Source organism: Schistocerca gregaria, chromosome 2 (assembly GCF_023897955.1).
Source record: "Schistocerca gregaria isolate iqSchGreg1 chromosome 2, iqSchGreg1.2, whole genome shotgun sequence".
NCBI lineage: Eukaryota > Metazoa > Arthropoda > Insecta > Orthoptera > Acrididae > Schistocerca > Schistocerca gregaria.
The window spans coordinates 287,473,921-287,603,394 of NC_064921.1; the positions used below are offsets into that span (position 1 = coordinate 287,473,921).

Consider the following 129,474-nt stretch of genomic DNA (forward strand, 5'->3'; position numbering starts at 1 on the left):
ACTGGTTGATGAACAGGATATGTGCACGTACAAAAATGACTCAAATGGCTCTGAGCACTATGGGACTTAACTTCTGAGGTCATCAGTCCCCTAGAACTTAGAACTACTTAAACCTAACTAACCTAAGGACATCACACACATCCATGACCAAGGTATGATTTGAGCATGCGACCGTAGCTGTTGCGCGGTTCCAGACTGTACCGCCTAGAACCGCTCGGTCAATTCGGCCGGCTGTGCACGTACACAAGTGAAGATTTATTACAAGTGTGACACGTGTTTTGCTACTGAGTTTGACACGACAAGGACGACTTCGATTTACACATATAAAGACTAAGTCGAGAGTGACTTCATTCATAAACTGTTGAAATATTTAGGCACAATTACAGTGTCCAAAATGCATTTGGGTAAATTCATATCAAATGCTGTGGGGATTGTGGTCTTAGTAATGTCGTCCGATGCCACAGGTATCTGTTAGAATGCACGAACAATGTAGAAAAGATCTGCTCACTAAGTGAACGAAAATAACAATATGGGCTACTGGATATCGATCTAGAAAGGTTCTGGTATTGAGCTTTCTATAGTCGCCACATGGGCTCCATCCATTATTCGTCTTTGCGACTACATGTAGTGGATATGCACAGTTACTGACTTAGAGGTGGCAGATCCCTTGTGAAAGTATGAACGAGAATTCCTAATTAACTACCTTCAGTTTCTGGGGTAGCAAGCGGAGCGGTGGAGTTTGAAGTGGTGGTTCAGTTGTAATTAACGTATAGTACGGTATCGAGTGTTGCACAACTGCGCATGGGAGTCTTGTATGTGATCGCCGGGACCTGTCTTAGGAGCTCTATAAATGGAGAATCAGAGGTAATCATGCGCACCGGTAGGTGTCTCACACGATACAGTCGCTCTTGGCTTATTCAGTTGGCAGTAGTGTCAAGAAGGTGACAATGATGGAGGTCAGACAGGAATCCATAAAACGATAAAAAGTCCGCTCCGAATATGCTTCCCGCCACAACGAACTGCCATTCAAATTTGAACCATAGGCGTAAGTTCAAAACTAACGTGACACAACCATACGCTGCGATCGCAGAATCATTGGCGGTGAAGAGGTGGCAGTCACCATAGTTCCGACGCGCGTCCGACGGGTGGATGGATACACTGACATGTAAGCAAGCACCTGTGTCTACTAAAAATTGTAACTTTGTGCCGTGTTCTCTTACAACAGTTCATGGCGTGCCGTCTAGAGAGCCAGTGGATGTCATCACTGACTTCGTTCTGAGTTTCCCTGTTCGCACGACGGGCTACACTTCCGCATCTCGTAACCACACAGTCGGCGGTGCCAGTTTTTTTTCCTTTATTGCTATTTTAAACTTGTTTACAGGCAGGCCTGCAGCAGCATACTACGCCGCTCTTCGCCCGCAGAGAAACATACAAGACAGAAATGATGACAATGTCAGATGAATAGACGGTGGACATATAAACGGATACAAACACTTCTTAAAATACACGGAGCCGTTCACGGGCATAGAGTCCAAGATAAAAATTGTTCAGGCACCGGGACACATATATAGACGAAAGTTGTCACACGTGAACGTAGGTGCACAAAACGAATAACACTGAACCACTTAAGCACAAAACGACGGCACACACAGAAACACGAGGCGGCGCGCGAATGTTCACTAATTGTGTACGAGTGCGGGGACCTGCCATGAGAGGAGGAGGGGGGAGGGGTGGGAGAGGGAGAGGGAGAAGGGAGAAACGATGCCATGGGTAGGGGAGACAGGGGGAGGGGAGAAGGGGGGGAGCCCAGGGGAAGAGGGGTGGAGGAAGGGGACGAGGGAAAAGGAAAGAGAAGGGAGGGAGGGTGCCAAGAGGAGAGGCCACAGGAAGTGGGGGCGAGTAGGATCAAAGTTGATAGGAGGGGTAGATGGAGGGGAGGAGGACATCAATAGGGAGGGGGAGCTGCCAGAAGCCACTTTGGGAGAGGGTAAGGAGGGTGAAAGAGATCGGGTGGGACGTGGGAATACAGGTGCTGCAGCGGGTGGGGTTGGGAGAGGATGGGAGAGACAAGTGGGTGAGGAGGGTTGAGTTTGCGGGAGGTGTACAGGATCCGTATCCTTTCAAGGAAGAGTTGGAGGAAAGGAATGAGATTGTTCAGGTTCCGTGTGGGGGAGGGGAGACGGATGTGATAGGCGAGGCGGACAGCATGGCGTTCAAGGATTTGAAGGGATTTATAAAAGATAGGGGGTCATACCAGAGGATAGGGCGGATGAGGGATTTATAGGTGTGGAGGATGGTGGAGGGGTCCAGACCCCATGTACGGCCCGAAAGGAGCTTGAAGCAGAGTCGGGATTGTGCCTTGGCTTGGATTGTCCGGAGATGGGGGGTCCAGGAGAGGCGATGGTCGAGGGTGACGCCAAGGTACTTGAAGGTGGGAGTGAGGGCGATAGGACGGCCATAGATGGTGAGATAGAAATCAAGGAGGCGGAAGGAAGGGGTGGTTTTGCCTACAATGATCGCCTGGGTTTTGGAGGTATTGACCTTGAGCAACCACTGCTTGCACCAAGCGGTGAACTGATCAAGATGGGATTGGAGAAGGTGTTGGGAGCGCTGCAAGGTGGGGGCAAGGGCAAGGAAGGCAGTGTCATCGGCAAAATGGAGAAGGTGGACGGGAGGGGTGACGGCGGCGGCATGTCCGCCGTATACAAAAGGTACAGAAGGGGGGAGAGGACGGAGCCTTGGGGCACACCGGCGTAGGGAAAAAGGTGTAGGAATCCGTGTTATGGATGGTGACATAGGAAGGACGGTGGGAGAGAAAGGAGCCGATCAGACGGACGTAGTTAATGGGAAGGGCGAAGGTTTGGAGCTTGAAGAGGAGACCGGAATGCCATACGCGGTCATAAGCTCGTTCAAGGTCCAGGGAGAGGAAGATAGCGGAGCGACAGGAATTAAGCTGGTCGGAAAGGAGATGAGTGAGGTGAAGGAGAAGGTCGTCGGAAGAGAAGGACGGCCAAAAGTCACACTGGGAAACCGGAAGGAGGCGGTGCTGGTGGAGATGCTGGTGGATGCGGCGGTAGAGGATAGATCCTAGGACCTTGATGAAGACCGAGGTAAGGCTGATGGGACGGTAGGAAGAGACGGCAGACGGCGGTTTGCCAGGTTTAAGGAACATCAGGATACGGGAGGTTTTCCACAGGTCGGGGTAGTAACCGGTGGACAGGACTACTTTGTAGAGGCTGCCAAGGTGGAGGGGAAAGCGGCAGGAGCTTCACGAAGGTGACGATAGGTGACACGATCGTGACCAGGAGCTGTGTTGCGTTTTGTGTGGAGTGTAGCAATGAGATCCTGTGTAGTGATTGGGGAATTGAGTTCCGTGTGTGTAATGTTGTCTAAGTACTGGAAACCAGGTGCGAGGGGAGTGATAGAGGTGTCAGTTTGATCGCGGACATCTGGGAAGAGGGAGTAATCGAACTGGGGATCATCGGGGATGGAAAAGACAGCAGACAGGTAGGAGGCAAAGTGATTAGCCTTACTAAGGGTGTCAGGGAAGGGGTGATCATCATGGAGAAGAGGATAGTAGGGGGAGGGTTTAGTTCTGGTAAGACGACGGAAGGCGGACCAGAACTTGGATAAGTTGATATGGAGGGTAGCATTTAAATGGGTGCATGTCTGTCGCCAGTCCTGGCGTTTCTTGGCCGCAAGCAAATTACAAATGTGTCGTTGGAGTTGCCGGTGGCGTCGTAGTGTGTCCGGGTCACACGTGTGGAGGAAGGCACGGTAGAGACGGCAGGATTCACGGAGGAGGAGGACGGCCTGTGGGGGTAAGGTAGGACGGTGGGGGTGGATAGCGACAGTAGGGACGTGGGCCTCCACGGCCTCAGACAAGGTCTGCTTGAGAAAGGTGGCGGCATGGGTTACATGGACAGGGTGACGGTAGGTGAGGGTGTGGCTATCGACCTGGGTGGAGAGAGTATCCCGGTAGGCATTCCAGTTGGCACGGGAATAGTCATGGACATATTTAGGGGGAGGGTCATGACGAGGGTCGGGGCGGGGGCGACGACCGTCTGAAATGGTGAGGAGGACAGGGAGATGGTCGCTACCAATAGGTTCCAGGACATCCACCGTTATGCGGCCAAGGAGGTTGACGGAGGAAAGGACAACATCAGGAGTGGAGTTGGATTCGGGACGGGTGTGCTGGGGGATGGGGATGAGGTCGCCTTGAAGGGTGGAGAGGAACCGGTGCCACCGCCGTAACTGGGCGGCAGAACGACTGTGGATGTTGAGGTTGGCGGCGATCACGTAGGAGGAGAAGGTACGGTCAACGTGGGAGAGGAAGTCGAAGGGAATAGGGACGTTAGGGCGGACACAGATGGTGGCGCAGGTAACGGTAATGCCGGGGAAGAAGAGACTAAGGATCAGGTGTTCGGTGGGGTCGGGAAGGAGAGGTTGGAGCCGAACAGGGATCTGGTGGTGGTGACCAATGGCAACTCCGCCACGCGCAATCGGGAGAGGATTATCAGAACGGTGAAGGAGGTATGGCGAAGTGTGGACGGTGTGGTGGGGTTGGAGGAAGGTTTCATTGAGGAAGAAGGCGTCCACGCGGTGGGTGGCAAGGGTGTACAGGAAGAGGTTCTTGTTGGCGGGAAGGGAGCGGATGTTGTTGAAAAGGATACGGTGCTGTCGCGCCATGACAGGGAATTAGACAAGGGTGTCAAGGCCGGAGAAGGTAAAATGGGCCTGGTTGTTGGAGTAGGTGGCGTGCGGTGCCAGCAGACATTTGGTGATAAAGGTGAGCAACTGCAAGTTTCCGCGACGAGGTCGGCGACTGGTAGTTTGCTTACGTAATGCGCGGTGAGGTCGTCAACTTGTGCTCGTCGCGTGCCGAGGGTATCTGCCTGAGGCTGTGGGCAAATTATTGCAACACAAGCGGACGTTACGCTTCCGATGTGCGATCTGCGGTTTGTACGAGTGTATCTGTACAGCTGGCCCTGATTGTCGCTATTTTCTGTGCAACGGGTGGCAGGCGCGATACCCAGATATTCCGGAGAATGTCGTCACTGAGTGCGTTGCTCTCTAATAAACGCTGTCGGCGTAGTAGCTGTGGTGGGACTCGATCCCCTAGACCCTCATTACGGAGTTGCTTCTCCAGTCTGTTCGCCTCGAACTGCAAAGTCCGAGTAATCATGGCGTTTTTGATGGTTATCCAACGAGCAGTGCTCGGTGGTGACGCCGGAATGTCTTGCACGTCTGTGACCATATCTTCACTGAGCTCAGCAGCTACTTAACTGCACCTCGTGCCACCTGCGGTTACGTGCGCTAGCGCAGACTGACTTTCTAGTTGCACAATCTTCAACACGTGTTGCTGTTGTCAAAACGGTGACTGTTTCACTGTCAGGTAATTAATTGCTACGCCAGCAGACACGTCTACAGTTAACGTTAATTCGCGCTTGCATTTATGGAGTGTGAGTCTGCGGCTGCTCGATAAACTGTGAAAATAGTATTCCAGCAGCTGTTATTTTTATAGCTTTTTATTTATAACACCAGTTTCGACTCCTCAATAGAGTCACCTTTAGAACATATACAGTAAAAATTACAAGACATCAAACAAATACATGGTACGACGTCATACATAGTATTATACAAACGAAACAAAGGATACAGATTAATGTATATAAGTAAAAGAAAAATGATAATAAATAATGTACTCAGTGTACAGGTAACAATAAAGGATATATAACATAGTTATTAGATCCCTTCCTCATTTACGTAATCTTTTAAGAATACTCATTAACGAGAAGTATCGTTGTCTGTAGCGACAACTCCCCGCTTTTTACAATATGTTGTTTCTACTTTAGGTGCGATATTGGCTTATGTTGTCTTCATTTCATAGACGACTTGGTAGCCTACTGCAGTACAGTTTTTTACTCTCTTTCCATACCCAGTTGCGTGATATACCCTTTTCCAAATGCAGGTCGTTCCTCTAATCTTTCCTTTCCTCTAATCTTTGATTTGTAGATGGGTCACATTTCTTATACTAACTTTCTCTGACACTATTCTGATCGTTATTAACACTAATGCCTGTTTTATTGAATTCTTCATATTATGTAGCACGGACATCTTTGCCTCATGACACTCGTTTAGTTATTATCATAGTTATTTACCCAATACGACTATTAATTATTTTATGTAGTTTTTACACTTATATCGTTTCTTACAATTTTAAGTTAGTTATGTGGGTACTATTCTTCGTTTTATCTCACGCAAGAAATATCCTTACATAATTTTGGACGTGAACACATAGGATTAATGTTTGCGTTGAAATAACACTACTGTTTTTATGAGTTATTTGCGATAGGTAACTTGTGTCTTGCACTATTTTTACGAAATATATTATATTGATAGTATGTTCTTCATTGTGTCTTGAGCGTATTAATGCATTACTGGGTTATATATATATATATATATATATATATATATATATATATATATATATATATATATATCCTTTGCTTCGTTTATATAGTACTATCTATGACATATTACTATGTATTTGTCTGATGACTTGAACATTTTACTGTATAGAAACTTAAGACGACTCTATTGAGGAGTCCAGTCTGGTAGCCTACATGAAATGCTGCAGAAATAAAGGCTGTTGGAACATTATTTTTACAATTCACGTCTACAGTCGATGGCGGGGCTGACGTCGTGGACTGTGGTGAACTGGAACACGGAATCGCGCCACGCTGTTGACGCGACTGTTCGTACTTGCGCGATGCAGCACGATATCAAGCTTTGCTGTCTGTTGAATTTCAAGTCAGGTAGTGTCTGCTGTCACGTCTGGCTCATCAACTGTTGTGGGCTTAGATGAACTAACTTTATTGCATCATAAGAACTGAACCGTAACTCATACAAATCCGTTTAATAACGCATACAGCAACAAAATAAAACGTACATAAAACGAATAGAACACGTATGTCGGCGACTGCCCAAAAGATAATCATTAAAAATAGTAATTATTTAAGGTAAGCATTGCTCTTCATACAGCTCTGAACTTCACTACTACTTGTCTACTAATAAAAAATTTTCACAACGTAAGAATCTATACATCTGTTTATTGCTTCCTCAGTGTATATATTTAACAGTAACAATAATTATTATCCATAGTTTGATCACTTTATATAGTGATGAAGAGGTAACAAGTAAAATATACAAAATGTAGGTAATTTGGAATTCTGTCGTCTACAAATCTATTTTTTTTTGTATCTGTGTAGATATTCTTCACCTTATTTCTCTTTACACCCATTTATCACTTCTCACAGTAAATGTCTAATAACAAAAATAACATTTATTCATCATTTAGTGACTTTATATGCAAAATGATATAACTTAAAAGAGACAGTTTTGTATCTCCTGGTGTGTTTGTGTGCTGACAGTACCTCCTGGCGTCTCTATGTTTACGTGTGTTGACAGTTTTAATTTCATTCACATAGTTATTACTTAAAAGAAAGACTTCTGCAGTTCTTGTTTCATTCCAAATCCTTACTGAGATCTAATGAGATTTTGATTTGTGTTCTTTGATATGCTGCTGCTTATGGTCATCGCCAGCGCCTTGAAGGTACCTGTTAGTAAGGTTATTCACTGCTAACTTTCTATTGTTCTGATATGATCATTTTATGTTTGGCACATGGACTGCTTCTTTTGAAATCTTCTCGGATTATTTATTTTTCATACCTAACACTGTTGAGCACAAAGAGAAAGTTAATTTTTTATTGTCTAGTTGATGAAACATTACTTCAGCTATTGCATTATACGCTTAAACTATTTTACTGAATTCGTCCATGAACATTTTTGGTTCACATTCTTTCTCTGTTACGTCTGCTGGCTATTCTATTAAGCCGTCCTCCGTTCCACACCCTTCGTACATTTCACCTACAAAGGGTCTATTAATCCAATACCCTGACAACAAAATAGACACAATCCCCGATTTTAATTGCATTTGTATAAACTTTACGTTAAATAGCTATCAAATTTTTCCGTTATTCTCATATCTTCTTCATTCGTAGTAACTGTTCCTCATTTGATTCTGTAGCTCTCATATTTTTGTGTATATTTGAAACTTTTGTATCTTCAGTGCTATTGATCAGCCATTTCCTAGGGGAGATAAAATTGGAACTATTTGTGTCTTTGCAGTACCTGTAATTACATTTTTCAGTCCATTCCACATGTCATCCGAAGATTGCTACTTGTTTCAACCTCCGCTGTAAAAAAACTAGAAATATGGACTTGGTGCTGCGTACATTTTTAACTTCTTTAAAAAAAGTTGTTCGTGCTATATTTTACTCTGCACTAAGTTCATTTTGATTTATGTAGCTTTAGTATGATTTTCATGCTGACCGAGTAATGATCGCTGCAAATCTTATCACCAGATGAAACTGAGCTTACACTGATACTGACGAATTTTCCCTCACCATCGGAGTGTGTGCAATTTTAAAGCAGCGCACACGCGTTTTCTGAATGAATGATTTATTCAGAAATCCTTCCCCTAGGCTGTTGCTAAGGCACTTATGCGAATTATCCTTTCTTCCAGAGTGCTAGTCCAGGAAAGTTTGCAGGAGATGTTCTGTAAGGGTTGAAAAACACAAGAGAGGTAACAGAGGAGTGAAGCTCTGCCCACGCCTTGTGACTGGGTAGCCCAGTCGGTAGAAGCACTGGTCGTGAAAGGCAAGGTCTCGTCTCGGCTTTGAGTGCTGGGTCGGTATACTGTTTTAAACTAACAGAAAATTTCAGAATAACGCACACTCCGCCATAGACTGAACTCTGGTGGCTCGAACTTTCTCTTTCTTTGCCCTGTTGCCTTACTTCTCTTTGTTAGATTCCTCAATTTTTTCGTCTGTGCGTGTTATAACTTGCCCGGCCAGTAAACTAGAATAATAATTAGTTCTGCCGGACGTGTCACAAGTTCTGCAAAAACTACTCGCCCACTGTACGGCAATAAAAAAACATTTTACTTGGATCTAGTCTCTTTGATAGAAATTATTTATATTCATCTACTAAGAAAAGTGCTCTGCAGTGTTCGTTCCAGAAGTAACCTTTCCTATGAATTTGATTTTATTCACTCCTCATCACCTTAGTAGGTACCTTTTCTTTCCGTTTAATAGGTTTCTGTGTTTCCACAATAACTTAATTCATTGAACATTCAGTGTACATGCAACTTGATACTCTCTCTTTGTGGTTGTCCCGAGAAGAATATAAGACTAATCTCCTAAATTTTTTTCTTTCTTAAAAGGACACATTTTCTGTGTAAATGTGCAAGTAAACTGAGCACATTTCCCCTTTATCGTCTTTAGGACAGTGTCATCATATCACACTTGCTCACTTTCTGTTTTCTAAAACGAAAAACCATCATTGCAGTCACCTTCCTCCATAGTGAAGTAGCTGTTGCTTTTATTTAAGGGAACATTAGTAGTAAATTAGTGGGCGTTCTGGCTCAGGGAAATATCTTATTTCAAGATGGAAAATCAAACTCCTGCCTTTACCCTTGGGTAGTTGCAAGAGGTACTTTTAAGGTCAGGATGTAACCTGACAAGTGTCATATGCCCCCTCCGCTCAACCCCCTTCCATTTCACTGACCATGGTGCAAGGCAGTTGTGTATAATTCATTCAAGTTCAGGATGTGTGGTGTGCAACCTATAAGACCTTCGGTACACACACAATCAGATTATTTGACTTGTCGCTCTAACGAAGTAGGCGAGAGTCAGCAATATGTCTCGTGGTCTTATCGTGGCGTGTTTATCGTCTGCCGTTAGGTCAGACGATAGAAACGCCACTTGCACGCTTAGAGTAGCAGATTGACGGTGACCAACTTTAAACAGAACTTGATTAATTTTCAGCCTGAAACTTGACTATAGACTGGTACAGACTAATGCAGACTGGTACAGACTGGTACAGACAAATGCAGACTGACTAATCGGAGGTCTCTACACTCATTGTAATACCTCGCGCGTTCATGTATCACTGCGCGAGTGTGATCCGCGAGGAGAAAAGGTTCTACGTTAGCAGCAATCTCATTGGCTGCGTTACATATTAATACGCGGGTCGGTGGAACCAGAATTTGGTCCGTCTCTATGACAGCGCCATCTCGTAGTGTGGAGACGGACTAGCGCTGCGCCTGCGCTGTTGTACTTAGCGGGGCGCACTCTAGTGGGAAAGTTGTGTACGCGCCCATCCATTGTGCTGGTTCTTGCTCAGAAAACGATATAAGACGAGGTCGCCAACCCCTCTCTCACTGCCAGTCTCTAGGCCAATAGAAAGATTGGAACCAAGTCTCGCCCTACCCTACTACCCTTATATTATTATTGCAACTACACGAGTTTCGTGATTCAAGTGAAAGGACCATTAGGGCAGAGTTATGCTATTTAAAAATGGTGATAAATATTACCATAATTCATGAGGTAACATACTGTGACATTACACTGGGTGCCTGGAATGAGGCGTATTTACTGTAATTCAATAACATAATTGTCCATTCTGCAAAACAGCAGTAACTATTTACGTAATATATAAAGTAACACACTTTGGCAATACAGTGTGTGACTGGGCTGCACTGAATAACAATAGCTAAATGACATCATGGAATTTCCTATAAATTTATCAGTACCTCCCATTGTCGTTTGCCATTTTTGTTTCATTTTATACAATTTTACCGATTTTATCTAAATGCCTACATCCCGATTCTTAGATATAGTAAATACACTCCTGGAAATGGAAAAAAGAACACATTGACACTGGTGTGTCAGACCCACCATACTTGCTCCGGACACTGTGAGAGGGCTGTACAAGCATCGATCACACGCACGGCACAGCGGACACACCAGGAACCGCGGTGTTGGCCGTCGAATGGCGCTAGCTGCGCAGCATTTGTGCACCGCCGCCGTCAGTGTCAGCCAGTTTGCCGTGGCATACGGAGCTCCATCGCCGTCTTTAACACTGGTAGCATGCCGCGACAGCGTGGAAGTGAACCGTATGTGCAGTTGACGGACTTTGAGCGAGGGCGTATAGTGGGCATGCGGGAGGCCGGGTGGATGTACCGCCGAACTGCTCAACACGTGGGGCGTGAGGTCTCCACAGTACATCGATGTTGTCGCCAGTGGTCGGCGGAAGGTGCACGTGCCCGTCGACCTGGGACCGGACCGCAGCGACGCACGGATGCACGCCAAGACCGTAGGATCCTACGCAGTGCCGTAGGGGACCGCACCGCCACTTCCCAGCAAATTGGGGACACTGTTGCTCCTGGGGTAACGGCGAGGACCATTCGCAACCGTCTCCATGAAGCTGCGCTACGGTCCCGCACACCGTTAGGCCGTCTTCCGCTCACGCCCCAACATCGTGCAACCCGCCTCCAGTGGTGTCGTGACAGGCGTGAATGGAGGGACGAATGGAGACGTGTCGTCTTCAGCGATGAGAGTCGCTTCTGCCTTGGTGCCAATGACGGTCGTATGCGTGTTTGGCGCCGTGCAGGTGAGCGCCACAATCAGGACTGCATACGACCGCGGCACACAGGGCCAACACCCGGCATCATGGTGTGGGGAGCGATCTCCTACATTGGGCGTAAACCTCTGGTGATCGTCGAGGGGACACTGAATAGTGCACGGTACATCCAAACCGTCATCGAACCCATCGTTCTACCATTCCTAGACCGGCAAGGGAACTTGCTGTTCCAACAGGACAATGCACGTCCGCATGTATCCCGTGCCACCCAACGTGCTCTAGAAGGTGTAAGTCAACTAGCCTGGCCAGCAAGAGCTCCGGATCTGTCCCCCATTGAGCATGTTTGGGAGTGGATGAAGCGTTGTCTCACGCGGTCTGCACGTCCAGCACGAACGCTGGTCCAACTGAGGCGCCAGGTGGAAATGGCATGGCAAGCCGTTCCACAGGACTACATCCAGCATCTCTACGATCGTCTCCATGGGAGAATAGCAGCCTGCATTGCTGCGAAAGGTGGATATACACTGTACTAGTGCCGACATTGTGCATGCTCTGTTGCCTGTGTCTATGTGCCTGTGGTTCTGTCAGTGTGATCATGTGATGTATCTGACCCCAGGAATGTGTCAATAAAGTTTCCCCTTCCTGGGACAATGAATTCACGGTGTTCTTATTTCAATTTCCAGGAGTGTATGTGATTCTTAAAATGTTTAACAGTAAGCACAGTGCAATATTTAAATAAATACATCAATTTCCCGTATTAAACAACTAGCACAGTACGACTTTCTTTATTAACAAATACGTACATATCTCGCATTAGACAAATAGCATACTGCAACAAATAAATTTCTATGAGTAAACCACTCCCGCTTTATTTCTGTGTTAAAAAATAATAGCATCACTATAATGATGCCTTAGAGCAGTCTGACACTGCAGTATACTTGTAGATAACGACAGAGTATCAGAAGTGTACACAAACACAAAAACACACACACATCCTCGCAAACACACACACACACACACACACACACACACACACACACACACACACACATACACACACACATTCACGAGCGCGCCCACAGACATACACACACACACACACGCAATGCAAAGCCAAATTTATGTTGTAAGCAATTATCCTCAGTAGCGTACTACGAGATACGATAGACATGTACTTTTGTTTAAAAAACAAAGAAAATAAGTGCCAGATTGAATCCCACATTTTAATCGTCTCTGTGAGCCACACGATTCTCGCCATAGCAGAGTTGCTGTGCAGTGGCTGAGGGGCTACTGCTGCTGCGGTGGGCAGATGCAACCAGATGCTGCTAACCACCTTGTCTCATCACAGCCTGAAGGCTGGGGGAGTACCAGTGAGGATATCAGTCACACACCTCACTGGTATTTGCAACTGACAGGACTCAAAAAGCCCTAAACACTAGAATCTGCTGGAAAAATAACGCACATCTTGTAAGTGGTAAGAGAGAGACAGAGAGAGAGAGAGAGAGATAGAGAGAGAGAGAGAGAGAGAATACGAGCGAGCTCTCTTCGTACCACCGGAGCCCACCAACAGTCAAGATAATTCCTGCCTCCGTCACAGACTTATTCTGTCGATGGGTGAAGCAACCAGTGGACATGGAATGCAGCCATTTCTAATAAACAACCAGATATTATTTTATTCCATGAGAATATTTCCAGTAATGAGTCGTTTTTAAAATCATCACACCAGAATGGGTAAGTCGTTTATCATTTGATTTTTTCTTCTTTATTTTCCTAAAAACTCGTTCCACAGCTACGAAATTGGTGGGTTTCTGTGATTTACACATGACTGCGAATAACCACTGTAGGTTCTCCTCTTTTACTGAAGACGAATTTATAAATCAAGCAAGTGTTTCTCTCGCCAATGCTGAAACTTTCCGATGTCCACGTACAGTATTTTCTTGGTGTATATTTCTTCAACACTTGTTCATTTAAATTTTATCCATTTCTATAGTTTTGTAGCAATCAACTGGTCAGTGTACAGATGGGTAAACCGTATGAATGTACTGACAGTATGGATTGCTGGTCAGTTAAAGTTTGTAGCGATATGATACTATCAGGATTAAATTATTAATAAATATGTATGCCATTGAGCATGTCTGTGTGATCATGGACTTGCTACACCATCCTCCAGATTAAATCTTTGTGTTTAAACTGCCATGGGGTTCTCTTTTAAATGTTTCCAATTATTTTCTTTGCCACATAATACCTTTTATAGGATCTTTTACCATTTATATATAGCAGCTTGTCATATCCAGGATACAATTTCTGGCATTCGTATGTAGCATATTTTTTCTGCCGAAATACCCAACACAGTATTTAATAAAGTTGAACGACTTATAGGAAGTCGCAGTGAATTCGTTAGATTTTTCAAAAAGATTATTTTTTTCCTCACAATTTGTTAAATCTAGGCCGCCTTCTGTAGGTGATTTCATCAGCTGAACCAAAAAATGGATGTTTTGTGCTTTACATTTTTTATAATTTTGGACAAGGCCAGTTCGTTTACTTGTTCAGTCCTTTGAATGATAATCAATTTCTTTGTACTATTCGCTGAGCTACCTTACAATTACGTCAATATAACACATTCAAGACGGTAGTGGAAAATACCAAGCACGTGTATTCAATAATAAACGAGTGTAATTTTTCATTACTTTATTTCGTCAATTAACTCCAAGGAAAGTGGTCAAATTGTAAATTTGAGTAACAACCATGAACGCCACCATAAATTAACATCAATATTTCTCGGAAACGTTCAAAATTTAAACAAGAAATTAGATAACAGCTCCTCTGTGAATGCAACATTTTCCAACAGCTTTTACAGAGTATCTGCCACGTACGGCATTCCAGACATGTTTCCTTCTCAAAAAAATATCAGTTATTGTACAGGGGGGTAATACTCACCAATGACCTAAAACACGTATAAAAAGCAATTATAATAAATGCCTAAAATACAAGAAGCAATTAAAATATTCTACACTCTAAAATAAAGAAACACCTTACAGAAAAAGCCTCGATGGTGAAAGACAGGGAAATATTTTGGGTAATGTAACTTGAAAACCAAGTAAAAGCGCCACTCGTAGAAGAGACCTTAAATCAAAGAGCTCTAACTGGATAAAAATTTAACCTTTGGTTAAGGCTTGGAATAACAAAATTTTATCAAATAATAGAGATAAAAAATAAAAAAATCTGAAAAGTCTCTTCGAAAGAATCTAGAGCGAAATCAATCACAGGATAGCCAAAATCTTTTTTTCTTGAAAAGCGGATTACTAATCTTAACCAAAAGCTAAGCTATAAAAATGTATTTCCTCCTTAAAACAATTCAAAAATATTTAAAAACATTTAGCAAAAATAAAAATGCCTGATGGTATACAATTTAAAAAAAACCACCTATAACCACCAAAATGCGTCATAAAAATGCAGAAATGCACTCTGAGAAAACTAAATACTCAAGAGAGCGTTGAACAGCCTGTCAACTATAGCCGCCCTACGGCGATCTGCCGTCGTCGACTTCACTGACGTAAGATATTGGTGTTGTTATCTACTGTATAACAGAAATTTTCGTTATATCTACGCATCAGATGGAGCAGCCACAGACATATTCACTGTAACGGTAACTTAATTTCGGGTTTTCATAATAATAATTAATGTTGACTTTTTCCACAGTCGATCACTCTCAATTTGTTGCTGCATTACTGAAGTCAAGATAGTTAATAACGTCTTTGGATGTTAGTTATTTTTTCAACTTCCTATTCCCGACATTCCGACTTATGCGCACTGTTTCTGATTTTGTGTTATTTCTGTCCTATTGGAAATGAAATATTTAACAGTTCTTAAGTCGCAATTGACGCTTCGTAATATTTCATAATCGCACTTTCCGCCATCCAGAGATATAGTTTGGATCTTGCGTAAGATTATCGTTAACTAACTCACACGCTGTTGTGGAAATCACATTTGTTTCTTATTAACAACATTTCATAATAATTAAATGATCATGAATGACTGTGTTTTGTATATAGCGAACAGGGGGGTTGGTCCTGCAATTACTCTTAGCAATTATGGCAGCTAAAATTTCCGTGATTTTTACAGTTCGTCACTCAAAGATATTATAGTAAGGACAGTTGTCCATTACTATACTTCGTTACAGTCATTCAAATTTCGTACGCGTTTACTTCCACAAAGCTAAGTGTCTAATTCTGTTATTGTACTCAATTTAATCTCCCTTCGTGTAGCCCACAGATGATATTATCGGTTATTCGGCATGTAACAGAGTTTAATACTGAACGCTACTTTCTGTCGCGCACATGATTTCTCAAATATTCTGAGTGACCGTACGACAAAAATGTAAGTTTCAACGTAAGTCTCGCCGGTATCAGACACTTTTCTTGGAGTTTAACAGAAGTGTCTTATCCCTTCAGTACCACATCACACGGAAATGCCAGCCATACCGCAGGCTGCAGCTACGTAGACTTATTCAGAGCTCAGAAAACTAGAGAACTGACAATATCCGCGCATCGTTCATATAATAGAATTTAAAAACGAAAGTAGCCGAGTTGAACTCTCTTTAATTTCCCTGAGGTGCTACTTTTCTGCGGGCGTTATTCTGATGAGAGATTATATATCGATAATTTTAATTGAAACCATTTCAATGTTATTAATTATTCCGATATTATCGATCACCTCTCCCCTACATGAGAATAAGCCTGGTATAATTATTTTCGACTAAAAGAGCGGTTATACAACACAGTGTACCACTCGCAGTATGCAACTTGAACAAAAATTATTATAGTACTGTGTTACTGTTTATAAGGCTGTTGATAAAATATGACTTACTACGCAGGGCCAAGTAGGGGCTCAACCTGTTCTTCACGGGCCGTCTGGTTTTGTCGGAGGAGTTTTGGATTTAATTTTTGCAAAGAATGATACAGGCCAACATGACTGTGGGTTGATAACAGCCGCAATTCTACGTTGTGGTTATGTTAAAGGTAAGCTTGGGTTTTCCCATAGCCCATGTCTCTCTACCTTGTAATGTTGTGCTCCAAACGTACATTCTTAGAAATTTCTTGCTGAAATTAAAGCCTTTTCTTTGATACTTGCAGACTTCTCTCGGCCATCTAGTTCGTGATCATCGGTTATAATGTTAAGTTTATCGCTATTTTCATTTTATTTGTGCTATTTCTCATTACTTTCGTCTTTGTACGATTTACTTTCTACGCTTATTTTGTACTCATTAGATTTTCAACAGATCCATTAATTCTTCTCCGCTTGTAATAGGGTTAGCAATGTTATCCACGAATCTTATCACTGATAACCTTGTCAGCAGCTTGGCTGCATGAGCTGTTAATCTGATTGTGAAATAATTCTCACATTTTGTGGTTCTTGCAATCTTTGGAACGGTGTAGATGATCTTCTTCCGAAAGTCAGATGGTATGTCGCCAGACTCATACATTCTATAAGCTAGAATAGTCGCTTTGTTGCCACTTCTTCCAATGATTTCTGAAGTCCTGATGAAGTGTTATTTAACCCTTCTGACTTACTCGCTCTTTTGCAAAACTCTTTTAAATTCTGAGTCAAACACTGGATCCTCTAACTGTTCTATATTGACTACTGTTTCTTCTCCTATCACTTCATGAGACAAGCCTTCTTCCTCATAAAGGCCTTCAAAATACTCATTCTACCTAACCTCTCTCTCCTCGGAATTTAACTCTGGAATTCCCGTTTCTCTCTTAATGTTTCACCCTCACTTTTAACTTAACGGAAGGCTGTTTTGACTTTTTCTATGCTTAGTCACGTTTTCAGACAATAATTTATTTCTCTATTTCTTCACATTTTTACTACAGTCATTTCGCCTTAGCTTTCCTGCACTCCCTGTTTAGTTGATTCCTAAATGACTTTTGTCTCTGTATTCCTGAATTTCCCTGAACATTATTGTACTTCCTTGTTTCATCGATCAAGTCAAATATTTCTTGTGTTACTCATGGTTTCTTCGCAGTTACCTTGTTTGCACCTATGTTTCTCTATCTGTCTTCTGTGACTGCCTTTTTAGAAATGTACATTCCTCTTCAACTGAAATGGCTACTGAGCTATCCCCTATTGCAGTACCTATAGTCCCAGGGAATTTCAGGCGTATCTCGTCTTTCCATATTACTTCCGTATCCCACTTCACTACACACTTATATTTCATGACGATTCTCTTCAACTTCAGCCTACTCTTCATCACTTCTAAATTATGATCTGAATAAGCATTGCAATCCAGTATCTGATTTCAGAATCTCTGCCTGATCATGATGTACACAAAAAGAAATCTTCCCTTGTCTCCGACCCTTTCCAAGTATGTCTCCTACTCTTGTGATTCTTGAACAGAGTATTCGCTTTTATTAGGATTTATTGCGAAACTTCATTAGTCTTTCTCCTCAGTCATTTCTAGTACCAAGCCGATACTCTTCCGTAACCCTTTCTTCTCCTTTTTACCCTACAACCGCTTCACATCCCGCATACTTTTTCTCTATCTTCAGATCGTCTTGCGACGTCGGCATGTGTACCTGAACTATGTTTGTTGGTGTTGGATTGCTGTCGATCCTGATGAGAACAACCCTCTCACAGTAACTCACTCTCTGCCATACCTTCCTATTCATAACGAATTCTACTGCCGTTACATCATTGTCTGCTGCTGCTTATGTTACCCTACACTTGTCTGACCAAAAACCTTTGCCTTCCTTCCATTTCACTTCACTGATCCCTACTATATCTAGATTGAGCCTTAGCATTCCCCTTTCCAGATTTTCAAACTTCCCTACAACGTTCAAATTTCTGATTCCACACCTCGACTCGTAGAATGTTATCCTTTCGTTGTTATTCAATTTCTTTTTCACGCTCATCTCCACTCGGGCAGTCCTCTCTCGGAGATCCGAATGGGGCACTATTTCGGAAGCATTTGCCAGTGCAGAGATCATCATGACACTTTTTCAATTACAGGCCACATGTCCTGTGGATACACCTTATGTGTCTTTAATGCAGTGGTTTCCATTGCCTTCTGTATTCTCATGCCATTGACCGTCTCTGATTCTTCCGCTTTTTAGGGGAAGTTTCCCACCTCTAGAGCAAGAGAGTGCTCAGGACCTCTATCCGCTCAGTGATACAGGTTAGGTGGCTCTTCGTGAAACATACAACTCAGCGTATGAGCAATCTTATTTTCAGATCTGCATACAAACTTAACCTTGAATTTAAATACCGATATACATACCAACCATCGGCCCATAACACTGGTTTTCTAGCAGTAGCAAGTACCCACCCCGTTGCCTGGTTATCAGTTTCTAAAAGAAAAGTTTTCTAGAGCAAAGAACAGCTAAAGCTTCCAACTCGTACACTGAGAACTGAATTTCAGTTTCGGACAGGGATTGTGAAACATATGATCCTGAAGCAACACTGCAGCAAGGCCACTATTAAACGCATGTATTAGCACCACAAAAACTCGGCTTAAATCAGGGAACCACAAAACAGGAGCGCTACCTAGCTAAAGCCTTTTTTGGGAACCAAAGGCTATCTGGTGAAAATGAGTCCAACAGAAACATTCACGCGTTTGACGCAGCTAACTGAGCTGCATTAATTAACACATGAAAGTCTGTCAACTGAACTGGGACACAAGTTCAGTACGATGAAATCACAGTAAAAGTATAGAAAGTCAAAACAAGAGGACTATTGTTCGATTGGCACCAGGAATATTCCATGTGGCATGTTGTGTAATGTGTTACATGAATCGATCTAACAGACGAAAATATTCGAACGTTGTTAAAAAGGCATATTTTTAACTTCTGGTAAGAAATTTGGCTCTTTTCCGATGGAACTTGCTCTCAATCCCAACGCCTGTAATACTTGTACGTGTTGGTGTACTTATTTCACAACCAGAGCCGAATTTTGATGACAATGCTGAAGACCAATTCATTTTATATAAACGTTACTATGAGCAACGCTGCGTAGCAGTAGCGCACAAATGCGCAAATTAATGAAGCAAATAGGTCATGACGCGCTATCATTGGAGCAATTGTCCATATCGATCTGTGTTGATGCCACTTTACTTTTTATGCTACACCGGTTAGACGGAAGTTGAACTAGAGACGTTGTACTGAGGAAGGAATGAAATTAGGAGTGTAAGATCCCGGCGACGTCAAGGTTATCTGAGTAGGAGCATAAGATTAGATTCTGAATGGACAGAACTGGCAAAACAGCCATGAGCTACCGAAGAAACCATAACGATATTTTTTTTATTTTATTTATTGCCAAATTATATACCTGTTACCTGACGTTTAAAACAGGTCGTACATCTCACAATTTTCGTTTTTCGTCTTTTTCAGTTTTCTTTCCTTTTGTTTTATCTACAACATTTACAAACTATGATACGTTTCAAAATAACAATAATTTAAGGTTGAAATATAAATAAAATTTTGTTGTTTCTTAAGAAGAATATAAAAAGAAGATAGGATAGATAAGAGATTTGTTAGTACCATCACCGAGTGTGACAGACGGTGATTACTTCGCAATGGTTTCTTCGAGCCGTTGACCGCCTGTCACACACACACACACATGGTTATTAGTAGATAAATAATGTTGCATATCATATTTATTACTAATCCTATAAATTAACTACTTTAGGTGCCCATCCATGTACAGCATTTCGTGCTTTCTTGGCTATATCGCCAGCACCTTTTGCTTATTTACTGTCACATCTCAGCTTCCTCCTCCTGTTCCTCCTCATTGTCACTATTTTCGCTGTGACTGTGGGTATCGCTGCCCACCCTCTGCAGATTTCGGTTACGCTGCACATAGGCATGTCTGTGATGTCGTGTCCGCATATACTCGTCATGTGTTGTTTTTGAAATACTTTCGATTTAGTGAAAGCACGGAAAAAAATTATATAACTGCGTTCTTATTTGGGTTTATGAGCTTCCATGCAGAATGGGCCACCAAACATGGGGACGTTTTACGAGGTGCTTTATAAATACAATATACACACTTTTTAAAACTGTGCTCTTAATCTTAAACAGTAGTCATACTGCAGCAGTACCAGGTTGTTAAGGGTTTGTTTTATTACTCTGCTACTCGCTTTATCCTTTTGGCGCAGGATGAATGTAAAACCGTTAGGTAGTAACCATTTGGAGAGAGGGGGAGGGGGGGAACTTTAAACAGCCTGATGCGATTACTTTACAACAAAATGTAATGTATACAATCTTTTCATTTGTTAGAAAGTTGCGTATTTAATTGTACTTAAGTTAAATGTAGCATTTAGCAGAAGCACAGTGCAAATTAATTGCTCTAATGGTATCAGTTCGGTAGTAATTATTACATGGAGTGGTGCATGTCCTCTTAAAAGGAACTATTGTACAGTGATGCACTTCATAGAGTGCGTTCATTTGAGAACAGCAAAATAGGGAGAAGTCATGTTCCTCCATAGTGTAACGTTCCCTGGCAGCACACACAATATTAATAAAATGAAATGACATTTAATTGTACTATGTACGCCGCTATGGAGCAATTCGAATGTACTGTAATTGTTTAACAAAAAATGTTATTTAATTTTGTGTAAAGGACGTTGGTTATTATTGTAATATTTTCTGTAATAATAATCTCGATGTATTTACGATTGTAATATTTCTATACTCATAATGTAATTACGAAATATGTTAATATCTGCGATGAAAAAATGTAAAATATAGCCACAGATGAAAATAATGTTGTAAGATTACAAAAAGATATTCAAAATCAGCAGTAGTATAAAAAGCGCTACATACTGTGTATTCTTTGTCGTCTTCCTCGAGAGCTGAGAGAGAGAGGAACCTGTGACGTAGCATTATATGAATGAGTAGACTTCGTTTGTCTGTATCTATCTTTAGCTGCCTTTAGAGGAGAAATCATCAAGGTGTGTAATTTTGATTATTGTTATGGTCTAAATACATTATAATTTATCAAAATTGTGTATTACTAATGTAAATTAGCTTGCCCATGTCATCTATAATATTTCTTTAAAAAATTTTCAGCACTTTTAGCGATTATCGTTGGTGTTGCTGGGCTGTGCCGCGACCGAACGATTTGCAGCGGCGGCACATTTAAAAAATTGTTCCCCTATAAAATTAACCAAACCCGTAAATCGGGAGCAGGTAAAATTAGCAGTGAATTACGAAATATTTTTCTTTTTCAGCGATCCTGAGGCTGACTGAATTTATTACTGGTTTTACATTTGTGTATTCATAGGCTGATAATTAACGTTGAAGTTGTTAATCTGTTGGTTCTTTCCATTTCTAAAGCAAATAACTTAAACGTATAGTGAAGTGTGTTTTGTCAATGATAATTAAACGTTCAGATCGGCTTGGCAATATTTAACCATTTATGCTAACAGAGACAGTCTTGTGTTCCATAGCTAACGCCGGGAAAGAATTCAGCAAATATTTAAAACATCCACTGCATCTAGAAAATGTGTACCAAGGCCGAAATACGTAAAAAAATTAATTTAAATAAGTTTCAAATAAATTTTATTAATCAGTTAGTTTAAATTTATCAGCATGAGAGGGTTGCTAAGGTTCACGTAATTTTAAATGTGCTTAATTCTGTCTAAATGAATTTTTATTACCACACGTAAATAAGAGGTTCTACAACAAAGTTCGTACTCAAAGAGTAAATAACATAAACATTTAAAGCCATTTCTTCCCCATTTTTTCATCCATTCATTCTCATTTTTACATAAAAATATTTCATTTTCTTTTTTTTTTTTTTTTTTTTCATCAAACTGATGAAGAACCAACATGCCAGGGCTCGAAGTGTTTGGCAAGGCTTGTGAAAAGTGCCAGCCTTCGACAGAGATGTTCTCACAAGATTACTGTATATATTCCCATGCGATACAGTGCAGTTCTTGTACCACCTAGCTTTCATGTACTCGGACCAATGAATGAATACCGGTGACATCCATGCAAAAGACTAACACTTCAGGCCTATCATTCAATCACAAAATAATACAAATACGTTTTTAGGGTGCGAGCTATCATAAGTTATCGTCCAAGAAATTGCTCTATTAGAAAACTTCCATTGTCACGCCATAAGATCCAAAATATAGCAGAGAAATTATGAGCATCTCTGTCAGCAAGCGTAGGGAACTGTTGTCGAACATCCACCGTACTGCATAGCATTTTCATTTTGCAGCTCAGTGTAACGTTTGCAGACTTGGCGTAAAGTTAAAGAGGTGTAATATGAGAGCCACTAAAGATTAACGTCGGTGTGGACTGCCAGATTTAAGTTTACGTAACATAACTTGCGGTGTCTGTCGTTATTGACGGACAACTGCTTGACGACACTAATTTTATTATTTGTTTAAAAAATTAGACACCGATATATCAGTGTCTATTTCTTTTTAATTTTCAGGGCAGTGCGACCGCAGTTTGAGCTCTCGTTTTCAGGTTGGAACCACTAGGGACCGTTCAAAACTATTCAACAAAATTTGAATGTGATCCGAAGCAACAAAGGGTACTTTCTGGCCAACTGCTTTCTGTCCACTTGTGGCGTGATCACACGGAAGTATAGCATTAACATGTGCACGAATAAAACGGCAAAAGGTCCTCCATGTCGGACAACACTCTCTGCGCCAAATACGCAACTTTTTTGAGCATGTTACAAATATACAGAGATTGCGACAACAATTCAGCCTGACGGTTACTCTAGCGCCTGATGTGCGAAACCCTCCCAGGCATGTTGAAAGGGATGACTAATTTTTAGGTGCTAGAGCACCCGTCAGGATAATTTCGTGCAGAAATTTTTGCAGGTACAATTGTAACGTGCCCAGAAACTGTTGGTGGATGACACCGACAGTGTTCCGTGCTGGGAGTCTTAGAGGGAACCAGTGCCGTTGTATTCACTCACATAATAAAGTCAGTGTCCCACTTGCTCACGCCACAGGAGGGTGGAAAACAGGAGGGTTGAAAACCCGTAAGTAGCCTTTGCAGCTTGCATCGAATGGTTTTCAACGGTCCCTGGTGGTTCCAACCTGTACGCGAAAGGAAAATTTGCAATCGCGCTGCACTCCGTAGGGGCAGGATCACATTCATTGTGGATGCAACCCCACAGTATCCCTAGAGGGGGGTCGAAAACGCCCGAGGGCGTCAGTACGAACAAAGGCCGTCAAGGACGTTTTCCTATTCCTCATCACACTACTAACTGTCCTTTTCGGTCGGAAATTATGTGTGAATTAACGCCCCAGGGAATGGGTTGGTTTCATTGACGCCCGGTTGTCGATTCTCAGAGGCGGTGCGTATGAAATGTTTTCTTCTACCACCCACAAGAAAACCGAGTAATTTAGCGCTTGATGTCGGTGTTGTAGCAGGATCTCAGTGAAGCCAAAAGAAGTGAAATGAAGGGAAAACGGGACTGTTTCGACCTTCTCATTATGTGACCATTTCATGGTGGCATTGGTCAGAATTTTGATGAAATTTGGTGCCAATGTGACATCATTGACCCACCTTACAGCTCGCTGTGGCCTGTTTTCCCATGTGTCGACACCTCGCTATCCGAACCGTCGTCGAGGCCAAGGATGAAGTCACAGGGGCCATGGTTTTGCACCATTACAGAAGAAGGTTGTAGACATGTTTGAGTCAAATTTGAAATTAATGCATCACAACGGGAGACAATTACGTGGTTCCGAAAATGTGATCCTTTGATTCTTTTGCACAGTGTAGTTGACAGCAGGCTTTCGACGCAGATTCAACTAGTTCTCAGTTACGTTTGCAAGTACTTTATTTGAAAATGGAGAGATTTCTTACAGCTTTTTGAGGTATATATGTGCCAAGATTCCTTTCTGTCTATAAAGAAGGCAACTTTATTTTCATAACCTCATGTTGCATAGTTGCATAAAACGAATTAAATGACTTATTCGTCACTTACAAATATATGTCATTTTGAGTACAGCGCCATTTCAGGAGAAACACTTCTCACGTCCGTTTTGAGACCTGGTCGGATACACAACACCAATCTGTACAAAGTTTCATTACAGTGCCATTCTGATGCACGGTGATATTGACATTAAGCATATTATTTAGCTTGACAATCACAGGGGAAAAAACATAATGCGTGTAGGAAACACCTTGCAATAGTTAGTTGGATTAACTGCTGTGACTAATGTACGGTTGTTTACTGTTTTCGTTAAAATCAACATTACGATGTTACAGAAACATGACAGTGTCCTGATCGCAATATAGAGCGTGAAAACTTGAAACAGAAAGTCTATTACGAACTGGTTTCTTAAGACGACTCTCCGCAATTCAGTCTGAATCGCCTCTGATTACGCAGTATGCCGGTTGGCATGACGTAGCGGTTCTAGCTGATTTGGCAGTAGCTCGGTGAGGTGTCTGACGTAAACAAGATAAGAAGCGCTTGCTGAGTATAAAAAAGCCGCGTCGCTGTAGCTGTAACTGTTCAATGTTGGAGTTTGCACGCCTTGCCGCGTCTGTATACGGTACGTGCATGTTTCCTGCTGGTATTTCAGGCAGCATTATAGATTATTTTAATGTTAAATACAGCAACACCAAGGGCTGGGGATAGCTCCCAGTACCAAAGAACTGCTGTAGGCCGGCAGTAGAGAAAGAGCTATCTTACAATCAGACGCATAATATGTCATTAAAATCGCTCTTATCTATGACCGGGACTGACAGAAAATTTTACTTGACATGGAACTTGTGTTCGATTCTGTAGGGAAACAGAAATGTTCGTTGCTTTGCTCCAGGCGTATTAAATTGAGAAAGTAACCAACAATTTCTGGACATTCCTGATCACTGGCAGACCATGATTGTCACACTAACATTTTCTTTAAATATGATAATAATAAAAGCTTGATTTTGAGTCTATCACTAGTAGAATGTCTAGGTAAACTTCTCTTCTCCTGTTGGGTGGCGTTATGACAGCGTACAAATCCACTCTTTCAAACAGTCCTTTCACATGTCTGTTCATTCATTCTCTTAGCACCCTGGTTAAGACTCTGACGTTGAACTGTATCCAGTTTTACGCCACCGACAATCTGAAATCATTCCAAAAATAAATTAGTTATCTGCAAGTAGTACCTGCAAGGAATCACGTCCTCTGCGTTATCTGAAAGCGAAAATACAGATCACACTTTTCGCGGACACTGGCTGCTTATTTTTTTAATGTAAATTACCTCACTCATTTCACATCACATGACTATAATGGTTTTATTTTCTCCTAATTCGATGTCGTGGTTTTGATATGACATAATGGTATTTGAGAGAAATTATTTTGGAAATTGATGTCTTTGGTGTTAGGGAACTTCCTTACTTTGATACTGAGTTGCTGTGTGATTAAGGAACGTTATTTCTGCATTTTTTCTTCTTAGCTTTTCAGTCTCTTTTTTACGCAGTCGCCGTTATATCTGTGTGTCATGTTACATCTTGTCCCATATTTGGTCTTTTCTGCTACGTTATCCGAGCAAATGTCATCTAAAGAAAGAGAGGACTCATAGGTAATTATCAGGGTACTTATATCATAAATTTTTAAAAATCCCATACATTTACTCTGTGTAGTCTCTAATAATTAGTTATTGTGCTACTACTTTTGTTTGTTACTACAATAAGGTCTCAATGCAGTTGCCTGTTTTTACGTTCGACATGCCTCAATTTCTTGTAGGCCAAACAATTTTTCATGTTTTCTGACACAACTTTTGTTCAGGTAACAACTCGTGTACGTTTTATCACATGTCACGCTAGCTTTTCTCGTCATTTTGAATTGTTTTCCACAGACTTGTTTCTTGTGACTATTTTTAGTGTCACTTCATTTAGACTATACCAGTCTCAATACCCTCCACCCATGAACCAATGACCTTGCCGTTGGTGGGGAGGCTTGCGTGCTTCAGCGATACAGATAGCCGTACCGTAGGTGCAACCACAAAGGAGTGGTATATGTTGAGAGGCCAGACAAACGTATGGTTCCTGAAGAGGGGCAGCAGCCTTTTCAGTAGTTGCAGGGGCAACAGTCTGGATGATTGACTGATCTGGCCTTGTAACACTAACCAAAATGGCCTTGCTGTTCTGGTACTGCAAACGGCTGAAAGCTAGGGGAAACTACAGCCGTAATTTTTCCCGAGGGCATGCAGCTTTACTGTATGATTAAATGATGATGGCGTCCTCTTCGGTAAAATATTCCGGAGGTAAAATAGTCCCCCATTCGGATCTCCGGGCGGGGACTACTCAAGAGGACATCGTTATCAGGAGAAAGAAAACTGGCGTTCCACGGATCGGAGCGTGGTATATCAGATCTCTTAATCGGGCAGGTAGAATAGAAAATTTAAAAAGGGAAATGGAGAGGTTAAAGTTAGATATAGTGGGAATTAGTGAAGTTCGGTGACAGGAGGAACAAAACAGGGTCATAAATATAAAAGCAAGTAGGGGTAATGCTGGAGTAGGTTTAATAATAAATAAAAAAATGGGAGTGCGGATAAGCTACTACAAACAGCATAGTGAGCGCATTATTGTGGCCAAGATAGACACAAAGCCCACGCCTACTACAGTAGTACAAGTTTATTTGCCAACTAGCTCTGCAGATGACGAAGAAATTGATGAGATAAAAGAAATTATTCAGGTAGTGAAGGGAGACGAAAATTTTATAGTCATGGGTGACTGGAATTCGTCAGTAGGAAAAGGAAGAGAAGGAAACATAGTAGGTGAATATGGATTGGGGCTAAGAAATGAAAGAGGAAGCCGTCTGGTAGAATTTTGCACAGAGCATAACTTAGTCATAGCTAACACGTGGTTCAAGAATTATGAAAGAAGGTTGTATACATGGAAGAACCCTGGAGGTACTAAAAGGTATCAGATAGATAATATAATGGTAAGACAGAGATTAAGGAACCAGGTTTTAAACTGTAAGACATTTCCAGGGCCAGATGTGGAATCTGACCACGATCTATTGGTTATGAACTGTAGATTAAAAATGAAGAAACTGCAAAAAGGTGGGAATCTAAGGAGATGGGACCTGGATAAACTGACTAAACCAGAGGTTGTACAGTGTTTCAGGGAGAGCATAAGGGAACAATTGACAAGAATGGGGGGAAAGAAATACAGTAGAAGAAAAATGGGTAGCTCTGAGGAATGAAGTAGTGAAGGCAACAGAGGATCATGTAGGTAAAAAGACGAGGGCTAGTAGAAAACCTTGGGTAACAGAAGAGATGCTGAATTTAATTGATGAAAGGAGAAAATATGAAAAAGGGAATACAAACGTCTCAAAAATGAGATCGACAGGAAGTGCAAAATGGCTAAGCAGGGATGGCTAGAGGACAAATGTAAGGATGTAGAGCTTTATCTCACTAGGGGTAAGACAGATACTGCCTACAGGAAAATTAAAGAGACTTTTGGAGAAAAGAGAACTACTTGTATAAATATCAAGAGCTCAGATGGAAACCCAGTTCTAAGCAAAGAAGGAAAAGCAGGAAGGTGAAAGGAGTATATAGAGGGTCTATGCAAGGGCGATTGTCTTAAGGACAATATTACAGAAATGGAAGAGAATGTAGATGAAGATGAAATGGGAAAAGAGTTTGCGTGAAGAGTTTGACAAAGCACTGTTAGACCGAAGTCGAAACAAGGCCCCAGGAAAGACAACATCCCATTAGAACTACTGATAGCCTTGGGAGAGCCAGCCCAGACAAACCTGTACCATCTGGTGAACAAGATGTATGAGGCAGGCGAAATACCCTCCGATTTCGAGAAGAATATAATAATTCCAATCCCAAAGAAAGCAGGTGCTTTCATTTGTGAAAATTACCGAACTATCAGTTTAATAAGTCACGGCTGCAAAATACTAACGCGAATTCTTTACAGACAAATGGAAAAACTGGTAGAAGCCGACCTCGGGGAAGATCAGTTTGGATTCCGTAGAAATTTTGGAACACGTGAGGCAATGCTGACCCTACTATTTATCTTAGAAGAAAGATTAAGGAAAGGCAAGCCTACGTTTCTAGGATTTGTAGCCTTAGAGAAAGCTTTTGACAATGTTGATTGGAATACTCTCTTTCAAATTCTGAAAGTGGCAGGCATAAAATACAGGGAGAGAAAGGCTATTTACTATTTGTACAGAAACCAGATGGCAGTTATAAAGAGTCAAGGGGCAGCAGTGGTTGGGAAGGGGGTGAGATAGGGTTGCAGCCTATCCCCAATGTTATTCAATCTGTATATTGAGCAAGCAATAAAGGAAACAAAAGAAAAGTTCGGAGTAGGTATTAAAATTCATGGAGAAGAAATAAAAAGTTTGAGGTTCGCCGATGACATCGTAATTCTGTCAGAGACAGCAAAGGACTTGGATGAGCAGTTGAACGGAATGGACAGTGTCTGGAAAGGCAGGTATAAAATGAACATCAACAAAAGCAAAACGAGGATAATGGAGTGTAGCCGAATTAAGTCTGGTGATGCTGAGGGAATTAGTTTAGGAAATGAAACACTTAAAGTAGTAAAGGAGTTTTGCTATTTGGGGAATGAAATAACTGATGTGTGGTCGAAGTAGAGAGGATATAAAATGTAGACTGGCAATGGCAAGGAAATCGTTTCTGAAGAAGAAAAATTTGTTATCATCGTGTATAGATTTAAATGTCAGGAAGTCGTTTCTGAAAGTATTTGTATGGAGTGTAGCCATGTATGGAAGTGAAACGTGGACGATAAATAGTTTAGACAAGAAGAGAATAGAAGCTTTTGAAATGTGGTGCTACAGAAGAATGCTGAAGATTAGATGGGTAGATCACATAATTAAGGAGGAGGTACTGAATAGAATTGGGGAGAAGAGGAGCTTGTGGCACAACTTGACTAGAAGAAGGGATCGGTTGGTAGGACATGTTCTGAGACATCGAGGGATCACCAATTTAGTATTGGAGGGCAGCGTGGAGGGTTAAAATCGTAGAGGGAGACCAAGAGATGAACACACTAACCAGATTCAGAAGGATGTAGGCTGCAGTAGGTACTGGGAGATGAAGAAGTTTGCATAGGATAGAGTAGCATGGAGAGCTGCATCAAACCAGTCTCAGGACTGAAGACCACAACAACAACAGTCTCAATACTTAACATCCCTCTGTAGTAGTCTACCACAAATCTGATATAATTTCGCAATCATCAAATTTAGTGTTGTCTATGACTACTAAATTATTATTTTATGTTCCACAAGTATAATGACACAAACATGTTTCTCAATTCTCAGTCAATCGAATACCAGCGTTGAAGACAGCCTCTGTTCACCAAGATTTGCTTTAAGCTTTCTGTGAACTCTATTTCTACTACCTCTACGACAAATCCTCTACTTCTTCTGCTTGATTCGCCTGGAGTGAATGAGGGTAACTTGTAAAACCAATCTGAATGAGATTTGTTCCGGAATGCTCTTGACTGCGACTGCCATTTCGTAGTCCATACGTCTTCTCATTGATACTGAAATGCGTTGTTTTTCGCAATCAGTCAATATTTTCTCTGTGGTATTTTGTGACCTTGTGATGAAATATTCAATTTAGATCTCTCAGAATTATTCTTTATTCAGCATTATTTTTCCCTTTCTGATAGTCCTTATAGGTAAGAACGCCACAAGGGAAATCTTGAATCGACGCAAATGGTACAGCTATGGGCAGCATGAGTCATTGGTGCTTGATTGATTCGATTAAGTCAGTTTACACCCTGCGTGTATATTACGAGCAGTGATTTACATCTGTCTTGTGCATAAAGATGCTTACGCTCGGGATGCCTACTTCATATTGCAGAGCACGTGTTCCCTGTGAAGAATGATGGTTTGCACTATTATGCTACGATGCTCAGTTGATTCTATTATTTTTTCACGGTAGAAAACAATGTCTGATGCTTATATTGATTTAGCAGGTAACCTTATATATTATAAGACGTCTTCGAAGATGGGAAAAAAATGTCGTTGTGCTCTCACTCGGTGCGGTGTAACGATTTGGGAGATGAATTTCACCTGTACTCATCTACACACTCACAAGATCCGGACACTGTTGAGCGTCTGTGGAGGTATTTAGAGCAGAGGATCTGGTACAGTTTTGATGCTTCAACCCTGCTGATGCCGCTAATTGGTCTACTGTACTTTCGCAAGTAGTCGTTGTTTATGTAACCAGCATGGTCTCTTTAATCTATTAAGTGACAGAAATATTTACAATTACAATTTACGGTGGTGTATATACTCTTAGAGTTAAGAAGGTGTCAGCCCTTTATTTAATGTCATGACTTGCTTCAAGTCTGTGTAAATTATTAAGTGACAAGATGCATACGAGGTTGGCTCTGAACACTATGGGACTTAACTGCTGAGGTCATCAGTCCCCTAGAACTTAGAACTACTTAAACCTAACTAACCTAAGGACATCACACACATCCATGCCCGAGGCAGGATTCGAACCTGCGACCGTACCGATCACGCGGTTCCAGACTGTCGCGCCTAGAACCGCTCGGCCAACCCAGCCAGCTGCATACGAGGAAGTCACACAAAGACAAAACGAGTTACAAACTACGCGTATTGTATATTATGTTCAGGTGGTCCCCTACAGATCGTAAGGTTCTGAAAAAAGAGTGCACTTCACACTAGCATCCTGAAAGTGATGTGTCAGTATACGAAAACTGATAACCTGACGCAGGATGGCTTTATGTTATTCGACGCCACAGTACGAACGTTGCCATGATGACTGTTGTAAATACATTTATGATACCTGAACATGACTGGGTAATCGATATCGATAGGAAATAAACAATTATTTTATCATCAGCTCTTGACTGCTTGGAAATACAACTTTTTTCAAGTATCCACTGCATCAAGGTCTAAGGCGTTAACTTCTTCTTAACTAGCACATGGAATATATCATATTATATCTGCTCCTCCTCCTTTCGCCTTTTCCTGTTTCTTCTAGGGGATCGGTGGTTGTTACATCGGTTGAGCCAATGTTAGTGGTAGTTGGCGGCCGAACGTTCTCCCTAACGCCTGTGTCTAGAGAAAATCTCTGTTGAAGCGTGAAAATATTTTCTAAATGTTTACGTGGTGTGGTAGCATACCGATATTTACATATTTGGATATGGGAAACCCGCTAAAAACCACAAAGCGCTTAAAAACCACATTCAGCCTGGCCGGATCAGCAGCCCTATTCGTTGACTCGCGAGGTGGATTTTATCCGAGGAAGGCTCGTCTTCCCGTAACTCGGAAGAGGCCCTTTAACGCCTTCTGCGAACAGCGCTTGTTAATTGATAGCTATCATTAAAAGACCTATGCGGCACATAAATATGGGCAGTAGCGAAGACAAGTTTCATCTCAAAGCCGGTGAAAACTGATAACAGCGTGTTTACGATACTAACAAACAGGGACCACAAATCATGGGTGAATAGGTTGGTCGACATTTCGGATACATGTTCGTCAATGAAAAAATCTACAACTGCTTCACATTGTGGTTAGCACTCACTGGATTTTGATTAAACACACACAAAAGTTTTCTGTGTTATCGGTTCCAAATGACTCTTGCTCTTAACGCAGCAGCTCCCGTAGAACAGAAGTGAGGGTTTCGTGCTCTTATTTTAGGGACGACTATTCAAGTTCGTCTGCCGGAGCTAGGGATACACTTTCATTTATGTTACAGAAAGAACTGCCAGAATGGATCATTCACTTGCTGCATTTGGTGCAGCAAACCCTGCATTTCAGCTGTTTTTAAGGAAAGTTATGTCTGAATGCTTGCGGACTGGAGGTTACGTTATTTAGAGTGAGGTTAATACTATCGAATACGGAGTTTAGGTGTACTTTGTTACACAGATTTAGTTTTATTGTAATATATATTGATGAAACAACCTATTAATTATATGTTCTGAAACACACGTACCTTTTTAATATACAAAATTTTTCCAATAGAAATGATCAAGGCTGGTTACAATATTGAAATGCGATAAAAAGAGTATTTTATATCTGACAACATCTCTCTTTCCTAGTGTTTATCATGTCTACGCTGGTTTGACGATTTGAGGAATTCATTTTATTTCAATTTTGTCTGCAGATGCCCTTCTTGTCGCCACCGTCGTCGTTAATCTAATGGAGATAATTCGAGTGCACCATCTGTCTATGAACTGTGTAAAATTCTTTTGTGTGATATCATGTTTTAACTCGTCTATAATACGGACCATGTCTACATTCGCCTAAAAGAGCGTGTAGAATCTGTTAAAACCGTAACGTCGCTGGCAGGTGTCCCAGACTGCCGTTCCTTAGGCCGCAGTGGGAATCAGTTCCGGAGTGACTCGCCAATCATCTGGCAAGAGGGTGCGCCGAGCGTTAAGCTAAACGAGCATATGTATACGGGGAAATATAGAGAGAGGGCCGTATAATGGCACGTTTCAGAGAGAGAAATGTTCATTTTACCCTGATATTTGTGCGTAGTAAGTTCCTTTATTAAATTAAATTTCTTACAACGAAGATGATAAACTCTATACAACGTGGATCCAAGTTATTTGTCATTTCGTTTCCCAGTGACATTCCCAAGTGATAAGCGCATTCACATTAAACTTTCAATATGTTATGTTGTATGTAGAGAAACTATGTCAAGCTGTATACGCGAAATAAGCCGCTTATTTCTCTTTACCCTGCGCAGTTATGTACTTTAAGCACTGATTACATGTTGCAGAAAGCAGTGATGGCACCAATAGTCCTATACGATTTCGATGCCAGCTTTCCATGTACCCTGGTCCGTATTGTAGCTCGCCTGATTGGTGTGGAGCTCAAGGCAGTGAAACTGAAGGATGTCGTGGAAGAAATGGCTACTCCTGAGATGACACGGGTAAGTTATACGTATTTCATTCTCTTAAAACGAAGAGAAGCCAGCGATAAAATTTAGAAAGTAGCACCTGAGTCTGAAGTTATCCACTGATACAGAAAGAGGATCGTTTCCTCACAGGAAATAGAGATGAAGCTCCATCAGTCTGTACCGAACATGGATAATCTTTCTACACGGAAACAATCCTGCGGCCTTTTGTTGTACTGTAAAGTAACTGTGGAGAAATATATTAGAGGCAGGAGAGAAGAGATTAAAGAACTCTATGTTACAACATGTCTGAAAGTACATATTAGACGTTCAAAGTACAATGACACCACAGCGTAAATGAAGGACTATTGTTTCCAGTGAGAACAAACACACATAAGAAAATGTATTATAAGCTTTATAAAAACTAAATCCACTGAAAATCAAAAGTATTGAACAAAAAAAAATATGATGAAAATCTTTCGTCTACACTTACGCAGAACATTAAATTCTAAATTCACAGTGACAAAGGATATTCCAATAAATGAGGAAACGCCGTCCGGTTCATAATTTCCTTCATTAACAAGTACCAGTTTCCAACTGCCTTGCACATCATTGACAGATCTTGTGATGCAGTCTGCAGTTTATCAACAGTGGCATGAACGACATAAAAAACAGTTTTATACAAAGCCAACATTATTACCGTAGCACAAGTTTAGTTGAATACTAGCTCCTTAGATGATAGTGAAATCTCAGTAATGTGTGATGTGATAAAAGAAATTGTTTAATAATTAAAGGAGATCCTTGGAAGAGCCACTCATTACAAAACTACTCTACGTACTGTGTGTGAAATCTTATGGAACTTAAATGCTAAGGTCATGAGTCCGTAAGCTTACACACTACTGAACCTAAACTATCCTAAGGACAAACACACACACCCATGCCCGAGGGAGGACTCGAATCTCCGCCAGGACCAGCCGCACAGCTACTCTACTTAGTAAATAAGATATCTGGGACAGGAGAAATTCTCTCATACATCAAGATGAAAGTAATGATTCATACTCCGATGAAGGCAGATGAGACAGGTGTGAATATTAGCGAAGCATCAGTTTTATCTACATCTACATACATAAGCAAACCACCGTATGGTGTATGATAGAAGATGCCTTGTACCACTGCCATTCATTTCCTTTCCTGTTCCACTCGCAGATAAAGCAAGGGAAAACCGAGTATATGTCTAAGTAAGAGCCCTAACTTCCCTTTTATTCGTGGTCCTTACACGAAATATAAGATGGCGGCAGTTGAATGTTTCTGCAGTCAAGTTCAAATGTAGGTTCTCTACATTTTCTCTTTATTATTTAACGAAAAGATTCCAATTTGAAATCACGAAGAAATTCCGTACTGCTCGCGTATTGTTCGAACCTCCCGGTAACAAATCTAGCGGCTGGGCTCTGAAATGCTTTGACGTTTTCGTTTAATTTTACCTTCTGTCAATCCCAAACACTCGAGCAGTACTCAAGAGTGGGTCTCAACAGGGTTATAAAGGCTGTCTCTTTTGCAGATGAGCTACACATTCCTAAAATTCTCCCAATAAACTGAAGTCGAGTATTCGCCTTTCCTATTAATGCGCTTACGTGCTCATTCCATTTCAAGTCGCTTTGAAACGTCACGTGTCGGTGTTTAATCAAAGTGACTGTGTCAAGCAGTACGCTACCAAGACTGTATTCAAACATTACGAGATTGTTTCTCCTTCTCGTCTGCGTTAACTTACGTTTTCTACATTTGGAGCTCGCTGCCTTTCATAACACCACTCCATGAGCTGACGATACTGTTGTCCCCTGAGGAACACTTGCCATCGAGTATAACGTACTGGATTCTATTCTATAAGAAGCCTTCTAGCCAGTGACTTACCGACTTATCTCGGAACCTAATCCGTATGCACGGGAACTTGCCTGGCGCCCTTTATCCATGGATCCATGGTTCACTGGATAGCAAGTAAGAAAAGGGGAATATGAGTCACTGTCTCAAAATACGGGCGGAAGTGACGAAAAAAAAAAGAGAAACAAGAAAAGACCTGCTAGAAGTCGATCTCGGAGTGATGAGCGAGGAACTCAGAGAAATTTAGCAAGACAGACTGAAAAAAGGCAAACCCGCGTTTCTGGCATCTGTAGAGTTAGAGAAATCCTTCGACAATTTTCAATGGAATACACTACTTGAAACTGTAATGTCAGCAGGGATAAAATACAGGGAGCGAAAAATTATCTGCTACTTGTACAGAAACCAGACTGCCGTTCCAAGACGAAGGGCATGAAAAGGAACCGGTAGTGCAGGTGGACTGAGGTAGGGTTGCAGTCTATCCTCAATGTTGTTCGATCTGTGAAGTGAGTAACGAGTAAGGAAAGGCAGGGAGAAATTTGGAAAGAGAATTAAAGTTCAGAGAGAAGAAATAAAACGCTGACGTATGCTGATGAGATGGTAAGTCTATCGTGGCGGCAAAGGACAGTTGAACTGAACAGATAGCGTCTTGAAGAGATGCATCAAGCTGGACATCATCAAAATTAACAAGGGGGTACTGGCGTATTGTCTAATTAAATAAAGCGATGCTGAGGGAATTAGATTAGGAAGTAAGACACATTTACTACTTTAAGAATCTTAATGTCTGCGCAGAAACATACTACCTAATTCCCGCAGCATCACCTGCTGAGTTTTGCTGTTGGGGCAGCACCATGAACGACAGTGACCGAAGTGAAGAGCGTAGGAAAGATCTATCTAAGTGCATGAAGGAGTCGTCAGTCTGGGAGAAGAAGGAAGTTTCTGATACAAATATTGTAAAGGCTCGACAAGGCTTGAGTGTAGTAAGTTGGTTGAAATGCGTTGTAGGTTGCAAAACCTAGGCCGAGATGAAAACGTTTGCGCAGTATAGACTAGTCTCTGGAGCTGTGTCAAATAAATCTTAGGATTGAAGGTCACAACAACAGTGTCGCTCAGGAAGGGATTTGAAATTGAAACGTTTATAATCAGAACGCTGCCCCCAAGCCTCCTGCTGAGTCGTCCAAATAGGTCAGTGCTAAACAAATTGCCTTCACTAAATCTTACGTGGCTATGTCTCACTTTTGTTCTTTGGCATGGCAGGTAAGTTCATGCATAAACACATACACGCAGTCACACGTACATAAAATAAGTACAAATGTAAAACGAAAATAATATCCATATGATTGTTTACATTGATAACTTATTTCTCTGTATTGGCTGACTAGTTGCGCATCAGTATGACTATAGTGGATATTCTTGTGTAGAATTAAGAATGTTTCAAATGTTATGAATTACTGAATCTAGTAAAGAATCTGTAGTTAATAACCCCACTCTGTCATTTAGACGAAATAATGCAGTTAGTATTTTATTCTTGGCCTCATATTGGGTTTATTTTGGGGTAAACCAGTCCAAGTAGAATTTATTTTAGTTCAAGACAGCCATCCTTGTGGTACGTAGTGTTTGTTTACGACCTACATTTAGCCGGCCGCTGGTGGCCGAGCGGTTCTAGGCGTTTCAGTCTGGAACCGCGCGACCGCCACGGTCGCAGGTTCGAATCCTGCCTCGGGCATGGATGTGTGTGATGTCCTCAGGTTAGTTTGGTTTAAGTAGTTCTAAGTCCTCGCGGACTGATGACCTGGGCTGTTAAGTCCCATAGTGCTCAGAGCCATTTGAACCATTTGACCGACGTACATTTAAGTCTCTACATAACGATTGGAAACTTTTCTAGTGATACTGCAGTATGTTGAAACTGATGCGATTTGCGGTTATCGATACAACCTTGTTTGCAGAGGGGCAACACGGAACTACCTGGGGAAACAATTGGGACGAATCACCTTGGATCCGCCACAGGAGTCAGGCGGTCCTTTCTGTCATAAAACTACATCGATCAATTCATGAAAGTCTGTCGACGGAACTGGGTCACATCCTGAGTACGGAGAAATCACAGTAAATTATCGACAGTTCACACCACAGGACTAGTACCTGATTAGTCATCTGGAAAATTCGACGCTGTTCGTGATTCCTGTGTGCAATGAGTCACGTGGAATCGATAAAACAGAGGAAATGTATTAGAAGGTAATTCTTAAGTTCTGGTGGGATAGCTGTCACTTGTTCCCAGTAGAACCTGCTCTCAGTACCGATGCCTGCGATTCTTGTATCTTCTGAGCCACTCATTTATCGACCAGAGCTGAAATTTATGAACTTTTATTTACGCTGTATTATCAGCAATGCTATGTAGTGACGACAAAGCAATGCACATTTTAGTGTAGCAAATAGAACGTTGCTGATCCTGGTGTTAATGGATCGTCCAGTCTTTCCAACAAACACTTTTCCACATGTGCAGTGTTTTCGGTATATTATCCGTATTGCAAGTGGACCTTTTTTGTCTTTTGCCGATCTGAGACACTCTTTGATCTCCTTAATCCGTGATGTACAGAGGAAGGCCGAACCCGGCAGTTCTTCATCAGAGGTGTCACTTTTCCGAGTGTTAGATTTCGTGACACTCCTGATGCTACAGGTGAAGCACCCACAGCTCCTCAGAACGCTTTCCAGGTGTTACACCTTGCGTCATAACTGCTGCGGCTTACATAATCGTCTTGCACTCGTTAAGAGCGTATTAATCACTCCTCTTTTCTGTCTCGAGTAGTGAACTGACAGTCGTCTGCACCTCGGGATACTGCTCAGATGTCTTAGGAAATGGTGAAAACAATAGTCTTACCTGTACAGTTGATTTTGTTGCTTTAATTCCTCAGTAAACAATAATCTTGGTTGCAGAACTGATTTTCTTGCTTTATTTATTCAGTCACCGGGCTTTTCGTCGCCATGACTCTACACAACAAAGGTGTCAGAGACGTACCCATACCACATCTCAGGTTTACAAGCTCCCAAGTCCAGCTGCTGTGTTTCGAAATATTCCATGGAGAAACTGGCCATCACAGGACCAAGTGGACATTGCGATTCTTGCGGTGTTTTCTCGTAGCATGCTTGTCACCCATCTTATGTATTTTTCGTAGAATATCACAATTTGTGTGCATATTCCTCCCTAGAGCTACCTCCATCTTTCTGCTTGCTCATTAAGCTAACCGTTGTATTCCTATACTCAGGGGATTTTGTCCCAATCACCTGTTGCGTCCAGTGTGCGCTACCACGGCTTGTCATCTACATTCCGGCCCTGCCTGAAGCCCATCTCACAAAGGGTAATATTAGCCGTAAGTTTTCTAGGTGGATCGCTTGACTGTTGACTTGCAGGGAGTGGTGACGGATATCTCACAAGCTCATGCTCTCATATTCTGTAAGATTCTGTGAGGAAGCTATCAGGCTCGTTTGACTGTGCTAATGGGAAAGCAAGCAAGCCAGCTGATCTGAAATCTTTCTCAGACGATTTTAAACAGTCTATTGGGCAATATAAAATATTCTGCATGTCTCATAGCTTCATTCGTTGGGTTCGATATACACGGTCAAACATTCTATTAATGGTCACAGTAACTGTGGTATTAGGTAAACTTCTGCAAGAAATTCTTAAAGTATGTGTTGAAAACTAGGGGGCACTATGAATTTGCGTTTGGTGCATGTTAGCTACTATGTTACTGCGTGTGAAATGTAGCTTACAAACTGAATTATTCTTTAAACTTGGGAGGATATCACATCTGTCTCTAATCTCCAGGAAGTGGATAGTATGTAAAGCGCCCCGCCTCGAAAGCGCGTGGCAGAAAAAAGCCAGAATGAATTACACGTAACCTCCATTGTATCTCATTAATGGTTTGAGGTATCAAAGTTGCGCGGGATTAGCCGAGCGGCCTGGGGCGCTGCAGTCATGGACTGTGTGGCTGGTCCCGCCGGAGGTTCGAGTCCTCCCTCGGCCATGGGTGTGTGTGTTTGTCCTTAGGATAATTTAGGTTAAGTAGTGTGTAAGCTTAGGGATTGATGACCTTAGCAGTTAAGTCCCATAAGATTTCACACACATTTGAACATTTGAGGTATCAAAACAAGATTTTGGCAAATGATAGCACACAAGGAAGAGAGTATTTTGGCGTGTGGTTAACATGCGAAACTTCTACATCTACCGCAGTATTCAAGAAACTAGTATTTTTTTTCAGTGAAATAATATAATTCTTATGGGACAACAATAGGTGGTGGAATGAGGCTTACTGTTCGCTTTTATAAAATAATCGTAAACTCTGCTGTGTTATGGTAAAAGAAGCAGATTTTAACAAGTAACGTTATAAAAGTGAACTTGTAACTCCTTCACTTACTGTATTACAAAACTTACATTAAGCCTCATTTCATCACCTATTGGTGGCCTATAAGAATTATATTATTTCACTGAAAAAATACTAGTTTCTTGAATATTGCGGTAGATATAGAAGTTTTGGATGTTAATCATACGGAAGAATACTCTCCTCTTTGTGTGTTATCATTTGTCAAAACATTATTTTGATATATCAAACTGTTTATGAGATCGAAGTAGGTTATGAATATTTCATTCTGGATTTACCGATAGTGCCCATGTTCGGGTTCTAGGCGCTGCAGTGCGGAACCGCACGACTGCTACGATCGCAGGTTCGAATCCTGCCTTGGGCATGGATGTCTGTGATGTCCTTAGGTTTGATAGGTTTAAGTAGTTCTAAGTTCTAGGGGACTGATGACCTGAGATGTTAAGTCCCATAGCGCTCAGAGCCGTTTGAACCATTTTGAACCCATGTTCGGGATGGAGGGCTTTGCATACAGTCTGTTTTCGCGAGTCAGAAGACAGATAGTAATAGCCTCCAAAGTTTAAAGAATCATCCAGTATGTTAGCTACATTTCATACGCAGCAACATATGACACAACACGCACCGATCTCAAATTTAGAGCGACCGCTATTTTTCAATACACACTTTGAAACGTCCCCTTAGAAAAATTAATGAATGATTGTGCTTAAAGTGACACACAATTTTTTTTTAGCGCAACGCAATCTGACTTTCAAAAATCCCTACAAAAAAATGGAACCCAGACTAACATTAACCTATATGTTTCACAAAATGCCTACCTCACAAAAATCTTGGTTACTCGAACTATTGCAATACAGCAAGCGCCACTACTTCCAGCTAACTAAAAGATTCAAGCTACGGAAGGCACTAACTACTGACAGGGAAAGTTAGCAAATGAAAGATTTTAATAGAGAACAAACAATGTATTTACCATAATAGTCATAATATATATATAGCAGTTCATGACATCCAATCTTACAAATTTCAAAACTCCGCCATCTCTCTCCCCACGTCCACCACTGCTGGCGGCTCACTGCCAACTGCGCGACGCTACGCGCTGTTAACAGCCAACAGCCCAACACTACAATGGCAGACAACAATACAAACTAGCCACAGACTGCACACAGCACAGCCAGTGATTTTTCATACAGAGCGCTACGTGGCGTTACCAATAAGAAAACCTAAACAGCCTACTTACATAGCCCCCATGCTTCCCACAAAAATTGCACAAATTGTTTTGGGCACTGGCCAATACAGATTTGACAAAAATTTTCATAATTACAGTAAGAAAGATATCAAATGCACACACTTATTAATACAATGTCGGTCAAAAGCAAAAATTTTCTCACAGTCCATAAAGACAGCCCTGATCATTCATCACAGTAAAATTGCAGTGCTTTTTTTTCTCAATGTCTGAGCAGCAAAAGAAAGTGCACACGGATGTAGTGGATTTCCATGCAGTCTTGAAGAAGTAGTGTTGTCCTTCCAACGGAAAGACAGCGCTGACTCTTGACATGCTGACAGGTAATGGGCCACAACAGAGCAAACCCACCTCAGGGTCAATCGACGTTTTGAAGCATATTGGTAGGTAAGTCGTCACAGAGCAGACCCACCGTAGTCCTGGTAGAGATTACGGGATTGGTGGGCCACCAGAGGTGCACACACACTTAGTCCTTGTAGAAATAATGGTATTCGTGGGCCATCAAAGGTGTAAACCTACTGTAGTCCATGTAGAGACGGCCACCAGCCATGTGTTGCAACTGTGCAGGTGCACAATCACCATCGAAGAGTCTTGCGGAGAATATAGCAAGTCCATAAACCACAACTTGTGCACGCACATAGTTTTTGGAATTGTCCTTAGAACCACCAATGCTGTTAACCAGGCCCTCGCTGAATTGTCAACACACGTTCAAACACTGTCAATCCCTACTTCTCATATATTGTCCATATACTATGACCAACAGAAACGTGTGCAGTGAAATGTAACTTACAAGTTAATTAATTTAATGAACTGGTGTCAATTACAATTTTATAACATAAGAATACAGTAACAAAGGTACAAAATGCATCATTAAAGAACATAACAATATAGATAACATTTGTAGTAAAACAGGCTTTACAAAAGAATAGAAATAAACATGTACATCAGTGTTACAAGAATTATGACATAAGTACATACATAAAAGATCAGATTAACTTTTGAAACATCAACTTCACACATGAGCATTAAAACAAAACAGAATGTTTAATGTCTAAACATCTTTACAAAGAAAATAACATAGTATCTGAAAAATTCTACAAGGTAACTCTTATCAGATAAACACATAAAGACAGGAAGAACACAAATACCCAAGGGTATACAAACACATAGTGGGATAACACAAGGAAAGGACAGGGTTTGTTTACTGCAGTAAACTTTCTTTACTTCTCGGAGATCTCCCTTCGTTCTTCATTATTTCCAAACAGTCCTATCTGTACCTTCTTTCTGTACTTTTTTTTTATAACTTCCCAACGCACTTCTTCCAATTCATCATAACTCATCCTCTTATATAGTCTACTCCCTCTTAAGCTAACTTAAATCTACTGAGCTCAGATGCTAAACTAAGGGATGAAGCAATACAGCAGCACAAAACAATTAACACAAACAGCAATGACAAAAATGTAAATTGTCAATGCAAGTAGCAGCAAATGCAATAAATTATATCTAAACATGACAAAGCTCAAGCACAAAAAATATTACAGTAAAAATGGCGATGTTTAATACCTATATCACGTCTTAACACTAGAGTGATGCATCACCTTAACTTACAATACTAAAACGTTACCCAGTCGTTGACAAAAATTATGTATGCCATTCCTGTGAAGGGAAATGTCTCTTTGTGCTCCCTCGTTTTTTTTAAGTAGATCATAAAATTACTGTTTACTGGATCTGTAGGCATAAAATATCTATATTAGTACATCTATAAAATTTTATTTTAATCAATGCTGCAGTGCAGCTAGAAACTAGATATTAAACAAAATAGGCAAAGCAAGGCATGAAACGTCATACACTAGCCATATGGCATTTCATAATGCAGTAAAAAACTTTCAACTACCAAGACAATAGATGTGAAGTGTTTCTCATCATTTCATTTCAGTAAATATCATAAATTAAGAACTCTACAGTGTAATCATGTTTTCAAGTTTGAGCGTGTCATATTTGCGATGCTTTCTACAAAGAAATATAAATAGCGAGGATAATAGCCTCTTTCTTCTCCACCTAATGACTTTTTCTCAAGGCGGCTGGAACACCTGGCCGCTCACAACGCATTACGTCACGGTCACTTACCTTTCTTACCGAAATACACTCCTGGAAATGGAAAAAAGAACACATTGACACCGGTGTGTCAGACCCACCATACTTGCTCCGGACACTGCGAAAGGGCTGTACAAGCAATGATCACACGCACGGCACAGCGGACACACCAGGAACCGCGGTGTTGGCCGTCGAATTGTGCACCGCCGCCGTCAGTGTCAGCCAGTTTGCCGTGGCATACGGAGCTCCATCGGAGTCTTTAACACTGATAGCATGCCGCGACAGCGTGGACGTGAACCGTATGTGCAGCTGACGGACTTTGGGCGAGGGCGTATAGTGGGCATGTGGGAGGCCGGGTGGTCGTACCGCCGAATTGCTCAACACGTGGGGCGTGAGGTCTCCACAGTACATCGATGTTGTCGCCAGTGGTCGGCGGAAGGTGCACGTGCCCGTCGACCTGGGACCGGACCGCAGCGACGCACGGATGCACGCCAAGACCGTAGGATCCTACGCAGTGCTGTAGGGGACCGCACCGCCACTTCCCAGCAAATTAAGGACACTGTTGCTCCTGGGGTATCGGCGAGCACCATTCGCAACCGTCTCCATGAAGCTGGGCTTCGGTACCACACCCCGTTAGGCCGTCTTCTGCTCACACCCCAACATCGTGCAGCCCGCCTCCAGTGGTGTCGCGACAGGCGTGAATGGAGGGACGAATGGAGAAGTGTCGTCTTCAGCGATGAGAGTCGCTTCTGCCTTGGTGCCAATGATGGTCGTATGCATGTTGGCGCAGTGTAGGTGAGCGCCACAATCATGACTGCATACGACCGAGGCACACAGGGCCAACACCCGGCATCATGGTGTGGGGAGCGATCTCCTAAACTGGCTGTACACCTCTGGTGATCGTCGAGGGGGCACTGAATAGTTCACGGTACATCCAAACCGTCATCGAACCCATCGTTCTACCATTCCTAGACCGGCAAGGGAACTTGCTGTTCCAACAGGACAATGCACGTCCGCATGTATCCCGTGCCACCCAACGTGCTCTAGAAGGTGTAAGTCAACTACCCTGGCCAGCAAGATCTCCGGATCTGTCCCCCATTGAGCATGTTTGGGACTGGATGAAGCGTCGTCTCAAGCGATCTGCACGTCCAGCACGAACGCTGGTCCAACTGAGGCGCCAGGTGGAAATGGCATGGCAAGCCGTTTCACAGGACTACATCCAGCATCTCTACGATCGTCTCCACGGGTGAATAGCAGCCTGCATTGCTGCGAAAGGTGGATATACACTGTACTAGTGCCGACATTGTACATGCTCTGTTGTCTGTATCTATGTGCCTGTGGTTCTGTCAGTGTGATCATGTGATGTATCTGACCCCAGGAATGTGTCAATAAAGTTTCCCCTTCCTGGGACAATGAATTCACGATGTTCTTATTTCAATTTCCAGGAGTGTATTTACGACAGCAGCTTCCGCTACAGTGACAGTCTCATATAATAAATTTCACAGGTCGAAAATTTGCGTTACAAATGTGTAGAAACAAAATCCTGTAAATATAACAGTGTCCAAAAATTTTTCGGAGGCATTGCGATACATTCACGCAAATACACACATTTCATAACTCTTAATGTACGATTCTTGGTTTCCAACATCCTTTTCATAAATCAGAGTCTCTAACCACTATTCCTTATTCCTTACCTTATTACACATTTACATATTCGTCGAAACGTCAATCTTGCGGAGACACTTCAATATTTCATCATAATAAATACATAGCATAATCAAATTCCTCATTTAGCATCAGCTTATTGATCATAAACATACCTCAAAAGCATAATACACATCGTCGTCGTAATAATAACATCATAACAGTTCAATCACATCTCAAAATGGTCGCAGCTTCTTTCAATAATTTCAAGACCTAAGAAAAATTCTCTGCTCATTTCAGTAGTGTCATCTACCTCAAACGTAGTTTAAAAATCATCATCCCATACCAAATGCGACATTCAAAGCTCTCACAGTATCACAATGTTTCCAAAAAAAGAAAATATGAACAGTTCACAAAGTACTGACAAAATACAATTTCGTAAGTGTGAAGTTATCCAACTGTGTAATTGCGTAAACATCTGTCACTGATGTAGTAAAAAAATGTTTGTCTCTCTCAGTTAAATGATCAAATAGCTATGTAATTTATGTGTTAGAGAAATACGGTTCCAATGTGTAAAGTTGTATAAGCAAATACCATATTAGCTAGGGCTCCTTGTGCTTGCCAAACACATGATACACAAAGTAGACGTGTACCCCCTGAGGATTAATGTAATTATACCCTCAGGTGTTACAGATTACAACAATGGAATGAAATGTATCACGGAAAACCGTTGTATCATTGTACTTCAAATATCTTTAAAAATATATGGTTTAAGTTCAAAATTAATCACTCAAATACGTGTACTGTAGCGCTAAACTGTGCGTCTTGTTGTAAGATAATCTCTGTGGGAGTGTCGTAGTTATCGTCCTCAGAGAGCTAAGTTCTGCAGAAGTCAATGTACTTACATTGTAATAAACGAAGTGAATTGCTTTGTGTATAGATATCTTCGTTATTACGCTTATTGCCGTGATGAAGGAAGTACTGTGCTGTAACGTATTGTTGTGCTACAGAAAAGGCTGTCTCATTGTAGCTATACCACAAAAGTTACTACTAAAACATGTTTTACTTTCCAGAATAATTCAGAAAAACTTTGCAGATATAAAACAGATACACTACAAAAGCAACATTGTAAATTGTCACTCATTAGTAGCGTCGTGATAAAATCGTGTAGTTGTCACATAAACTAACCACTGTGTCATCTAGTATCTCACAGAAAGTACTTTAAATCCAGAATTTATCTTCAAGTAATCCAAAATGTTGCATTAAAATCTCATTTGCAGTACCAGTATATGTTCTAAGTATGTAAGCCTGATAGACGTTACGTAATCGTGCAACTAACAAGCAAGAATGTACAAATACAACACTGTGTCGTCTGTTCACTATAACAATGCATTCGTAATTTCTGTTTAAATATGTTCTCTTGGTTCTTGACTGGATATTTAACTTCAAACATTGTTGCATGTTAACAGTTTCTCAGTGTGACAAATTGTACTAGTAACATGAAGTGAAAAGCAGATTATCTTTCAATAAACGGTTTTACATGTGAAATGTGGTGTAAACTGTTACTCTTTCTACTATGCAGAGCTCCAGCTTCAACGGAATTATCATGTGGTACATGGTATTTCGGTAAAGAATGCTCAAATTTTTCTCGAGGTTAGCGGTTATGTTATTTTTCTCTGAGCCAGCCGGCGCACGTGGCTGCCTGCGGTGAGAGTCATTGTCTGCTATCTCTTTGTTGGCGTGCGTCGTTATAGGGATTCGCAGACATAATTTCTACAAATTCACCTTGCCCAGAGTTCTCAGCCGTGTTTAAATCCCGCCAGTTCTGATGAAATTGAGGTCTGTCTTTATGATTATATCGTCTGTCGTCATGTCGGTAGTTCCTGTAGTTTCTTTCTTGTCGGTTAAGTGGTGGAGAATTTCTCCCTGAATTATCACTGTACGGTGGACCTTTGCGTCTAAAGTTATTATGTCTCCCGTGATAAGAATAGTTCTGGTTGCCATATTGTCTGTTTCTATGATTGTCTCTGTTATATTCATTACTACGGAAATGCGATCTTTCTCTGTAACTATTACTCTGCCAGTGGTTGTCATACGGGTGGTGTCTGTTTTGGTCACGATTTGTGTTGTGAGAATAGCCTTGTCGTGTCCAGTTTTTATTTCTTTCATCGCGGAATTGTGACAGATGTGACCTGTAATTGTTGTGTCCCTGGTTTCGCGTCCCGCGATTGTCAGTGTCAATTTACAATTCTTGTAAGAGTCCCTGAAAAGCTTCAATGTCTTCTTTGCAACGTCCTGTCAAAATAATATGTCGCAAATGTTCAGGTAATTTGATTAAGCAAATGCGAATGAGTTCTGAGGGGCTGTATGGGTTTGACAGGTACTGATTCTTGTTCAACATGTCTTCAAAATATTTCACAAGACTGGAAAATTCAGATTGTTCAAAATGTTTCATCATTATGATGCTATGTTTTACTCGGTCTTGTGTAGCTTGAGACCAACACGCTGAGAGGAAGGCATGATAAAATTTTCCTTCACTGTGACAATCGTGAATGACCGATCGCATTCTTACAGCTGGTTCATTCTCTAAGTAGCCACACATAAATTCTAATCTGTGCTGCAATGACCATTTGGGAGGAAAAAAATAAGAGAACTGATGAAGCCATGCTCGTGGATGAATGTCGTTGCCAGAATTCTTAAATGTTTTGAATTTACGTGTTGTAATGAATAGCTTATAGTCAAAATCATCATGTCGGCGAGTCGCATGTCGGTCATTGTTACGTCATTTCGGCGGTTCCATCTCAAAATTCGGTGTACCTTGCCAATTCCTTTCATAATTTCCGAAGTGCCCTGTGTTATTATTTTCTGGCAGTTTCGTATTTCTATGTCCCTCTTCCCGTATTGGTGCGCGAGTGTCCTCTGAAATACGTATTTCTTGTATTACCTGTGTAAGCTGATCTTGTACTTCCCGGATTTCTCTTTGGTGTTGCGCATTAATTTGATTCTGATTTTGTTTGAATTTCCTAATTTGTTCGCACTCATCTGTGTCATTAAAGACTACCGCTTTTGTGTCATTCAGATTATCATCTACCTTTGTAGATAAATTATTTAGCTGATCCGAAAGTTCGACTACTTTCTCTGATAATGAACTAATTTCCTCCATGTGTCTTTCTGAACCAATTTTCAGAGGATCTACTGTGTCCTTTAAGTTTTCTTGAGTTTTTACAAGTTGCGTAACCGAATCGGTAGATGCAACTGAGTCAATTTTAGCTTGCAAGGTCTCATGATTTTCATGAACAATAGTTTGCAGTTCTTTTATGGCTGCTTCGTGACTCTGTAATGCATTTTCATGCCGCGAAAAAATAGGTTGAAAATGCTCACAAATCTGTGTTTTTACGTCATTACAGACTTTTTGACATTTCGATTCAATGTTATGTAACTCAGTAGTTAAATCTTCACGTGTTTGTTCAAGTGTGATGTCTAACTTTTGAAGCTTCTGTTCCATTGTGTCTAACTTTTGAAGATTTTGTTCCATTATGTCTAACGTTTGAAGCTTTTGCTGTGTTTGTCTCTGATTTTGTTCCATTGTGTCTAATGTTAGAAGATTTTGTTCCATTGTGTCTAACTTTTGAAGATTTTCTGCCATTGTGTCTGACTTTTGAAGCTTTTGCTGTGTTTGTCTCTGATTTTGTTCCATTGTGTCTAACTTTTGAAGCTTTTGTCCCATTTGTTGCATTAATTGTAATAACAATGCACTGGTGACTAAAACATGTTCCTCAGTGCTATTCGGCAATGCATTTGAATTGGCAATATTCGCAGTTTGAAAAGCAGAAAATGTGTCTTGACTTATTTGAGAAAACGGCGAGGAAGCAAAACAGTATTTACAAGACTGTGTCCTGTCATTTCGGATTCCTGAGGCAAGCTGTTGCCGACCAACCGATCGATAATGCTTCCCTGTTCACTAATTGTTTCACTGTCTACACCATTGTTTGCAGCCCGCTCCATTTCCCTATGTACACTTACCAAATTACTACTTTGAACATTAGTTAATTCATTACTCGGTGGCTCTAACACACTGCTTTCGTCTTCACTGTCATTTCTCAGTTTACTTTGGAGCCTAGTATTACGTTTTTCACACGCCATTATTGTCACAATATTTCACACGATAACACAGAAAAGCACAATTTGAAGAGCAAAAATAAGAGAACACATTAACATAGCACAGTAAATAATATCTAGTTAATTGCAAGCGCAGCTGCGAAATACTTGCTGTAAATCTACATGCATGCCAAAACAGTTTTACTGTACAACAATGAAAAACTACAACTACAAAGGAAATACTCTCTATAATTACGTGCTGGCAATAAACAAAAGCTACACTAACTACACAAACTACAAGAAAAAATCAGATGATTCCAGTGAGGTATCCTGGCAGGGTCGCCATATGAAACATCCTCTTAGAAAAATTAATTAATGACTGTGCTTAAACTGACACACAATATTTTTTTTAGCGCAAGGTAATCTGACTTTCAAAAATCCCTACAAAAAAATGGAACCCAGACTAACATTAACCTATACGTTTCACAAATCGCTTATCTCACAAAAATCTTGGTTTCTCGAACTACTGCAATACAGCGAGCGCCACTACTCCCAGTTAACTAAAAGATTCAAACTACGGACGGCACTAACTACTGATATGGATAGTTAGCAAATGAAAGATTTTAATAGAGAACAAACAATGTATTTATCTTAATAGTCATAATATATATATAGCAGTTCATGACATCCATTCTTACAAATTTCAAAACTCCGCCATCTCTCTCCCCACATCCACCACTGCTGGCGGCTCACTGCCAACTGCGCAATGGTACGCGCTGTTAACAGCCAACAGCCCAACACTACAATGCAAACTAGCCACAGACTGCACACAGCACAGCCAGTGATTTTTCATACAGAGCGCTACGTGGCGTTACCAATAAGAAAACCTAAACAGCCTATTTACAACTTGAAGAATTCCTTGCAATAGTTTACCTAATTTCGAAATATTACCATTGCTATGGAAATTAAAGAAATGATTGGCGGTTCATAATAAATCGGACGATTGAAGCTAAAGAGAAATGCCGGAGTGAAATTTCTGCAATGGGACATTCTGTTTCATTTCGAGGTTTAACATATGTTGTGTGGGAGTTCCCACCCTGTAGGATGTGATGCCAGTCGCCAAACAGGACTCCTGATCGGCCAGCGCAGATGGCATTCATGGAACCAGACGAGGAAAATAGCACATAACTTATCACGGAAAACATGCATAACTCGATGCAGGGCAGTAGACAAGCGGATGACAGGGCCATCAAGGCAGTCGGCGCGTCAGCCAGTAAGTAAGCTTGCAATGAATCTTTACTCCGTGTGAGATGTTTTTCCGCGTCTATTCGCCGGCTAGCATCAGACGGATGTCACGTCGAATACACTCAGAGCAACAAGAAACTTTGCGAGCCAGATGCTCATAATACTACAGATAGTTATGCAGAGCTGCAGGATTTGAACAGTACATGCAAGCTTGGAGAGCTGCATCAAAGTAGTCGTGAATGACAGCCAAATTTGTGGTAAGGTGTTATGGGACCAAACTGACTGCTGAGGTCATCGGTCCGTAAACTTACAAACAACTTAATCTGACTTAAACTAACCTTCGCTAAGGACAACACACACCACACACACACACACACACACACACACACATATGCTTGAGATAGGACTCGAACCTCCGTCGTGGGGGGGGGGGGGGGGGGGAGGGGGGGAGCCGCTCGGACATTGACAAGGCGCCTCAGACAACCACAGCAAATACAAAAACTGCAGATAATACTTGAAGTAACTGAAAGAAATCTCTATATTTGTTCATGAAAAGTAGGACAAGACAAATTACTGTCATGTAGATTTATTATACGCAACATGTAAAAATATGTGAAGGTTATTTACATGAAAATTGAAATCAGTCGTGATTTCCTTAACTTTTTTCAAAATATAGTACCACTCTGCTGACAGCTCAGAACGTTCCAAAACTGTATGGGTGACGTGAAGATAACTTGTTTCCTGCTTTGTTTTAATTAGCAGCCATACATTTAAGTCAATCAGTTTCTACCAGTTTACGAATGATGAACAAATGAACTAATTGTAAAGAGTAATTATGAATGTAGTCTACGGACTAACACTGACTTAAAAAATGGTTCAAATGGCTCTGAGCACTATGGGATTTAACTTCTGAGGTCATCAGCCCCATAGAACTTAGAACTACTTAAACCTAACTAGCCTAAGGACATCACACACATCCATGCCCGAGACAGGATTCGAACCTGCGACCGTAGCAGTCACGCGGTTCCAGACTGTAGTGCCTAGAACCGCTCGGCCACTCCGGCCGGCTAACAGTGACTTCCTCCAAAAAGTTGACTCTGATTATGGAAACGGAACTCCCGAATACGGCTGAAACAGTGTGATCCAGTACACGGATTTCCCACGCTAGTTTTCCTCAGTTTCAACTGGAATCTCTGTCAGTAGTGTTTCAAACAATTTTCTATATTTACTTCCATGACTGACATTAAATGTATACTGAAACGCTGGAATGTACTGTCCTCTTAATGTAAAATGAAGTACCAGTGCTTATTTGAGAGAGTTGAAATGACGTCCGCTAGCAAGGCATGATTGTGCTGTTCTGTACTTACATGTTCCTTGTTGTTTCAGAAAAATCCTCAGCGCACAATTCCATTGTTGGAGGACAACGGTTTATTTGTTGCTGAAAGGTTAGTGCAGACACTACCTTATAACATGCGGGAGTGATGTACCATTTGTGAATTCACTGGCACATGCTTACCTTTGTTTAGTTGAACCGACATTTCACATACTGGAATCTCCAGGTATTGCTAAAATCCATGTTCTACAATTATTTATTTACCGCCGTAGTCACAACAATTTAGTACCTCGATCGATCGTCACCGGTCATCTTAAGATCATAAACCGGATGCTGTAGTACATTACAACCGCAGAAGAAACAACAATGTATCTGACACTTACTTATTGTGATTATGTTTGTCTGTGCAGATTATAAACACAATTTAATTATTAGTTTTCAGTTTTTCTGATTTCCTTGTAAGGTTGGCTTTTCCCTCCACGTTTTCACATTTTCCTATCTTAAGAAACGCAACGCTGATTAAGTATTTTCAATCATCAGTGTGTACTAACCTGTAACGCAATAAATCCAGGAAATCAGTTACTTCCGATCGAACTTGCTTACTATACGTAGAGCACTGATCTCCTACTATAATGTTTGCCCGCTACATTTCTCTTCACAACTGATTTCATTATTCGATGATTTGTCAGAGTGTCCTATCAATCGATCGCACCTTTTACTCGTGTTTTGATAGAAATTCTTTTCCGTCCAATTTGATTTAGTACCTCTTAATTAATTTCTTCTATAGCATCATATTTATAAAGCTTCTACTCTCTTTCTGTCCACGCTGCTTACCTACCAGTTTCATCGTCATGTATGGGAAGATTGCTATTGATGTGCCAAGTAAAGAAATTGTTTTCTAAACTCCTCGGATGTTGTGATAAATGTGTTACTTCCGGTAAAGCTTGAACATTATGTTTCCCATTTCACTACAGTAGACACAGAAGTCCTAAATACTCACAAACGAAATATTTGAAAAACAAAATCATGTTCCATCTTCTCATTCACGGGAACACGTTTCCTTCAATGGACCAGGCACTTTCCGTGAATGGCCTACAGTATAATAGCTGTTAAATACTACACACATCTAAATATTATTTCATTTTTTTTTTCTTATTAGAACGTTGTTGTTGGCGTCTGGAACAAAATAACATGTTTACCATCCAATGGCCTCGCAGCACTGAAGATATCTTATAGAGCTACTTTGTAATAAAACCCGGAATTGCACGAAAGGACGATTAATAACAGCACCAAACCACAAAACAGCTTGTGGCATAAGAGTCCTAAATGCACACCACGCTGTAATACAATACCGAGAGCGACCGTTAATGGCATATGAACGCAAGCACCAAATCTTTATATCTTAAAATACGATTGACAAAGATTACAATAAAATAATAAAACATTATGTAACTTTCGTAGATGGCTGAGGATGGTAATGTAGCCGAAATGAGTCCATCACGATAAAAACTTTAATATACTGTAGCAGCAATTTGGATTTTATCACATTGTTTGTCCAAGTGAATAAAATGTTTTCGAAGCCATGAAGGCTTAAAGTAGAAATGTAGCCTTCGGAAGAAAAAATAAATAAATAAATAAATAAATGCTAAGTATCGAAGCACTTACGGACCATTAGAAAACGTATAATGAAAACCGTTACTTAAATTTTGTTCATGGTGACTACTTAGGCCTAGGACTAGAGAAAATTGGAGGTGGCTCATTCAAAGAATATCACTCTGTATCGCTTAATAACACCTGCCCTCCGTCCACATCACGTAACTTTACACGTCTCCAGAAATATAATCACTAGTACCATATCCCTACACGTACTCAACTACAAGCACATGGTGAAAAGCGTATATTTTTTCTCTATTACTTTGTGCCTTCGTGGAACAAGTCACTAGTAAGATGGCGAATCTTTGGCAACACATAGTACACTTAATGACAGAAAGCAGTTATTGTCAATATCCGCAGAGATATAGAGCCAGCCCATCAGTGGAACCAGCTCATCAATAACAACTTTCCCTTATGGCTAGACTGCACAAAAATGCCTTAGAAATGACTTCAAAACACTTAAAATTTGGAATTTTGGTTTGCTTTAATTCTGCTACATAGTTTTGCCAGTACCATTGAGTTCCTTTCTTGTTCACCACAATTTGAAAGTTTCTCTTTGCCGACTTAATGTTCATGGATCTTAATGCACAATTCTAGGAGCATCAATGAAAATGTCATACGAAGGGATATCCTCCTATCCTCCCAAAGAAAAAAATACAAGAAGTGGACGGAACAACATTGCCGAGAGTGCATCCTGTGTAGTACGAATTTCTGCTGCTAGGAGTGTGCAGTGCAACTCATATTCAGTTCAGTACCGCCTGTGTTGCCGACCCGGCTTGTTCTGTTCATCTGAATTGATTCTTTTCCCTTGCGCTGTTTTGTTCTTGTTTCGTTTTTCGTGATGGCAAGTTTAAGTGAACAATATGCGGCTGTGGAATTTTGTTTTCTACGCGGTAAACACCCTGATGAAACGCTTTTAATGTTGAAAACAGCTTAACAAGATAACGCTATGGGGGAAACTCAAGTGTACGAGTAGTTTGCTCGGTTTAAAAATGGCAACATGTCGATTGATGGCAAACCTCGATATGGATGTCCATCAACTGCCCGAATCGATGAAAATATTGCAAAAAAAAAATCGAGTGCCGAGTTCATAGATCGTCGGCAGACAATTTATCAACTGTCAGAGATATGTGGGTTATCTTGGAGGCCCTTCAGCGAATTTTAACAGAAGATGAATGAAAAGAGTTGCTGCCAAGTTTGTTCCTCGGGTTCTGACTGACAGTCAAAAGGGACGTCGAGTTGAAACGTGTCATGCTTTGAAACAATAGTCTCAAAGCCAGATCTTCTGTCAAAGGTCATTATTGGCAATAAGTCATGGTGCTGTAGCTATGACTCAGAAACAAAGCAACAGTCAAACCAATAGAAGACGTCATCGTCACCCCGCCAAAAAAAAAAGTCAAGTCAAATCAATCATTGAAACAATGCTGACTTTTTTCTTGTGCCAAGGGCGTAGTTCCTTTAGAGTTTGTTCCCCAGGTCGGACCGTCAATCAGACCTTTATTTGGAAGTTTAAAAAAAATTGCACAACAGAGTTCGTCAAAAATACATGATTTGTGACAGACAGGAGACTGGTTCTTCCATCACGGCAAGGCACCTGGTCACGTAGCCATCTGTCTTACACAATTTTTGGCTGAAAAAGGCATCTGCTGTCGGGAGCACCTTACTCGCCTAACCTGGACCTGTAAGCCTTTTCTTATTTCCAATGACAACATGCAGCATGATAGGATACCGATTTGACAACACTGAAGAAGTCAAGCGAACGCTGAAGAAATCAAGAAAAAACCAGTAGGATGCTGTCAGCCGTTTCTAAAAATAACTCTAGAAAATGTTTCGAACAGTGACAGCAACGGTGGGGCAAATGTATTAGTTGTAATGGAGATTATTTTGAAGGGATAAGGTTTTTGTAAACTATTTGAAAATATACAGCTTTTAAAAAGTAATTTCGTTTTTTTTTTTTTTTTTGGGGGGGGGGGGGGGTACCCATCGCATCTGCTGTATCACCCTGCAAAATATGTAACAGTCATAATCCTTCACACATTTTATTTCGGATACTAGGTTTATAGGTTAAGCTTTAATTTCTCTGAAGTTTTCAGTATCTCACACATTGTTCCACTAAAAATTAGTGTACCTCTTGATATCTATTCTGTGCACATGTATTTCCCTGTTTAATGAAGAGCTTTAATAACGCTGCCTAAGAAATGCACATATAACTGATTAACTTGCGATATGTGATTGTCCAGATTGTGATTGACCATACAGAAGACTCGGAACATCTTTTGTTTTTCCTGTTATTGATTAGGAGATAATCACACATTCTAGCATGTTTTAAACGTAAAATTGTGCTGATAGAAACATTCCATAACTCAGGTAATGTTCTGAGTTCTGGCCCTGACAGGCCAATCGGTCCCGGCCGACCGCTGTGTCATACTGTGCCATTTGCGCATCGGATGCGGAATGGACGGGACAAGTGACTAAAATTAGGAAGTGCCGCAGCGTGCGGCTGTGTGGGGCGGCGAAGAAGTTGTCGAATGAGTTGTTTGAATGTTCATTTCACGTAACAGACTATTGCCGATGCAACATATGTGGGACGGCGAAGAAGTCGTTGTTTAATGTTGAATGAAAGTTGAACATTGCCACCTTAAATCACGCGAGCCTGGCAACTAATTTGGTGGCCAGTCAGAAAGCGAAGGGAAACTTACTGACCTTAGTTCCCAGTCTGCACGGCCACATTCCTGTACAGCCCAGCTAAACGAAAAATATCCATAGTTCTTCACGAGATTAGGGCTGCTTCAATAAAATTTAAAGTTCCAAACAAGATTTTATTATCTTAAAGGCTCACACAAATTACTCGAAACTTCTGAAAATGCTAAAGACATTAAATATTGTTAATTCAGTCAATCGTTTAATAGTTCAGAGGCGACTTCTACAGCAAGTTCCTCCCGAATAGTTCATTACTCTAACTAACGGTGCTCTATTAATAGTTCGCAATAATGTTAAAAAAAAAGATTAATGCTCGCCTTAAAAGTGGAGTTAGTCACCACTTGCCACGCGGAATTATACTTCACACGGACGGCACAATAACAGTTTGTTACCGAAGTCTAAACGATCCAGGACGGTGTACAGTCCTCGCGATTTTCAATGTCCGTTTACATTGCTAAGTACGCGCATGTCACAGCCCGCTATGACGTCACCCGAGGCGAGGCGCGATCGGACGTTAAGCTCGCGTGGACTAGGCGTTGGTCTAATGCGGAGTGAGCTTACTACTGCCTCTGCCGCTCTTTTTATATAGCTCCGGCGCGTACCGCCAAGAGAGCATCTGTTCTTTCCGTTCCTATGCAGATGCCTGCAGCCTCCAAATGATCGCTATCTCAGGCACATAATCTTAAATATCACATTTAATAATAGCTTTACAAACTTCTCAATTTTTGTATACATACATCTGAGCAGTACAGAAGCACGTAGAAAATCTCAGCCCGCTAAAATTAAAACTTTACTCTCTAGAATTTTTACAATGGAACTAACGGTAGATTGTTACCTCTGAACCATAGCTTTATCAAGACTTGTATCAGCTGTTAATTATGCTACAAGACTAAAACTTGGTGTAGCTTTGTTAATTGTCCTATCTGATCATTGGTCCTAAAGAATTTGTTTTATCATTAAAATTTAAAGTACTTAATCTATAATGCTTATGTACATTTTACTCACAAAAGTAGTTTTTACTAAATGACTAAAAAACTAGAAGAGGTAACTGATTGTGGTATTTCCATTATTATTATTAGGGTGAACTGAAGCATCCTACCAATTTTCAATATTGTAGCTCTATTATTTCGCGCCTCTGATTTTTCCGAAAAACGCGGATTCTGGAGTCAATTTTAGTTTTATGGTTTTGGAAACCAGCACCACTCATTAATGACTTCTTACTGCACCTTCTCACCAAATTTTGGCTTCCTAGCGTCATTATTTAGCGCCTCCTATTTTTCTTTCAAAACGTGAATTTTACGTAAACTACTAATTTTATAACATTAAGATTTGTTACCTGAAACATTATTACATAGAACTATACTTTAACAAAGTTTTACACACAAATCTTAATTTTTACTTTTATGTTAAATGTGGTGCAATACTATATGCAGGCGTGTTACGATGACGTGACGCTACTAGCAGTGAACTAGGGTAAGTCCCGTGCACTCGCTCGCCTCTGTATCTTATACATGATACAGCGCTTGCTTTGCTTCATCACCCCCTTTTTAATTTTCGTGAAAATCTATTTTTGAACAAAATTAAATTTCTAAAAGAACAAACAAGCGATGGATTACTTTAGTATACCTCTTTCAACTTAAGTTGCTTCTTCTTAGGAAATTCCTTATTACTACATACACAAAATAACCATACTCATATACACATAGAAAACCTAGTACAGAAGACATTCACAAATTATTTACATACATTTACATGGAAATATAAATTTTTCAATGGTTACAAAATAGTTTTTTTTTTTTCTTTAAAATCAGTCTCTTCCTGAAAAAGAAAATACACACGACTTTTATCACTGCAACGCACTCACATTTTTCTTTCACTATAATACTCGGCACTGTGGTGGGTGTCCTATTGTAACACTCATTTAATTTCACTGATTGACAAAATTGTGGGAGGAAATTGTATTCACTGTGGTTTGCGTCTCTACTTCCAATCTCCCTACCGCTTGTTGTCAGTCATTCATGCAGCCTGCATGTCCCTGAGAAACAGACAATACAGTCTAAGTTTCTGTTTTCAACTTATATCTAAGGTAGGACAAAGTACATTTTATAGTTTATATTCTGGCACTATTTTACTAATTGTGAAGTTGTCAGAAAGACATTTAGCACTAAGTCGTATCTGATACAATAGCTCCTACTTTCTTCTTTCATAAATAATCTTTTAGGTTCCTAAATAGTGAAAATTCTTTTAGCAAATTAATATATTAAGACCTTGCTTCAACTTAGAAAATTGAGTAACCTTTTAGTTTTAATGTACTCTGGCTTAATTATAGTATGGATTAGTTCATCAAAGAAGTCATTTGATGACCAGCACTTTGCTTTATTGTATGAATTACTAAAGAAATTAGTTATTTTCAGTATACCGATTCCAAATTTCTGCATTTTCCAATATTTGTGTGTTTCTGTTGTCTGTTTAACTATTTATTTGCCTCAAGCAAGATTTAGCGTTTTTCACCATTTCACGAGACGTGAGGGAATTATTCTTTAATCCTACATCATTTACTTCAATTTACTTACTTCACTTCTTCACCTTATTCATTTTCTCCCTTTTCTTCCAGATTCAAAATACTTCATTTCTCCACTTCTTTCTCCCTTTTCCTTTTGTCAGCCTATTGACGTCCTGTTTCTATATATTTGGTGCGATCCTCACACCACTTCCACACATCTCCATTTATTTAATTCTAAAACGCCATTGCTTGCCTCTATGAGCATTACCTTCTTACGCTGTTTTCCTTCAGACAACCTTATTTCTAGCAACATACTACCTTTTGCATAATCTCATGGATTATTCATATTCATACCGTACTTCGTATACTGCAAAGTGTCTCTCTTAGTTGTAGTTTCTAACCCTTTACAATTACATGAAATATTTTAATTTATTTATTTTAGCCATGTTTGCCTCTTATTGGTACTCAGACTTTTGTTTTGCCATTCACTAGGTAGATCCTTACTAAGAATACTTAAAACCTAATAGCATATATACAACATGAAGACATATGTGATTCTTACCTGTTATGATAGACCAGAAGAAGGGAATGAAACTTGAAAAGGAAATAAAGTTTCACCCAGCTGGGACTGCACGGTACGCCAAACCGTGTATCCGCCAAAGAGTGGCAGACTCCCTACAGTAATTAATTACTGTTAATTTTAAATTCCTTTAGATCCACAATATTTCTTAGACCTAGTTCTCTCTTACTCTTTGGATATTCCAAACGATAGGCATTTGCATGAGGTTTACTTACTATTCTAAATGGTCCATGATATACATGCATAAACTTTTTAGTTTCTGCAGAAATTTTGTTTGATTTTTCTTTTGTTTTGACCAGCACTAGCTCACCAATTTTAAAACTAGTGGGGAAAGCCCTTGCATCATGTATTGGATAAGGCTTCTTAAAAAATACCTTCCCAGGCTTGATATTCAAATGGCATTCATAACCTTTAACTTCACCAGGTGCGTTTGAGAATACATTACTATGCTTAGTTAACACACTCTTTAACTCTGATCTTTGTTCGTCAGCAATTTGCTTTGTTGATTGTACCTTTTCCTCTATTTCCTTTAGGATGTGTCTCTCTTCAACCTTAGCACTTTCCTCATTCTTACTGAAAACCAAATTTTCCTGCAAGTATCCTTTATTCTTTATTACTCTAATAGGCAGTTCCCAAGTTTCATTACTACCGCCTATATGACTTCCTATAAAAGACTCTCTTATCACTTTAGAGTCAGGTAAAGTTAAAATTAAGTTGTTCTGATCAAAATTGATCTTTCCCTGGTACTTTGATAAGAAATCAGTGCCAATCAACATATCAACACTTAAGCCTAGCACAATCAAACAAGGATGATCTATTACTACGTCATTTATACCAATGGGTATCAAAGCTTCGTGTTGAACTGGTCTAGAGACTTTTCCAGTAGCACCTATAATCTTTAAGCCTCTTACTTTCATAACTGTTAACTTCTCTTTATTGGGTATGGTGTCAAAAAATGTTTGTGATAAAGCACTTGCTTCACTGCCACTGTCAAGCAGACAACGCACAGTGACTCCTGATATGTTTACTTTGATAACAGGGTGAGTTATTTTACATTGAAAAGGTTGCTCACACACCTCGTCTAATAAATCTCGTTCTATGTTCTTCCAGCTAAAGTAATTCTGATCAGTTGCAATTACATTTACATTTACATCCTGGGGCTCATCATGCTCTATAATCTTAGCTGCTTTCTCTAATCTGTCCACTAACTTTAAATCGAAGCATCTGACGACTTTTTCTACTTTTGTTTGCTGCACATCAGCCACACTATCCTCTACCTCTGAGCAACTGCGTCCCTGCGCAATATTGCTGTTCATAAGAATGTCGTCACCTTCAACCATTTGTGGCACGTTTACACAGCTACTAGATTCTTTCACCTCGTTACTATTTCTACCCCCTTCATTCATCATTCTTCCTCTCTAAAGTTTTGCAGTACTGATTCTACTTCTGCTACTTCTACTTCAGCTTTTAGATTGCCATTTTCATCGAAGATGTAAGCTTTTACTTCATCATTATTCCCATCAGACTCAAACCCATTATCTATTTCTTCCCCATTATCTACCTTGAGTTCCTGTTCTTCCTTGACCCATTTTTCTAGTGTATCCAAAATACTATCCACTATTTTGTGAGAGTGGCTTAACACATCACTGGTATTATCTGTATTTATTTCGTCATCCATGTTGTCTGTCTGTGTATGTTGGCTGATTGTCTGTGTTTCCGTTACTGGCTGTGTTACTGTTACCGCCTGGTGAGCGCCAGTTTCCTCATAGACGGGATTTAGTTTCCCACACGCGGCCTGTTGTGTTCATCTGTGACACCACTAGATATAGTAGCATCATGACTCCCTTCTTGTCTTAATGGCATAGTATTTACTTCTCCACTTTCGTCATAGTAGTTGTTACGAAAGCGTGGTGAGTATCTACCCCCTCTTCCTCTGCCACGGCTTTGATTTCGATAGTTTGTTTTGGTGTGCCTAACTTCCATATTTCTAACGTTCACGTTTCCATTATTTTGTACGTGATTGTTAGAAGATTTGTTATTCTGCTGCACCTGCTCCTCAGCAGCAGCTACTCTTTCCACTCTTTCCAGATATTCAATAAATTTGTCTATATTATCTCTAGGGGCGGAAATGATCCTCTTCTGCCAGTACCACGGCAGCTTACCTTCTAAACCCATAATGATCATATCTGGCTTCATCTTTTCTGTCAAATGTGACAGTCTTGAAACCCACTTCCTAGCTAAATCCTTTACTGATTCACGCCCTGGGAAAAACTTCTTACCACTCCAGAATTCCCTTAACACATCATTTTGTTTGTTATGTGACCAGTATTCGTTGAGAAATGCAGACTTAAATTCAGATAAAGTTTTACATTTGATCATTACATCCGCTGACCATCGCAAAGCATCACCTGACAAATGACTTCTTATAAATGAAATTTTTTCTCTTTCTGACCAAGTGTTGGGGAGAACATCCTCAAAGTCATTCCAAAATTCAAGAGGGTGAATGTACTTATCAGGATCAAAGCGCAAAAACTGTCGACACCCTATAAAAGCGGCGTCAACTGAAGTCACATGCTGTACAGTAGAATGACTAGAATTAACAGAGGTTACTCTATTTTCTAGGTTAGCAATGTTAGTATTTAATTCCTCTACTTGTGACTCTACTGCTTCTATCCTGGCAGAACATCTTTGTTCCACTGCACCACGAATTTCGGTACAGGTTTCTTTTACTTTCTCAATGTTTTTCTGACAAGTATCTACTTTAATTTGTACCTCTTTAACTTTGTCAGAGCAAAGTTTGGACTCGTTGCTCAATCTTTCGGACAACCTCACTTCCAAAAGTTCATCTGCCTCTTGATAATTTTTTTGAATTTGATCTATTTCACATTTGAAAGTACTATGCATTTTAGTTAACTGTTGCCCTACTTTTACTTGAATGTCATGATGAATAGCATCTATCTTATAATTCAAACTATTCCATTTTGATTGCAGTTCTTCTTTTAGTTCTTTATTACTATCCTCAATTTTAGCCTCAATTTTATTTTGGTTTGATTCGAGTTTGGCAAACAGTATTTGCATCCAATCCGGAGCTTCTACCTTGATACTTTGTATCTCTTGACTTGACTGAGCTGGAGATATATTGAGCTCAGTTTCATTACCTGACAAAGTTAGCAACTCTACTGGCTCCCTTTTGACTTCTATTTCACTTATTGATTGCATCCCTGTACTCTCATTTAAATTAAAGTCATAATTTACTGGTGACAAATTACGTTCTAGTTCAATATTTGAGGGATTAATGGAACCATCCTCATTAAACTCAATTCCTGATCCTGAGGATTCTTGGTCAGAGACCGGTTCCCTTCTGAAATGTACACTACTTTCCATATCTTTTAGTTTGTTAGCAGCAGTTAATAAATATTTTAAAAGTCTTTGACTTAACTTAAATGCTTGATTTCGACGAATGATGTCGTCGCGGTGTACCAGCAATCGTGATGCGACGCGTCGCGACGTATTGAAGGCAGCAGCAGCAGCTGTAGCGTCGAGTACCGCCACAGGAATCGCCTACTGCAATAGCTCCAGGGGGGGGCAGCAAGGCACCGTTGACCGCTCGGCGCAGCCGGCAGCTGTCTCGCAGATCAGCGCAGCTCTGCGATGACGCACCGTCTTCCTTTAGTCTCAGCGCCGTCGGCAGCCGCGATCCAGCATCGTCGCCTTCCTCACCATCGTCACTAACCAACGTACAGCGGTAGACACTTATTGCTTATACACTACACCCGCCTTTACTGGTAACACTGTTCCCACACTAGTTCAATTCAGTGTCCTGTTATTGCCTACCGAGTTCGTTAATTTATACCAATCGCTTTCACACATCGAGCACTTTTATTTGCTTTTAATTCAGTTTTCCCGGCCGATGCACCATATGTGGGGCGGCGAAGAAGTCGTCGAATGAGTTGTTTGAATGTTCATTTCACGTAACAGACTATTGCCGATGCAACATATGTGGGACGGCGAAGAAGTCGTTGTTTAATGTTGAATGAAAGTTGAACATTGCCACCTTAAATCACGCGAGCCTGGCAACTAATTTGGTGGCCAGTCAGAAAGCGAAGGGAAACTTACTGACCTTAGTTCCCAGTCTGCACGGCCACATTCCTGTACAGCCCAGCTAAACGAAAAATATCCATAGTTCTTCACGAGATTAGGGCTGCTTCAATAAAATTTAAAGTTCCAAACAAGATTTTATTATCTTAAAGGCTCACACAAATTACTCGAAACTTCTGAAAATGCTAAAGACATTAAATATTGTTAATTCAGTCAATCGTTTAATAGTTCAGAGGCGACTTCTACAGCAAGTTCCTCCCGAATAGTTCATTACTCTAACTAACGGTGCTCTATTAATAGTTCGCAATAATGTTAAAAAAAAAGATTAATGCTCGCCTTAAAAGTGGAGTTAGTCACCACTTGCCACGCGGAATTATACTTCACACGGACGGCACAATAACAGTTTGTTACCGAAGTCTAAACGATCCAGGACGGTGTACAGTCCTCGCGATTTTCAATGTCCGTTTACATTGCTAAGTACGCGCATGTCACAGCCCGCTATGACGTCACCCGAGGCGAGGCGCGATCGGACGTTAAGCTCGCGTGGACTAGGCGTTGGTCTAATGCGGAGTGAGCTTACTACTGCCTCTGCCGCTCTTTTTATATAGCTCCGGCGCGTACCGCCAAGAGAGCATCTGTTCTTTCCGTTCCTATGCAGATGCCTGCAGCCTCCAAATGATCGCTATCTCAGGCACATAATCTTAAATATCACATTTAATAATAGCTTTACAAACTTCTCAATTTTTGTATACATACATCTGAGCAGTACAGAAGCACGTAGAAAATCTCAGCCCGCTAAAATTAAAACTTTACTCTCTAGAATTTTTACAATGGAACTAACGGTAGATTGTTACCTCTGAACCATAGCTTTATCAAGACTTGTATCAGCTGTTAATTATGCTACAAGACTAAAACTTGGTGTAGCTTTGTTAATTGTCCTATCTGATCATTGGTCCTAAAGAATTTGTTTTATCATTAAAATTTAAAGTACTTAATCTATAATGCTTATGTACATTTTACTCACAAAAGTAGTTTTTACTAAATGACTAAAAAACTAGAAGAGGTAACTGATTGTGGTATTTCCATTATTATTATTAGGGTGAACTGAAGCATCCTACCAATTTTCAATATTGTAGCTCTATTATTTCGCGCCTCTGATTTTTCCGAAAAACGCGGATTCTGGAGTCAATTTTAGTTTTATGGTTTTGGAAACCAGCACCACTCATTAATGACTTCTTACTGCACCTTCTCACCAAATTTTGGCTTCCTAGCGTCATTATTTAGCGCCTCCTATTTTTCTTTCAAAACGTGAATTTTACGTAAACTACTAATTTTATAACATTAAGATTTGTTACCTGAAACATTATTACATAGAACTATACTTTAACAAAGTTTTACACACAAATCTTAATTTTTACTTTTATGTTAAATGTGGTGCAATACTATATGCAGGCGCGTTACGATGACGTGACGCTACTAGCAGTGAACTAGGGTAAGTCCCGTGCACTCGCTCGCCTCTGTATCTTATACATGATACAGCGCTTGCTTTGCTTCAGCTGGCATTTGGTTCAAATTATAAAACAGTACGTGACGTCCTTCCCTTGCTACTTTTGGGACGCCATATGGGATTCACCATATTTTTGTGTTGTTTCAGTATTGTAATGTGGCGATATTTGAGGGTGTGGTCAGGCAGGGGTGTACTGTTTAAATTGCTGTGAGAGAAACGAGCAGCCGTGATATTTATAATCTTGCTTCTGACAATATTTTACTGTTTATTCGAAATACTTCTCGATTTTTGAGAGTGTCGCTAGGCACAAACATACGAGCTTAAATTGCTACGAATGAAACAAACAGCAGTCACATTTATAGTCTTGCATTTCTGAAATACACTACTGGCCATTAAAATTGCTTCACGAAGAAGAAATACAGATGATAGACGGGTATTCATTGGACAAATATATTATACTAGAACTGACATGTGATTACATTTTCATGCAATTTAGATCCTGAGAAATCAGTACCCAGAACAACCACCTCCGGCCGTAATAACGGCCTTCATACGCTTGGGCATTGGGTCAGACAGAGCTTGGATGGTGGGTACAGGTACAGCTGCCCATGCAGCTTCAGCACGATACCACTGTTCATCAAGAGTAGTGACTGGCGTATTGTGACGAGCCAGTTGCTCGGCCACCATTGACCAGAAGTTTTCAATTGGTGAGAGGTCTGGAGAATGTGCTGGCCACGGCAACAGTCGAACATTTTCTGTATCCAGTAAGGCACCCACATTCGTCGTTGAGTACACTATCGTAGGCGCAGCGTCAAGGGTAACCGCAGCCATGGTCTCCGAGCTGATAGTACATGCTGCTGTAAATGTCGTCGAACTGTTCGTGCAGATGGCTGTCTTGCAAACGTCCCCATCTGTTGACTCAGGGTTCGAGACGTGGCTGCACGATCCGTTACAGCCATGCGGAGAAGATGTCTGTCATCTCGACTACTAGTGATTCGAGGCCGTTGGGATCCAGCACGGCGTTCCGTATTACCCCCCTGAACCCAGCGATTTCATATTCTGCTAACAGTCATTTGGATCTCGACCAACGCGAGCAGCAATGTCGCGATACGATGAACCGTAATCGCGATAGGGTACAATCCGACCTTTATCAAAGTCGGAAACTGTGATGGTACACATTTCTCCTCCTTTCACGAGGCATCACAACAACGTTTCACCAGGCAACGCCGGTCAACTGCTGTTTGTGTATGAGAAATCGGTTGGAGACTTTCCCCATGTCAGTACATTGTAGGTGTTGCCACCAGCGCCAACCTTGTGTGAATGCTCTGACAAGCTAATCATTTGCATATCACAGCAACTTATTCGTGTCGGTTAAATTTCGCGTCTGTAGCACGTCATCTTCGTAGTCTGGCAATTTTAATGGCCAGTAGTGTATTTAGGTGCTATCGAATTCTTAGCAACTTTTTCGTAAATTTGGCGGTCACACCACTCAGCTAGCAAGAGACGTGAGGTGACCTATTTCCGATTTCGGGCACACGGAGTGACGTGACCTATTTCCGATTCAGCTGAATGCCAGACACACGCCGTGGTAATTCTGCATGATAGTAATTTGCTTGGAGGAGTACGTGATCAGCACACCACTCTCCCGTTGATTGTCGGGATTCTTGAATTGGAAACGCTAGTAATCGGTCGAGCAGCTCCTCAGTTGGGCTCAAAAGGCTGAGTGCAGCCTTTACAAGGTCTCCGTCCCTCACCATTGTTAAATCCTTGAGAGTACTGGGAGTCGAACTCGGATCCCCTGCATGGCAGTCAGCCTCGCTGACCACTCAGGTACAAAGGCGGACGTTATTCCGTAGTATATTGCACAAAATTAATTTTTTATATTCAGTGTTATAAATGGTTTTGCTTGGCTTGCTATGACGTACCCTCCTGTGCCAGTCTGTTATATTCAGAGTAGCATTGACAGTCAACATTTGTTATATATATATATTCCGATATCTGTCTTCGTATAAAGTTTTTGCCCTCTGATATCACGAAAGTTATTTTCTGATCTGTTCTATCACGCGTCCATTTTTGTAGTCTGCGTTCCTTATTTATTCGTTTTGGAGACCTACTCATTTCTTATCTAATTATTTAAATGAGTATTCGTGATCTTTCTGTAAGGCTTCAATTCTTTTCTTTTTTCGCTTTCCCATAGTCAGTTATACGTTGTGCTCCTGATGTTCATTCTCATAAATTGCTTTCAAAAACTGATGCATAGCTTTCAGTTGAAATTCCTCCTGTGCACGTGCATATGTCACAGACTGAGCTGCAAGGTACTTCCAGTTTAAAAAAATGACAAATCATTTTCACGTTAAAGCCGGCCAGGACGTCTATATTCCTTTCTTTACGTAGAATTTTGCGTTTCCATAATGATGTTGTAGAAGAGCTACAGTACTTCGATCGGCATATTTGTGTGAAACACCTTTTTTCGATTGTGTAACTACGAAAGTTAGGATTACGGTTTGTACCATATAACGATTGTCTTACGTCTACAGTGCACCAAAAGTAATTAAATAGCACTGAAATTTTGTTTTGATGTGATCAATGATGTTGAGAAATGTCCTGTGTAAAAGCAAATCGTATGCAGTGCGGCTGCACTACTATTTAAATGAGACGTGTTTGCTGTTTTCCCATCGCCCTCTCCTCGCGGTCAGACAGTGTGGCGTGGTGGTTGGAGAAATGTACAGCGAGGTTGAGCTCTTTGGCACGCGAGCCCATTCCAGACTGAAGCGCCTAGAACCGCACGGCCACACAGGACGGCTGGTCAGCAAGCCGAAATCTTGGCCACCCCTGATTTAGATAGATTTTCATATTGTTGTTGTTGTGGTCATCAGTTCTGAGACTGGTTTGATGCAGCTCTCCATGATACTCTATCCTGTGCAAGCTTCTTCATCTCCCAGTACCTACTGCATCCTGCAGCCTTCTGAATCTGCTTAGTGTATTCATCTCTTGGTCTCCCTCTACGATTTTTACTCTCCACGCTGCCATACAATGCTAAATTTGTGATCTCTTGATGCTTCAGAACATGTCCTACCAACCGATCCCTTCTTATTGTCTAGTTGTGCCACAAACTCCTCTTCCCCCCATTTCTATTCAGTACTTCCTCATTAGTTATGTGATCTACCCATCTAATCTTCAGCATTCTTCTGTAGCATCACATTTCCAAAGCTTCTAGTCTCTTCTTGTCCAAAACTATTTATCGTCCATGTTTCACTTCCATACATAGCTACACGCCATACAAATACTTTCGGAAAAGACATCCTGACACTTAAATCTATACTCGATGTTAACAAATTTCTCTTCTTCTGAAACGCTTTCCTTGCCATTGCCAGTCTACATTTTATATCCTCTCTACTTCGACCATCGTCAGTTATTTTGCTCCCCAAATAGCAAAACTCCTTTACTACTTTAAGTGTCTCAATTCCTAATCTAATTCCCTCAGCATCACCCGACTTAATTCGACTATATTCCATTATCCTCGTTTTGCTTTTGTTGATATTCATCTTATATCCTCTTTTGAAGACACTGTCCATTCCGTTCAACTGCTCTCCAAAGTCCTTTGCTGTCTCTGACAGAATTACAATGTCATCGGCGAACCTCAAACTTTTTGTTTCTTCTCTATGAATTTTAATACCTACTCCAAATTTTTCTTTTGTTTCCTTCACTGCTTGCTCAATATACAGATTGAATAACACTGGGGATAGGCTCCAACCATGTCTCATTCCCTCCTCAGCCACTGCTTCCCTTTCGTGCCCCTCGACTTTAATAACTGCCATCTGGTTTCTGTACAAATAGTAAATAGCCTTTCTCTCCCTGTATTTTATGCCTGCCACTTTCAGAATTTGAAAGAGAGTATTCCAGTCAACACTGACAAAAGCTTTCTCTATGTTTACAAATGCTAGAAACGTAGGTTTGCCTTTCCTTAATCTCTTTTCTAAGATAAGTCGTACGGTCAGTATTGCCACACGTGTTCCAACATTTCCACGGAATCTCCGAGGTCGGCTTCTACCATTTTTTTCCATTCGTCTGTAAAGAATTCGCGTTAGTATTTTGCATCTGTGACTTATTAAACTGATTGTTCGGTAATTTTCACGTCTGTCGACACCTGCTTTCTTTGGGATTGGAATTATTATATTCTTCTTGAGGCCTGAGGGTATTTTTTCTGTCTCATACATCTTGCTCACCAGATGGTAGAGATTTGTCAGGACTGGCTCTCCCAAGGCCGTCAGTAGTTCCAAAGGAATGTTGTCTACTCCCGCTCACGTTTAGACACTCTATTTTCTCCTTCCACCTTTTTGCTTTCCCTTCTTTGGTTAGAACTGGGTTTTCATCTCAGCTCTTGATTTTCATACAAGTGGCTCTCTTTTCCTGTAGGCAGTGTCTATCTTACCCCCAGTGAGATATGCCTCTACATCCTTACATTTGTCCTCTAGGCATCCATGCTTAGCAATTTTGCACTTCCTGTCGATATCATTTTTGAGACATTTGTATTCCTTTTTGCCTGCTTCATTTGTTGTGTTTTTATATTTTCTCCTTTCATCAGTTAAATTCAATATTTCTTCTGTTACCCAAGGATTTCTACTAGCCCTCGTCTTTTTACCTACTTGATCCTCTGCTGCCTTCACTACTTCATCCCTCAAAGCTACCCATTCTTCTGCTACTATATTTCTTTCCCCCATTCCTGTCAATTGTTCCCTTATGCTCTTCCTGTAACTCCGTATAACCTCTGGTTTAGTCAGTTTATCCAGGTCCCATCTCCTTAATTTCCACCTTTTTTGCAGCTTCTTCAGTTTTAATCTACAGTTCATAACCAATAGATTGTGGTCAGAGTCAACATCTGCCCCTGAAAATGTCTTACAATTTAAAACCTGGTTCCTAAATCTCTGTCTTACCATTATGTAATCTATCCGATGCCTTCCAGTATCTCCAGGATTCTTCCATGTATAGAACCTTCTTTTATCATTCTCAAACCAAGTGTTAGCTATGATTAGGTTATGCTGTGTGCAAAATTCTACCAAACGCCAACTTCTTTCATTTCTTACCCCCAATTCATATTCACCTACTATGTTTCCTTCTCTCCCTTTTCCTACTCTCGAATTCCGGTCACCCATGACTATGAAATTTTCGTCTCCCTTTACAATCTGAATAATTTCTTTTATTTCATCATACATTTCATCAACATCTTCATCTTCTGCAGAGCTAGTTGGCATATAAACTTGTACTACTGTAGTAGGCCTGGGCTTCGTGTCTATCTTGGCCACAATAATGCGTTCACTATGCTGTTTGTAGTAGCTTACCCGCACTTCTATTTTTTTTATTCATTATTAAACCTACCCCAGCATTGCCCCTATTTGATATTGTATTTATAACCCTGTATTCACCTGACAAAAGTCTTGTTCCTTCTGCCACCGACCTTCGCTAATTCCTACTATATCTAACTTTAACCTATCCATTTCCCTTTTTAAATTTTCTAACCTACCTGCCCGATTAAGGGATCTGACATTCCACGCTCCGATCCGTAGAACGCCAGTTTTCTTTCTCCTGATAACGACATCCTATTGAGTATTCCCCGCCCGGAGATCCGAATGGGGGATTATTTTACCTCCGGAATATTTTACCCAAGAAGACGCCATCATCATTTAACCATACAGTAAATCTGCATGCCCTCGGAAAAAGTTACGGCTGTAGTTTCCCCTTGCTTTAAGCCGTTCGCAGTACCAGCACAGCAAGGCTGTTTTTGTTAGTATTACACGTCCAGATCAGTCTATCATCTAGACTGTTGCCCCTGCAACTACTGAAAAGGCTGCTGCTCCACTTTAGGAACCACACGTTTATCTGGGCTCTCAACAAATACCCCTCCGTTGTGGTTGCACCTACGGTACGGCTATCTGTATCGCTGAAGCACGCAAACCTCCACACCAACGGCAAGATCCACGGTTCATGGTGGGCGGGGGGGGGGGGGGGGGAGGTGTTTCATATTCTTTGCATAATATTACACTTCGTATCTTGGTCAAATGTTTATTCTGTTGTGCCATGTTGTAACCCAATAATCTGTGTATTCAGTGATATTGATTGACAAGGCAAGCTGGTAATTCATCATTAATTGTTTTTCATACTAGCTGCACTGTGAATAAAAGTTGAGTAGTGACGGTGTCTGATGAGCATTGTCAAACAACAGTGACAGACAACGTCTAATTTTTCTGAATGCAGAGTTTAATTTCGAGGTTATTTCTCCTCGATGAGTACTACAGGGAATCTTCTGAATATCATGTAGAAATAGAAAAAAATTAAAAATACTTAGACAAGGAAGCCCGAAATTTTTGACATGAATCAACAAGAACCAGGCTTTACTCTTTACTCTACCGAGAAAAATTTACAAGAAAATATTTGCCTACTTACTGCCTCCTTGCAGTCCGGAAGAAAATCCTATACAACGGACCTGCAAATTGCAAAAAATACGATCTGTGGTCATAACATGTCAAACATTTCACTCCCTAACTCGAACAAATAATGTCTTTTGGTGCTAAGAAATAAATCTGATTTTTTACTTTACCTCATGCATTTTGACGTAACACTACGTAGCCGAATAACGCGCCAATTTAGCTGATTTTGTACTCAAGAAACTTTCCAGCTGTCCACACAAGGCCAAGTGGACCTTTGTGCAAATCTTTTCACGAGATAAAAATTTAAAACACTCAAAGAATTCGAACCATGATCAAGGTATTATTAAGCGAAAACACTGTTTCGTAGAGCACGCAGTCAATTTGCATTCAGACCTATTTATTAGCTTTTACAGTCGTTACATCGATAGATGTAAAAGACAACGTGAGGCGTAGCGCCACATAACGATCCTGCCTCGGAGGCGGTTAAGCGGGAGATGTGTCTCAGAGCCGGATAGTGACACATGGTGACGCGAGACTAGACGTGCACGTAGTTTATGTATCAGCCGATAGAGGACAGTATTGGTTAGCGGGACTGTGATTTAGTTTCGATTGTGCCCACCAGAGTGCACTAAAGTAATAGAATGTTTTTCATTAACTGTTCTAGTATTTTCATAAAGTGTTATTATGTCTTTTTGTGTATGCAAAATGTTATAAATGTGTTTTAGCAGTATGAATGATGTGTGAGTGCGGTTTAAGGTTACTATGAAGATAATTGTTTAACAAGTTGTGTAGTAGGATTTAGTGTGGGAACATTTCAAAGAAGTATGGATGTGGACAAAGGAGATTTTTGTAGAATAGATTTGTAAAGCAAGTTTATGGTAAAGGGAAAGTTAAGTCAGGTATAAATAACAATAGTAAATAACTTTATGCATAAACAAAACTTCATCATATTAGATAATTACGTCGGTAAAAAGTGCAGTCGTTAGGTTTACTATTTTGCGATTGGTTATTGATGAGACGCGCAGACTGACGTGGGAGAATGTGGTTTTGCTATTGGCTGTTGAGTAAAGTGACCAATGGTAAAGCAATATTCTTCGTGCGCCTTTCACTGCTGGTAGAGAAGACTTATTCTAGAAAGGAGTGGAAGCCAAGTCATTAACAGATCTGACATGCGTAGTAGTAATTCCGATGGAAACGATAAGTTGCCGGATTTAGCAGTGTTTCATACATCACAAGTGTTGGAAAGTGACGGCATAATTATTCCGATGTGTGTGTAGAGATTTCGGAATTTTTAAGTGAATTTTGTGACGAGAAAGGACATATACTCCGTGTGGCGTATTGAGCAGGTCGGTGGCTAAAAACTGTGACTGCCTTTGGTGCCGACAGACTTAATACTTGGCGAGCATTATCAATCACAAAACAATCAGTATTTTTGAAGGTATTACGTTTTAGGGGAATGCAATAGCATAAACTTGTTAACGTGAGTGAAAGGGATTGTGAGTGACTATGGTAAGAGTAGCACGGGCTTGGCAGTGATACTTGTTCACCTAAGTTTCAGAATATATTAATTGAGGACAAAATTTCCAAACTTTCATTTCGTGTGTCTCCCGAAACGTAGATTATTGATTTAAGATGCAGCCTGGTTCACGTCGAAATACAGTAGGTTTCACTCGGATTTCCTACTGATGATCTGCTGAGACAATGTTCACAGGTAGGTGCAGGTTCGTCGTAAACGGATGGAAAGAACCGCACCGCCGGAAACGTATCACGTTTATAAAGAAGTGTGTGTGTGTGCTGACTACAGGGAGAAAGATATTTTGACAAACAAGGAAACTGAAAATATGTTGAAATAGGTCAGTACAGATACTAACAATGATTCGGCATTATCATTTGCTTTTGAAACAGCAGATGACAAATCAGCAGGAAAATAGTTACATCACTAGTAAAGGTACTTTTTACAGATGCTGTCTGCGGAGCGTCTTGACCACAAATGTGAAAAATACTGTACGGGCGCGCGCGCGCGAGCGTGTGTGTGTGTCTGTGTGTGAGTCTTTGTGATGCATAGCATGTGACATCGTTCCATTTGTTACAGTACAGGAGTGTACGCTGTTGCTCCATCCCCTCCCTTCTTCTCGTGCTTAAATAAGACCACCAGGGTCAGATGACCAGTTCGCTTTGCCTAGTAATAACTACATAACGCTGGATTATCACAGTTCACCTTTACAACGAATTTTGTTTTCTAAAGAAGTTATTCAAATTTCCCCGTCGGGACACCAGCATAATGGGCTGAGGCTAAGTGTGCTTTTTGCCCTACGCCGCGGTGGCACAGCCTGTGCCTGGTCAACGCGCTAGCGCCACAATTAGCCTGCTGTTTGTACTTGCAGGCACACTGCTGACATGGTTTTGCTGCAGCTGATATGGTGCTATGAGAGCTTACGCTTGAATTTTAGTAAGTTTCGTTACCACAGAGAATGTGGTTTTTGCAGGTGCATTCCATCGTTTTTATATTCGGTCCGATGTAGCTGTAGATTCCAGCTTTATTTATGGGGGATTTTGGTGACGCAGTTCACCATATACTCAGGTTGACAGTTATGATCACTCGGAGTGTTACTGTTATTGGGACACTGAATGTTGGGTCTTCTATCCGTCCCCATATTTGGGTCGCATATGACGTAATTTAAGTATTTTACTGTAGATACGTGGTACATACTGGAATTAAGGAAAACGCGGAAGGGAGGACCCACCAATACAACTTTCTTTTCACACAACCTGTTTATTTAACATTATATGTACTGTGTTTTTTAGATAATCGAAGCATTTAGCCATAAAATTTTCTTTAACAAAATGAACAAATTTGCAAAATTCTTTTGACCTTTTAATCTTTGCAAAGAAATCTGAAGTGCTGTATTGTAAAACAGCAAACGATATGGCAATGATTACAAGACGGCCGGACCTGCAGCCCGCCCGTTATGGGGTGAAAAAGCGGTATTTACTACCGCGCTGGACACAGCCTGTCTTATTAAATGCCTTTCTAGAACACATAAAAACTATATAAGCACCATAGATGACAAAAGTGATTCAATTACTCAAAACACATGAATTAACTTTTAATTTGAAAGCTGTATGTCAGAAGGCTCGGGGTTAAGACGCGCACCTGTGCTTAAAGGTTATGCAGTTTAGCAAACAATATGACAATGACAAGACTTACTTCAAGACAACCAACCTCTTAATTTCAATCGGCAGCCAAGGTGCGACTGGATCCTAACCCGTCGCTTAAAGGCCTGGTGACAGTTGGCTGCTAATATTTCCAAAGTTAAACTGATTGTGAGTTATTAAGACCGCTCTGAAGGAATGTCTGAAAACACTACTTGTGAACGCTTATTACAAGAGAACTCACTCGGTGGAACCACAAGACCCAGCTAAAATACACCAATAATGACTTGGTCTTTCAAACACAGAAACGAACAGCTTAGTACAAAAGGTTGTTCAGGTTATAACTAATTACTGAGAAATGCAATTACAATTAAAGAATTGACCGGTTAACAGCTAAATATAGCCACAAGGTCCCTATTTTATTTAACGGTAAGCTGTGCTTTAGTACAATTTTTCCGGATATATTTACGACCAAAGCCGGTTGGAGTGGCCGAGCGGTTCTAGGCGCTACAGTTTGGAGCCGCGCGGCCGCTACGGTCGCAGATTCGAATCCTGCCTCGGGCACGGATATGTGTGTGATGTCCTTAGGTTAGTTAGGTTTAAGTAGTTCTAAGCCCCATAGAGCTCAGAGCCATTAGAACCATTTTTTACGACCAAGAGTTGATTAATTAGAACGTCAATGATCGGGTGCAAACCAGAAAGGAAAGGCCATATAATAGCGGGACAAATTTTCAAACGACAACTATCGTCTTAGCACAATCAACACCGACTCAAAGGAAGGCCTCGGCGCTTGCTGGTGACGTCAATTCAGCTAGGCAGGCGAACACCAGGTCTGTTGCAGGCAGAAACGCCTGGACGTGCTTATCACTATAAATCTCTTATTTTTGGACAAAATGTTTGGTATTGTTTTGGACTGTGCAGTTTTATTTAGATGAAAGATTTTCTTACTATCGTAAAGCTACAAATGAAGATCATAATTCTGTATTACTGAATCCTGTCGAAACAAACGTAGATCAATATGAGAAGATGCTTTGCCCCATTGCGAGCTTCGGAAATTTTACATTCAAGTAACTATATTTATTTGATCCATTTTGTTATCGAAACTCACCCCATCCCCCTTACAATGAACTCGTTTCTTTTATTTAATTATTTATTTTCGTTTGACATCGTCACTGTAAATGTGAACTAATTTACATGTGTAAATGTCCAACTGTTACCAGTCATTATATTAGAGTCATTTTCAACGAAAGGAATTCTAAAAAGGAAACAAAATAGCTTCATACATCGAAAATACTGCTGAGCTTAAACTTTTAAACATGCACATTAGAAAAGATAAATATTCCCCTCTTGCAACTGAAAGAAGAAACTTTATAAGATAAAAAACATTTATTTGATAAAACAAGTATCTCTCTTTTGCCCCTTCTTCTGTCCCCCACCTCCTCCCCCAACGTGTACAATCGCAAGATATTTCATTAACATTAAGTGCTCCTCACCCCATAGTCAACCAAGATACCTAAAGAAGAGCACCAATATGTTCACAGTTTCTTGTAAAAGCAACCCAGTACAAAGGTAACTTCCTCAGATTTACAAATACGGTAAAGAAGCATGAATTCTGTTGTTGCTGGACCATGAAGTTGTTTTTGTATGTCAATCCTTAAAATAGGTGGAAATTTAAGTGCAGGAGTACACTATTTGTTAAGAAGTGTGATGAATTGCACAATTAACTTACTGCAGTAGTGTCTCAGGACAATGTGTGTTGGTCAACTACCGCCAATAGTTTCACAGTTTTCTGTGTCAGAGAGGGAGACACCACCATTATGAGTATGCCTGCAACAGACCTGGCGTTCTCCTCGCCTAGCTGACGTGACGTCACCAACAAGCGCCGAGGCCTTCCTTTGGGTCGGTGTTGGTACAGTGCTACTGCCTATATTATCGACGAAACAGCCGACCGAGTAAAACTCTGAGGGTCGAGTAGAATCCAGAAAATAATAAGGAGAGCAGGTAGATAACGAAACAAATCACCACGAGGATTACATAATGTTACTCCCCTTTATCAGCAATCAGTTCCATGGATGCACGGTGCGTCACAGCGATTAGTGAGTGGCGCCAATGCAAGCCAGGTAGAATAGGGGAGCCAGGCCACGAGGCGGTCGTCCTACACGAATGTTGCCAACCTGCTGAGCGGATGTCGCCCTGCTGCTTTTAGTCGACACTAACCCCGGTGAAGTACTCTGGTTTCTTCGCTCTGTGCAGGCCCTCCTTGCGCAGCTAGTGGCTTCGGCCGCTCTGACCTCGTGACCACCTCAGGTCGCGACGCTACCGCCAATCCACAAACTTCGTGCCTCTCTCTCGGGCCAGCGAACCCCGTGTACACCTATCGGCAAGTAAAGACCTAAGGACACAATCCACTAATACCAGCTCTTCCACCTATACAACATGAGTCGCGTAAGACGTAACACCCTCATTATTCCGGGGGCGTTTGCAAGTGTCGACAAGCAGTTTTAGGCGAATCATAGCCGACTATGGGGCACATACAGTACATGCACAATAATCACAACGTTTATATTGACCGAGATAATGAGGCAAGTACATGTTTTTTAAATGGGACGCTATACTTTTTTTTACAATCATTCGAACGCTCTGGAAAAGACACGTATAGGTACATAACGCATGTTGCTATTGTAATTCAATGTTGTTGTTGTTGCGGTCTTCAGTCCTGAGACTGGTTTGATGCAGCTCTCCATGTCACTCTATCCTGTGCAAGCCTCTTCATCTCCCAGTACCTGCTGCAACCTACATCCTTTTGAATCTGCTTAGTGTATTCATCTCTTGGTCTCCCTCTACGATTTTTACCCTCCACGCTGCCCTCCAATACTAAATTGGTGATCCCTTGATGCCTCAGAACATGTCCTACCAACCGATCCCTTCTTCTGGTCAAGTTGTGTCACAAACTTCTCTTCTCCCCAATCCTATTCAGTACCTCCTCATTAGTTATGTGATCTACCCATCTAATCTTCAGCATTCTTCTGTAGCACCACATTTCGAAAACTTCTATTCTCTTCTTGTCAAAAACTATTTATCGTCCATGTTTCACTTCCATATATGGCTACACTCCATACGAATACTTTCAGAAATGACTTCCTGACACTTAAATCTATAGTCGATGTTAACAAATTTCTATTCTTCAGAAACGCTTTCCTTGCCATTGCCAGTCTACATTTTATATCCTCTCTACTTCGACCATCGTCAGTTATTTTGCTCCCCAAATAGCAAAACTCCTTTACTACTTTAAGTGTCTCATTTCCTAATCTAATTCCCTCAGCATCACCCTACTTAATTCGACTACATTCCATTATCCTCGTTTTGCTTTTGTTGATGTTCATCTTATATCCTCCTTTCAAGACGCTATCCATTCCATTCAACTGCTCTTCCAAGTCCTTTGCTGTCTCTGACAGAATTACAATGTCATCGGCAAACCTCAAAGTTTCTATTTCTTCTCCATGGATTTTAATACCTACGCCAAATTTTTCTTTTGTTTCCTTTACTGCTTGCTCAATATACAGATTGAATAACATCGGGGAGAGGCTACAACCCTGTCTTACTCCCTTCCCAACAACTGATTCCCTTTCATGTCCCTCGACTCTTATAACTGCCATCTGGTTTCTGTACAAATTGTAAATAGCCTTTCGCTCCCTGTATTTTACCCCTGCCACCTTTAGAATTTGAAAGATAGTATTCCAGTCAACATTGTGAAAAGCTTTCTCTAAGTCTACAAATGCTAGAAACGTAGGTTTGCCTTTCTTTAATCTTTCTTCTAAGATAAGTCGTTAGGTAAGTATTGCCTCACGTGCTCCAACATTTCTACGGAATCCAGACTGATCTTCGCCGAGGTTGGCTTCTACCAGTTTTTCCATTCTTTTGTAACGAATTCGCGTTAGTATTTTGCATCCGTGACTTGTTAAATTGATTGTTCGGTAATTATCACATCTGTCAACACCTGCTTTCTTTGGGATTGTAATTATTATATTCTTCCTGAAGTCTGAAGGTATTTCGCCTGTTTCATACATCTTGCTCACCAGATGGTAGAGTTTTGTCAGGAGTGGCTCTCCCAAGGCCGTCAGTAGTTCTAATGGAATGTTGTCTACTCCGGGGGCCTTGTTTCGACTCAGGTCTTTCAGTGCTCTGTCAAACTCTTCACGCAGTATCGTATCTGCCATTTCATCTTCATCTACATCCTCTTCCATTTCCATAATATTGTCCTCAAGTACATCGCCCTTGTACAGAACCTCTATATACTCCTTCCACCTTTCTGCTTTCCCTTCTTTGGTTAGAACTGGGTTTTCATCTCAGCTCTTGATATTCATACAAGTAGCTCTCTTCTCCAAAGGTCTCTTTAATTTTCCTGTAGGCAGTATCTATCTGACCCCTAGTGCGATAAGCCTCTACATCCTTACATTTGTTCTCTAGCCATCCCTGCTTAGCCATTTTGCACTTCAGTTAAAAGGCGCTGGGAAATATTGTATGAATGAAGGTCGAGGCGGTCGGAAGCGGCTGCAGACTGTAAACACGCCTCGAGTGACCCGCGGGTCGAGTTGCTGTGCTCTGTGCAGCATGCACGGCCTACGCTGCATAGATAAATCCTCATCCGCCCTCTTTTAATCAAAGTTTGAATCACAGTAGCAACATGTGTTACATCACTGTACGCGTCTTTTCCAGAGCGTTCGAAAGATGATGAAAAAAGTATAGCGTCCCATTTAAAAAAACATGTGCTTGCCTCATTATCTCGGACAATATAACCGTTGTGATTATTGTGCATGTACCAACGTATGTGCCCCATAGTCCGCTATGATTCACCGAAAACCGCATGCTGATACGTGCAATCGCCCCCCGGAATAAAGGGGGTGTTACGTCTTATGCGACTCACCCTGTATATTGTCAATATATTGGCAATGATATAGCAAGAGGGATAGTTGATACTACACCTGAGCCAGTGACGCCAGACAGAACAGTATATTAACTCAATGGCGCCATGGCTCAACTGTTATTTTCTACGTTAGTAATTGAGGTAAAACGCACTTTTTCAATAGATATTTCCCCTTTTTTATTCAGGTATCCACTTGAAGACGTGACCTAAAGCTACACAACCGCTAAAAAGGACCTTACGTTCAGCTGTTTGCCGTTTTTATCTCAAAAGATGTACTTCCACAGCTGCGGTTATCTGAAATAACGGTATATTGGATATTTGAGACAATATAAGAAGTTTGCTACGAAGAGGCTGCAGAACAGTCTTCCGATCGTATCAGCAAGTGAGTGCACTCCCAAAGATGCGCTACTGACTTGAAATCACAGATATGTGAAACGTTGGGTAAGATTTTGGAACGAGGCATGAGGAAAGGGTAAGGGTTGTAAACTTTTCTTCCATATCATACCGATGCACTAATACATTCTCGAAGATCTGATACTAATTCAAAACCAGCAGTAGGATTGTACTGTTGCCTGTTATTTATGAAGTCACTGTGTTACAGCTGAGATAAATTTTCGAAAACAGCCACAAGTCGCACTTCGTATTTTTTACTAATTCAAAACCAGCAGTAGGATTGTACTGCTAATTCTGTTGCCTGTTATTTATGAAGTCACTGTGTTACAGCTAAGATAAATTTTCGAAAACAGCCACAAGTCGCACTTCGTATTTTTTACTGGCCGGTTTCGCTCTTCAGATGAAAAAGAGGATCATCAGAATATACACAGAATATACACTGTAAAAGACACAAATTGAGACAATACCGAAAACTTTCATTGACGTCACGTAAAGTCCATACAATTCTTCCACTGTGATGACTTACGTTTCAAACTGGTCGACTGCATTGAACATGGCCTTTTCAGTTGACTGATAACTCTGAAGATTAATTTCGCTGTACTACAGCGCGTAAACTTTCATTTAAAGTAAGTTTAAAGTACAGCGGTAAATGATGAAATTGACACAGACAGTGCCAAATGAAACTGACTGTACAACAGCACTTGCAACGTCCATGGTACAGTCTATCCAAATATAATTTACAACTACAGAAAACGATAGTTACATTAATCGTCTCTTTTATAGGCGAGTGTATAAACTCCCCAGACCCTTACATGTCTGCTTATGTTTAAAAAAATGACAGCATCTGCGTCTTTTGGAATTGGAATTATTACAGCCGGCCGGAGTGGCCGTGCGATTCTAGGCGCTACAGTGTGGAACCGAGCGACCGCTACGGTGGCAGGTTCGAATCCTTCCTCGCGCGTGGCTGTGTGTGACGTCCTTAGGTTAGTTAGGTATAATTAGTTCTACGTTCTAGGCGACTGATGACCTCAGAAGTTACGTCGCATAGTGCTCAGAGCCATTTGAACCATTTTTGATGATACGGCAGGTGTTAACAGTCGCTTCCGCTGCAGACAATGCCTGCTCTTGGTACAACTGAGATAATGTTCGAACTTTAATATCATTTCATCACTTCTACCATTTGATTCACATATTTAATCATTTAGTATTACATAGTGTTAATAACGTCTTTCATGGCTCTCTTGTTTTCTGGTCATTATTGTTATTGTTATTCCTATTATTATTATTGTTGTTGTTTTACAGCCGTGCCATTGCCATGTATCTTATATCAAAATACGCGAAGGATGATTCCTTATATCCAAATGACCCACAAAAGCGAGTTCTTGTTGATCAGCGATTGTTTTTTGACTTCGATGTCTATGGAGCTATGGCCAATGTATGGGTAAGTGCTGCAATAATTCTACATAGGATAATAATATCTCAAATCTATATCTTAATGAATACTTGTGAAATCTCGATCTGATTTGTTTTTACTGCAATGACCGACTGTAGTCTGCCTACACGTCTTCAGGCATCACATTCTCCAATATTTTGGATCTCGTTTTTGAACACGAAAAAGCGGTCGTAGCAACACAAGCCGACCGGCGTGGCCGTGCGGTTCTAGGCGCTTCAGTCTGGAACCGCGTGACCGCTACGGTTGCAGGTTCGAATCCAGCCTCGGGCATGGATGTGTGTGATGTCCTTAGGTTAGTTAGGTTTAAGTAGTTCTAAGTTCTAGGGGACTGATGACCTCAGATGTTAAGTCCCATAGTACTCGGAGCCATTTGAGCCATTTTGAGCAACACAAACGCTAGTCACAGACTACTGGTACGCTGTTGAACTGGCATCCACTCATGGCACACAACCAAAGTGACATACTGCAATTTTGTGCGCTTTTATTTAACCTCTAGAAAATCCCGCACAAGCTATCAAATTGTTTGTTGGATTCTCCGGTCGGTTTGTGAATTATAGCAGTTAATCCCTATGATAGAACATTGCTTCGTTAATAAACATAGTCAACTGAGAAACATCTTCACGTTCTCTACGAGAATGAATCATAGTAAATTCAAATATACGAAGAAAACTCTTCTGACAATACAAGAAGCTCTCAAATTGAGATACGGGTGCGATATGTTGTAACTTACCCCACATACTACCTGCGCAGTAACACAGACAAGTAGCAAAGGGATTCAGAGAGAATTTGTGTAAGAGAATTAAATTCAGGAGAAATAATAAGTTAATGGTTTGCTCGTGCCATAGTTATTCAGTCAGATGTGACAAAAGATTTGAAGGTTTTTGGAAAGTAATTGAAAACATATAAGATTAAATCAACGAATGTAAACCGAGGGCAAGGGAGAATAGCGAAATAAAGTCGAGGTATGTTAGCATAAATGGTACAGGACATGAGACGATAGAAGTAGTAGGCCTATTTCGCTGTATTGGCAGCAAAGTACTGGACGCCATGAAGTATGGTTAAGCAGAACAGACAAGAAGGCAATAGAAGCTCTTGATATGTCATTTTACAGAAGGATATGGGTGATCAGATGGGTAGATTGGATAACATGTGAAATGTACTTTTGTCGTCAGTCTTCTGACAGGTTTGATGCGGCCTCCCGCGAGCCGGCCGGAGTGGCCGAGCGGTTCTAGGCGCTACAGTCTGGAACCGCGCGACCGCTCCGGTCGCAGGTTCGAATCCTGCCTCGGACAGGGATGTGTGTGATGTCCTTAGGTTAGTTAGGTTTAAGTAGTTCTAAGTTCTAGGGGACTGAGGACCTCAGAAGTTAAGTCCCATAGTGCTCAGAGCCATTTGAACCATTTGAGCCTCCCGCGAATTCCTTTCTTGTGCCATCTCTTCATCAGAATATCAATAGCACCCTGTGTTCTCTATTATTTGTTGGATGTATTCCTATCTCTATCTTCTCCTACAGTCTTTACTCCAGTGCAGCAGAAGCTATTCGCGATATCTTGCTACACGTCCTATCATTTTGTTCCTTTTTCTTATCGGTGGTTCAAATGGCTCTGAGTACTACGCGACTTACCTTCTGAGGTCATCAATCGCCTAGAACTTAGAACTAATTAAACCTAACTAACCTAAGGACATCACACACAGCCATGCCCGTTGTAGGATTCGAATCTGCAACCGTAGCGGTAGCTTGGCTCCAGACTGCAGCGCCTAGAACCGCACGGCCACTCCGGCCGGCTCTTATCGGTGTTTACCATATTTTCCTTCTTTGCCGATTCTACGACGAACCTTCATATTTCTTATCAGACAACCTAATTTTCAACATCCTTCCACAGCACCGCATCTCAAATGCTTCGATTTTCTTCTTTCCCGGTATTCCAACAGCCCATGATTAACTACCATATAATTCGGTGCTCCAGCCGTACAGTCTCAGATATTTCTTCCTTAGATTAAGCTCAATGTTAGTTACTAGTAGAATTCTCTTGTCCAGCAACGTCCTCTTCGTATGTGCTACTCTGCTTTTTCTATTCTCGTTCCTTCGTCCCTCATATGTCATATTGTTTTCCCGGTAGCAGAACTTAACATCGTGTACTTGGAGAGCCCAAGTTTTGATGTTAAGTTTATCATTAACCCCATTTCTCTTAGTCCTCACTACTTCCGTCTTCCACGGGTTACTCCCAATATATATCCTGTACTCATTAGTCTGTTTATTCCAGTCAATATGTCCTTTAGTTCTTCACTTTCACTGGGGATAGCAGTGTCATCCGTGAATCGTATCATTGATATTCCTTAAAGCAGAATTTCAATCTCACACTTGACTCTCTTATTTCAGTTATGGTTTCTTCGGTGTATAGATGGAACAGTAGGGGCGAAAGAATGCACTCCTGTCTTACTCCCTTTTTAAACCGAGCTATTTGCTGTTGATCCTCTTTTTTGCTTCTCTTGCATATTGTGTACCACTTTGCCGGCCGCGGTAGTCTAGCGGTTCTAGGCACTCAGTCCGGAACCGCGGGACTGCTACGGTCGCAGGTTCGAATCCTGCCTCGGACAGGGATGTGTGTGATGTCCTTAGGTTAGTTAGGTTTAAGTAGTTCTAAGTTCTAGGGGACTGATGACCACAGATGTTAAGTCCCATAGTGCTCAGAGCCATTTGAATCATTTTTTTTTTTTTGTGTACCACTTGTCTACATCTTGCACCATCTTACATTTTGGAACGCTTTTTCCAGGTCGACCATGCCTTGATGTTTCTTAAATCTGGCTCCCATTATCATCCGCAATGTCCGATTTGCTTATCTGACGCTCTTGTCTTTTTTTAAAATCACACTGATCGCTATCGAACAGATCCCCAGTTTTCTTTTTCTTTTTTTGTGTGTATTATCCTCTCAGTAGCTTGGATGCATGCGCCACTAAGCTGATTGTCCGATAATTCTTGCGCTTATTCACCCTTGGTATCTTTGTAATTGTGTGGATGATATTTTTCCGAAGGCCTTGATAGTACGTCTCCAGTCTCATGGATTCTACACATCAAAATAAATAGGCATCTTGTTGCCACTTCACCCAGGGAATTTAGAAATTCCAACGGAATTTAATCGTTAGTCCGTTTAGTCCAGTCGATATGTCCTTCAGTTCTTCACTTCCACGGAGAATAGCACTCTACTACACATGTCTTCTAAATTTCGATTATAATACTGGATCCCTTACGTCTTACATATCAGATGCATTTTCATCACTCCGTCGGACGAGTCCTTCCAGTCACAGGTGTTCAATGTACCCTTACCACCCATGCACTTTCTGTGCGTTTAACTATGGAATTCTGTTGCACTCTTTAATGTTACTACCTTTACTTAAAAATTCATTGAAGTTTGTCTTCACTTTTCTATATGCTGCATCAGTCCTCCCGACGATCATTTCCTTTTCGATTTCTTCACAATTTTCATGCAGCCATTTTGCCTTGACTGCCCTGCAGTTCCTGTTATAGCATTTACAAGTGATGTATATAGCTGTAGTCTTTCCCGGAATACTTTGAACTTCTTTCTTTCGTTGACCGGCGAAAGTATTTGTTCTGTCACCCACGACTTTTTCGTAGTTGCCTTCGGTGTACATATATTTGCCTCTCCAGTTTCTCTCACTGCCCTTTTCAGATATGTCCATTCGACCTTAAGCTTTAGTGTCAACTGCGCTGTTCATTGTCGTAGTATCCGTAGCCACAGAGGACTTCAGCCCGTCTCACTATTCGTCAGTACATCAGTATCTTCCTTCTTTCTCCTTTCTCCACTGACTCTCATGTACGACTCTCTTAAAATTCTGCTTACCGTTCATCATTGTGAAACTGTGTTACTAATCTGTATCTCCTTCTGGGGGTACCTTACAATCCAATATCTGATTTCGGACTCTTACCACCCAGCTGGAATCTTCTGGTGCCTCCTGATCTTCTCCAAGTACATCTCCTTGTCTTATGAATTTTTAATAGTCTATTCGCTATTACTAGCTGAAATTTGCTGCAGATCTCGTTTACTCTCTCTCCACTCTCATTTCTATTACGAAGCCCATAGTCTACCGTAAACCTTTCTTTCGCTACTACCGCTTTTGAGTCCTCCATCATTACTATATTATCGCTCCTTTTACGTACTGAATTATCCTTTCAGTGTCCTGATCTATTTTCTGTCTCTTTATCTTTTGATTATGACCTCAGCGTGTATACCTGAACTGTTGTTGTCGTTGTTGATTTGCTCTCGATTTTGATGAGAGCTAGCCTGTCACTGAACTGTTGGCAGTATGTCACTCTGTAGTACTTTCCCACTCATAACGGATCCTACCCCATTTGTATCAGTTTCAGCTGGTGTTGTATTATCGTATATTTGTCTGATCAGAAACCCTTATCTTCTTTCCATGTTACTCTACTGCTTTCCTAGCTAACCTATCACGTTCAAAGTTCTGCCATTTCCTGCTCCCTCTCTCTTGTAGAATGTTTCCCTTTCGTTGGTTATTCAGTCTTTTCCTCGTTGTTACCTCCCACTTGTCAGTCAAATCCCGGAAATTGGAGTGGGTCATCAATCAATAGCGAGATCATGACCATTCTTCAACTAGTGGCGATATGTCCTTTCAATACAATCACACGTCTTTAATGCAGTGGTCTCCATTGCCGTGTGCATCCTCATGGCGCTGATGTCTGCTGATTCTTCCGTAGTTTGGGAACAGCTTTCCACTCCTAGGGCAAGATTCCCCTGATACTCCTGATATTGGTCCAGTATTCCGCCATCTTTAACAAGAGCGTCAGCAGAACGAGGGGGACTGCTCATAGTATGAGTCGTCGGACTCCGTTGCTGATAATTTTCATTCAAAAATTAAGCAGCCGTGGTATTCGAACCCGGGACATAGGTCGGTTTGATTATTAGTCGTACCCTCGACCCTGGGTCCTGGTCTCATTGAAGTGGTGCTGGACCAAGCCGATAGATGTTGACTAAAATACAGGCTACGTTCCTAAGACAAATTCAACAGCATGAAGAATATAGTTGTGATAATGTGTAGTATGTCTGTATCTGCCAGGTTAGCCCAAAACGCTAATGCACTGCTTCCTGGACTCGGGTAGGCACGCCAGCTCCCGATCGAATAGGCCCGGCGGATGTATGTGGTTTTTAGGCGGTTTTCCGCATCCTCCTAGGTGAATACTGAGCTGGTCCCCACGTCCCGCCTCAGTTACACGACTCGCAGACATATGAACACGTTCACACTATTACATGGGCTACACTAGATGTAGACAGCTGGGTTACACTAATTCCGCTGCGGGGGGTACGGGGTGGCGGCAGGAAGGGCATCCAGCCGCCCTTTAGCACTAACCTTGCCAAATCTGACCTAACCATTTCGACTCTGCTCGACAGGGGGTAAGGAACAAGCAAAATAAGAGGTGCATAGTATGTCTGTAGATGAGGGTGCTGGTTAATAATTGCACAGGGGTAGCAAGACTTGAATACAATAAGAAATTTGATGTAGATGTTGTTTGCTTTAGTTATGCAGAGATGAAGACGTACTAGCTAGACAGTTACATTTAACCAGTCTTCTACAAAAATATATTTCTAGTAATGACTCATTAGAGAACGTCACAACACGTAAGACAGAAGTTTTGTTATCGGTGCGTAGCAAGATTTAGAGGCAGTATCTTCGCGAAGAGCTACACAGATCTTTCTTACAGTCTAGTTTGCATCTATGTAGCTGTATACTGAGGCAAAAGCAGTGATGCTATACTAACCATAGAACTCTAAAGGCACTAAACCATCGCAAATTTTACTACTACATTTTTTATTAAAAGGTAGTCCTAATTTATAGCATATGCACTAGTTAATTACGATAATGGTAAGATCTCCAACGGTATCTTACATGCAAAGTAAGTACAAAATGTCCCGTTGTACATCCTACACTGACGAAACTAGATTGGCGGGAACTGCGAGTTGGTATCAACTGTAGCCATAAATTTACGAAGGTTTATTAATCAAGGATCAAGATTCATAGCGGCTACGGAACGGCTTAACTAATGGTTTCGATTAAATTCAATTGACCTTTTTCAACGATTTTTTGTATTTACTCTAACTTTCATATTTGCTAAAACATGAGTTATTGTGAACACTAAGCCAGAACGCGATTAGCAAACGACATCGCTTTTGAGGCCTTTTGCTGAAAGTGTTGAATCCGTTGACTACTTATGGATTGGAAATACAATGTACTTCAACGTGCCGAAATCAACGATATTAGTTTTATGTAATTTTTGAAGACTGTGTCTCGATGTGCTGCAAAAGAAATAAACAGAAGACTAAAAGCGAGCTGCAGTGATTTTAGTGAACCAAACAGGATTTGCAAACACAATCCTTCGAATATGTCTGAATATATATATGAAATCTGTGAATATTACTGATTATGATTTGTTACAGTGACAAATACACATTTAATGTCCAATCAATTAAAAAACTGAGGGTCTCCGAGACGTTCATACAGATGTGCTCTCTTGGAGCGGCTAGGAGAAGCGGGAAGGAAACAAATGGTTCAGCAACACAACTGTAGTGGAAGACTTAATTACGACTGTAATGAAAACGAAATGGCGTGCAGAACATTTAAAGCGGTGTGGATAGTACAAGGAACCTACCTACCTAAAAATCAGGGCAACCTAAAGCGGAACATAGGTAATTACAAAACTTGCAAGAGTAATATGGAGTAGTTCAGTGTAATGCAAGCGGGACTTGTTCTTGGCATGTATTTGTTGTATACGCCAGCTTGAATCAATCACATCTCTGAGATGACATAGTTATCGGATGGGCACCACTGATTTTTGCAATGCTTAGCATAAAGGATATTTTTGTAATGCGTCGTATACACTTCTTCATGCGGTAGATCAAATCTGATACGAGTCTCTTTACTGGTGTGTTAACTATACGTAAGAAGCTGATGTGTAATGGCTGCTGTTTCGTAAACCATAAAACTTAATATATTAACATTACTTTTATAATATTTTGTCGTAGTGAGTCTTAGTTAGATTTGTCTCTTGAATTACTAATCCGATCTGTGAATTTCTTGTCTGTAGCGCTCAGTTATGTCTGGAAAACCACCAGACCACACATGTGTAGAAAAAGTAAATGGTGGACTAGAAACTTGGAACAGAATACTAGAAGGAAAACAGTGGCTCGCAGGGGATAACATCACACTGGCTGATTACTCTGCTTGTCTAGTTGTGACAACAACTCAGGTAATGTTGCTTTGTTTGTGAATGATTCGTCCCTATGTGTAAACACAAAAGTAATAGACAGTAATTTATAGTTTTCATGACAAAAGTTAAATTTTAAGCTGGAACTGATAGACACATTTGACTTATCTTCATTGTATTAGAGTGTGCCTTTAACCTTTATTCTATCAATCGACATTACCCCAATTCCTAATATAAGTTTGTTCGTTTACACTGCGGAAACAAATTAAATGATTGCTTTTAACTATTTATTTTAAAAGATGCCTCTTCTTGCTTCGTATGTCTACCCTCTTTTACTAGACAGTTTCTCATATTTCCAGTAAATTAGAAACTTAAAAGTTACTTGTAGGGAATGAATGTCAGTTCCATTCTACAATGTAGCTTTAATCACCAATATAAATATCTTTGATTCTTTAGCTGCACGTGTTGGATGGTTCTGAAATAGCTTATAAATGTGCCAGCCTTTCATCAAGCGCACTCATTAGAATTCTATGTGTCAGTCCTACGTATCTCAGATAAGTGTATTCTGCTTTCAGTATTTAGTATCTTTAACTTCCTTTACGAGTGAATACATTGAGGAGACGTTTTCCTTAATGTATAGCTGAAAATGTAGCTAATTTTCTAACGTACTTAGCACTGCCACATGAGGGGAACTTCAATAAATAGTAATATGATTTCATTGCCGCAAATCACTGTTATACAGCCTCGAGAAACGATCCCACAAACTGCACCAAACGCAAACAAACAAATGACTCGAAAAATCGTTCAAATGGCTCTGAGCACTATGGGACTTAACTTCTGAGGTCATCAGTCCCCTAGAACGTAGAACTACTTAAACCTAAGGACATCACACACATACATGCCCGAGGCAGGATTCGAACCTGCGACCGTGGCGGTGGTGTTGTTCCAGACTGTAGCGCCTAGAAACGCTCGGCCACCCCGGCCGGCACAAATGACTCACATACGGTTCGCGTAAGCTCGAAATCCCATCACTCTCTGCACTAGTAGCTATCAAATAAAATTCTCATGACGCTATTCAGACATTTGCAATGTATATGGCAGCCGAAAAAGTGAATGCAATTTTCGTCATTGGTGAATGTCGTTAAAATGACCAGCGGTGCTGTATGCTGGAAGATATCCTGATCCGACGGAGCTCTTACAATCCGTTATTGCATACTTTATAAAAATACTTCAAGTCAATGGAATTATGAAGAATAAAGCAATCCAACGAACAATAGCGACACAGAGAGATATGAACTAACATTTTGACATATAAAACACTCAATCCACATATGATTACGAGGTAGCATCGGTGTTGGAGTGGGATCAATCAAATAATTTCGACACATTTCATTCTTTCCAAATTTCGCTTCATCAGTATGTAACCTCCCCCTTACTAATCGACCTATCCTGCTTGTGATATAAAATATAACCGTGGAGCGCATGTATACCTAATTGAATTTTTCTGATTTGGTAAGGCTATCTTTCCCGAAGAAGTAATACAGGTAAGTAGGAGGAAGGTGTACAACCGATCTTTCTGATAGAAAAGTCTACTAAAAATAAAAAAGTAAGTAAATCGAACAGGGCTACAATTTGGAAAAATGAAAATGGTTCAAATGGCTCTGAGCACTATGGGACTTAACATCTTTGGTCATCAGTCCCCTAGAACTTTTTAAACCTAACTAACCTAAGGACATCACACACATCCATGCCCGAGGCAGGATTCGAACCTGCGACCGTAGCAGTCGCGCGGTTCCGGACTGCGCGCCTAGAACCGCGAGAGCACCGCGGCCGGCGAAAAATGAAAGTTATTTTGTGCATTCACTCACGGACAACACTGCACAGATAAGGGGTACCACTGATCATGAATCCAAAAGTTAAACTAATGAACGAAAAGAAAATAATTATGGTCGCCAGCCCACTAGAGCGATTTACATCAAAAATCCTGTACAAGATGATGGGAAAGAAAAACATTTATTATTAAACACTGACGCGGCAAACGAAGGTTGTCACGTTTTTTGACACTAATTTTAAGTGAGTATGAAATGATAAATAAAACTGAGAAGTCACTTTTACGTTAAGTTTGTCATTACTCTTGAAAAAGGCAATCAAGTTAGGATTTGAAAATATCCACTTACACCGTATGTTAGTACTGAACTTCTTTATGTGAACAATGAATTTCAGGGACCTCGACATAACGTCATCAAAGAAATTTAGAGAATGGCAAGCACTTTTTACTTTGCCTTTACTTAATTTTCAAACAGGATTTCATATTATTGTCTGCACAACTGAGCCTTTTTTACTGACTTGAACAGAATTAAATACTAGAATACGTACCAAACGAAACAGTCATGTGCTCCAAGCTATATGTAAAATAAATAAAACTTCCGCACTCTTAATTTGTGCATTTTCTTTAGATCTGGGTTTTTTCCAGTAATGGATTCTCAAACTTCGGTTAGCATATAAGGAAAAAGGGGAACAAGGAGCCTGGTCGGTAACAATATCTGGGGGCAATGAGGACACAATCGCACTGAAATTAACAGATTATTATTTAAATAAAATTCAGTAATCAAATCACATTCCGTTGTGCTGCTGGATTAGCCGTTAATACTTTCTACCAATGAACAGCCTTACTTCAGTGCTGTGCATGCGACGAAACTCGTAGCCGACGACGAATCTGGTTTTCTGGAACTGTTGCTGTTGTTGAAGACGGTAGCATCTTGTGGGGCCACGGCTAATTACAGGAACGGGGCAATCGTAACTAATACAGCCTGTTCCGACCGTCCACTGTCCTTCCTCCCGCTACTGGTCATCTGGCCGTAGCGCGTACACGATGCCGCCGACATGGTACTCTCTACTGCGAGAGCGTTAACACCGCACTTCAGCACACTACAAGCACTGGAACCCATCTCTCGCTCTCTCCGCGCGCTCTGCATAACAACCCCCAACCCAAAGATTTTACAACGCACAGGCACTGCTATTATCGGTGCTAGTCCTTTGGCTTTATTCCCAGAGCTTATAAGTTTCACAGTAAAACACAGATAAATACAATAAAACGTCAACAGACTTCTACCTAAACGTACACATTCTGTGGAGCACTGTCCTTACTTATTAAAAGAAAGCATTTAAATTACAATTATTTACTTAGGTGCCATGCATCCTGCATTTTCGGTGTTACAAGCAGCTTCATGTATTTCTGAATTTCAGAATCGGCTTTTGTCCTAATGGTGTACATAGAGGAGACAAAAGTCATGGGATAGCAATACAGATGGAGGCAGTATCGAGTTAGTAATACTGGTCACTACACAATAAAGTCGGAATAGTTTGGCTCGACCCCCCACGTGCTATGGCACGAAAATATATATAGTTGTTACACTGAACTTAATAGAGTGGCCCAGAGATGTGGCTGGTCTCAGTGTTTGGATACGGTTTTCGTCATAGGCTGCCAGCTCACACCTGCCGTAAACTCAATTCTTAAGCTGAAATAAAATATAACAAAACAATGCAAGCATTTATTGCAGTGAAATTTAAAATATTGAGTCACTCATGTTGGTTTATAATTTGAACAAGCAGTTTATTTTTCTTCAATATATTCACTAAACACTCAAAGTGCAATCTGAGGGGCTTTTATGTAAGGGTGGCCTTTAACAACTGATGCTACAACACTCCACTGTCGTGATCACGACACTTGACAGTCTGTTCACAATTAACAAACTACACCCTTGTCTGCTGTCCCAAGCTACCTGATCGCTTTCGAACGTGGCTACATACATACTTTTCCCCGATCTTGGCTAACAACCCACTACTATCCCCAGATCCGCGGCATATCTGGCTCTTAGCGTTGCTCAGAACCAACTCCCCGTCATCAAAGATGGCCGCCCTATCAACCCTCGAAACGACTGTCTAACTCAAAACAATGTTTGACAAAAATTATAAACATTCTAAAGCTACACACGAAAACTTATATGATATACTAAAAATATGGAAAATTTTCTGGCGATAACAATTTAGAGTCGAATTTATGGTAACAGCCACCGTTTTTTCGCAAATAATGTTCTCGTGTCGTGATACTGCTATTTCCGGATTTTTGATACTAAACATAAATAAACGAATAAAAATATATACTTATTCACTCATGTACTTCTTTAAACTTCAGAATGCTGCCGCTAGTTTTGTTTCTTTAAATGTATTTATTACGGAAAACAAAGTTTCTCTCGGTCGAATCCCATATTACGACCTCTCATTCAAAATTGGTACATGTTTTGCTAAATCGGCTATGATTGCTCGATGGAGCTCTTCTAGCCGCATCCATAGACATTTTGTTCATATTAATCGGTTAAAGCATTGCCGAGATATTAGCTTTTGAACTTTGATAAATTTTCAATTTTTAAGACGACAATAACTTTTAAACTATTAGATATTTTTGTGGCGCGTCCAGATAATTTAGTTTGACATATTTGTCTGTCCTCGAGTGCCAACTCGCACCTCCGTGTCACACTTAGTTCTGATTTTATAAACTTTTCTGTAGCATATAAATTTCTCCAAGAGCGCAAACACGGCCATATGCGCCTCTACCAAACGTCCACTTGGGTTTTTCCAGCGTCGCGTACACGCTAGCCACGCTCGCTACGGTCCCGTAGCAACCACCAGCCACGTGCTCTGCGGCAGAAACTGTCCCTATGGGACGTAACATATGAGTCAACAGTCCCCTAGACTTATAACTACTTAAACCTAACTAACCTAAGGACATCACACACATCCATGCCCGAGGCAGAATTCGAACCTGTGACCGTAGCAACAGCGCAGTTCCAGACTGAAGCGCCTAGAACCGCTCGGCCACAGCTGCTGGTTCCCCTCTAATCTCCTGCCACAGCTCGTACGCTCACAGAGTACACAAGGTATAAGAGGGCAGTCCGTTGCAGAAGCTGTAATTCGTATGCAGGTGATGCACGTGAAAGGATTTCTGACGTGATTAGAGCCACACAACGGGAATTGACAAACCCTGAATGTTTGTTGGAGCTAGACGCGTGGGACATTCCATTTAGAAAGTCGGTAGGGGATTCAATATTTCGAGATCAACGGCGTCAAGAGGGTGCCGCGAATACCAGATGTCAGGCACTACCTCTCACCATGGACAACGCAATTTCTGACGGCTTTCACTCGACCGAGAGCAGCAGTGTTTTCTTAGAGTTTTCGGTGCTAACAGACAAGCAATCAAGGAATGTGGGACGTGCGGCGAAAGTATCCGTTACGAAAGTCCGGGGAGATCTGGGGCCAATGAGCAGGGGCAGTAGACGACTGACGTGAGTGCTTTGCTTACAGCAAGGCAAACTACTGGAAAACATTGACCTGAGAAGATGACTCCCGATTTCAGTTGGTAAGAGCTGATTGTAGGGTTCGAACATGTCGCAGGCCCTACGAAGTCCTGGTCTCAATTAGGGTTGGAATGTCCGCGGACCCTATGAAGCTATGGACCCAAGTTGTCGACAATGCTCTGTGCAAGCTGGTGATGGCTCGATAGTGATGTGGGCTGTGTTTACTTGGTATGAAATTGGTCCTCTGTTCCCACTGAACTAATCATTGACTGACTATGGTTATGTTCGGCTACATGGAGACCATTTGCTACCATTCATGTCCCGAAACAACGATGTCATATCACCGAGCCAAAATTGTCCGCGATTGTCTTGAAGAACATTGTGGGCAATTCGAGTGAATGATTTAGCCACCCACAATGGAGAGTTCAGCTGGTACACAAAATCCCGCGCCGGCGCCACACTTTTCCAATTATGGTCGGCTCTAGAAGCAGTATGGCTATATATCTCTGCAGGGGTCTTCCACCGACTTGCTGAGTCCATGCCACGTCGAGCTGCTCCAGTAGGCCTGCCAAAAGGAGACCAAACACGATATCTGTAGGTACCCCTAGACTCTTGTCATCTCAGTTTATATGAAAAAGATGCTGGTTTCTATGAAAGGCTTGTCTAGAGACCATGATCAATTTAAACTTCGCAAAATTCACTAACGTTCAGTTGAAGTAACGACCTTCACCTCTCAACGAAAAGTGCATACTTTACAAGTATCATCTATCAGGGGTTTTGAAACAGCATGTCGCGACTCCCAGCGGCATAAGGACCATATCATAGGCGCAGGCCAGAAAGTAAGTGTTACTAAGACAGCGTGGTAGGAGGCACTCTATTTTTGTCGGAAAAATTTGGATAAATAAGATATAAATCTCATTTTTGCTTCTCAGCACACGGTGTAGAAGACAATCACTTTCATTTACTATCGAATTGAATTTTCTGTTCTTGGGTCAGTTAACTGACCGCAGTGATTACTTTCTGACGTACTTTATAGAAGAAGTTGATTAACAAAACTTAACAGAAGATCGTTTCAGTACAGGAATTCCAATGACACTCACCATTGAAGAGCAAGAGCAAACTACTGATATTTCTTCAGACTTCACAATGAAATTGACGTTCCAATCAAATGGACAACCTTAGCTGCTTACAGGCGTTGACATACGTCAACGGGGACATATGAAAATGTGTGCCCCGATCAGGACTCGAACCCGGGATCTCCTGCTTACATGGCAGACGCTCTATCCATCTGAGCCACCTAGGACACAGAGGATAGCACGACTGCAGGGATTTTTCTCTGGCACGCCTCCCGTGAAACCCATAACCTGAACGTATTGTTCCGCACTACATTCGTAGTGCCCCCGCCCATTTTACTCATTACTCGCGGCGCGTTGCCGATTCCCGTAAGGGTTCGGGTCAAGTGGCCGGTGAGCCTTAACTATATATATACTAAGATGATATCTGTTATTTCGGACATGTCGCCGTTGACGTATGTCATCGCCTGTAAGAAGCTAAGACTGTTCATTTTATTGTAATTTCATTCTAACGAGCTGCATGGTCACCGATGGTATCTGTTCTTTCGGACATGAACAGCAGTATCAGAAAGTTGCTAACAAGGCCACTCGAGTTTTGATACCTTTTGCAACATCCTACTAATGTGAGGTAGGTGTTTCAGCATCGCCACTCATCAACATAAACAGAGATCGCGAATGAATGTGGAGAAAGAGACGTGAGTCGCGTTTTCCTACCTTGTGTCGAGATTTGACAAACTGATGATGAAGACAGAAGAAAGATCATCCTTCCTATTGATTCTGTAACAAGAATAAGATGTGCTAGCATTGAAAATTTATTAAAACGTGTTGTGTCATCAGTTCTTAACGAAATAACTACTCTGATTCATTTTTTCACTAACTTAAGTTTATTTAGCCACACTTCGAATCTCATATCATGTGCGAAGGGAGCAGTGGACCCAAAAAATAAAAATTTGAAAAATACTTATCTACCCTGCTAAGTGACAGACCTGCAAATCCGGAGCACGGTAACCCAATCCAAGTTGGAAGTTGCTTATGTAATGAATTCCAGTGGCAATACAAATTTGATGTTCAATAGAACACATAATTGTTAAGTGAATATTAAAATTAGAAATGTTATCATGATATGCTCATTAAGTGCTACAAACTTATGGTACGCTTTTAACACAGTAAGACAAGTATTGCACTTAGAAACACTGCTTGCCAATGTGTCTTCGCCGGCCTCGGTGGTCTCGCGGTTCTAGGAGCGCAGTCCGGAACCGTGCGACTGCTACGGTCGCAGGTTCGAATCCTGCCTCGGGCATGGATGTGTGTCATGTCCTTAGGTTAGTTAGGTTTAAGTAGTTCTAAGTTCTAGGGGACTAATGACCACAGCAGTTGAGTCCCATAGTGCTCAGAGCCATTTGAACCATTTGAATGTGTCTTCATGTAGCGTCATCCACGGCGTTCAAATATCCGGACTCTTCATATATGTTTGGGAATGAGAGCACTTAACGACTTTCGACAGACTTAACAAATAATTTGAAAACGGCAATGAAACGTTTCCATGCTGTTTACACCCTCCGTTCAAAATCATGAAAGCAAAGAAGTTTACTCGTTACTCCATTGTCGGTGCTCATATTCTCAAACATCAGCTTCAGACATGATATTTTACTTTCATTACTTCTTTACTACTAGCTACGTTCGCGACAGATTTTACAAACAGTAGCCAAATATGCCATTGAGAGTCTCTGCTAAATTATATTATTGTAATGACAGATAAATCAGAAGATGTGACGTGATAAACCATCATCCAGCGTTTGATAATGAGAGCACTTAGTCACTTTGAACAAACACTAAACATAGTTTCAGAACTTATCTGAACTTTTTCTTGCTTCCATGCTTAACTTCAAATATTTGACACATAAATTCATTGATAGGGTAGTCAGAAGTTTCAAGATGTTTTATTCATGGGAATTCGATTATTTAAAGAACTGGGGGGTTACTGGTTGTCACTTTAATAGCCAAAATTACATACAGTTGGTAACAGACAGGCTGCTGCAGTTATTGAAAGACTTCAAAATTGACATTTTGTAATAGATGTGGTACCGGTAGGAAGGATGTCTAGCCATAGATGACTACAAACCTTCTCAACAGAGTATTTGGAGATCGTGTGGCAGCTGGGTAGGGAAAAACAAAACAGCAGGTGCGCTAACAAACTTACCAAATCTGAACTTTTAGATATTGAGGAAATATATACTGCCCTCGTAGACAAGAAATGCCTTATAACACCGGTCCATGCTGCGATAAGTCAAGATGAAAGTAAACGTTGAGAAATCTATGTCCTGAATCACTTAATTTCGAACATTTGTTACATTTGGCACTTTGGGGTAGACGTTTTTGAAACATCTTTTGACGACAGTAGAGCTCTTTGTTACACTTTGAGCGAGTTCCATGAACGTTATGTCGCTGAAACCATCTTCTAATCGCCTTTCAATTTCCACAGGATAAAGTATACAATAACCACTTAACAACATATTTGTTGACTAATTCGACAACTATGAATGTTAGTAAATTGAATGCATACGTCAGAAAATTCCCTACATTGCTCACTTCGACGTTGAGGAAATGCCACCTCGATAACTCATTCTTAATGCTTTTGTTGTGCCCTACCTTAGCTTTTACACAATCTGTGTGTATTAGGAGAGTGCCGCTCAGTTTATATTAGACAATTATCAACTTAAATGTGGACTGATATATGCAGTACTAACTAATAATATATTCCTTTACCCTCTGTTACAGATTATCCCAAAAACGGATTTTAACCCATATAAATACAAAAATGTTGCTGAATGGATTTCTCGAATTGAGAGTTCTAGTCAGAAATATGTAGAAGAGGTAAAAGTGTTCCGTGAAGCTACGAGACCTATTCTAGAAAAAGTAAAATGAAAAAGTGATCTCATTTGTCAGTCATCTGCTGCGTAAGATTTAATTCACATGTAAATATTTATTTTAAGAAATGTGTTAGTTTATTAAAGGCCTTATATCTACGCCTTCAATATTGACTGTTATTTCACATTTAATAGTGTTAGATTTTAATTACTCTCCAAATACATCTCCAGTTATGGCAATCTACCCTCTGCAACAAGCAAGTGCCCTCACGTGTTTCCAAAATTCGCTAAAGACAACACTAACAGAGTTTCAGTCTTTTCCCTAAACAGATTTATGGGTTACCATTTTCCCACATTATTCCTGCTTAACTTACGTTTTGTTTCATCCTTAATGTGTTTTGCTGCACGTACAACAATGGCAGATTTCTTGAACATGGGATCTGCTAACCATTGAAGTTGCTTCATGAGGAGGTACAGAAAAAAAATTATTTATTGTGAGTATACATTATAGTAGGAGGCATATAATTATTTTGTAGGGAGTTCGGGGACGTAGACTTAGTCAACGCACTAGACGTATGTGGAAGAAACATAACCGTAATCCCAGTGGGCATCGATTGGAACTGAGCTTCGGTGACATGTGTGCGTCGTTTCATTCTACTTCGACTCTTTGTCCGAGTTCGTTAAAGATGGTGGTTAGCGTATGTTCATGTGACAGTCTCTGAAAAGCACAGGCCCACATATTTCCATATAGTGTGAGATGTGAAGAACGTGCTGGCCAGGGCAAAGTCAACCACCCTCGAGGTAGGTCAGCACAACACGAGAGGTAAGTGGTGCTGCGTTTTATTGTTGAAAGTCAACGTCATGGAAACTTGGACCATAGGCTATTCTGTCCAATTGAAGCGTCAGATCGTCAAAATCCAGACCTGATTGGAGGGTCCTGACCATAACGCTCTAAAAGTTCTCAACTGGGGCTGGCATTATCTTGCTGAAATGTAAGCGCTGGATGGCTTGCCATGAAGGCCAAAGAAACAGGACCTAGAATATCGTCAACGTTTTGTTGTGCTGTAAGGGTGCCGAAGATAACAACCAAAGCGGTCCTACTAAGAAAAGAAATAACAACCCAGACCATCACACCTGGTTGTCAGACCGTATGGCGTGCACGAATCGGGTTGGCATCTCACCATGCTGTGGGGCGTCTCCATATACGTCTTCGGCCTAGAATCTCATTGACTGAGTCTGGCTTCGAACTGAGCCCCGATGACCACGAAATGTGTGTGTAGTCCCCACGGACAGTGTTGAGATACCAACCTGAGTGTCGTCCGCCGTACGGCCCGACAACGAGGATTGATGGTGTGGGGAGCCTTTTCTCTTCACATGAGTATCAATCTGGTTGTTATCTTCAGCGCCATTACAGAAGATCGGTACGTCAACAATGTTCTAAGCCCTGTTTTGTTGCCCTTCATTGTGACTCATCCTGAGTTTATATATCAGTAACATAGTGGCCACCTGTACTAGGCGAGAGCAGCTAGTGATTCTCTTTGTGCTTGCCAATACCTAATTTGGCCAATAAGGGCGACAAATCTCTCCCCAGTTGAGAATCTTTGAAGCTCCAACCAGATCAGAATTTTGAACATATAATGTGCCAGTTGGGCATATCCAACAACTCTATCAACCAATACTAAGGCGCTGCAGTCGGCAAGACTCAGCGCAGCAACGCCTCAGAGGAAGTCCAGCGCAGTCCTGGACGAAACGTAAGGAGCAGAAAAGTTCTTGGACCACAACCTCACATCCCGAAAAGTATATCAACAGCTACATACCCCTGTGTTTGAATATGCATGCCTATACCAGTTTCTTTAGCGCTCCAGTCTGGAAATGCGCGACCGCTACGGTCGCAGGTTCGAATCCTGCCTCGGGCTTGGATGTGTGTGATGTCCTTAGGTTAGTTAGGTTTAAGTAGTTGTAAGTCCTCGGGGACTGATGTCCTGGACGAAACGTAAGGAGCAGAAAAGTTCTTGGACCACGACCTCACATCCCGAAAAGTATATCAACAACCATTTCACCCGGTCGTGAAAGCCTTCATTCTACTAACAGGGGTATGTAAACACGCAGAATACGGCGCTGCGGTCGACAACGCCTATATAAGATAACAAGTGTCTGGTGCAGTTGTTAGATCGGTTACTGCTGCTACAATGGCAGGTTATCAAGACGTAAGTGAGCTTGAAAGTCGTGCTCTAGTCGGCGCATGAGCGATGGGACACAGCATCTCCGAGATAGCGATCAAATGGCGATTTTTCCGTATCACCATTTCACGAGTGTACCGTGAATATCAGGCATCTGGTAAAACATGAAATCTCCAACATCACTGCGCGCGAAAAAAGAGCCTGCAATTGTTCTATGTATAAAATGGCCGAACAGTTCCAGAATTGGCGGGAGAGTGAATAATTAATGTCGTTGGACCTAGCCCCCATGTCCTACTGAATTTTCCCTAGTCTTACCACGGATCACTTCTGCTAAGATTTCGACTGTCCTACGTAAAAATTGGAGTGAAAGACAAACACTATATATGGTAATTGTGCTGTTGGTGGGAAATCTAAGACGGTGGAGTAGGTGACTTGTACTAGATATAGAATAGATAATGGTGGATCTGGCAATACTGGTCCACTCTGATGATTGTCAGATTTCATGTTAACAGTATCTATGTTTAGCGTCCTATCCTTAGTGTAATATTCACAAATCATCTATTGCCTCCCATTGTTATAAGTCACGAACTGCTTACGCTAAGATTCCATTTTCCCTATGTTCGAACAATTTTCCCACACCACTTTGATGACACACACTGCATGATTGACACTCTAAATTTGGAACCCAAGAGCTGCCTTGTCCTAAGTTTAAACATTTACAGTAGTGTTTGCTTAAATCATTATGTCTTGTTTATTTAGCACATATGCTAGTATTGATATACTCATAGGAACACTGTTGCACCCTTTTCATTATATTGTATAGAATTGATATGTCATAATGTACAACACTGTGACTTAGTCCAGTTAATGATTTTATTAGGATATTTTATCTTTACTGTTCACCGTTCCCACATTTATAATAAGTTGTCATGTTGCAACACTCAACATAGATTCATTTAGAACTTACATAGAGATTTTGCAACGTTTATTAAGATATGTTCCCCTACTTTACCTGTCTTACTGCTTCCCACCTTCCTCCCTCTACTCATAGCATTGGAGCTGTTGGATATCAGCATTAATAATTGAGTATGGCTATGCACGATATGGATCGATGAAGAATCTTCATTTCAAATGTAGTGATGCTGATTATCATCACAGTACTGACACAGTGACCTGTTTAGCTGTTCTTGGACGCTGTACCAACCTACTACAGCTACTGCTCCGATGTAAGACTGCAAAGAACATGGTTATAAGCTTCAGCCGTGCAACAACCTTTCCTTAAGCATTTTACCATTATTTTCTTGACAACTGGAGATACGCTTTTCACTTGGTATCACTAACGTTATGTATCTTCTAGCAATATGAATTTAGAACATTTTGTATATGACATGACGAAACTTTACATTTTCTACTTATGCACCAGAGCACCAACTTGTTCAAGACTTCAATGATTTGTACTGTCTTTAGGATTGTATTGTAATGATTATGTAATACCTAATATTTATATTGTATATAAGGATTATAAAAGTTGACCTGCATTTGGTGTCCACTGCACATCCAAACTGTATGGCAAATTCAACAAACCCTACTGGAAGGTTGTGTGAGCGTGTACATTGAGCCCGATTTTGTAAAATATTTCATGAAAAATGACATGAAATGGTTACCACGTGTAGAAGAGATTGTATCTTTGACACCACTGAACCACTGATCTAACGCCGATTACTTGTCTTGATTCTGCAATGGCCTCATAGATGGTACTTCGGGCACGACGTAAATCTGGTGGAGGCTTGTAATTTTATTCATCACCATTTTTAGCTTGTCTGCCATGAATCACGCTGCTATTTTGTTATCAGCATTTAGCAGCATGATAGATCGATCACGATTTCGGTGAAGATGCCCCCGACTGTATCTCAATAGATGTGGTAGGATCCCATCTGACCCCGGTAATTTTCCAGCTGCGCAGGATTTAACGATGGTGTCGACGTATTTTCCTGATTTCCGCCAGATTCAATTGTTGTTCGTCCGTCTTAACATCAAGCGGGTTCTGTAGGAGGACACTGTTTCGGTGTTACTCAGTTTCCCAATCTTAAACATTTGGCGCAAGTATTAGTGTTTCTACTCCAGCCTCTCTAGTGTTGCAGTTATAGTTCTTCTATTGGGACTTCCTTAATTTCTGTCTGTCTTGTCTTTCTAGTTATCATGCTGATATGGCGCATTGTGGCCGGTTCTTCAACTATCGTGCACATCGTTTGGTTTCTTATTTTCATTTCTTTTATTTCCTCTTTTTGCATGTTAATGAGTTTCGCTTTAACGTGTCTTAATTTGTGCACGAGCTCTGCCTACTTGGCTGTCGGAGTGTTTATTGTGTCTCTCATGCTCTAGGTACAAGTCTGCTGTGCACTTTCTCCACATAGCTTTGTAGCACTGAATTTTACAAACGTTTTCCTGATCACGGGTTTAGCGTGTATTGTCCAACATTCTATATATATTTATGCTGTCTTTTGAGGCACTCTCTACACCTTTCGTCAATTTACGTACGCAATGTTGCCTCCTTCATGTTGCTAGTGAGCATTCTACAAAAGCTTTTGCTTCGGTCTTTCTGTTGCCTTAGTAAATATATTTTCGAAATCTGACACCTGTAGTCCGAGAAGGCTAGGGCTTTGATTTCTACAGGGGTTTAGTTTCAGGGATACCTAAAGCCTGTCAAGTCTGCTCTTCCAATTGTTGTCAAGTCGCCTCCAAATAGAAAATTGTCCTCGTTTTCAGTGAACGGACTACACATATCATGTCCGAAAATTCTGGCTCTTTCTGGTTTATTTCCGTTGCTAGATGCAGGTTATATGTTTATAAAAAGTGATTTGTGAATTTTTGTAGTTATTTCTAGACCGTTTGGCAGTCTTTTCAAGTTTCCACAACTCAATATTTTCTTAAATTGCACAAATAGACAAAGTTTTGCATCACTTCGGTTCCGAGAGTTCCGGAACCTGTATAGAAAATTGGAATGGAGATCAACATAAACATCATTTCCGCCCTTTTTGTTGCTCATTAAAACTACACATTGCATGTTGTACTACCATACAGCGAGAGATTCAGAGATGGTGGTCCAGACTGTACACATCGGTACCTCTAATACCCAGTAGCACCTCCTCTTGGACAGATAGAAGCCTGTGTTCGTCTTGCATACTATCCAGAAGTTCATTAAGGCACTGTTGGTCCAGATTGTCCCACTCCTCAATGGAGACTCTGCGTAGATCCCTCAGAGTGGTTGGTGGGTCAGGTCGTCCGTAAGCAGCCCTTTACAAACTACCCCAGGCATGTTCGTTAGGTTTCATATCTGGATAACATGCTGGCCAGTCTAGTCGAGCACTGTCGTTAATCTGAAGGAGTCATTCACAACATGAGAACGATGGGGGCGCTAATTGAAGTCCGTGTCTGAAGGAGTCATTCACAACATGAGAACGATGGGGGCGCTAATTGAAGTCCGTGAATACGAATGCCTCACCAATATGCTGCCGATATGGTTGCAGTATCGGTCGGAGGATGGCATTCACGTGTCATACAGTTGTTCAAATGGTTCAAATGGCTCTGAGCACTATGGGACTCAACTGCTGTGGTCATTAGTCCCCTAGAACTTAGAATTACGTAAACCTAACTAACCTAAGGACATCACACACATCCATGCCCGAGGCAGGATTCGAACCTGCGACCGTAGCAGTCGCACGGTTCCGGACTGCGCGCCTAGAACCGCGAGATCACCGCGGCCGGCCATACAGTTGTCACGGCGCCTTTCGTAACTACCGGTGGCGTAGGTCGGCCCCACATAATGCCACCCCAAAATAGCAGGGAACCTCCAGCTTGCTGCACTCTCTGGGCAGTATGTCTGAGGCGTTCAGCCTGACCGGGTTGCCTCACAGCACGTCTCCGATGATTGTCCGATTGAAGGCACATGCGACACTCATCTGTGCAGAGAACGTGATACCAATCCTAAGCGGTCCCTTCGACTTTTTGTTGGACCCATCTGTACCGCGCTGTATAGTGTCGTATTTGTAAAGATGGACCTCGTTATGGGCGTCGCGAATGAAGTTCCGCTTCATGTAGCCTATTGCGCACATTTTGAGTCGTAACACAACGTCCTGTAGCTGCACGAAAAGCATTATTCAACATGATGGCGTTGCTGTCAGGGTTCCTCCGAGCCATAATCCATAGGCAGCGGTCATCCACTGCAGTAGTAGCCCTTGGGCCGCCTGAGTGAGGCATGCCATCGACAGTTCCTCTGTATCTCCTCCATGTCCCAACAACATCGCTTTGGTTCACGCCTGGACTCTTCCCTTGTTGAGAGCCCTTCGTGGCAGAAAGTAATAATGCGGACGCGATGGAACTGCGGTATTGACCGTCTAACTATGGTTGAACTACAGACAACAGGAGCCGTCTAACTCCTTCCTAGTGCAATGACTGGAACTGATCGGCTGTCGGACCCCCTCCGCCTAATAGGCGCTGCTCAAGCATGCTTGTTTACATCTTTGGACGGGTTGAGTGGCATTTTTAAACAGTCAGAGGGACTGTGTCTGTGATACAAGATCCACAGTAAACGTTTATATTCAAGAGATCTAGGAACCGGGGTGGTGCAAAACGTTTTTTGATGTTTGTATTAGAGTGGGAGATTCTCAGAGGCCGAGGCCTTGTGGAAGCCCACCGACACATTAGCACCCTCGATTTTGTTTACTGCTGTGATGTGAATGATTTCTCTAAATTCGGCAGTGGCCTCAGAGATGGTCATTCGTGCAGGGCGTACGTCTAGTGAGGGCTTACAATTTTCTTCATCGATGTTTTTAGCCTGTCTGCCCCGCATCACGGTGCTGTTTTATAATCGGCTTCTAGCAACGTCATAGGCCTGTAGTCCTTCACTTTTCGCAGTGTGGCTTTCTTCGGAATTAGTATTATGTGAAAGTTTCCGGCATTGTTTTGACTGCCGATCGCGTCATTAACGACTTTGGTGAAGATGTCCCCGACTGTATCCCAGTAGATACGGTAGAATTCAGTGGAAATCACAACCGACCATGGTGATTTTCCAGCTGGACTGATGTAACAATGCTGTGGACGTCTTGTTTTTCTCTTATTTTTTCCAGGATCAATTTGTCTTCGTCCGTCGTAATATCAGGCAGGTTGTGTAGGAGGACTCTGTTGCGATGTTACTTAGTTCTTCTTTCTTTAACAGCTCGCTGAATTATTCATGATTCAGCTTCAACATATCTTGTGTTTCCTTGTTAGTTCTTTCGTTTGGGCGGCCCTTACTTCTTTGTTTCTCGTCTTTCTAATTATCCTGCTGATATTGGGCATTGTGAGTGGTTCTTCTTTTATCGTCCACACCCGTTTGTTTCTTGTTTTAATTTCTTTTGCTTCCTCTCTTTACATGTTAATGAGTTTCATTTTGATGCGCCTTAGTTTGTGCAGGCGCTCTGTCAAGTTGTCTGTCGGAATTTATTGTGTCTCTCTTGTTGAACGTATAAATGTCTGCTGTGCACTTGGTACACATCTCCGTATTTTATAAATGTTTTCCTGATTAGGGGTTTAGCTTGTGTTGTCCACCATTCCGTAGATGCTTCTTCCGTCCCATTCTTCTTGCGGCACTCTCTCCACCTTTCGTCGGTTTCCAGTGTTGGGTCTTTCATGTTTCTAGTGAGCATTCTACGAAAACTTTTGTCTGGGTCTTTCTGTTTCGTTGGTAGGTATATTTTTGAAATCTGACACCTGTGGTCCGAGAAGGCTAGGGCTTCCAAATAGAAAGTTGTCCTGGTTTTCAGTGATCAGACTACAGATATTTTGGCTCTTCCTGGTTTATTTTCGATGCCAGATGCGGCTTCTGTATTTATAAAAAGTGCGTTGTGGATTTTTGTAGGTATTCCTCGACTGTTTGACACTCTTTTCAAGTTTCCACCACTCATTGTTTTCTTACATTAAAATGAGTGTATCGCATTTCACTTGTAGATCGTTGATTAGTATCAAGTTATATCCAGCAGTTTCTTCTATACTTACTGTGACAAATTCTTGTAATAATGCTTATGTCAGCTGTGTTGTAACGAAGGAATTCAGCTGGCGATTTTATTTTGTGGCTGTCGTAATTTTACTGATATTAATCGCTTGGGCTGCATATGTGGGCTTGGCTTGTTTACTCATCAGAGCTGTCTTCGGTGTCAGTGGGTTGTAAACACGGCCGACCATGGCAATATTGTTTGTTCAAGCTTCCGGTTGTTTCTCAGGAGTGATCGCAATTGTCCCCCCTCCTCACACTCCAGTTTATATTTGCGATTGCGGACCGACAGCGTGGTAGTGTTGACCTGAACACTCGAACCTGGTGGCAACATGAGTAACGTTCCGGGTGTAGGAGGTAAGCATAAAACATCAACATCGATTTCTCGGAAACTAGGAATCGACGCATGAAAGCCCACTTATCAGCTATCCAGGACCTGTCTCTCTGCAACGTGCCTAAGACTGATCAAAATCCGTGATTAGCGCATTTGGTGGTCGCATTATTAAAATATTTGTCGTCACTAACGGAAGAATTTGGCCTAGCGATGCTATCTGTGCGGTGAACATAATTACCGAGAGAGTGAAAGTAAACTGTTTGTAAAATAAAGTAATAATCGTTTTAAACATGGATTGCAGGCTGTGAGAGCTCGCGAGGAACAACAGAATCCTCAAGCATTCAGCACAGGAAGTTGATGCAGGTGGTACGCACACATTCACTCACAGAGAAGATAACACGTCCACAGCGAATTCATAGGTGTAGGTGAAGAAGCGAGCGATCAGAAGAGGACAGCCACCATAATCTTTGTGTATGTTACATGGTGCATGATGTTATTTCAGTGATCACAAAAATCACGTGAAATTCACAGAGAACTTGGCAGTAGACGTTCCCTTATCAGTACTTCGTTGCATCTTATCTGGCCTGACATCATGCAGTGATTCAGTTGGGAAGTGCGTAATGAAGCTGTTGTATCCTCTCTTGAAGCGAAGTGGCCTACAACTATTCTCACTGGTTCTTGATATCCTGTGTACTGACAGTGGGACGGAGATGACATCCGAGCTGACTCCATATATGTTGTATCAGAGAAAAATTTGGGGATCTTCCCGACCGCGGGAGTACGTTAGCAACACGCAAGTTTACAAAGACACGTGCCTTGTGTAGACGATGACAGTCCTCATCACAAATGGTACCGCGGAACCGTCGCACGAAAGGTAATACGCGAGAATGACTGTTGTTTGTGCCATTTCGTTGTGGCGTGACCTGAAGTCATACTGTATGGCTCCCTCCCACCCTTCCCCCCTTATCACGACGCCACACGTAATACCGCAAAGCCTCTCCAAAACATTTGAAAACTGGTCGCCGGCATATTCACCGACGATTGTCATCCGGAGTAGTCCAGACTTGCGATTCGTCACAGAACACTATACGAAGCCATTCATCAGCACCCCACGCTTCCCGGGTACGGCATCACTCCAAACGCAACCTTTTGTGTTGTAGTGGTACGATGGCCTAGCATAGGACGGTGGTCCCTTTGGCCGGCTGCTGAAAATCCCCGACCAATGGCGCGTTATGACACAGAATGCTGCAAGGTGTTCGTTACTTTTTCTCACATGGCCGGCCCAGAGGTGAAGGGACTACGATGTGCATGGCGGTCAGACGAGGTCGTTCAGGTGCTTGATGAAAGCTATGCCTGCCCTCGCGTTACCATGCCGTCCACCATGGCTCCATTGTCATCCAAACGCAACGCAAGTCGGAATACTACACGATTCGATTAGCCGGCAAGATGAAGACCCAGAATTACGTCCCTTTCAAACGAGTTGCTACTTTCTCGACTTAAGTATGCAGAATTTCCATGTCCTTCGGAGGACCACTCAACGTCTGACATTGTTCATGCCCTTTACATGTCCTACCACCCCTGGGAAGAACTTTAAACACGAACAACACTAATGCACATTTATTGCCGTTCTACCTGTCACAGACAATTGTAATTCCTATTATTCATATGCTCATAGATGATGTGTACGTGCACGAAGCCACATTGACATCCGATCATGTCTTCTGAACGCTTCACCTTTTTTGGCAGGAAGTATGGTAGGAAGCTGAAATCACATTGTGTGTTCAGTTTATGAATTGTTGGATAATGGTAAAGAAAAATCCCTGATATAACAACGCCTGAAGAGGTGTTATGAGTGGAAAGTAGCGATACGAGATAATGATTCATTAACCTATATTTTTATATTGATGATTCGGCAAATGGTGGAGCAGTAAACAGTTCTACGAGAAAAAAGTATTTGAAAATAAATCTTAGCTGAAGTAAGCGTACTTAAATAATCTCACTCAGTATTTTTATAGGAAGTTTAATGGAATTTTAAGCTGGATTCACAGCGACTATGTATGCTCAATTTGTACAATCGTCATTTTCATATACTTGAGTTTCATTTTGTAACAATGGATGTGCGAATACTCGTAACTTTGATATCTAAAATTTACACTGGAAAGCCTTATTTCTGTTAGCTGTGAGAATTCATTATTCATAAAGGCTCAAAAATTTAAGATGTACTGTTGTAAGGTGTCTGGAAAATCCAACACCTTAGATGAAAACCCTGGCTTGATAAGCAAATCCATTAGTATGTCACATAGCACCGAATAAATCGTGACATTAAATTAACAAAAGTAATACGAGTAACGAGTGAGCAAATGGAATACCACAGACTAACACAAGAATGCCTAAATGCATGTCATACCTCCCACTGGGAGACAGACGCAGTTCCGAGGGGAGAAACGAGAACAGAAGCCGAGAGCAGAATCGTGTTAAGCTGAAAGGCCATACGATAAGGGACGGACACCCACGTCGTCAGCTAACCGCTAGGACCACCCCCACCACATGTTAAAGCTAGAGCCCTCCAGAAGAACAGTATAGGTCTTACAATAACACTAAAAGGACCACATCAGCTGTAAGTTTTAGCGTGAGACTTTTTCGCGTCTTTGTTATGTTGCAAACTTTAATAACATTGCCCCACCACGAAAAGTATAACGTTTCTCATTGGACAGACAGAATTTATGTAGGTGGAGCTTAAGGTTAACATTGAGATCCTGATTTGTCAGATGAGAACACAGCCAGATAGTTTTCTTAAAGCAACTTCGGTAAATTGTAGTAAGGATAGGTTAGGAGAGAGTTGCTTCCAAGACAGCGAGGTGAGGGGAGCTGTGCCGCCCGCGGCCCCGTGACGAACACCGACAAGGTAATGAACGCACGCGATGCCGCATAACAGCGCATAAAGCTTCACTCAGAACTGCAGAAGTCTCATCTGTTACACCCCTGTTTTGCGTAATACTAGTGTCGATCGTCAATTAAAGCTCATGGTGTTCACATTTGCCACTTGAAGTAAAAATCTGAAACGTGATGATTTTTCTGTTATATAGTTATTGAGAAGCCACAGCAACCACTGTAATTTACGGCAAGTTAGATAAGTAATTAAAGATAATTGAGGGTCACTGTAGACCATTTTGATAGTTTTCTCTTTTGTGAAACTTAATTTAAACCTAGATTATAGATGTGATATGGCATAGGTCATCCTTTGATCCATTGTAGAACTTGGAAACCCATTCAGGGAATATTCGTTCACATTTTTGTTGAACACAGTTGGTTTTTACCATCCTGTATTAAAACATTTCCTTTTATCAATACTGCAATTTATAAACAATGTTTTGGGAGTAGAATAAAATTTCCAATGGTAAGCTTAACTGCTTCTTGACGTTATTTTACTAAAAATAGGAAAGCCTCGAACCCCTTCCACTAAATTTAGTTAGTATTAAGATTATTTTACAAGGAGTGCAGTGGAGCTGACGCTGAAATCATTAAGTATTTGGTTATATCATCGCTAGTCTCACTGAACTCTTCTGAACTCTACATGTCATATGTGGTCTGACGTCTCCTTACCAGCAACAGGTCCCCGGTTCAAACTAGTCAATTCCCTAAAAAACACGCTCAGAGCGTCGTTACATGAAAGTGGTAGGGAGACAGGATATAGAACAAACAGACACCACGCTGAATGTTAGACGGTGTCAACAGTACTGTAATCACTTCTTCAGTTTTAACAAGCAGGAGGGCACTTATGGCTGCCATGTTAATACACGATAGATCTTCATCAAATTGTGGAGGTTTAGCTACACTACTGGCGGTTAAAATTGCTACACCAAGAAGAAATGCATATGATAAACGGGTATTCATTGCATAAATGTATCATACTAGAACAGACATGTGATTACATTTTCACACAATTTGGGTGCATAGATCCTGAGAAATAAGTACCCAGAACAACCACCTCTGGCCGCAGTAACGGCCTTGATACGCCTGGGAATGGAGTCAAACAGAGTTTGGATGGCGTTTACAGCTACAGTGGCCCATGCAGCTTCAACACGATACCACAGTGCATCATGAGTAGTGACTGGCGTATTATGACGAGCCAGTTGCTCGGCCACCATTGACCAGACGTTTTCAGTTGGTGAGAGATCTGGAGAATGTGCTGGCCAGGGCAGCAGTCGAACATTTTATGTATCCAGAAAGGCACGTACAGGACCTGCAACATGCGGTCGTGCATAATCCTGCTAAAATGTAGGGTTTTGCAGGGATCGAATGTAAAGGGTCGAGACACGGGTCGTAACAGATCTAAAATGTAACGTCCACTGTTCAAAGTGCCGTCAATGAGAGCAAGAGGTGACCGAGACGTGTAACCAATGTTACCCCATACCATCACGCTGGGTGATGACGGATACACGCTTCCAATGTGCATTCACCGCGATGTTGCCAAACACGGATGCGACCATCATGATGCAGTACACAGAACCTGGATTCATCCGAAAAAAAAGACGTTTTGCCACTCGTGCACCCAGGTTCGTCGTTGAGTACACTATCGCAGGCGCTCCTGACTGTGCTGTTGCGTCAAGGGCATGTGCAGCCATGGTCTCCGAGCTGATATTCCATGCTGGTGCAGGCGTCGTCGAACTATCCGTGCAGATGTTTGTTGTCTTGCAAACGTCACCATCTGTTGACTCAGGGATCGAGACGTGGCTGCACGATCCCGTATAGCCATGCGGATAAGATGCCTGTCATTCGATCCTGACTAACGCGAGCAGCAATGTCGCGATACGATAAACCGCAATCGCGATAGGCCACAATCCTACTTTTATGAAAGTTGAAACGTGATGGTACGGATTTTTCCTCCTTACACGAGGCATCACAACAACGTGTCACCAGGCAAGCCCGGTCAACTGCTGTTTGCGTATGAGAAATCGGTTGGAAAATGTCCTCATGTGAGCACGTTGTAGGTGTTGCCACAGACGCCAACCTTGTGTGAATGCTCTGAAAAGCTAATCATTTGCGTACCACAACATCGTCTTCTTGTCGGTTAAATTTCGCGTCTGTAGCACGTCTTATTCGTTGTGTAACAATTTTAATGGCCAGTAGTGTATATTTAAAATTTGCAGTCGGAGTATAATCACAACAGTAATGTCATTTTAGAAATTGAGTTTCTAGGAAGCAAGGAAATCTGTTTGAAAGATCGTATTTAAAGATAAGATGTAATGCGAAAAGGAGAAAATCAGCCTCTCACAATAAAATTTCAATGAAAAACCATTACGCAGAGAAATAATCTTGTATCTCTCAGCAGTCTCTTGCTGAATATTCTTAATTCACTAGCACGGGTTTTTGACGCAACAGCAATGTAGAAACCGGCAGGGGAAAACTTCACAGAAACGCGTTCAGCTCCCTACAAGTCTCCGTGGCTGCTACACCTTCTAGCAAATTTCTCCGGTTTACTATATGCCCTGGTAGCCAGCAAAATGCTACCTGCTTCCCCTGCTGTTGAAGGATGAGCAGTTCGTCGTGTATTAACGGAGCAGTTAGTAGTGACGAATTTGGAAAGGGGCGAAGCTGTGGTCGGTGAAGCGTTCTATCTGGCCCTGAAAGCGGAAACCCCAGTGTGACAACCCGCCTTGGATAAGGAAACTGTGCACCACAGCACAGCTTCACTTTCCAGCGGGAAGATTCCCCAATCTGTGTTGCCTTTCAGGGGAGAACATGGTAATTTGGAACTTACGGGTGCAGTACCACACTTATTGCCTTATAAAAGAAACGGAGATTTAACTAGTGACGAGAGGAGTAGGAGGTTCTCGCCAATACATCACGCCAGGGCCAACGAAATGGTTAGACATCCAGAGGAACCTAAAAATTTCTGCGCTTTCTTTCACCGAAGGTAAGTAGTAACCCTACAGAGCCTTAACGAATTTTAATAACTCCACCAAGAACTGAAAGAATCCTTACATTCGGAATGTAATTGAGGAGGTAGGTTGCAATTGCTACTCTAAAGATGAAAAGTTCGGCACAGGAGAGAAATTCGCGGCAGGCTGAATTATACCAGTCAGAAGACGGAGGATAAAAAAATTATCCACTGGCAGTTGCATAATCATGTCACTGCCAACAGATATCAGAAATTAAAGTCCAGACTTAAGGTCATCCGCAGTCTAGTTTATAATGTACTACATTGCGTTCATTTATTATTAGTTGACAAAAGACCTTAAACGTTTCGAGTAGAACGGTTTTAGAATGCCTCAAATTCATATCGTACGCTTCACACGAAAGGACAACAGTATTTGGATGTTTCAAATCATACCATATGATTTTTACGGCGTTTGTTAATGTGAAAGCTTGGGACTCCTGTAACTGCTCATCTGGTATGCAGCAAGGCTTTTATCTAACTAAAGGGCTGCTCTGCAGCGCCTAGAACTACACTCCTGGAAATGGAAAAAAGAACACATTGACACCGGTGTGTCAGACCCACCATACTTGCTCCGGACACTGCGAGAGGGCTGTACAAGCAATGAGCACACACACGGCACAGCAGACACACCAGGAACTGCGATGTTGGCCGTCGAATGGCGCTAGCTGCGCAGCATTTGTGCACCGCCGCCGTCAGTGTCAGCCAGTTTGCCGTGGCATACGGAGCTCCATCGCAGTCTTTAACACTGGTAGCATGCCGCGACAGCGTGGACGTGAACCGTATGTGCAGCTGACGGACTTTGAGCGAGGGCGTATAGTGGGCATGCGGGAGGCCGGGTGGACGTACCGCCGAATTGCTAAACACGTGGGGCGTGAGGTCTCCACAGTACATCGATGTTGTCGCCAGTGGTCGGCGGAAGGTGCACGTGCCCGTCGACCTGGGACCGGACCGCAGCGACGCACGGATGTACGCCAAGACCGTAGGATCCTACGCAGTGCCTTAGGGGACTGCCCCGCCACTTCCCAGCAAATTAGGGACACTGTTGCTCCTGGGGTATCGGCGAGGACCATTAGCAACCGTCTCCATGAAGCTGGGCTACGGTCCCGCACACCGTTAGGCCGTCTTCAGCTCACGCCCCAACGTCGTGCAGCCCGCCTCCAGTGGTGTCGCGACAGGCGTGAATGGAGGGACGAATGGAGACGTGTCGTCTTCAACGATGAGAGTCGCTTCTGCCTTGGTGCCAGTGATGGTCGTATGCGTGTTTGGCGCCGTGCAGGTGAGCGCCACAATCAGGACTGCATACGACCGGGGCACACAGTGCCAACACCCAGCTTCATGGTGTGGGGAGCGATCTCCTACACTGGCCGTACACCTCTGGTGATCGTCGAGGGGACACTGAATAGTGCACGGTACATCCAAACCGTCATCGAACCCATCGTTCTATCATTCCTAGACCGGCAAGGGAACTTGCTGTTCCAAAAGGACAATGCAGGTCCGCATGTATCCCGTGCCACCCAACGTGCTCTAGACGGTTAAGTCAACTACCCTGGCCAGCAAGATCTCCGGATCTGTCCCCCATTGAGCATGTTTGGGACTGGATGAAGCGTCGTCTCACGCGGTCTGCAGGTCCGGCACGAACGCTGGTCCAACTGAGGCGCCAGGTGGAAATGGCATGGCAAGCCGTTCCACAGGACTACATCCAGCATCTCTATATACACTGTACTAGTGCCGACATTGTGCATGCTCTGTTGCCTGTGTCTATGTGCCTGTGGTTCTGTCAGTGTGATCATGTGATGTATCTAACCCCAGGAATGTGTCAATAAAGTTTCCCCTTCCTGGGACAATGAATTCACGGTGTTCTTATTTCAATTCCCAGGAGTGTATTTGCACACTTTACGAGAATTACACGCTACTTCTTTCACACTGCAAACTGTGAGCTTAGAATAACGAATGTTTGGACCAAAGCTGCTTTAGCCTGGATCAAAATCGCTGGAAAGCCTTTGTCTTCAATACTGATGAAAATCATGAACAGTTCCTCTTCATCTCAGTGCTTCCACTGTCCAAAGTAAGATAATCGCAGAGATCTTTTAGCAAAATGTCGGTTCGTTATGTTATATGATCATCCTCATTAAGACGACACTGAGTTCCACGGATCACAGATGCTCCTGGTAATCAATCTCACAAGGTGGTAGTACCATTCTCGAGGCCTTCTGATGTTCGAAAGGTATACCGCCAAGTGCTCGCTGTAAGAACTTTGAATTCAGAAAATACCGAATATTACTTGATAGATTATACATGTGTTGGGTCAAATTCTGGACATAGCACTGTCACCGGCAGTGATTTAGCGACAATTGATGAGCCATATGCTAGTGCCGCCACGTCCGAGCACATAGATGCTCACCAAACGCTGTGAAAGTGTCCATCTGAAGATATTTCACTGAAGAAACGCGGGGAATGGTCTAGTGGTTTCAAAAATCCCACTTTTGCATTCCTTTCAAACTATCAGGATGAACCAACACACTATTAAGCAATGATTCCTATCTAAATGAACTATCATCTAGCTGATACACACACGTTTAGGCCTATATCGCTACCGAATATCAGTTTTCATTCCACACACAATAATCATGTGGTCAGCTCGCCCCGCTTGCCCACGAGACCACGGATACGGTAGATCACAGCTCTTGATTTGATACTGTGTTCCTTCTGGTCATCGTCCGGTTTGATGCAACGTTTGCTCAAATATGGCTCTGAGCACTATGGGACGTAACATCTGAGGTCATCATTCCCCTAGAACTTAGAGCTACTTATACCTAACTAACTTAAAGCTATCACACACATCCATGCCCGAGGCAGGATTCGATCCTGCGACCGTAGCAGTCGCGCCGTTCCGGACTGAAGAGCCTAGAACCGGTCGGCCACCACGGTCGGAGCAACGTTTGCTGATTTAGGTACAAAGTTCAGGGATTTTGGGTACAAGATTCACTGATTTAAGCATAATATTGACTGATTTTGACGTAAAACTCAGCGATCTCCCTCCACCTTTCCCACTAGCCTCCCTCATTCTTCTCTCCTGCACCCCTCGACGTAAAATTAAAGAGAGGCAGGCTGCCAGTCACAGCGCAGTATATTAATGGATATTCAAATGATGCAGCCAGTCAAAATGTATCTGTGAAATTACGTGACTTCTGTTCGGGCGCAGTGTTGGTAGTGGGCGCGTAATACAATGGCAGCTAATTTCGAGGCCATCTGTCGACGGTGGTGTGGGGATGCAGCGATTGACTCTTGCACATCACTGACAGGCGAATCATACATTCGCTACGGAGATGCCACTCTGTCGTGTCGTTCCTCATTAGCTGCATGCGGAGAATTCACTTTCGGCCTCTGCATTCAGCATCCATCCGCTAGATAGCACTGCACTCTCCTGCAGATAGTATCAGAGTTTTTTCACCATGAAATGTAGTGTGTATAACCATCAGAAGCGTTTGCAACGTTTTTGACGGTTGCCATTCATCTTCTCATTTCGTATAAATGTGTATGGTTCTCATTGTGGTGGATAAAGGGTGTTTCAAAAATGACCGGTATATTTGAAACGGCAATACAAACTAAACGAGTAGCGATAGAAATACACCGTTTGTTGCAATATGCTTGGGACAACAGTACATTTTCAGGCAGACAAACTTTCGAAATTACAGTAGTTACAATTGTCAACAACAGATGGCGTTGTGGTCTGGGAAACTCTGTAGTACGATATCTTCCACATATCCCCCAAGCGTAGCAATAATATGGCGTAGTCTCTGAATGAAATTACCCGAAACCTTTGACAACGTGTCTGGCGGAATGGCTTCACGTGCAGATGAGATGTACTGCTTCAGCTGTTCAATTGTTTCTGGATTCTGGCGGTACACCTGGTCTTTCAAGTGTCCCCACAGAAAGAAGTCACAGGGGTTCATGTCTGGCGAATAGGGAGGCCAATCCACGCCGCCTCCTGTATGTTTCGGATAGCCCAAAGCAATCACACGATCATCGAAATATTCATTCAGGAAATTAAAGACGTCGGCCGTGCGATGTGGCCGGGCACCATCTTGCATAAACCACGAGGTGTTCGCAGTGTCGTCTAAGGCAGTTTGTACCGCCACAAATTCAAGAAGAATGTCCAGATAGCGTGATGCAGTAATCGTTTCGGATCTGAAAAATGGGCCAATGATTCCTTTGGAAGAAATGGCGGCCCAAACCAGTACTTTTTGAGGGTGCAGGGACGATGGGACTGCAACATGGGGCTTTTCGGTTCCCCATATGCGCCAGTTCTGTTTATTGACGAAGCCGTCCAGGTAAAAATAAGCTTCATCATTAAACCAAATGCTGGCTACATGCATATCGCCGTCATCAATCCTGTGCACTATATCGTTAGCGAATGTCTCTCGTGCAGCAATGGTAGCGGCGCTGAGGGGTTGCCACGTTTGAATTTTGTATGGATAGAGGAGTAAACTCTGGCGCATGAGACGATACGTGGACGTTGGCGTCATTTGGACCGCAGCTGCAACACGGCGAACGGAAACCCGAGGCCGCTGTTGGATCACCTGCTGCACTAGCTGCGCGTTGCCCTCTGTGATTGCCGTACGTGGTCGTCCTACCTTTCCAGCACGTTCATCCGTCACGTTCCCAGTCCGTTGAAGTTTTTCAAACAGATCCTTTATTGTATCGCTTTTCGGTCCTTTGGTTACATTAAACCTCCGTTGAAAACTTCGTCTTTTTGCAACAACACTGTGTTCTAGGCGGTGGAATTCCAACAGCAGAAAAATTCTCTGTTCTAAGGAATAAACCATGTTGTCCACAGCACACTTGCACGTTTGAACAGCACACGCTTACAGCAGAAAGACGACGTACAGAATGGCGCACCCACAGACTGCGTTGTCTTCTATATCTTTCACATCACATGCAGCGCCATCTGTTGTTGAAAATTGTAACTACTGTAATTTCGAAAGTTTGTCCGCCTGAAAATGTACTGTTGTCCCAAGCATATTGCAACAAACAGTGTATTTCTATCGCTGCTCGTTTAGTTTTTATTGCCGTTTCAAATATACCGGTCATTTTTGAAACACCCTGTACATGGTGGGTGTGTATAAATTGGTCGTGTTCTAGCAGAACTAGGATCACTATCCCTCACATTACTTTTTCAATGTTGAAAAATTCCGTAGCAAAAATCTACCCCAGTAGGACATGTTATTTGGTGTGTTGATGTTTAACAGACTCTGAAGAAAGTAATACCCAAGTCCTAGCCGCGTGAGATAACATTTTGAAGACGACCTGTGCTTGGAAGTCCACCGTTTGATGGTAAAAAATTTCTGGTTATTATAGAAACGATAATGTCTTCAATGATGAAGTGTAAAATTTGAGTTTTGTGGCTGTTTTGGGGTATAAACATTTGTATGTTTTGTATTTCTTTCTCCAAGACTCAACTGGATGTGAGCTAACATCTACATTAAAACAGCTGTCTGCCGCTACTTCAGTCTGAATTAATTTAATGGATGACACATACTGTAGTCATGAATATTACATGTGAAATTTTTGTACAACACAAACTGACTGTAATAAATTATTACCGTCTATGTACAGTCTGATAGCCTGCCCAATATTATATACCTTGGCGGCCAGTCTTGGTACATCTATTGAATGGTGTCGTTGAATTCAAAAAGGGTTTTACATTTGTTGCCATGGGACGCTGTTCAACATGCGTCACAGAACTGCCGCTTTTAATATGGGTGATACGTGACATAATTTCTGTAGCTAGATAAGCTTGTCTGTCTCGAATGCCTTCGTTGCGATATGACTTGCCTAGCTAACAGTTGAGAGAGCTTCTCTTTTTCAGTGCTGTTTCTGGTTTAGAAACTTTTTAATTTTGAATCGACATAGCAAATATTGGCTATGCTGATGTTAAGCTCCACAGACTGTTATGGCTGCATTTACGAGAAATGTCTTCTAATGTACATTTATTGAGTCACGGAAGAAATGTAACGTTGTGCGAACCTTGAATATTTGAAGATTATTTAAAACAGTGCACACATTTTAAATTTATTTTACAGCAGTTATTTCTAGTATTTATTTTACGTGGTGCTGTATGACTCAGCTGTAGTCTTAACGCTGTAAATGACAGCCTAACTCATTAGGACCAGAGCCACATTGTAGGTCATCTAGGTTGTAACAGTAGCGTTTATTTCAAGCAACAGAGTAATTTTATCTATTTGCATGTTTTATTGTACTTTTAGAAAGAGCTGTAAAGTGAAGAGAAATTGGCGATTTTAAAGTTTTTGTTCCTGTCATTTCATTATATTAACGCAAGAAAGCGTAAATGCTGCTATTAACGTAAATGGCACAAAACAGAAATCTTTCTATTTCTGCAGGCATAGCGTACCAGAGGTTACCAAATCCATTTACATACAAATCGTTGGAGAAGCCTGCTGATAGCCCGTAGCAGCTGTACAAGCAAAGATGAGAGAGGCGCGGTTGTGTGCGGCTCTAGTTTATAGCTACGCCTTAATATTTTGGCGAGGTTTCGAGTAAGCTGAACAAAATCTGTGCTGGGGATAAACTGCCGTCTTCACATTAATGATTAAGCCATTTCTCATTTAGAAATTTGCGTTACCTAACAAAAAAAAAAAAAAAAAAAAAAAAAAAAATACGATAGAGCTATTTTTAGACGCTCGCCCTAACAGTAACTTACAGTAACATGCTTACTCGTACCTTTCTTTTTGTACTACAAGAGAATGTATTTACAACTCATTCCAAACAGAAAGGCTGGTTTTAGTTCAAAAGAACCATTCTTTTGATACGAAGTGTTTATACACAAAGTTCATTAAGGTGTGTTCGTAACAAACGGGAAACTTTGATGATGACGCTGCAGTACATTTATACTAATGTGATTTATTGTTACCGATATGAATTTATACATATGGAAGGGACGCACAGGTGTCTGAGGAAACAGGACACACTCAGAGGACGGCGAAATTGCAGTTAAGACATTAAAAAAAACCACACAGTTAGATAACTGTCTGAGTAGCCACCTGCAATATTGCACGAAGGGTGTTCAAGAAGTAACGAATATATGTTTTGTGTCTGACGATTTCGGCTGGAAAAAAGTGATATTTAGTGTTTGACATTGTGGAATATTCCCGCTTCAGCCCGTATAGTTTCATGAAGTTCCGATCGGTGGCCACGCTCTACGTAGCATTCGAAATGGCATCCCAAGCAGAAAGCTGTGTGTTGGGGAGCCAGGACATCGCAATTATTCATAGGCGTTTGCAAAGTGTCTACAGGGACCTGTCAGTGAACCAAAGCACGGTGATTTGTTAGGCAAAGCGTCTGTCATCATCTACACGGGATGGAGCAAACCTGTCCGATCTCCCGTGTGGCGGCCGGCCGCACACAGCTGTGACTCCTGCAATATTAGAGGGTTCGGACACTCTCATTCAAAGTGATCGACAAATCATAATCAAACACCTCTCTGCTGAACTGTACGTCTCTGTTGGTAATGCTGACACTTGTCCGCTGATTTCCTGGCCATTTAACAGAAGACCATAAAGAGCTCCAAATGACCATCTTTGCGGAGTTGTTTGTACTTAGCGAGGTTTACAGCTACAATAGTTTATCGAACAGTGTCACAGGTGGCGAACTGGAAACAAAGCAGCAATCCGTGGAGTGGCGTCACATCACCTGTCTTCCGAAGAAGAAGTGCAAAGCCGTACACTCAGCTGGGAACGTCATGGCGACATTCTCCTGCGACTCTGAAAGGGTTATTCTATTTGATATCCTTCCTCATGGTATGCACTGTACCGGAATTGCTGCCTAAGACTGTCCGCGTATATAGTACTGTCGAGATCAGCTAAACTGGTGGCTATCCGACCATTCCTTAACGTGATTCAGAAGAATGAAGACCTTCAGTTGAGCAACAATAACTTTATTGCGAGTGCGTATCTGACGACACCCGCATGCATGGACCGATGGGAGTTACAAAATTTGCTTCCGGCATCTACAGAAGGATCGTTGATCCTAGGAAAACTTCCGTAGTTTTTAGAGAGAAAACAGTACCCGTCCACACAAGCCAAGAGGCACGGAACTATTAACTACCTCAAAAAACAAGGAATAATAATAATAAACAGAACGTATATAAAAGCTAGAAAACACAGCGTCTCTGGAGGCTGGACGCGGAACTACACAAATGTCGTGTACAGTAATTACGACCGCACAGCAGTGCACTGACACACGCGCACAGCACACACACACCGGCGAGCTTGAATTAGCGCGCGGCAGCGTCGCTACATCAGCCCCCCGGGCGGAAGCGGAGCGTCGGCGTCGAGATACCGCGCCGGAAAGTGCACCCGACGTCCAGAACAGGTCGTCCTCGTCGGAGGAGGAGGAACAGCGTCGGAGGTGGATGTTGTGCTGCGTTGGGCGGCGGATGTTGAAGAGCCGGCGCCGGAGATGTGGCGTCAGTGTCTGGAACAGCGGTAGGTGGATGCCTACGACGAGGTGCCGCTAGTGGGGTGTCAGGAACATACGCAAGCTTAACCCGATTCAACGCAACAGTCGTGGTTTTGCCGTTCACTAGGATATCCATCGTGTGGGCACTGCGCCGTAGCACTTCATATGGACCAGAATAAGGAGCTTGTAGAGGCGGTTTAACGCCCTCAGTGCGGAGCATGACGTGACGACATTGTTCCAGGTTCTGGTGCACGAAAGTGGCCGGCTTGCCATGACGTGTGGCTTTCGGAGGGCGAATCTTTGATACATAGTCCCTCAAGCGTCGCAAGAAATCCGGCTGGCCAGTAGCAACTGTCTCTATGGCATCAGCGTCTACAAAGTCACCAGGAAGGCGCAGTGTTTCTCCATAAACCAGTTCTGCCGCTGACGACCCCAGGTCTGGTTTGAAAGTCGTCCGTAAGCCCAACAAGACTACTGGTAGTGCGGTTGGCTAGGTTTCTTCGTGGCAAGTCAGCGCGGCCTTCAAACAACGGTGCCAGCGTTCGGTCATTCCGTTGCTTGCTGGGTGATAACTTGTGGTCTTATGGTGGGTGTAACCACAGAACTTGGCCTGCTTTGAGAACAGGTCTGATTCAAATTGCCATCCGCGGTCAGTGGTAATATGCAGTGGGCACCCAAATCTTGCCAACCAAGTCATTGCAAAAGCGGAAGCTAATGTGTCTGCTGTGATATTATCCACCGGCACTGCCTCCGGCCAACGTGTAAAACGGTCGATCATTGTAAACAGATATCATTGTCCGTTCGAAGGTGGAAGTGGTCCGACTACATCCAAGTGAACGTGGGCAAAGCGGGCGCTGGTATCAGGAAAATCGCCGATCGGTGCGTGTACCTGGCATCTTGCATCGTTGGCACTGAAGACAAGATCGGACCCACTCGCGGCAGTCTTTTTTCATGCCCGGCCACACGAAACGTTGCGATACTAGGCGGAATGTCGGGCGTGCCCCCGGATGGGACATTCCATGTACTGTATCAAAGTCTTGTCTTCTAAAAGCCGGCGTCAGGAAGGGACGAGGTCGGCCGCGAGAAACGTGGCAGTATAGCCGTGTATCTTCCCCCGGAACATCAACGAGACTCAGTTGCAATGCGGAAGCCGTATCTTTAACATAGGCAAGGAGTTCTTCGTCGTCTCTCTGTGCCTGTGCCAGTGCAGGAAAGTCTATGGAACTGGAAACACTGCTCATCCGTGATAGGCAATCCGCAACAATGTTGTCGATCCCAGAAATATGTCTAAGGTCGGTAGTAAATTGGGCCACGAACTCAAGGTGATGAAATTGACGGGGGGAGCAGTCGACACTATTCCGACGGAAGGCGAACGTGAGTGGCTTGTGGTCTGTATATATTGTAAAAGTTCGCGCTTCCACTTGGGGGCGGAAATATTTCACTGCTTGGTATACCGCCAGGAGCTCACGGTCATATGTGCTCCATTTTCTCTGTACAGGCGAAAGCTTTTGGGAATAATACGCCAGTGGCAGCCATGCGTTGTCCGACCATTGTTGTAACGCGACTCCGATCGCCGTCTGGCTCGCGTCTACGACAATTGTTAATGGCGCGTCGAGCCGTGGGTGTGCGAGAAGCACCGCGTCGGCCATGCTCTTCTTTGTTGCCTCGAACGCAAAACACATCTCCTCTGTCCACTGTATCAGAGACTTGCTATTTTCTTTAGGGCCTGATAATGCCGCTGTCAAAGGTTCCTGCAGCTCCGCAGCGTGACGAAGGTGTCGTCGATAAAAATTGAGCATCCCCAAAAACCGACGTCATTCTTTGATCGTAGTTGGTCGGGGTAGCTGTAAGTTAGCGTCCATCTTCTCGGACAGAGGAAGAGAGCCTTCAGCAGAAATCGTATGGCCAAGAAATGTCACCTTTGACTACCCAAAAACACACTTGTCCACGTTCAAGACGACACCGCAACGTTCCAATCGCTCGAAAATCTCTCGCAGATGCTGTCGGTGTTGTTCATGGTCAGCAGAGAACACTAACACATCGTTCAGGTAGACGAAACAAAACGGTAACCCCTGGAGAACCGAATCTATAAACCTTTGCCAGGTCCGAGCGGCATTGGGTAAACCGAAAGTCGTAAATTTGCTTTCGAATAAACCGAAAGTTGTTATTATTACAGTCTTTGGAATGTCGTCATTGGCCACCGGAATCTGTGTATACACTTTCGCGCAGTCCAGAACTGTGAACACCGTGGCACCATGTAAAGCGTGATTATAATCCCTCAGTAACGGAACGGGATATCTGTCCGGCACTGTTCGCGCGTTAAGCGCACGGTAGTCACCGCATGGGCGCCAAACCTCCACCCTTCTTCGGAACAAGATGTAATGCGGAGGACCACGGGCTCTTAGATGGCCGCATTAAGCCCTCGCGAATCATGGCGTCAAATTCTGCCTTCGCTATCTTCAATCGGTCCGGAGCGAGACGCCTAGGTCGGCATGCTACTGGGGCACCATCAGTCGTTTGAATGTGATGCACCGTATCATGTGGTATGAACCTGGGAGCGCCGGGCGGCCTGGTCAAGTTCGGATAGTTAAGCAGTAATTCAGTGTACTCACCCTCCGCAGCATGGACCAACTTGGCACTGTGCGTTGCGGTGTTGCGACGGAAACCCGTGACTGCTAAGCCAGTGACACTGTCTACCAAGCGTACTTTCGCGACGTCCGGCAGCAGGTGGTAGTGCGCCAGGAGGTCAGCCCCAACGATCGCCTCCGTGACGTCAGCCACTGTAAAATTCCACTCTTACGCGCGACGTAGGCCGAGGTTAAGCTCCATCCTCTGTGTGCCACATGTTCCGATGCAAGAATTGTTGGCAGCTGTCAGACGGAAGGCAGTTGGCGGCCGGCAACGATGTATGGCTGTTCGTGGTATGATACTCAGGTCCGAGCCAGTGTCAATTAAAAACTTTACGCCGGAACTCCTACCGGTAACGAACAGGCGCTTGGAGGATAACTGGCAGTCGGTTGCGCCTATTGTCGACCGCCGGTGGCGTTTGGGTCCGAGCATGGTGATATGCACTTCCTTGCCTGATCGCCGAATCGTCAGTGGTACCAGCACAACGGTACCTCGCCTTGCCGAGTGGTAGTACCGCCGGAAGATCTGTTTCTCGAACGCCGCCGTCTGTATCGGCTTCTTCTATTCTTGTCGTCGTCACGTGCGAGCAGCGCACTGACCTCGGCGCACAAAAGCTCAACCTCGGCAGCGAGTGAATCATGGTCGGCCCTTGCTACAGACGCGGTACGGTTTGCACTGTTGTCCAACGCCGCGACTGCGCTGACTGGAGCCAGTGTGATCGCGTCCTGAATCCGGTCTGCTAGCTGCGCCACGTCATCCAGCGGCATGTTCGTTTGTGAGGTGATTATGGCTTTTATTTGCGGCGGCAACCTACAGCTCCACAGCGTCCTGAGCAGACTGTCTGGCACAGTAACGGTGTCGACTTAAATGCGTAAATGTCTCAGGTATTGAGAAGGCTTCCTGTCGCCAACTTCTTCCTGTGTCAGAACCTGAAGTATCCGGTCCTCTTGTGACGAATCCACCCGTCGAATCAACTCTGATTTTAGCCTGGCATAAGCTCCAGCTTCGGGCGGTGCTGTGATTATGTCCTGCACCTCGGCTGCATACCGTTGGTCGAGCTGGCTCACAATCAGCGCAAATTTGGTTGCTTCGACCGTTATTCCAGCGCAGCTAAAATTTGCCTCTGGCTGCACGAACCAGAGTACCGGGTTGTCGGGCCAGAACGGCGGCAAACGGATTGCAATCCTGGAGACGGCCTGCTGTTCGGTCATTATGTGCTCGTTAGTTACGTAGCTCACGCCTGCTTCTTCTTAATCACGTCAGTTCCTGGTTGGATCACGTCGGGGTCACCACTTGTCGGGTTCAGCAAAACTGGTGGCTGTCCGACCTTTGCTTAACGTGATTCAGAAGAATAAAGACCTTCAGTTGAGCAACAATAACTTTATTGCGAGTGCATATCTGACGACGCCCGGCATGCATGGACCGATCGGAGTTACAAAATTTGCTTCCGGCATCTACAGAAGGATCCTTGATCCTGGGAAAACTTCCGTAGTTTTTAGAGAGAAAACAGTACTCGTCCACACAAGCCAAGAGGCACGGAACTACTAAGTACCTCAAAAAACAAGGAATAATAATAATAAACAGAACGTATATAAAAGTTAGAAAACACAGCGCCTCTGGAGGCTGGACGCGGAAATACACAAATGGCGTGTACAGTAATTACGACCGCACAGCACTGCACTGACACACGCGCACAGCACACACACACCGGCGAGCTTGAATTAGCGCGCGGCAGCGTCGCTACAGTCCTAATAAAACCTTCAGGCGCGTCCCCAACCCAGTTCAAGAAGAACTCGAGAAAAAAGTGATGCATAAACTACTAATAATTCGTGCAGAGACGCAATGGGTCTCATCAGAAGACAACAGGTTCTTGAAAACACTATATGAGCAGTTCATAAAACAATCAGCACTCGTGTACCTGATCTAATTAGTAAGCAAGCTTTCCAACACTATAATATTATAACGATACCACAAATCTTTTTGAGTTAAGCTCATAAATAATGTTAGAGATCATCAGCACACGACAAACGTGAATACCGTATATCTTACTATTAATGAGAATTATACGGGATAGTAGTACTCTGAATAGCGGAAAGGTCGGGGAAGAAGGCCAGTGTTCACTCTGTCTGCTTGCCGGGGGGTCTCATCCGAGATGTGGAGGAGGCCCTACCGGCGGCGATAGAGAGAACTGGGTGCACCCGACTGCAAATTGTTGCTCATGTCGGCACCAATGACTCTTGCCGTCTGGGTTCAGAGGTCATCCTCAGTTCGTACAGGCGGTTGGCGGAGTTGGTGAAGGTGGAAAGCCTCGCTCGCGGGGTGGAATCAGAGCTAACTATTTGTAGTATCGTTCCGAGAACCGATCGCGGTCCTCTGGTTTGGAGCCGAGTGGAAGGCTTAAACCAGAGGCTCAGACGATTCTGCGGAGAGCTGGGGTGCAAATTTCTCGACCTCCGCTATCGGGTGGAGAAATGTAGGGTCCCCCTGAATAGGTCAGGCGTGCACTACACGCCGGAAGCGGCTACGAGGGTAGCGGAGTACGTGTGGAGTGCACATGGGGTTTTTTTAGGTTAGAGAATTCCCTCCCTAGGCCCGACAAGACGCCTCCTGAGACGCGGCAAGGCAGGAGTAGGCAAAATGCAACAACAATATTAATGTGCTAATAGTAAACTGCAGGAGCGTCTATAGAAAGGCTCCAGAACTGCTCTCATTAATAAACGGTCACAACGCCCATATAGTACTAGGAACAGAAAGTTGGCTGAAACCAGACGTAAACAGTAATGAAATCCTAAACTCTGATTGGAATGTATACCGCAGAGATAGGCTGGACAGTGAAGGGGGAGGCGTGTTTATAGCGATAAGAAGTGCAATAGTATCGAAGGAAATTGACGGAGATTCGAATTGTGAAATGATTTGGGTGAAGGTCACGGTTAAAGCAGGCTCAGACATGGTAATTGGATGTCTCTATAGGCCCCCGGGCTCAGCAGCTGTTGTGGCTCAGCACCTGAAGAATAATTTGGAAAATACTTCGAGTAGATTTCCCCACCATGTTATAGTTCTGGGTGGAGATTTTAATTTGCCGGATATAGACTGGGAGACTCAAACGTTCATAACGGGTGGCAGGGACAAAGAATCCAGTGAAATATTTTTAAGTGCTTTATCTGAAAACTACCTTGAGCAGTTAAACAGAAAACCGACTCGTGGCGATAATATATTAGACCTTCTGGTGACAAACAGACCCGAACTATTTGAATCAGTTAATGCAGAACAGGGAATCAGCGACCATAAAGCGGTTACTGCGTCGATGATTTCAGCCGTAAATAGAAATATTAAAAAAGGTAGGAAGATTTTTCTGTTTAGCAAAAGTGACAAAAAACAGATTACAGAGTACCTGACGGCTCAACACAAAAGTTTTGTCTCAAGTGCAGATAGTGTTGAGGATCAGTGGACAAAGTTCAAAACCATGGTACAATATGCGTTAGATGAGTATGTGCCAAGCAAGATCGTAAGAGATGGAAAAGAGCCACCGTGGTACAACAACCGAGTTAGAAAACTGCTGCGGAAGCAAAGGGAACTTCACAGCAAACATAAACATAGCCAAAGCCTTGCAGACAAACAAAAATTACGCGAAGCGAAATGTAGTGTGAGGAGGGCTATGCGAGAGGCTTTCAATGAATTCGAAAGTAAAGTTCTATGTACTGACTTGGCAGAAAATCCTAAGAAATTTTGGTCCTATGTCAAAGCGGTAGGTGGATCAAAACAAAATGTCCAGACACTCTGTGACCAAAATGGTACTGAAACAGAGGATGACAGACTAAAGGCCGAATTACTAAATGTCTTCTTCCAAAGCTGTTTCACAGAGGAAGACTGCACTGTGCTTCCTTCTCTAGATTGTCGCACAGTTGACAAAATGGTAGATATCGAAGTAGACGACAGAGGGATAGAGAAACAATTAAAATCGCTCAAAAGAGGAAAGGCCGCTGGTCCTGATGGGATACCAGTTCGATTTTACACAGAGTACGCGAAGGAACTTGCCCCCCTTCTTGCAGCGGTGTACCGTAGGTCTCTAGAAGAGCGAAGCGTTCCAAAGGATTGGAAAAGGGCACAGGTCATCCCCGTTCTCAAGAAGGGACGTCGAACAGATGTGCAGAACTATAGACCTATATCTCTAACGTCGATCAGTTGTAGAATTTTGGAACACGTATTATGTTCGAGTATAATGTCTTTTCTGGAGACTAGAAATCTACTCTGTAGGAATCAGCATGGGTTTCGAAAAAGACGGTCGTGTGAAACCCAGCTCGCGCTATTCGTCCACGAGACTCAGAGGGCCTTAGACACGGGTTCACAGGTAGATGCCGTGTTTCTTGACTTCCGCAAGGCGTTTGACACAGTTCCCCACAGTCGTTTAATGAACAAAGTAAGAGCATACGGACTATCAGATCAATTGTGTGATTGGATTGAGGAGTTCCTAGATAACAGAACGCAGCACGTCATTCTCAATGGAGAGAAGTCTTCCGAAGTAAGAGTGATTTCAGGTGTGCCGCAGGGGAGTGTCATAGGACCGTTGCTATTCACAATATACATAAATGACCTAGTGGATGACATCGGAAGTTCACTGAGGCATTTTGCAGATGATGCTGTGGTGTATCGAGAGGTTGCAACAATGGAAAATTGTACTGAAATGCAGGAGGATCTGCAGCGAATTGACGCATGGTGCACGGAATGGCAATTGAATCTCAATGTAGCGAAGTGTAATGTGATGCGAATACATAGAAAGATAGGTCCCTTATCATTTAGCTACAAAATAGCAGGTCAGCAACTGGAAGCAGTTAATTCCATAAATTATCTGGGAGTACGCATTAGGAGTGATTTAAAATGGAATGATCATATGAAGTTGATCGTCGGTAAAGCAGATGCCAGACTGAGATTCATTGGAAGAATCCTAAGGAAATGCAATCCGACAACAAAGGAAGTAGGTTACAGTACGCTTGTTCGCCCAATGCTTGAATACTGCTCAGCAGTGTGGGATCTGCACCAGGTAGGGTTGATAGAAGAGATAGAGAAGATCCAACGGAGAGCAGCGCGCTTAGTTACAGGATCATTTAGTAATTGCGAAAGCGTTACGGAGATGATAGATAAACTCCAGTGGAAGACTCTGCAGGAGAGACGCTCAGTAGCTCGGTACGGGCTTTTGTTAAAGTTTCGAGAACATACCTTCACCGAAGAGTCAAGCAGTATATTGCTCCCTCCTACGTATATCTCGCGAAGAGACCATGAGGATAAAATCAGAGAGATTAGAGCCCACACAGAAGCATACCGACAATCCTTCTTTCCACGTACAATACGAGACTGGAACAGAAGGGGGAACCGATAGAGGTACTCAGGGTACCCTCCGCCACACACCGTCAGGTGGCTTGCGGAGTACGGATGTAGATGTAGATGTAGATGTAGATGTACCACGTAATATTGACACCACTTAACTCGTTACTCAGATAATAACAACGTTGTACTTGGCATTAAATTATTTAGTTAATTATTCCTACTTCTTAATTACGGCACTTACCCAGTCCAAAATGTATAAAATGTTCTGCAGTTAGTTATTTTTATAAAGCAGTTGTCGTCTCAGGCCAAAGATGTATTGGTTACTATGGAAACAACAATTATCTACATCGTCTGATAAGCGATACCTCTGCTAACAAAGTTTAAATGTAGTCTTTTGTACTAAATCAGGAGTCGTACGTAGGTAAATCTTTGCCTGTTGGTTTTTAATGGTCACTATTTTTTAACTATAGCTCCATTGTCACATTTCAAAATAAATAGTAAACTTAGCGCCGTTAAACCTTGATAAAATAGTCTCTGCCTTCTTTTTAAGACTCTTCATTCACTTATTTATATTATGTCGCTGAGTTGAACGTGCTTGCTCTATTTGTTATACTGTCAACTTTTATTATTTTTTTTCTTTTCAGAGTTCAAAACGGGATTGCACTTTATTTAGAATAGTGGGTAAAGTGATAAAACGGATGGTTGATTTTAATTTCGACGAATCAGAGTTCATTTAAACTGAAACAGAACTTTACATAGGCAAACGTTGATGTGAGCGAATGGTCACAAATGTAATCCCCACACCGAACGAGATGTAAATTAAAAATAATACAACATAAAACCTTTATGTGAGCGAATGGCCACAAATCTAATCCCCACACGGAACGAGATGGGAATTAAAAATAACACAACATAAAACCTAAGCTCCACGACCACTTTCAACCTCAACTTAAAACCAGGTTTTCAAAATTCAGCCATTTCAGGTGTTGGTTTCGCGTACCCACTACAAATCTAACTGGATGTCACTCGTCATTTACTACTAGAATAATAATAGCAGTTGGATTTTCCTTCAGCACATGGTTCAGCAAGAACAAGGGAATCTCCGTAATTGCGTCACTAACAATGAATACGGTATAAATAATCTGGTAATCACAACTCACTTTCGGTCCATTTGTTCCTGAACCTGATCCTACGATCAAGAAAAACTCGATAACGACGCTCGATTATTAAATAATCCACAGTATACAACTAGTTAGTACCTTTTAGTAACACTATCCTTCACAAATCTACACAAATAACTAACTCTGAACTACCTTAGAGCTTCATTATCCCAAAATCTTCAAACTGTACGTTACATCCAAATTTTTTGGCTTGTTCAACCATCTATTACAGGCAAGGAAACCGGACCTCGTCAGACACCATGGCTGGCATTAAAACATTCGTTTACGGTCT

General features: G+C 42.0%; 1 protein-coding gene across 1 annotated transcript; it reads left to right on the plus strand.

Moving 5' to 3' along the window:
* The first annotated feature begins 24,968 nt into the window (after positions 1-24,968).
* On the plus strand, positions 24,969-97,279 carry LOC126336883 (glutathione S-transferase D5-like). Its single transcript, XM_050000991.1, has 6 exons — positions 24,969-25,006; positions 33,182-33,334; positions 51,245-51,303; positions 80,430-80,568; positions 87,698-87,859; positions 97,023-97,279. Exons 2-6 carry the CDS (start codon positions 33,191-33,193, stop codon positions 97,167-97,169), a joined length of 651 nt encoding a protein of 216 aa, XP_049856948.1. The 5' UTR covers positions 24,969-25,006; positions 33,182-33,190; the 3' UTR covers positions 97,170-97,279.
* Positions 97,280-129,474: the final 32,195 nt, after the last annotated feature.

Excerpts from the sequence above, each read along its gene's own strand:
- LOC126336883 (XM_050000991.1), top strand. The coding sequence starts at position 33,191 with ATGGCACCAATAGTCCTATACGATTTCGATGCCAGCTTTCCATGTACC. Across the intron at positions 80,569-87,697 it reads GAGCTATGGCCAATGTATGG|CGCTCAGTTATGTCTGGAAA; the intron begins GTAAGTGCTGCA and ends TCTTGTCTGTAG. Across the intron at positions 87,860-97,022 it reads TAGTTGTGACAACAACTCAG|ATTATCCCAAAAACGGATTT; the intron begins GTAATGTTGCTT and ends CCTCTGTTACAG.